Source organism: Furipterus horrens, unplaced genomic scaffold (assembly GCF_987537825.1).
Source record: "Furipterus horrens unplaced genomic scaffold, mFurHor1.1.pri manual_scaffold_10, whole genome shotgun sequence".
Lineage (NCBI taxonomy): Eukaryota > Metazoa > Chordata > Mammalia > Chiroptera > Furipteridae > Furipterus > Furipterus horrens.
Genome location: NW_028327180.1, coordinates 20,610,031 through 20,754,209, shown reverse-complemented (window position 1 = coordinate 20,754,209; position 144,179 = coordinate 20,610,031). Strand labels below are relative to the sequence as shown.

Genomic DNA, 144,179 nt, shown 5'->3' with positions numbered 1-144,179 from the left:
TTTTTTGGTTATTAACGTCAAGTTAATTTTCAATGCCTTCTATAGCCCCTCCTGGCAAAGGTTTTGCTAAATTTCCTGAGTGACATGTTTTATAAGCAGGAACCAATTAGAGAGCAGAACAAAGTAGAGAAAATGAATTGATGTTCAGGAAAATGACAGAAGAACCTTTAGAATACAAACAGTGTCATGCCCTGCAAAGACATGAGGAATCATGATGTGAAAAATGCACTAGACTGAGAATCAGGAAATTTGGATAAGAGTCCTGGCTGGTGAACTTGCTGAAAACCTTGAAACCGATTTCTCAGAGTTCAGTGTGCCGCTGAGATTATGACTTTCACACAGGAAAAGATTTGTAAGCACATGAACAAGGTCTGGGAGGACTCATAGGTTACAGAATTACTTCTGGGGAGCAGATTGGGCTTGGAGGGGCAACAGAGGAGAGTTCTACTTTCCTCTTTAGTGTTGCTTGGTTTGTTTCTAATGAACAGATATTTCTTTAGTTACATCCAAAAAAAAAAGTGGGAAAAAACTAAGACAAAATTTAGTTCAGCAATTTCTAGACTTCAATGCATTTGATCTCTTTGTCTTAAATTCACCAATAAAATGAGAGAGTTTGGTCAGAGTCTCTAAACCCAATTTCATATCTAGCGTCCTGTGATCCTGTGGAGAGCCACAAATATGGGCACTTCCCTCATTACTATATAAGAAGGAATCTTTGAATTAATGTGTTCGAGAAAATCAGGTAACTGAAATGCCCTGGTGTATTGTAATGCTGAAATTTTAATTTGGATCAGTACTACGTAACTGAGTGAAATAATACATTATTTCACATAATCATACCAAACACTTGAAATAGTTACTGTTATTGTCACCCATCATCCAGTTTTATTCAGAAGGACATTGGGGCTTATCCAGATGAGCTAACATGCCCATGTTCCCACTCCTCCTGCTAAGTGATGAAACCCAAGCCCGAGTCCTAGCCTGAAATTGTAATTACTAAGTACATCTCAGTATTTTGGGGGTATAAACCTTCCTTGATGTGTGGAAGTAATGATTTATTTTAGTTTACAAAGTAGGAAAATCAGAGTTTGTTTGATTTTCATCAAGTGCTTCATTTCTGAATACCCCTTTCTTTTCAAGTTAATTTTTCAATATATCTCAGTTAACTGCTCCCCCCTCCTTTCTGTGCCTTGCATGATTCACCCTTCCTTTCTCTTCTTCCATCATAAAATGCATTACCCACATTTAAATCTTTCTGAAATTCAAATGTCTTTCGATTTATGGGTCTGTTTAATGTGACAGTATTTTTTCTACAGAAAAATTAAAAATGATGTTGACTCTGAATCCAGAAAATAAGACAATAGACTTTCTTTTGGCTGCACTGTTGGCCATCATGAACAGTCTGAGGGCCGATAGGTTCCCATTTCCTAACTGTCTTCCCAGTACTGACACCCAGGCTTATTCAGATATTCAGCTTGAGCCAATTTCCATTTCTCTCTGATTTGTCAGCCATGGAGCCCACCTAGATCCGACTCATTCCTTTGATGCCTCCTAATTCTCATTCCAAAACTTGGTTTGGTCTGTCTTCTGGTTTTGTAATCAGTTTCTGGGACTGATGTGAGTAGCTCTCAAACCTGTCGGAGTATCAGAATCACCTAGAGAAAAATGTTAAATTTGGGATTCTAACAGTACAGCTCAGAAGTACAAAACCAGTTGCTTGCATTGGGACCTGGAAATGTATATTGAGTGCTTTCATGCATTACCAGACTGGGAACCCTGTCCATGCGATATCCTTACCTGAAGCAGGTGCCTGTGTAGGTTTTCCCCTGGTTCAGTGGTCTGGGTTTTTTACTAGCTTTCGGGAGTTAGGGAATTAGATATAATTCTGTCTGGCACTTTGATTATAAACTTTGTTATTGAGCATTTTAATAAGAAGGCATTCTAATCTCTAGAAACATGTGTCTGGTTATACTTATAGTTGTGTAAGCACATCATAGTAAATTGAATTTAGAATTATATTCCCAAAAGGGGTGCTCATTTTACCATATAACTAAAAAACCTTTAGGGCTGAGTTCTTTTCCTTTCCCTTCTTTAATCCAATATAAAACACTTCATGCATTGGAGTTTCAAGCAAATATTTTTAAAAAATGATCATCGTCATACCACATGACTGTGAGGTAATTACATGTTTATTTCCAAACAGTTTTTGAAATAAGAGATTTCAACCAATTTCCCAATAGATACATTTTGTATTTGGATAATTAGTCCAAATCATTGATTTTTTTCAATCCCCTTTGGTACTTGAGAATTTGTTACATTTAAAATAGTCAATGAGAGTACATTTACTCACGTTAATTAACACAGTGAATATTTAAACCATGTCTACTAAATGCTAGGAATCTTATTAGACGCTAGAGAGAAACATGATTTATGTCTCTATGTTGCTGACTAGTGTCCATTTTTATTGTGTGAAAAAGAACCCTCTCAGAGCCAAGGGTTCTTGTTCAGCACCTCATGTTATTTTTCTCTCTGATGCAGCACACACAGATTACTTTTTGAACTATGGCTTAATTAAAAAGAACTTTTTAAAGCAAATAAAATGATACATCATTTATTCGGGGCAAAGCAGATCCTGCTTAGGTATGAAGGTTAAGTTGAAAATATGTACTACTGTGTTCCAAAATCTTGTATTACTGAGCCTTCCCTTCTGTGTCTTACCCTTAATTTGCAGTTGTGCAAAGTAACAGCTGCCTCATAGTAGCCTTTTAAACTGAGGTACCATGTAAAACACCTGCACTGCAGTTTATAATTATTTACAGCCTACACTAGGGAAGTTCCAAAACTCTTAAGAAGTCAATGCAGTAAATTTCTATAATCCTCTCATTCTTTACCTTCTTTAGTTGCTTACAGCGCCAAGAAGAAATGTTTCAACTCTTTTCAGGAATGTTTATATTTTTATATTACCCTCATTAGATAATGTTTTCTGCTTAGCTGTCCTCCTTTACCATGTGTAAAATGTTCACAGGGTTTGGTTTTCCTTTGCTACGCCAGAGAACAATAGGGTGCTTAAAAAGTTATAGTGATGGGGATTTGGAGAAGTCTTGAACCTACTCACGTTATTTTTCTTAGATTTCTTTTTTCCTAAATGAATATTTACAATTTTTGGAGTCTGTGGTATGCAATTTTTACTGCTCTCCAAACCCATGGAGTACTCTGACTTCAGGAAAGGTATCTGAAGGTTGGGTGTTTGAGCCACGTCAGTGTCCCCTGAGGGAGACGGGGCCATCCTCCCTGGAAACAGAGGGATGCATTGTGATAGCAAGCATGGACAATGGCAATCGTCGTGCAGAAGGCCAACAGGCTGACTCTTGTCCATCGTTCTTGCAGGCTCTTGCAGGCTGTTGTGTTTGCCTGTCTCCCTTTCACAGATGCAGGCAGAAACTTTTGTTCTAGAGACAGTAACCTTCCTTACGCTCAGCACAGCAGACAGTGTGAAGCTGAGGTTTGTATGAGTTCTCCCTACACACCAGGTCCTTCAGAGGCACTGTGAAGTGAGAGAGGTGGATGGTGCTGATGCAAAGGAGTCATGTTACAGCTGGAGATCCTCAGCTAGGGAACTCTTATTACGGACTGCAAGCAAAGTTGCCCAGACTTTGCCCTGGAGAGCTGGTATGCTGCTCAGCAAACAAATCTGCCCAGCTGTCCTATCTGCCTAAGCTGTTCTTGGTACAAAAACCCTTGAACTGATAGTCCAGAACAAAGGACGCCAGTACTTCCGCTCACAACATGTGCTCCCAGGAGACCCTTGGAGAATTGTCTCCTAATAGTTCTGAGCAAGGAATGTGCTCCTGTTTTAAATTGTTCCTACCAGAACATTTTACCCCGTTTACCAATTCTGGTTTACTTGGAGTTCACCTTGGAGTGTATCTTTTTATATCGTCTTTATTATAGGCAATGCTGGTGATTCATAGTCCAGCTCAAACATAAATAACTAGCCATACAGAGGAGGGGAAGAGGGGGTCATCATACATAGATCAAGCCCCATTTTATATTATATGGCAAGTGACAGCGGCTTTTTAAGCTGCTGGGAAACATGTTAAATAATAGCCTAAACTGGAATTTCCGCCTAAAGGAGATGATCTGAGAAAAAAAATGGAAAAAGAAAAATCTCCGAAGAAGTAAGGTCTAGATATTCAGGCAGGGCTGTGTAACTACTGAGAACAGAATTATGGTAAGGCTCTCTCTACACTTTGAGTGAAATCTTGTGGTTAGGATTGAATGAGTGAGACGATGGAGTGATCTGATGAATTACAGGTTTATATCTTTCTTTGCCGGGTACTTAATTGCCTGCAAGGGTGATGGTACTTTTGAAGTGAACTTTGTGTTATTGTTCATATGATTGAGGTTATTAGTACTGAGGATTACTTATTTACTCAGTATTATCAATGAGAAAACTGAGGCCCAGGAAGTCTGGGAGACTTACTTAAAGTCATACAAGACAGAGGACTAGAGTTAATCTCTTACATCTCCCTGTGTGGCATGAGTTTACTCCAAAGATGAGCGTTAACTTAAGGTCAAAATGAGAGAATGAGAGAATGAGGGAGAGAGTGAGAGAGAGGGAGAGAGAGAGGAAGGGAATGTGGGAGGGAGAGAGAGAGAAACACAGAGAGGGAGAAGCACTGATCTCAGCAGGAATTGAAATCCTCTATGTATAGGAAACTTGACTTGTCCCTATAATTCCCTACCCAAATTAGTATTGTTTGGGAATTTGCCAGAATGAATAAAGGTGCATTTCAGTTTATGACTAGAGTTTGGCTCTAGTGTGGAAATATATTAATTGCCATTCAAAATCACTTTAAAAAGATGAATATCTGAGATGCAACTACAGGATTGCCTTAAGCACAATAAACAAACAATTAAACTAATTATAATTTATTGGTGAAACTTTCAAGTATTGAGAAATTGGCCCATTTCACGTTTGGTGAAAGACAGAGAAGGTCGGAGTAGTTTAACTACTTTCATCTGTAGTCAGAGCCCTTGGCCATGTTCAGCTGGAAGGAATCTTAAGAGAGCATCTGTTGAGATGATTTTTCATCCCTTCAAGGAGCCCCAAGTTCTTGGAACTCTGAGACAGGACAGAGTGACCCACTGATGATGAAGATCATCTAATCAGAGCCACTATTTTTACCACATCGTGGCTTCTGTTACTTAGAACACAAACTCAAACTCTCACCAATTTTTTATAATATTTTATATCTTGATAAGAGTTTGGGTACATGCATCTATTAAAACTAAGTGAATGTACTGTTATGGTTTGTATTTTATTATATTTGCCTTTTATGTAAAAAAGTAAACAATTACTAAACTCAGTTGTAACATGCTGAAGTCCTTGGAGGTGTGCTGATATCTGTGATTTACTTGGAAATGCATAAAAAATAAGGTGAGTTGCTGGATAGATACTCAATGAAGCAAAGATAGTCATATATTAATGGTAGAATATAGATGGAGGGTTTACAGGTGTTTACTGTATGCTTCTTTCAACTTGGCTATATATTTAAGACTTTTCTTAATAAATTATTTGGAGGAAAACTCACCAATATAGTTCACCCCTCCCATTTTTATAAATGTGGAAAGTAATCTTCAGAGAGAATAAGATAAAGTCATTGGTAGAGCAAGAATAAGAACCAAAACCCTCCTAAGTACCGGTTCTGCTTATCTTTACATTCAAGTTCTTGCATTTGCTCCAAGATTTCTTGCTATAAGTGTCAGAAAAATCATGAGTATTGTCAAAGATGGGGAAAAAGGCATTCTACCAGAATTATCAAAACTCCTGCTTTCAGGAGGACGTCTTTTCCCCTCCTTTATGGTTTGTTTTTCATGCTGGTAGCATTGAGGCACTTTTTGTGCTTCTCACAGTTTAATGCGTTAGAACTGACTGTGAACTTACATATTTTATGGTATTTCTGAGCCAACTTTCCATTCTGGTTTCCACTCACATAAAAATAAGTGCATATGGTATTTCTTCATCAGTATATTCATCTGAAAGTCTATAAGTGAACGTAAAACTTTTAAAGAGTAGGTCCATGAACTTTACATAGATTTTCCTGATTTCAGAGGGGAAAAAAACTGGCTTTGCTTCTGGTGTTTGGTATAAGTCATAATGGAGGAGTATCTAAAAATGACTTCTTTACTCTTAAAACCTTCTAGAACATTTAGAGGGTAAAAATTTCTGGAGGCAAGACTGCTTAGGTTTAAATGCTGTAAACCCTGGTTGTGATATTTCTAAGTGTGAAAACTTGGGGAAGTTAAGTTACTCAAATACTGTAAGCCTTTTTCTTTGGGTATAAAATGAGAATAATAGTATTCTACATATAAAGTATTTAATAAAATCAGTTGTTACAACTTTTATTGGTGGTAACCTTAGAGTTTGCTAGTGGAGGACTTATATATAACATTTCATATGTATAGTTTGTTTCATTTATTTTGCTTTTTATTTATAGTGACATTCACTTTCACAAGGGACTGTGCTTCTGGATATTTATAGGATTTAGATCTTCACTTGTCCTGTCAATAAAGCATGCACACTCTAATTCTTACAGTCGTTTGCACAGAAGCATGAATCATCTATCAAGCACATTTAATTAAGATTGGGTTTATTTTTCCCCTAACTTTGTGTCCTTTAAAAGAATCTTGCTTTCTTAGGTTTTAGTGTTGATTATTGCTTTTTAGTTTCCTCCCCAGAATTCTAAAATATAAGAATTGTAGATTTGTACAACTCAAGAATAAGAAATATAGAATTCTAAAAGAGTGAAAAATTCAAATTTTGTCAGCGTAACTTTTAAAAATTGCAATGTAAAGATGCTACTTTTTCATATTAAGTAGATGAAGATATTGTTGTTAATTGTAGACACAATTTCATACTAATGAAAGTTATTGGATAAGTATTTTTATCCACCTCAGCATACATATACATATAATAGTATATCATTGAAGGAAAAAAAAAAAAGCCAAGTTTATATTTACTATAGTTCAATAGTTGTGTAATGCTTTCTTTGTCATTTGTAATCTTAAAAAAAATAATGTGATAGTTTCCAAGAATGATGAAATGATTTTATGGTACAGGATCATCAAATTTGGAGGGCTGGGAGGAAGCTTTGAGATCATCTGGAATTTTAGATTTCTGGTTTTTAATCCTATTTCAGGAAATTAAAAAGCACACTAATGTTTAGCTCTATTCCAGATGTATTAAATTAGAAATTCTGTGAATGGGGCTTGAACAGTCTTAGTTTTCAAAACCTTCCATGATATCAGTGTCAGAAGCATCCACATGTTTTTTTGTTTGTTTGTTTTTTGGCTAACATTTAGAAAGGAAACAGAGAACTGCTCTAGATCTTGGTGAAGTCATAGAGCTATTTACCTTCAAAATTGAAATAGAATCTTGGTTTCCTCTTAAACCAGTGGTTTTTCTACTTTCCCATGATGCTTTTCTTTGGTTAGTCCAGATTGTGTGCATGTGTGTGTGTGTGTGTGTGTGTGTGTGTTTTATTGAGTTTATGTGGCTACAAAATTCCTTGGAGTAGATTGCTCATGTGCAGCTAGGCCTTGTTTTGGTGGATGAGCTTTAGGACTATCATACATTTGTACTTCCTGAAACACTGGGGAGTGCATAGAGATGTTGGCATAGCTCTTATATCCTTGACTGGACTGGTTGAGCTGCTCCATAAATAGGGTTTTCTGTGGCCAGGAGGAAGTGCAGTGACACTTGTAGTTGGTTACTGTAAGTTTTAAGCATTATGTATTAATTAAGTTTTATTCTATGTTATTCAGTAATAATAGAATATATGTACAAGGTATATCCAAAAAAAGTCCAGCCATTGTTAATATAACAAGAATGATTTGTGTGACATCGTTGTGACCTGGCAGCCAAGGAGAGTGGACTGGAATGCACATGCATGAACAATGGCAACTTCACTGTACTAGTCACGGGGGCAGTAGATGCCATTGAGTGAGCGTGTGTACTATTTAGCTGTTGCATTCAAAATGACTGAGTGAGTAGAGCAACAGATCTCCATCAAATTTTATGTTAAACTTGAACATTCCTCCATGGAAACTATTCTGATGATTCAGAAGGCGTTCGGGGATGATGTAATGAGGCAGCACAAATAAAATCATGGCACAAATGCTTCAAAGATAGTTGAGGATCTGTTGAAAGTGATCCACATTCTGGAAGGCCTGCAGCAAGCAGAGCATCTGAGAATGTTGAATGTGTGTACAGGCTGCAATCAACAAAGATCAGCAACTGACAAAGTGCGAACTAGAGGCTGATCTGAGGCTTCCAAAGACTACTGTGTCTGAGATTGTGATGCAGGATCTTGGCATGAAACCTTTGTTGGCAATTCCAAGAAAGGATTTTGTGGAGCATTTGGAACAGTGAAATAGATGCTGGGAGAAGTGTGTGAGGTCCCAAGGTGCCTACTTTGAAGGGGACTGAGGCATCATTGTCCTATGTACAATGTTTCTTGTATCTTCTTCAAGAAATGCCTATATTTTTCATATTACATGGCTGCATACTTTCTGGACAGACCTTGTATATTAGAATAGTTTTAGTTATGGAATGTCTATTAAGTTTATTCTAAAGATGGTAGAATAAACAAATACTCTGTACTTAATATTTATTTAAATATATTTTACCTGTTTTATGATATTAATTCTTATGAATTTGTTCTTTCTTATGGACAACAATATAATTTATACACTATAGACTATTCATTAGCTTTCTGTGTGTTCCATAACTTTTAAAAATATGGAGTTATAATATTATCATGCCAGTAAAGCTAATTTCCAAATGAATAGCAGTATGAAATAATGTGTTTATAACCCTTTTGTGATATATCCTTTGGATAAATAGGATTTATTCTAGGTTTTCATCACCATGTCATGCTGTGGTGGGATAATATTATAGACTCCAATGACATGTGGCCAAACGCGGATGCAGTGTGGGTGCCTCTTGCCAGCCTGGTTTAAAGCACTCACACTAGCATCCTGCTGTGCTTCTTTACTTCCAGACTGACCACTGCTCTAAGCAGTGTGGGGGCAATGCCTGGGCTGCCGAGCCCTTCAAGTTCAAGAAGCAGCACCTGGACTTCTCATGATGGGAGGTCAGAGTCAATGTAAGTGACTTCCTAATTTTGGGGCTAAATCCCATCAGTGATGCAGAACCTGTATGGAGTCAGCCACATAAATGATGATTTCAAGGTGTGTTTTATGTCATCATCATAACCCAAATGTAATGCCATTGGCCAAAAATAAAACTTCAGAAGTGTTACTCAGATGATAAATTCTTATGTGTCTGTGGTTAAAAAAAAAAATGGTACAAAAATATGATGCATTCAGTTTTTTTGTTTGTTTGTTTGTTTTTAGGATTACCCATAGGTATATTTAATTCTGTGGAAATATCACTTTGAGGAAATTGGAGTTTTAAACTTTGTGTGAAGTATAGTTCAGAGAAAACTTAGAAAGTTTAAAAACTTCTTGTACTTTAAAGATGAGCATAAATGGACTCATAAATGCATAAGTGGGCAAAGCTGCGAAATTTGTAGCTTTGAGAATAGTTTTAATTTTGATGTATTTGAGCATTGTTGTTGAAGATTGTTGCTCAGTACAGATTTCTTTCTTTTCGATGTTACTTCTCAATTAGGTTGCCCAAGGTAACAACTCAGTGATTTGTTACAGAAAATACTTGGTATATATACAAATGGATATTAGAAATGGTAGAAATAATGTTTGTTTGTGATGAACTGCAGGAGACCAGGGTTGGATTTTTTCTTTAGGGCAGAATAAAGAAGTTAAAATACACTACTTGTATTAAGATGGAATTTTCATTATAAACAGAGATAAGAGAAAATAAAGTACAGAGACTATTAGAATAATGTCATTTTATTCTCATCACGTCTTGAGGCTTTATATCTATTTTTGAATCACTTCACACAATTTATAAGGTAATGGCATTTAAAGATCATGAGAAGATAATTTCTTTTGTATAGTTGAATTCTAGAACTCATGTAAAATTATAATACTTCATTATACAGAAAGGTCAACAAAGTTCTACAGTAAGTAAAGATTCAAATTAGTTTCTATTTTTCTATCTAAGGGCTTGGATAACTGATAAACATATTTGAACTGATATTATACAAATTAATGTTTTATTGCTAATTTCACTAATTGGATTCATCCTGTGAAGTATTAAAATCATGAGTCCAGGAAAGAGCATGGTACATCGAGCAAAAAGCCCCAGTTGTATTTTAAGTTCCCATTCCCAGTTCACTCAAGTGTGTTACGTTCTCTGAGCACCAGATCTGACTACCTGTCCTGCCTACCTTCCTAGGTTGTTGTGAAGACCAAATGAGATTATATATGTGAAAGTACTTTGTTAACTATAACAAGCTGTAGAAAATTTGTTAAACCTTTGGGTGCAACACTTGCAGCAAAACCTTTAAAATAATTTGGGTATTTTATCCAGCAACTTTAGAGAAGGTTGTCTTCTTTATATAAATTTTATTTTAAAAAGAAACAAGAAACAATGTACCGGTAATTAATATATAGGGGGCTGAAATACATGGAACAATATCATCAAAATATTTACAAAAGCAGCTTTAGTTACCATGCCAGACCCTGTGATCTTCATTAGGCCTCCTTCCTCTCTCTCCTCTGCCCTCTCTCTGACTTGCCCCACTTTTGTTTCCGTTTCTCCAGTCTGTCCCCCACACACTTACTTTCCCAGACTGGTAGGACTTTCTTGCCTGTTTCCTGACCTTAAGTTTTATACCCTGTGGACCCTCTTCTTTACTGGTGTTATATCACTTAGATGTTTTGGCAGATTTTGTATGAAGTTTTTTGACATCTTTCCCTTGATGTTTTGTAGTAAGACAAGGCGAAGCTCCAAGCTACTGGACCAGAAAAAGGAGAGTAGCCTTTGGTCCCCAGTGAGTAATGAAACCACAGGTAGTGTTGACAAGTGTGTGTAGCCACACTTCAGCGGAGACAGTTTGAAACTCTTTAGCTAGATCTGTCATTACCACTTTCAGTTAAAAATATTTTTTTAAAGCCACAAGACATGTTTAGAATGAAAAATCAGAGAAGAGCAGAAACAGAAAAGTAAGGCATCAAACAAAAATTAAGCAGTTTTGAGAAGAAATATATAGAAACCTGAATTGCATGAAGATGACAGCAAAGGTGAATTTTGGGGTTAGAGATGAGAGGAAGGCTGTGGGATGAGGAAGAAAGACAAATCAAACTCATTTTACCAGGTTGCTCTTGCCTGTGGAGGCTGGTTTCAGTGAAGCTGACTGTGTGTGTTTGGTGCGGGTGCTCTTGAACCCAGAGGGACAGTGCACACCAATTGACCTATGCCAACCAAGAACATTGGAAAAGGAGAACAAAGGCCAAAAATGAATGGAATATCTGTTTTGAAACTTTAAACTTATTAGCATCGGATACTTGCTGTGATTCTTTGTTATTGATTGTTTTCATAACATGTCATTGAAAGAGTGGTTAAGAAAACTCTATATTTGTGTGAGCACTATTTACCATTCTGTAGTTATCGTAGGGCAGACAACTGAGTTGTTTTTTTCTCCAGTGTTCCATTTCCTTCATTTCTTTATTATAATCATCCTTCCCTTTCCCTGCCTTTCGTTCCATGTCTCTTTCTTACTTTCCTTCCTTGTTTTCGATTCTCCTGCCCCAGGTTTTAGCATGACTTCTTTAGACTTATAAGCCCTAACTTGACAATTGGACATCTCAGCAGGATTCTCCGCCAACACATCAATCATAAGTAATACCAATTCAAAAGAGATTCACATGCCACCTTGAATTCTCAAATTCTCCCTGTTGCTTAAAGAGGCTGATATCGGTAAGGACATAAAGTTAAAAAACAGCGTTACTTCAATCATGTAGGCTGTTTGATAGCAGTGTCTTATGATTTTCGAACTTTATATGTGTGTTTTACATATAAACTAGAAATTTGGGGACCTGATCTTTAGACGGAGGCTACCCTTCTCTGAGGGTTTGGGTCTGGTGGCCAGCACAGGATTGATTGGATGGGGGTTGGCCTTTGCTCGCTAGAGGTCTCTTCCTTTGCCTGGTGTCCGCATGCGAGTGATTCCTGAGCTGCAGTAGCTTTCCTCTGGCTCTCAGGCAGGTATCATTAAATAGCTTGGACATGTCTTTGGAAAAATTGCAAAAAAGCCCCCCTCTGAGAAGAACTGCAACAAGGCACTTTTCCTTTCAGGTGTGGCTCGGCTCTCATTGGCCACCAAGAACTGTTGGGACACAGATACACGGCCCAATTATGGGTCACAGTCCTGCCTCTAAGCCACAGGGCAATGGGAAAATGGGCAATTTCCCTAACAGTGATGGGACTTTATACATTATGAAGTTCTCCAAATACAGCAAAAATCCGTTTTTCACTCTGTCAATAATCAGAAATCGCTGACTTTGGAATTAGTAGGTTATAACATTTTATCTGTCAGTTGTCAATGTTTGAAGTAAGTTATTTTTAAAGTATTATATAAATAAAGTAGTTATTTTCAAGAAAATAGTCATATGATACTTGAAAAGTAAATATGAAATATAAGATTTTTTTCTGAGCTATTTAATGAGGCTTTGGGATAGGGAAATAAGGCAATTTCAATGAATGATTAAATTTTGAATGCTCTCATGGGTCAAAGAGTTGGTGGCAGGCATTATGATTTGCCAGTCTTGGTAGCACTCCAGATTCTCAGTTAACTTGGGAACTTCTATGGATTGCAATAGAAGTAAAATAGCGAGTGTGTATGTGTGTGTGTGTGTGTGTAGATCTATCTATCTATCATCTATGTTTCTTTTTTAAAAAATATTAATTCAGGTGTTAGGACCTTACTGAGGAGACAATAAGCAGGATGGGAAATGTTTCTGGTTAAAAAGTTCATACTCAAAGCTGTGATATTCTTCTTAACTGTATTTAAAAATATGAGTGATTATATTAAAACGCCCAAGAAATGAAATTTTAAAATAATGTGATTGGAAATTTGCTTTTATTCTCTGACTATGGGGATAGGAAGACCATAGGGGAAGGTGACGTGGGCTGGGAACAAGGAAGTTGCTCTGTTTCAGAAACAGAAGGCAGAGAGGTGAGTCTTGAGCATCTTTTGGTCCAGTTTGCACAATCCAGTGATGAAATCACCTGAGTTTCAGGGATCCCTGCTGTTATTCTGGACTGGGCAGCTGGCATTAGAACCATGTATTGTCTTCATTGATATTTAAGCTAGAGTGGGCAGCTGCCACCCAGGTGCCATGCCAAAGCCAGGAGCTGGGAGCCAGACCCCAAGAACTCCCAGCCAGCTACCTATACTGGCCGTCTCTGTTGTTTTATTATCTTTGCAACAATGGGACCTCATTGTTTATACACTTGAACAACTATAGTTTTGGACTCTACCTATTGAGTCGTGATAAGGATTTGTTGCATTAGATGAATAGCCTATGCCAGGTTTATGTTATACATTTTTTAAAGCAATCCCAGCTTCTTTTTTTTTTTTTTTTTATTTTTATTTTTTTTTTTTTTTATTTTGGTTTTTCAATTACAGTTGTCCCCTTTTCCCCCAATTTCTCTCCCCCACCCAGCCCACCCCCTCTCCCGCAATCATATCCCTCCCCGCTGTCCATGTCCATGAGTCCTTCATACAGGCTCTTTAATTAAACCCTTCCCTTACTTATCCCCCTTCTCTCCCTCTCCCCTCCCCCCTATTGACTGCTACTCTGCTTTTTGTTCTATTTAGTTCCTTTGTCTGTGTTGTTCTTTAGTTTCCTGTATTAGGTGATATCATATGGTATTTTTCTTTCTTTGCCTGGCTTATTTCACTAAGCATAATTCTCTCTAGTTCCATCCATGTTGTTGCAAATGGTAGGAGTTCCTTCTTTCTTTCTGCTACATAGTATTCCATTGTGTAAATGTACCACAGTTTTTTGATCCACTCATCTACAGATGGGCACTTAGGTTGTTTCCAGCACTTAGCTATTGTAAACAGTGCTGCTATGAACATAGGGGTGCATAAGTTCTTTTGAATTGGTGTTTCAAGATTCTTCGGGTATAATCCTAGTAGTGGAGTCGCTGGTTCAAAAGGCAGTTCCATTTTTAATCTTTTGAGGTAATTCCATACTGTTCTCCATAGTGGTTGCACCAGTCTGCATTCCCACCAACAGTGCAGTAGGGTTCCCGTTTCTCCACATCCTCGCCAGCACTTGTTGCTTGTTGATTTGTTGATGATGGCCATTCTGACTGGTGTAAGGTGGTATCTCATTGTGGTTTTTATTTGCATCTCCCTGATGGCTAATGATGTTGAGCATTTTTTCATGTGTCTATGGACCTTCTGTATGTCCTCTTCGGAGAAGTGTTTGTTCAGGTCCCTTGCCCATTTTTTAATTGGGTTGTTTGTTTTCTTGATGTTGAGTCGTATCAGCTCTTTATATATTTTGGATATCAGTCCCCTGTCTGTGATGTCATTGGCAAATATGTTTTCCCATATGGTTGGTTTCCTTTTCAATTTGCTGTTGTTTTCTTTTGCTGAGCAGAAACTCTTCAGTTTGATGTAATCCCATTTATTTATTTTTTCCTTTATTTCTCTTGCTTTAGGAGATGTGTCCATGAAGAGATTGTTACGTGGGATATCTGATATTTTCTTGCCTATGTTTTCCTCTAGGACTTTTATGGTGTCACGGCTTACATTTAAGTCTTTGATCCATCTTGAGTTTATTCTCGTGTGTGGTGTAAGTTGGTGGTCTAGTTTCATTTTTTTGCAGGTCCCTATCCAGTTCTCCCAGCACCATTTGTTAAAGAGGCTCTTCTCACTCCATTTTATGTTCCTTCCTCCTTTATCAAAGATTAGTTGACCATAGAGGCCTGGGTTTATTTCTGGACTCTCTATTCTGTTCCACTGATCTATATGTCTGTTCTTATGCCAGTACCATACTGTTTTGATTACAGTGGCTTTGTAGTATTGTTTGATATCTGGTGTTGTGATTCCTCCTGCTGTATTCTTCTGTCTCAAGATTGCTTTTGCTATTCGGGGTCTTTTTTGGTTCCATATGAATTTATGGAGTATTTGTTCTAGGTCTGTGAAATATGTCATTGGTATTTTAATAGGGATTGCATTGAATGTGTAAATTGCTTTGGGTAGTATGGCCATTTTGATGATGTTGATTCTTCCCATCCAAGAACATGGTATTTGCTTCCATTTATTTGTTTCTTCATTAATTTCTTTCTTCAATGTTACGTAATTTTCAGAGTACAGGTCTTTTATCTCTTTGGTTAAGTTTACTCCTAGGTACTTTATTTTTCTTGTTGCTATAGTAAATGGTATTTTCTTTTTTGTCTCTGTCTCTGCTATTTTATTGTTGGTGTACAGAAATGCCTTGGATTTCTGTATATTTATTTTGTACCCTGCGATTTTGCCAAATTCACTTATTATATTGAGTAGTCTTTTAGTGGAGTTTATAGGATTTTCTAGGTATACTATCATATCATCTGCATATAATGAAAGTTTCACTTCCTCTTTCCCAATTTGGATTCCTTTTATTTCTTTTTCTTGTCTGATTGCTGTGGCTAGGACTTCCAACACTATGTTGAAAAGGAGTGGAGAGAGTGGACAACCTTGTCTCGTTCCTGAGTTCAGGGGGAATGCTTTCAGTTTTTGTCCATTGAGTATGATGTTGGCCTCAGGCTTCTCATATATAGCCTTAATTATGTTAAGATATGCTCCCTTTATTCCCATTTTGCTGAGTGTTTTCATCATAAATGGGTGTTGAACTTTATCAAATGCTTTTTCTGCATCTATTGATATGATCATGTGATTTTTGTCTTTCATTCTGTTTAGGTGATGTATTATATTTATTGATTTGCGAATATTAAACCATCCTTGCATCCCTGGAATGAAGCCCACTTGATCATGATGTATGATCTTTTTGATGTGTTGCTGGATCCTGTTTGCCAATATTTTATTGAGGATTTTAGCATCGATGTTCATCAGTGATATTGGCCTGTAGTTTTCTTTCTTTGTTGTGTCTTGACCTGGTTTGGGGATTAGGATAATACTGGCTTCATAGAAAGAGTTTGGGATTTTCCCTTCTTCTTGGATTTTTTGGAATAGTTTGAGGAGGATAGGAGTTAGTTCTTCCCTGAATGTTTTGTAGAATTCGCCTGTGAAGCCATCCGGTCCAGGGCTTTTGTGTGCAGGGAGATTTTGGATTACTGTTTCAATTTCCTTCTTTGTTATTGGTCTGTTGAGACTTTCCACTTCTTCTTGATTCAGTTTTGGAAGGTTGTATGTTTCTAGAAATTTGTCCATTTCTTCTAGATTGTCAAATTTCTTGTCATACAGTTGTCTGAAGTAATTTCTAACTATCATTTGTATTTCTGAGGTATCAGTCGTGATTTCTCCTCTTTCATTTCTGATTTTGTTTATTTGTGTCTTCTCTCTTTTTTTCTTGATTAGACTGGCTAGAGGCTTGTCGATTTTGTTGATTTTTTCGAAGAACCAGCTCCTAGTTTCGTTGATCTTTTGGATTGTTTGTTTAGTCTCTATGTCATTTAGTTCTGCTCTGATCTTGATGATTTCATTCCTTCTTCTTGCCCTAGGCTTTGTTTGTTGTTGTTGTTCTAGTTCTTGTAGCATTGTGGTTAGGTTTTTTATTTGAGATTCTTCTAGCCTTTTCAGATATGCCTGTATTGCTATAAACTTCCCTCTCAGGACTGCTTTTGCTGTGTCCCACAGGTTTTGGGTTGTTGTGTGCTCATTATCATTAGTTTCTAGAAATTTCTTGATTGCTTCTTTGATGTCATTGTTAACCCATTCATTATTTAATAGCATGTTATTCAATCTCCATGAGTTTGGGTGTCTTTGATTTTTTCCTCTGAGGTTGATTTCTAGTTTCAAGGCATTGTGATCTGAAAAGATGCTTGATATGATTTCAATTTTCTTGAATTTGTTGAGGCTTGTTTTGTGACCTATCATGTGGTCTATCTTTGAAAATGTCCCATGTGCACTTGAAAAGAATGTATATTTTGCTTCTTTGGGGTGAAAAGTTCTATATATATCAGTTAGATCCATGTGGTTTAGTGTGTTGTTCAATGCCTGTATATCCTTGGTGTTTCTTTGCTTTGATGATCTGTCTATTGTTGATAATGGAGTGTTGAAGTCCCCTACTATGAGTGTGTTGTTGTTGATATCCTTTTTGTGGTCTTCTAATATTTGCTTTATGTATTTGGGTGCTCCTATGTTGGGTGCATATATGTTTATCAAAGTCATATCTTCTTGATGGATTGTTCCTTTAAGTATTATGAAATGTCCTTCTTTGTCTCTTTTTATTGTCCTTGCTTTGAAATCCATTTTGTCTGATATGAGAACTGCTACCCCGGCTTTTTTTTCTGGTCCGTTTGCTTGGAATATTTTTTTATATCCCTTTACTTTCAGTCTGTGTAAATCTTTTGTTTTGAGGTGTGTTTCTTGTAGACAGCAAATATGTGGGTCCTGTTTTCTTATCCATTCCGTTACCCTATGTCTTTTAATTGGAGCATTTAATCCATTTACATTTAAGGTTATTATTGACGTGTATTTATTCATTTCCCTTTGTACCTCTGTTCCTCTCCTCTCTTGTTTTTTCCTAGAACAGTCCCTTTAGCATCTCTTGCAATGCTGGTTTGGTGGAGATGTATTCTTTCAGTCTTCCTTTGTCTGAGAAACTCCTTATTTCACCTTCTATTTTGAATGAGAGCCTTGCTGGGTAGAGTATTCTTGGTTGTAGGCCTTTGTTTTTCATTGCTTGAAATATTTTTGACCATTCCCTTCTGGCTTGTAATGTTTCTGTTGAGAAATCAGTTGATAGCCTTATCGGAGCTCCCTTGTATGTTATTTGCTGCTTTTCTCTTGCTGCTTTTAGGATTCTCTCTTTGTCTTGGAATGTTGCCATTTTAACTATGATGTGCCTTGGAGTGGGTTTTTGGGGGTTCCTCTTGATTGGAACTCTCAGTGCTTCTTGGACTTGCATAGCTTTTCCTCTCATCAGGTTCGGAAAATTTTCTGTCACTATTTCTCCTATCAGATTTTCAATTCCATGTTCCTTTTCTTCTTCCTCTCGTATTCCGATGATCCTTATATTATTTTTCCTAATGCTATCCTGTAATTCCCTTACATCTTGTTCATATTTTTTCAATCGTTTTTCATTTTGCTGTATTGTCTGGGAGTTTTTCTCTACATTATCTTCTAACTCACTAATCCGATCTTCTGCTTCGTTTAGTCTGCTTTTGACTGATTCTACTGTGTTTTTCAGTTCAGAGATTGTATTCTTAAGTTCTTCCTGGTTCTTGTTAACGATTTCTATGTCTTTTTTTATGCTGGTGTAGTTCTCTGCCAGTTCCCTGTAATTTTCTTGGAGCTGCTGGTAACTTCCTTGAAGGTTGTCATAGTTGATTTTAAGGATGTCGAGTATATTGAGCTTCTTTACCACCATTGTTTTGAATTCCATGTCTGACATTTGGGCTATGTCTATTTCGTCTATCTCTCTTTCTGAGGATTCCTCTTTTCTTTTCATTGAGGGGTTATTTTTGCGTCTTACCATGTTGGATTCTTTTTGTTTTTATTTATTTATTTATCTATTTATTTATTGGGGGGGTAGTCTGCTTTGACTTCCCTCCTTTGTGGTGTAATATTCTTTATCGAAGGTCTGGGAGTTTCAGTGGTGCAGTCTCTTTGATATCCTGAGCCTGATGGTCTTAAGTTACCCTTTATGTCGTTTGTTTATGCTGTTCGGTTATATTTCAGATGTTCTTTGATAGGATCTTCCTTCTGGCTACTTGGTTGAGAGTCACTCTATCTGCTTTGTCTTGAGTTCTTTTGTGGATATGCTGTTAAAGACATAAACACACAGCCCAGGCAGGAGACCCACACCCTCAGAAAGTATCCCCCACTCTATCCTGCTATCGTTAGCCAACTAGCCCGTATTAATATAAATGTAAAGAGATTTGAGCTTTTATACTATAAGAAGAATAGATACGAGTTGTTTTTGGGGAGGAAAAATATAATTTTTGATAGAGGGGTTGATAGATTAATAATAGTTGAGACTGTGCAAGCCAGTTAGTAATATTTACATTGTATGTTAAGAAAAATAGAAGAAAAGGATAGAAAAATACTTAGTATAGTAAGAAAGTGGGATTGTATTGTATTTGGGTTTATATAGTAATTATATTGTATTATTTAAAGTAATAGGGGGGCTAAGCTAGACACACAAACGAATAAACCACTATTAAAGAGAAAGGCTGAGAAGGAGAGGTTATATGCAACACGTTAGAGATAAAGTTTGTTATTATTGGAAGAGGTGGAGGAAAAACACTCCCCCAAAAAATCCCCAAGAAAATAGGAGAAAGAAAAGAAGAAAGAGAGAAAGAGAAGAAAATAAAAAATTTACCACAACCCCCCCCAAAAAACCCCAAAAGGTTAGCAAGAAAGGAACAAAGAAAGATAGAAAAGAAAGAATACAGAAGAAAGAAAAAAGAGAGAGAAAAAAAAATTGAACCAAAAAAAAAAATATATATATATATATATATATATATATATATATATATATACCCCAAAAACCCCCCCAAAAAAACCCCAGGAAAAGAATAAAGAAAGAAGGAAAGAAAAGAAATTATTAAGAAGAAAGAAAGAACAAGGGAGAAAAAATTTGGGAGAAAAAATTTGGAGGAAAAAAAAACGATGTTTTTACTCCGTTTTAGCCTTGGTGTGTTGCCTTCTTTTTCTGGGTCCGCAGCTGGTCTAGTGTGGCAGGTCAGAGGTTCTTGTTCTTTTGCCGGACTGGTGTGTGCACCCGGTTGCCGCTATGGTGCGCGCCCGCGATTGCCGGCGCGGCGCGCTACCTTGCTGCCCGCTGTAGCCAGTTGAGGTGCCCTTGCGCGTAAGCCCCTGCGCGCTCTGACGGCCCGAGAGTTTGCCCCGCGGTTGGAGCCCACTGCTGCCGGGCCGCGGTGGTTCCCCGTTCGTGCCAAGGTTTCTCTGTCCGCGCGGGCGGCCCGAGCGCTTTCCCCGGGATTGGCTCCTTCTTTCGCTGGGGCGCGGCAGTTCCCCGTTCGCGCCGAGGTGACCCTGCCCGCTCGGACGGCCCGAGCGCTTTCCCCGGGATTGGCTCCTTCTTTCGCTGGGGCGCGGCAGTTCCCCGTTCGCGCCGAGGTGACCCTGCCCGCGCGGACGGCCCGAGCGCTTTCCCCGGGATTGGCTCCTTCTTTCGCTGGGGCGCGGCAGTTCCCCGTTCGCGCCGAGGTGACCCTGCCCGCGCGGACGGCCCGAGCGCTTTCCCCGGGATTGGCTCCTTCTTTCGCTGGGGCGCGGCAGTTCCCCGTTCGCGCCGAGGTGACCCTGCCCGCGCGGACGGCCCGAGCGCTTTCCCCGGGATTGGCTCCTTCTTTCGCTGGGCCGCGGCGGTTCCCCGTTTGCGCCAAGGTGACCCTGCCCGCACAGGCGGCCAGAGAGCTCCCACTGACCCCGGGCTGAGGTGCTTTCACGCTCGCACGCTGCCCCGTGCCCTCAGTCCCGCTGAGCCGAGCTCCGGGAGTTGGTCTCTCACCTCTTAGGGCAGGGCCAGGGACACTTGCGCTCAGTGGAATCGAGCGTCCGTGGGTCGCCGCCTCTCGCCTCTCGCTGTTCCCGTGCTGCAGCCGCCCGCCTTCCCTCACCCGTCTGGGCGGGCACAAACAGAGCCTGCGCTAGTGGTCTGCTTTCCGGCCTGGGGCCCTGCGCCCACGGGAGCTGTCTAGGGGTGTCTGTGCACAGTCCTCTGCGTGTTCAGTGGGCCCTCCCTGTGCCCGTTGGGGCACTGATCTTATGTCCGTTGGGGAATGTCCGAGGGACGCCTGGACTCACGGCCCCGCGCACCTGGGCCAGTGAATGAGAGCACTTCCCTATGTGCGCCCCCGCGACCCAATGGTAGGGTTGAGGAGTGGATTAGCGCGCCCCTGCGCCTGGGCTCCTCCAGAACGGCCTACCACACCCAAACTTTCCTCCCGTCTCCACCATCCACTAGAGAAAAATATAAAGGAGAATTATGTTCTCACTTGCCCGGTAGCACGCTGTCTCCTGTCCTTCAGCGCCAATGCCACTTGGTCGAGTCCCGTCTCTGCCAGCGGGCAGAGATCCGCTCTCCGCCTGACTCCTCTCTGGGGTAGCCTGTGGTCGCCAAAAATCCTTTGTGTGCTTCCCGCCACAGCTCGGGCAGCCGCCCCAGTCAGGAATCCCGTTTCGTCCCCTTTTTCTCCGCTATCCTCACTAAACAGGTTGTTCCCAGGTGGATTTTCTCTAATCCAGCAGTGCCTTGGCTCAACTCCCGCCAATGTCCAGCTGCTCACTGAGATGTTCTGTCTGCAATTAGACCAAACTGTAGACGGGTCTCCGGAGCCTAAAACCGCAACCTCTCCTCACTCCTCCGCCATCTTACCTCCTCAATCCCAGCTTCTTTATTAAAAATAAATTAATAGCTCTAGCCATTGACTATTCATGTTTGATATTACAGTTTTTGAATGTAAATTGATATTATTCTACTTATTGAGAAATTAGAGCAGAACTCTAAATTCTGGAGCTAATTTTTAAGAATATTAAAAAATGAAAGTATATAAAAATCTCATGAAAAAAGGCATGCTTTTTGGAAGATACTGTATATACTAAAATCAAGTGAAGGATATTTGCTTACTCTTACTAATTTTTATTTCCTTAGTCTGTATTTTGTAGGAATATTGAATTACTTTTGATACAGAGGAGAGATCTTTAAGCAACTTTAAAGTAAAACTAAAATAAAACTATTAAGATTATCTCTACAACATGTTAATTGTGTTTACCTTTAGAACTGGAAGTTTTACTTTTTTTTTTTTTCTGCTGTAGCTGCAGCTGTAGCCCAAGTGACATCACTGTTTTTAATAAAAAGGATTAACAAAAATGTAAGAGGATTAAGGATTTCAGGTTCTTGCTTCTATGCTTAATATGAGAGTATTGGCTTGAAGCCAATATACTATACATGCTAATTTATTGGTATTTTACTTGAAGTAATGTAGATTACCTCCTCTGAGATTGTTTACCTAGAGTAGTCATTCTTATAACTAGGAGCATTTTTACCTACAGGGAGCATTTGGCAACGTTCAGAAACGTTTTTGGTTGTCACGTTTAGGGTAGTGGGGTGCTACAGGCATTTAGTGAGTAGAGGCCAGAGGTGCTGCTAAAACATCTTACAACGCATAGGAAAGTTTCCCACAACAAAGAATGATCCATTCTGAAATGTCAGTAGTGTCACAGTTACCCAAATCTAGGAGTATTTATAGTTTGGCTTCTTCCTTATCTCTTCTTTTTCCATTTCTTTCTTTCTTCTTTTTATTCCTCTTACTTAAATAGGTACGTGTATCTTGGTATGGAGAAGAGTAAATGAGTCTGTTTTGTGCTAAGTGTAATCTTTTCAAAGTCATTTCCCAATATATGGTAATGTAGAGAGTGACAAGGAAGTCAGGAGCCCTGTACTGTAGCTATATGACCTTGGACATATCACTTCAACTCTCTCATTTCTTTATCTTTACAAATCAGAACTGAATAGAATCTAAGGATTCTTCTAGCCCAGCGAAGTCAAAATAATTTGGCTAAGCCATGTATTCAACCTGACATGAACCACCTCCTCTTGTGTTAAATGACATGCGAGGTGCTAAGAGTGAAATAGTAACAGAAGACTGGATGATGTAGTTCCTGATTGCTAAATGCTATGATTCATTGGGGAGACAGACATGTAAGCAGAAGTGTGATCAAAGTTCTACAGAACAGGAGAGGACAGCCCTGCTGTGATAGGAAGAGTTGGGTAAGCCATTAAAGAGAAGGTAGAATCTGACATGGCCTTTGGAGGAGAAGAGGGACTTGCCAGAAGGCAAGGAAGGGCTTTCCAGGCAAAAGGAACTGCATAGGCAAAAGCTTAGAACTACGAAAGCCCTGGTTTGTTTGGTAATGTTGAAAAATTTCAGTATGGTTGGAACATCATCACTGAATAAAAATGCTCTTCTTGTGCCACCTTAAAATCACAAACTTTCAAAATAATCTTAAAGCTAGAAAAATCAGTATGACCATTTCATCCATGCCCCCTGCCATGTTAGCCACCCAGCTTGGGCGTCACAAGCACAGGCAGCCTCAGGGACAGTCTGAGGATTCATTCCTTCAGGTTCCTGTCTCTCCTACTTGACTTGTTTTTACTGGCTTCTGGTCCACTGCTTCATTGTTAGTGCTGGGCTTGTGGTCCAGAAAAATCAGGAACAACAAATCCATTTCAAAAAGTGCCTGATTTTTTTCCCCATCAAGTTCCCTTGAAATAATTTTGAATTTTAATCGCCCCCTTGGGCGGTGGACTTGGGTAATTAAAACGTTTGATTGAATTCTTAAATGCAGGTGAACCAAGTGTAGTGCCAAACCATGTGGCCCTTCTGAGACAAGTAGAGAACCTGATGGCAGAAATAGTGCCGAAGCTTCTGGCGCCGTCGGGAGATAGGCAGCGCAGGTGTTCGACTCTGAGGGATCGAGTGCTGCTCAGCACAGCCAACCAGTTGGCCTAAGTCACCATCACCCGCAGTTTTCTTTTGCAGCTGTGAAAACCAGTATCTTTCCTTAGAGAATGTCACCAAAAGAAACTGGAGTATTCAGAGGGATATTAATCTTTCTATCATCTGTAAAGAAGTCCATGCATTTTGCATGAGTTTTCCCAGGGAGCCTGACTTCTCAGGAGAAGGGAGTTGAAGAGGAATAGCTCCTTCTGTTGCTCTGCATGGGAAATATCCAGACATAAAGCGAAGCTATGTAGTAGGTATCACAGTGACTTGAAGAGAGTTCAGAAAATCTGTCTTCTGTTTCCAGCCAAGCAGCTGACTTTCTGCAACACTTATTTCTTGATCTCTCAACTTCTTTTCGAAATAAATCTAAGAATACCTGCTGTTCATTGCTCAGGACTTAGAAAGTAATGTATTGAAAGTATTTGGGAAGAAAAAGGTTCTGTAACACAAATAAGTATTTTTCCACCCTTGGTATCAGTTAGTTCCCTGTTTATATGATTACATTTTAAGTAGTCTGACACTTGGCAACCTTTTTTTCCCCCACCAGAATATAAAATTCATGGTTAACTGCTCATTATGAATTTGTCCCAGCCTCACTTAACCTAATAAATATCCCAGAAAAGAGCCAACTTGGCTGGAGTTGAATCAGTATAGCTTTGCTCACTCGGTCGCTATTAAGCCAATACTTTTTAATCTGGAATGAGCTAAGGGAGAATGTTCAGAAATCAAGGCCCGAGTGCATTCTCCCATAAATCACTGGAGTTCAGCTGTCTTTATCGGCTTGGTGAGAGGAGGGGGACATACATATAACTGCTCCAGGCCAAGCATCTCCTGTGGCATGTAGAGACACCCTCAGTCGTAATTGTGGAGGGACTGTAATACAGAATGAATGCATAAAAATCATAGTGTGATACATGAGAATTTAAAATGGTTTGAGTTCTTGAAGACTGTTCATTATGCCATAGGTGCGTATTCTTTTATTGTTTATTTAATTTTGTCGTCTCTGTAAATATTTATTACGTCTGAGAGCAGGAGTCAAGTTTTACTGAAATGGCCATACTCATTCATTTACATGAGGTCTGTGGTTGCTTTTGCATTACAGTAGCAGAATTAAGTGATTACAACAGAATTTATGGCCCACAAAGACTGAAATGGAAATATGAACTATTTGGCTTTTTACAGAAAAGGTTTGCTGACCATTGCTTTAAAGAAATACCTTCAGTCACCTAGACAAATGAAATTCTTTTCTTTTGAAGAAGTGGTAACTCCCAATACTTTCTTTTCATCTTATTTGCTTTATACTACCTGGAAATTCTTTAAAAATGCAAATATTGAAATAATATATAAAAGAAAATATATTTCTTATGATCTGTAAGCCCTCCAGAAAGAAACGTGCATATGGCAGTATAGTGACTATAAAGTGATACTGAATAGTATGTCACCAGTTGTATTAGGGAAATGAATAAATAATAACAATAGCAAATGTTTATAAAATGCTTATTCTGTGTTAGACACCATTCTAAATACTTTTTAATTTCTTTCATCAGCAACCCTTTGAAGTAGGATAATTATTGCCCTTATTTTATAGGGGACATTTTTTAGTTGTGAATACAATTGGGGAATTTAATTTGTAACAAAAATATACTAATAAAATATCATTTATAATTTATTTCATAGGTTTAGTGATACAAATGAATAGTTAAATTTCTGGAGATTGTAAAGCCAAGGCACTGACTGTATTCCATGACTACAGTATTGAGAATGATAGGGTATGGTTTTTGTTTTTGTTTTTTTTAAGATTTTATTTATTTATTTTTAGAGGAGAAGGGAGGGAGAAAGAGAGGGGAGAAACATTGATGTGGGAGAGAAACAATCAGTTGCCTCTCGCACGCTGCCAACTGGGGACCTGGCCCGCAACCCAGGCATGTGCCCTGTACAGGAATCAAGCCCGGGACCTTTCAGCTTGCAAGCTGGCACTCAATCCACTGAGTCATACCAGGCAGGGCTAAGGTATGGTTTTAATAACATAGGAGAGTTATCTTGAATTGTAATTTGGTCGTTTTTAATTATGAGCTTAATATAATTTTCTTAAGCTTTTTCTAGGCTTGATTAAGGTTTTTTTTTTTTTTTAATATATATAGTTGGGTTTCTCCTATTTTTCTCTTTCTTTAGAGTTAGCGCGTTCAGATGTGCCCGTATTAGAGGTTGCAATGGCTAGCTTCCTATTCTGCACAGGTAGTTCTCCATTCAGGAGTTCATTCTGCCATACTACACTCACACGAAGAGGAAGTGGCCTGAGGCAAAGATAGATTTTTAGAAGGTGGCTGGATAATTGATAAGCAGAGGATGTAGTCCTCTGTATAACTTTTAGTAGCAAAGCAGAAGGTATGCTAAGTTGATTTGTAAGAATGTCAGAGGAGTCATAGATCAAGACTGAATGCAAGTAGAAGCACCAGTTGAGACCTAGCTTTGCATGAAAGTCAGACAATGGTTGGACGTAGGGAAATAGGCAGTGAGGTGTTTGCAGTTCAGTACTGAACACCGTCTAGCTCTGCCTACCCTGGGACTTGCCTCGGGGAAGCACAAAGGACACAATGGAAAGAAGTGAGAAGCAAAGGCAGAGAATGCCCTCAGAGACATCTGAGATCAGGAACTCCCATAGTTAGTTCACACTAATGAGAATCCCCCTCCCTACCACTTCTTGAACTCATGGTGTTATTGCTCTTTCATCTATTCAGCATGTTATTATATGCTTTTAACTCTGAAATATTATTTAACCTTTTCCTTGAACCACTGTCTCTTCCAGATTGTTTCTTTATACCAGGGAATTCTCATGTGAAATATTTTTTTTGTAGGTAGAAAGTGAGTGTTCCTAACAAAAGAGATTCCCCATTCCTGATTCTCATAATTTTTGTACAATTCTAACTATATAGCTATTTGCATCAAGACAAAAGGCAGAATAATAAATAAGGATAACTTACAAGCCTTTCAGCATCTGCAGTAATAACCATACAAAACTCAGAAGATAGAACTTAGTCACGAGTCAAGAAATGAAGACTGAGAATGGGAAGTTAGTACTGTGTTTAATTGAATGTTCTGACATTCATATTTCAGATTCCCCCCTTTGGAATGTGTTTGTTATCTGTTGTTATTAAAGAGATTTAGAATTATTTGTCAGAAAAAGTATTTTGAAACAATAATTAATAATTTAATAATAATAAGTTAATATAATTATGTACATTTATCAGTACATGAATAATTCATTTTAATACATTAAAATCAGTTACAAGTTCCCTTGACCCTGTAAAATAAGTCTTCCATTTTGCATGTATTCATTTGATAATTTAAACTTTCTCCAAAGATGTGGTACATATATACAACGAAATGCTACTAAGTCATAAGAAAAGGTGAAATACTGCCATTTATATCAACATGGATAGATCTTGAAAGTATTATGCTAAGTAAAATAAGTCTGTCAGAAAAAGCCGATTTCATCCATATGTGGGATGTAAAACTGAACCTCACAGACACAGACAACAGTACGGTGGCTACTAGAGAGAAGGGGTAAGAGGATAGTAACGGGTAAGAGGGGCCAAATATATGGTGACGGAAGATTTGACTTCAGGTAGTGGGCATACAATGCAATATACAGATCATGTATCATAGAAATGTATACTTGAAACCTAGATAATCTTTTTAACTAATGTCACCCTAATAAATTTAATAAATAAATAAATAAATAAATAAATAAATAAATAAATAAATAAAGGTAAACTTCCTCTGAGACAATACGCTTTGCCGAATTGTGGAATAAGTTGTGACATTGAATTGTTTGATGTATGAAAAAAAGCTGTGAAAGCTACAGTGTAAATGTTGGTCAGATAATAATACTGCTCTTCTCAACTGTACAGTAAGACACTTCACTTACCTGGCCACTTCTGATTAGGTTAAAGCAGCTTTAAGTATAGGACATTTCTCAAAAAGTGCTTGTATAAGACTTCTCAAGTTTATACTGTACTTTATGTGCCCCCCCAACTCAAAAACAAGAACAAAAACCAAACCTAAAACAAAACCCTAGCTCTTTTCTATCCTGTTTTTGAAGCTTTCACTCCATGCTTATGGTGGTGGATACTTGAAGCACCAAATGAAGTCACTCAGTCTTATTTTGCATAACTGTTGAGTAAGTGCTCCTCCCTCTCCCATCGGTTTTTCCTCCTCCACTCCCTGGGATGTTATCTGGTGCCTGAGGGTGGGGAGGGAAGGTTGTTTTGTGACATCATGGCCTTAGGGGACAGGAAGCTTCAGATCTGATCATTGTCCCTGGGTTCTCACTGGCCTCTTCTGGGAGGTGACAGTTCTGGTCTTGTGCCCAGGGCTGTTTCCTTGGCTGGTGTTCATTGTGGAAATCAGGGATGGTGAACTTGTGTCCCTGCTGACGCAAACCCCATGGACTGTCACTATTGTTGAAAATCCTGAGGTCGACAGTCCATTCCATCCCTGCAGTCTGTCCGTCAGCTTTTGATTTTAGGACCACTTCGACTGTTGTGGTAGCTCCCTTGGATATTTTTTCCAGCACCATCAGCTTACCTTTGCATCCTGCACAGGGAACAGAGAAATATCCTGAAGGCCTTCCTTGCCTAGTGGGGGTTGAGGGGGGCTTGGGAGTACTAGCTTGCACTGACATTGCATTCAGCAGCCCCACGCTGGAGGAGGTCCACTGGACGGCACTTCCTCGCAGATCCCCAGGTGCTCTGCCTTCAGGTTTCTCTCAGCCTGCCTGAGCTACTCCCCTCCTGTAGCCTTTGCTCTTTCAACACATGGTGTGGGAGCTGGAACACCCTTGAGGTCTGATTTCCCTGCTGGTTCTCCTACCTTCAGATTTCTATGAACTTGTTTCTCCTTTCTGATCTGCTGGATATTCTACATCGTAGCCACCTCCTTCTCATGCAGGTGTTCATTCTTTCTTTTTAAGTGCAGGATGCCTGCTGGGAAACACTTCTTGTCATAGAGGAAAAATTTTTTAAAATACAATAATATTTTCAGAATATCTTTTCTACTAGTTTCCCTAGTCAGGCAACTAGTCAGAGGATTAAGCCTCCATGCATGTCAGGTAATGATTCAAATGTCTTTAAAAGGTACAGAGAATGGTGCTCATAAATCAGACACAAAGACCTCACATCCAGCTGTAGGAGAATGTCCCAGGGAGCTGAAGGCAGCAAGGAAGAGCTTCCCTTGAAAGCAAAGGCAAAAGATAAAGGAACAGGTTCTCGCTGGTCATCCTGTCTTTATACAATTTTAAAGGCAATAATTTTATTTTCTGTCAGTCTCTGGAAGTGACCAGTTAGTATTTTTCAATATTATTATGAACTGACTAATTTAAACATAATTGATGTGTTTTAATCCACTGCAATTAATACGAGGAAATATTGCTGTATTTATAGTGACTTTGACTGTGTTTTATTGTTGATCTCACTTCAATAAACTCCAGGATCACCTCTAACCAGTCTGCTGGTGGCCTCATCTCCTCGTTAGTGACCTTCAGGAACCTGGTACATTTTAATGTGTTTGTCACAATGGCCACAGGATCCCATAATAAAAAGATAACTGCAGTATTTTTTTATTGGTTCAAAATATCTGGAAACCAGCCATGGGGAGTGAACTAAAAATGTTAAGATAAATGAATCTGAACCAAAATTTTGTGTTTCCTTTGTTATGGAACAGTCAGTACTTGGGGATTTGCTCTTTTGTTAAAGTGACTATTAGAATTAAAAGTGGAAGTTCTGTCATCAGAATAGCAGATGTATGTCTTCAGTGCCTACACTGTTTCGGGAACTTTATATATTAAAAAAATTTCACCTTTAAAAATCAGTTGTTATTTCCATTTTGCAGATAAACTAAAAATCAGAAAAGATACATTACAATACTCAAAAGTATACTTTTGAGTATTGTAATGATTGGGATTAAGTATTAGGTGTGTCTGAAATCAACACTCATGCCTTTTCAAGTTATTAAGCTTCAGTAAATAGATCATGTTACAATTATCTGTGAAAGAAAAAACATCTTGTGACAAATAATGTTTAATCCTTAGTTATCTTAGAAATACACTGAGAAAGTTATGCTGAAAGAGCCAGTCTGACATCGGTCTCTTTTGCTCTCCAAATATATAAATTGAATGTAGTACTAACTTAATGCAGTTGATCTAAGTTTTAGGTGATCATATTATAAAATAAAATTCAGGTGTAAGAACCCAGACCAAACAAACATAGAGCTTAGTGAATTATAAGGTGGATGCTCTTGTAACCACTACCCAAGTCAAGAAATAGAGCATTTCCAGTGGCCCAGAAGCTCTCCCCGTGCCCTGCCCCTGTCAGAGGCCTCTCCTGGTGCCCATAATAACCACTTTTCCCTGTGGTTTTATCAGCCAAGAATGCAATCCTAGACACTATAGTTTACTCTGACCTATCTTAAAATGCGATAGGTCTATTAAGTCTCTTTTGATCTACAGGTTTCCCTTTCAGTCTTTCTTTTCCTTATAATCTGCCGGAGGAAGAAAGTGTGCCCTTTGCTGGGTATAGTTGATCATAGTCTAGGTTTTGTTGATTCAGAAACTTGTGCATTCAGCCTGCTTTTCTGCCTCCTGTAGCTCCTGCACTTGGCAGTTGGATCCAGACGTGTCATCAGACTTGAGTTATATCCCTCTGGTGGTGGTGTGTTCTCTTATCAGGATATATATCATTGTCTGGTTTTAACTTTTTAAAAAAGTATTAGTGGCTGTTGATATTTTAATGCTTCTAATCATTACTGATTCCTTGAGAATTACAAAATGATGATATTTTATTACTTTTCCATTTGCATAAATGATTTTATGAAGAAATACTTCCCCTCTTCTATTTTTTTGGTTACTTATAGGTATAGTCCATACAGGAGAGGCAGGATAAGTGTTTGATTCTCTTTGTTGACACAATTTTAAGGCAATAATTTTATTTTCTGTCGTCCTCCAAAAGTGCTAGTTAGTATTTTTAAATATCATTATGAGCTGACCAATTTAAACATATCTTATATGTTTCAGTGCACTACAGTTAAAATGAGGAAATCTTGCTTTATATATAGTGATTTTGGTTGTGTTTTTTGTGGTTTTCATAGTGGTTGCTCTGGCACAATATACATATGTGACTTATCACAATGTCCTGGTGTCAACATTTTACTACTTTGAATGAAATATGGAAACCTTCCTTCAATTTACGTCCCTTTACCTTTCCCACATTTAAATATCATTGTCTTAAATAGTGTCTGATATCACTTGTATGAGGAATCTAGAAAAGCCAAAATCAAAGGAAGAGACTCGAATGGTGGTTACTAGGGGCTGTGGTGGGGTGTGCTGAGGAATGGAAAGGTGTTGGTCAAATAGTACAAGCTTCCAGCTTTAAAAATGAGTAAATTCTGTTGCAAAAGGTAAGATTTTCTTCTTTTTATGGCTGAGTAATATTCCATTGTGTAAATTTACCACATTTTTTTTTATCCACTCATCGACTGATGGGCACTCGGGCTGCTTCCAGATCTTGGCTATTATAAATAATGCTGCAGTGAACATAGGGGTGCATATATTCTTTCCAATTAGTGTTTTGGGTTTCTGGGTATATTCCCAGAAGTGGAATTACTGGGTCATAAGGCAGATCCATTTTTAATTGTTTGAGGAAACTCTGTAGTGTTTTCTGCAGTCCCACGAACAGTGAATTAGGGCTCCCTTTCCTCTGCATCCTACCAGCACTTGTTTGTTGATTTGTTCATAATGGCCATTCTGACTGGTGTGAGGTGACATCTCATTGTTGATAATGGCCATTCTGACAGGTGTGAGGTGACATCTCATTATTGAAAATGGCCATTCTGAAAGGTATGAGGTGATCTCATTGTGGTACAATATAAGCTAATAAATAAAATAGAAACAGACTCATAGATACAGGATGACAGCTGTTAGAAGGGAAGGGAGTTGGGAAGCTGCTTCTGATAAAGGTGAAGGGATTCAGCAACAACAACAACAACAGAAAGTTCAGACACAGACAACAGAGTGGTGATGACCAGGGGGAAAGGGGGTGGGGGAGGTGAGGGAGGGTACAGGACGGATAAATGGTGATGGAAGGAGACGTGACTTGGGGTGGTGAACATACAATACAATATACAGATGATGTATTTATTAATGAGTTGCACACCTGAAACCTATATAATTTTATTAACCATTGTCACACCAATAAATTCAATAAAAATTTAAAAAAATGAGTAAGTTCTGGGGCTCTAATGTACAGCATGGTGATTATGGTTAATATTGTAGTATATACTTTAAAGTTGCTCAGAGAGCAGGTCTTACATGTTCTTAGAAATGGTAGTTATATGACTTGAAGGAGGTGCTGGCCAATGCAATGCGTAAGTGTGTCAATCAACATGTAGACCATAAAGTTATACAATGTTATATATCAACTATATGTTAATAAAGCTGGGAGGAATAAGTATCATTATCTTTAGCATCAGGTGATATTATAATTTTTGTTTCATTCCTCGGATATGAATCATTAAACTCATGAGGAGGATAGTCTATTATACATGCCCCAATTTCTGCTCCTTCTGCTGTTCTGTTTTCTTCATGCTCCAAGATGCCTTTATCCATCATTTATCATTGTTTCTTGGCCTACTCACTGGAAAACCTAAGAAACATTATATATTTTTAAAGCTACAATACCTGATGAGTTTATTCAAATACTGCCAATTCAAATTTTGGATATTTGGGTTTTTACTCAATCCCTTCATTTCACTTTGGTTCCCAAAGACACAGAGGATATTAGACTATTCCATAATTATTGCACTGTGACATCCAACATTCTCTGAATAACAATAATAGGACTGTTAATCACCAGTTTTGATTACTGAAAACAATAAAACAACATGTATTTGCACAGGATACATCTATTAACCTCCTTTTTTCTTTTTCTTTTTTCTTTTGTCACATTGTAGTCATAGCATACAGTAGCATACAGTATTTGATTCCTTCTAACTTTCATTTCTCTTTATTCTGCAAGTAAACTACTTATTTAATGTTTCACACTAGTTTTTCTGATGATGTCCCTCTAGTCACTTTGCTTGTCTGCAGTTTGCTCTCTAGTAGATTCCTCCGGAAGGGTTAATAGTAACTACATTCTTTGAGTTCTTAACTGTTGATAACAGTTCGTATCCTTTCTATTGGGAGTCAGTTTTGTTGGGTAAAAATCTTTGACTTGTATTTTCATTTTTTTTGAGTATTTTATGCCTGTGGATATTAATTATACAATAGTTTCCTGGAAGATTTTTCTGTATTTCCTCAAAGTTAGCTTTTCTTCTTTGTTTTGCTTTTTTTTTTTTTTTTTTCCAAATTGGATACATTTCTCAGATAGCTGGTACTTCTTAACTGTCCAATCGCATTAAAAGTAATGCTGAAAAGTTTATTGGAAGTTATCTGTGCCTGCTGTGTCTTGCTGGTTTTGGGGACTTTGCTATAGAGTGATTGTATGACGGGTTAGTCTGGTAAGTCCAAAATTATCTGCATGTGTTTCTTGGTGTGATTTGCTACATCCAAAGAAAGAACCAACAGTGTTCTTCTCGATTACAGAAACTCCCAATCTTATAAATTTGGGGCAGAAAAAATGGGCTCTGGGTCTCATTATGGCTTTGTAGAATATCACTCAACACCTTTGTTTTGAATGTCACTCCTCATCCTGAATTTATTCTTTGATTAGTGTCCTTAAATCTGGCATCTTCTTGGTTCAGTTTTCAGTTTTCTCCACAATCTATAGAACTTCTTTCTTCTGGGTAGCTCGACAGATGTGGATGGAGTAAGGTCTGGGGTGTAACTATACTTTAAACAAATTTTCAAGTAACTCACCTGTTTTCAGCCTCACTATACTTGCAGCTGGCTCTCCACACTTGAATCTTTCTAGGGCCCTACAGAGCAAGTTGACTTGTTTTCTCTTTGTTATTTCTGTAACGTTTATCTTTCTTCCATTCTGGTATAGACTTACACTCTGGTGGTGGCCACTTTCTTCCATCTTGCCAAGACATTTAGTATTTTGTTATCTATTTCCTATTTGGATTACAGATGTTTCCTAGTTTCCTTCATGATGATGTCTAAATGCTGCTTTCTTTTTTATTTATTGTTTAGGAGAGATTTTTGAGAGTACAAAAGTATAGGAATATTTTCACACATCCATCTTGAAATAAGAAGTCTACAGCTATATCCTTAAATATCTCAATGGACTTCTTGTACATAAACTGTAGTCTTTTGCAGCATTGGACACAATTAATATACTATTATCTCTAGGATTTATTTTTCTTTAAATTTCTTTACTCTTATTCTCTTAGAGCTTGCTTTCTCTTTTATCTGTTCTTATGGTAACTGTTTTATCAATAGCACCTCTTAAACATGGATCTAATTCAAGGATTTATAATTATCACTCTTCTGTCTTTCCATCAGTTTTCACTCAGACTATCATTGCTAGCTTTAACCAAACTGTAGTTATATATATCCACTTCATTATTGGCATTTTCATTTACATGTTCTGTCCATTTTAATAAAAGTCAAATAATAAATTAAAAAATATCTTTCTTACCAAAGCAGCTTCTCATTTTCGCCTTTCTATTGACAGATACTATAATTTTCCTGTGCAATAGGGCATGACATTTTAGAATTACCTTTAACTGCAGCTTATGTATTTAGTTGAAAATTAAATCAGTCCATTTGGTTCTTACTTTAAAATTGTATGTGATGGCATTCAATGCTTTCTTTCCATTGCTGCTTTTTGAATCCAATTTGTGCTATTTTTCTTTTATTTTAGTAAGAGATAAATATCACACATTTGTATAGCTAAGGAAATCTGATTGCAGATTCCATCACACTGATATAAGTTGAAATTCTTAAGAACTGTACAAAATAGCTGTCTCTGTACACACAACATATCTATATCTCTCTCTATATGTGTGTGTGTACATATATACACACACTATGTATATGTATTTGTATATGTGCACATACACATACATACATATACCAGGCATAAAAATAATCAAAGAGATTGGTAGTTTGGTGGTGGATAAATTAGTTGTATGGAGAAAAGTTTATTTCTTAATTTGTTTAAGAGAATAAGATTTCTCATTAATATGCAAATGTGCAAAGTAGAAATTGTTCCAAGCAAAATACCATGAGATTTTTTGCTCTCTTATGTATTTCTTTCTGTGTTATTAGGAAAGACATGATATGAATATGTGAACTATTACTTATTTTATATCACCTATTTTAGTAAAAAGCAGAATGCACATGGCCAACACTTGTTACCTAATTTCCCAACTGAGTACAGTATTGTATAGGACCAGACTGGCTTACATTTTGTAAGCATTCACCATTTATTGGATTATTTCTTCCTGGTATTTTATACCCTGCCAGTTAACTGGAAATGTTATACATTAACGTAATTCTTTCTCTTAGAATTGCTTATTTTACTTATTCTGCACACAGAATAACTCAGAATTCAACATGATTTTGTTATACCAGAGATTTCATGATTACATCATATAGATCGGAGAATAAGATACATATTTTTTGTTTCTCAGAGCTTTATAATTGGGTCAGGGATAACCTAATTACAAAAACGGCTGTCTTCGTACTTCAATTTGAAAAATATGGTGTATTTATTTGTTATTTTGTTGTACTGTCTACTTCTGACTGTAAACATTTGCTGAATTAGACTCTGCTATTATGATAATTCAATGAAGGATTCTACTCTTTATTTACTAGTTTATAAAAGAGAGTCTGGAGAAGGGTCATTCCTTTGAGGTCTTACCGAATATCTTGAACCTGTTCTAATGATGAGGCAAGAATTAAATTTTAGGAAGAAAGCAGAGGTAAATTGATGACAAGGAATTGTTTGAAAGCATAAAGAGAACCTCTTCCATGAACGAATGAAACAAAAGTGCAAATCATTACAGCATAGCTTACAATTTATGAGGATGGAAATGAGAGCAAGGTGTTTGATGAATGATGAGGCTAAGACATGTTTTAATTATTTATTGTTGCTGAAATTTAGCAATTGATCTAAGTTAGCATTGCAGCTTAACAGATTCCTGGGATTTTTATAGCCCAGTGCCAACATGAAAATGTATTTAAGTTTGAAGTACATCCATTTGAAAGGAGAACTTAAAATTAAGTTAAAAATAGGAAATAATTGTCCAAACTATTTCCACATATACAGAATAAATACTGTAACCAATAGCTGATGATTATTAGCTTTCATTTCCTTTCCTTTCCTTTTTCTCCTCCCCTTTCTTTCTTCTTTCCGTCCTTTTTCCATTTCTTCCTATATTTTCCTTTTTTTTTTTACTTTTTATTTTCTAGGTCATGAAACATAATTATTGTATTCAGGCTCTTTTCCTGTTTCTTAGTTTGCCCTCTTTCCTTGTCACTTTTGAATTTTTTTTATTTTTTATTTTGGGAGTTCTTAAGTAAAAATGCGGAAAACCAATATTTGTTATTTGAATTGTGTTGTTGCATATATGTAGAATCAATAGCTTTCAGGTTCCTCTGAACTGAGTTTAGGTCTTGGCTAAGACACTTACTAGCTTTATAATCTGGACCCAGCTAGTTGTCTTCTCAGAGAATAATAGCAAATATTTGAATATTATTGTGTTCCAATCATTCTTTTAAGTTTTGGTTATTAACCCATCTATTCCTTACAGAAACTATAAGTATTATTAACCCATTTTACAGATGATAAGGAAATGGGAACACAGAGGGAAAACTAAGTCACTTTCCTGAATTTCTTCATCAGGAATATCTGATAATATCTTTCCCAGGTTAATTTTTGGCCATTTCTTTCCACAAGACTTACGTTCCCAACAACTCCATTATTTGGAGTTGCTGAAATATATATCTGTGTGCCTTTGTAATGTACTTTCCTGCAAGGTTTTTTCCACCTCCCTTCCAGTTTCTTTTTTCTGGCTAACTCTTCATCTTCCTCCAAGACTCACTTCAAATCCTAGCATCACTTCTAGCAGAAAGCCTTCCTTTTCTGTCCACATGTGGTTGAGTTAAATAAATGTGCTGAGCTCCCGTGGCATTCTTTATGCTTTATCTTTTCTCTTTGCATTATAGTTATTGCTTTATTTGTCTATCTTTGTGATCAGACTGAGGCAAAAACTATGTCCCCTCTTTCTATTACTAGAATCTAGCTGAGTACATTTCAGTGTAGAGTAGAAACTGTGGGAAGTAAATATATAATTTTTAAATTATAAGTTGTATAATTTGGACAGGTTACTTCTCTTAGGTTTGTTTCTTTAGTTGTACAAAGAGTTCAAAACTATTTCCATCCTCATAGGATAATTGTGAGAACTGAGATAATATATATGGTAAGTGCATACATGTCATGAGAAATTTACTCAAGGAATGAGAACTCTTGTGATCATTGTAAGTGTCCTAGATTATTCACACACGTAAGCTTTCTTAGAACACCAAACCATGTAATATATTACTAGTCCTGGATCTTCTTGAGCACCATATCTTTCCATGTCAGAAAGATATTTTCTCTGATGGGGCACACTATTGCATTTAACGGTTGGAAATAGCAGAGAAAATATCTTCAATCATTAAAATGAATAGGACTTTAAAGTTCCCTTTATTCTTCTTTAAATTTTCAATATTTATCTGGGTACTTTAAACCAAAATTAATTGCCCTGCAGTATTAACTCTATTATTCATTTGCTATACTCGGCATATAAGAAAGGATTGCTTGCTCATGTAAATAGAATAACTGCTTAAATGGGCTTTTCTTCTTTCCGATCTAATTATTTAATATTTTAAAAGCTTATCTTCAAAACCATACATTTTAAGCTTTCAAGAAGAAAAATGTTAATTTTCTTTAAAACCTCCTTGATTAAAAAAAGAACTTTATTAGTTGTATACACTATAATGTCAGCTTTACTTATACTTTTAGAAATCTTAGCTTTGGAAGCTCCAAATTTTAAAAGATCATAAGACCCTCTCTCTGTAGTATTTTAATTTTCTGTTTCTTTTGGATATTCCTAACATGATTTTTAAAAGAATAGATTACATGCATGTAACAGAGAAAACTTTCTTTAAAAGAAAACTGCTCCTCTCCTTAAAGTTGAACCTTTAAAATACTCATGCCAGGAAGTATTAAGTAAACCATGAATCTGAGCTCTTACTGTGGTTATTTGGAAATTGTTTCCTATAGCCTTCCTAAGCCACGGAAAATGTGAAGCAAAATATTTATTACTTGCCTCATCATTTAAAGCCATAGTAAGGCAAAGCCATGGAAAAGAAAATGCATGCACTGTATAAATAAAGCTTCTAAAGTAGATTGGAGTTATTTCTTAATTTTTGACTTTTTGCTGTGTATTTTATTGGAAATGGGCATTCATAGCTCTTTCTTTTATTGCTGCTGCATATGCACAATATATATTGGCTTCTGCCCATCATAATATTATTGAGTTTAGCTATTCCACCTTCCTTATAGGGATTGACTTCTTTATGCTCACGTGTATATATTTTTAGTAGTTTAAAATAAAGTCTTGTTTCAAGTTTTATGGACTCAGCTATTTGAGAATAAGCTGTCTTCAGATACAACTTCATAATAAAAGGATAAAATGCCCCTTGGAAGACATTCAGTGTCTGGAGGTGCTCTTATTATTGGCGATCTCAATGATTGATTGTAAGCTATATTTTATGGAGATATGTTTTAAAATGCACTACATTAAAATTATTTTTGTACATCAAATTGTGTCATTTATTGCTTAAACAACTCAAAAAGCTATCCAAAGTACTTAATAAAAAGCCAAATTTCTCATCTGGTCTCTCAAGACCCTGTCTGACTGGACTTTTATCTGCTCTCCAAGGTTATTGCAGGCCCTTCTCTTCTTATTAAAAATGCCCCAGCCTCCATGGCCGTATTTCAGCTCTTCTAACACAGGACACTTTCTGGACTCAGGGCCATTGCACATGCTTTTCCCTTTGCTTTGACTACTCTTGGCTTACTTACTTAGTGGACTCATTCCCATCATTCAGACTTCAATTTAAATATTAACTTCTCAGAGAAGCCTTCTTCATCAGCCCCCAACCACCCCCCCCATGTTATCTGTCATAACATTATTTATTTACTTGCTTGTATATATGTTACATTTTGTTTCCCTTTCTATTGTTTGTCTTCTCTGTCATAAATGGTAGACCTCGAGGACCTGGGATTTATCTTTATTGTTTAACAGGAGTCCCTGTATCCAACACCATGATTAGCACAGTATCAGCACTCAGCAGTGTAAAACAAATCACGAGGGAATGATTAAGAATATATTCAGTTACACAAAGAGAACAGATTATGCAAAGTTCCTGAGGCCAGAAGGAGCTTGATATGTTGCTGAAATTAAAGGAAGACCAGTGTGGCAAGAGCGTAACGGGTGGCAAGATGAAAAAGTCTGAATTTAAATGAGTTTAGGTTCACTGCTTTTGGACACTGGGTGGGATGTGGGAAAGAGTCACCGGGAAAATGCATTAGGAGGCTTGTGCAGCATATAGAGGAGAGGCAGTGATTTGGACTCCAGCAGTGGTAGTAGAGTGGCTAAAAAAAAGATGGTAGGAATTGAGAGAAGATAATGTTGATGCATTAGAAAACAACTGAAAAAACATATGAAGTCTACATAAAAAACTATGTAAGAGATAGTCAAAAAGCCAAGATGAAATTCAAATAGAATTCTAAAAAAGAAAAAAGATTCAAAAGAAGGGCAGGGAAGGAAAATCAGAGGAAGACAGGTGTGGTGAACAGATTCTAAAGCTAGCCCCACAGGATTCCTGTCCACAGATTACTCACTCAGACACTAATCCAAGTATTGCTGTGAGGGGGATTTGTAGATGGGATTTGGGTTACTAGAAAGTTGATCTCAAAATGAGATTATCCCAGATCATTCAGGTGAGCCCACCTTAATCACATCAGCTCTTGAAAGCAGAAGGCAGAAGAGTCAGTCAGATGGAGCAGAAGAAGTCAGAGTGATTGCAAGTGTGAGAAGAATGTGTGAGCAACAATTCACTTGCTATTGCTGGAGGTTCATGGTGAAGAGGAATAGATGTGGCTTTGAGGAGTGCAAAGAGGTTCCCAAGGACAAGGGGCCCTCAGGGGCCTCTGCTGCATGGCCCCAAGGAAATGAATTCTGCCAGCACCTTGGATGAGCTTGGAAGCTGATCCTTCATGTCCCCCCTAGGAAGAAGTACCACCCTGCTGGCAGCTCAGTTTCAGCCCTGTGACACTCTAGGCCCAGCAACTGGCTGGCCACACTGCACCTGGGCTTCTGACTCTTAGCAACCATGAGTTAAACTGCATTGTGTTAAGCCACAGGATTGTTCATAATTTGTCATGGCAGCTGTAAAAGTCAGGACAGACTTTTGTACCTGGAAGTAGGGAGCTTCTGGAATAAATACATAAATCGGTAGAAATGACTTTGGAATCAGGCTGTGGGCAGAGGCTGGAAGGATTTTGAGGACCATGATAGACAAAGCCTAGAACATGACGTTAGTAGCATATGGACATTAAGGCTGCTTCTGGTGAGCACTTAGAAGGGCCTGAGGGACATGCTATGGGAAACTGGAGGAACAGTGGTCATTGCTAAATAGTGGAGAGCACTTGGCAAAATTGTGTCCTGTGGTCATGTTAGAAGCAGATATTGTAAGTGATGGGCTGGGATATTTACTTGAGATTTCCAAGCAAAATGCATAATATTATCAGATGACTGGAAGGATCCGAACTGTATATAATTTATTATAACCTGTGAGGAGTAAGGGTGAACTCTCTTTCAAACAGATTCAACAAGTCTAAAGATGTAACACGAAGGTCAAAGTAAAACGTTAAAAGCCGCTGTTGTCTTGTCAAGGCATAGTGCTGTAAGTATTAGGTTTGGCATCCCGATTACCAGAGTGTCGTGCCGAAAGGTTGAGTGACTTCTACATTTTGACACTTAACCATGACTTTGGGTAATATAAGGCCAAGCGCGGGAGGCAGGTCCAGATGAGTGTGTATAGTATTCGTCCTTTGCTATTTATTGTCATTGCTCAGGTTCTCGCCCAACCTGCAGTATTTAGGGACGGCGAGGTATGCCAGATGGACAGCCTGTGCTCCTCACATACTTTGCCCCCCCCAAGCTTCCCTTCTCTATCTGGAGTCTGGTTAACGGTGCCAATGCTGCAGCGCCAGGAGCGAAGTTCTACCTGCCTCTCTACGGCTGTGCTCTCTCCCTGGAGCATCTATTTATATATCGCATCACGCTGCAGCACCCAGCTGGTTCTGTTGTTGTTCCACTTCCAACTGCACTGGTATTTATTCGTCATTAAAAAAACGCCTTTGAGATAGGTCATCCATTTGTTCTTTGTCTTTTTTTTTTTTTTTTTTTTTGATACAAAATTTCACTCAGTTTAGTCAAGGACACAATGCCACTTACACACTTATGTTTATTTAACAGTAGACCATAATTTCCCTTAAATATCTTTTTGGAACTGTATTAGGGAGAACTGTTTCTGAATTGAGATGTGAATGCTATCCTTTTTCCATGGAAATAAACTCCCTTGCAGAATCCTTAGGAGGTTCTAGACCTAAGAAGGGATTCCCTGGCAGAATGTCTTGTAATAATTAGAGTATTTCCTCATAGTATTATTATTATTTTTTTTTTTTGCAGTGATCTTTGTTATCAAACATGGGTGCTCAGCTAATGTATTTATTTCCAACTTTACTCTGGTGGCGAGAAATTTTAAATTGGTTACTACATTATGGTTTTTACTTTTAAACTCAAATTTATCTTACATCTTATTTGGATCTTTATGGCGTTAATTCTTCAGATAATTTCTGGATTCTTTCGAGTATTAACTGATTGGATTTGTATTATAAGGCTGTTGCAAAGGACCACATAACATTACCCAATGACAATAGAGGACACCAAAGGCTGTGGAGAGGGGAGGGTCTCAATACGTCTTTGAGTGAGATTGACCATAACTAGATGAGTGCAATCATCAGAATACATATATACTTGAGAGGAATAGTAAATCCACTTAGAAGGATCAAGTGGGTTGGAAGATTTTTAAGGGTCTGGAAAATATTGGGAGACTCATAAAAAGGTAAATGGAACAAATTAGGACTATACGCCTTGTCAGAGTGCTGAGGATGGAACAGGACACAGTCAAGCACAGTATGATGTGATAAAAAAGGAAGAAGTCTGAGACTAGGTTTTTAAGATGCACTATTACAAGGACTGTTAAATGAGCATATATTTGGATTACTTTCTTCTCATGATTGTCTTATTACTATTTTATGTTGGTCATATGTCACATTTTCTTTTTTTTTTTTTTGTCAGGGTAAGTGGGGAAATTACATTCTCCTTAGAGCTTAGGGAAATTGCATTTTGATTCATTTTAAAAATTTTATAGTGAAGATTGAAGAATAATAAATAAGATAATCCAGGTGAAAGAAAAATGCATAATATTATTGGATGACTGGACAGATCACGATTGTCTGTAATTCAGCATAGACTATGAAGAGTTAGGGTGAAATCTCAACGCATGAGAGTCTCTATTTACACCCGGTAGGAGAGGATGAGTGTCCACGGGGATTGCTCTGAGGTTTACAGGTCATTGTGGCTGTGCATTCAGCATGAAAACAGATGAAGTGAAAACGTGTGGTTGGGAGAAATGGAAGGAACAGCAGTCCAGCAGAATGTTATTAAGTATCACTGATTACTGAAATAACATGTGTTAAACAATATCTTTGTCAAATTGTATTGTCATTAACACCTAATAAGAAACATCCATGCACTAGACAGTGTGCCAGAATCACAAGATTTTAAGCTGAATATGGCAGAGTCCCATTAAGATTTTACAACCCAGTGGGGAAACATCTTACCATATACATCAAAATTAATTAAGTGCTATAAAAGAAAGGTACTATAAAAGTAATTATAGTTAAATATTGCAGTCTATTCAATGGTCCAGGTTTGAATCTGTTCGGCAGTTTGTTGGCTGAATTTCTCTAAGACTCAATTTCATCATCAGTTTAAAAAAAATCTGTGGTTAATTACTGGACTCCCATGGAAGTTATTGCATATTAATACCTGTGCCATAATAACTAGTGTTTGTGACACACAGTTATGAGAATAATTATGAATAAAATGTTATGAGGGCAACATGACAATATACAGGGTATAGGCCATCAAAACTCTCTCTTTGTGTCTGAGTGTGTCTGTGTGTTCCTTGGGCACAAGGCATGATGTACCCGGGAGCCCTGACTTGAAAGTTGTCACACAGAGTTAGGCCTCAGTCCTGGCCTTGATGCTGGTTAGTTTTGACTGATGATTCTCTAAGCCTCTTATTTTTAGCCTCCTTATCTGTTGTAATTTCTACCTCAAAGGGTTGTGCTGTGGTTATTAAGAGACTCTCTAAATCAAATATAAATAAATCCACTTATCTCAATTACCGTTGCATAATTTGGGGCATATATATTTTTCATTTTGAATATGTGAAAACTGTGTTGATCAATGTTCCCTAGTTGTTTCTGTTCAGATCACTGAGATTTCTAAAATTGCATTTTTACTTTGTCTATGACTTAGATTCAATGTTAAAATAACCAAAGTAGTATAAATATAGCTGTATCTTATTGGGATTGTATATTGACTCAGAAGAGACTTAATATCTTTCCTGATAGAAATGTTTGGGTTATTTTGATGAGGTTATGTTCGCCTTTAAGAAACTCTACATATTAAAACCTTTTACAAAAAAATTATCAACACCCATTTACTCTGAAGTCCTATTTAGAGCTTTTTAACCATGGAGAGCGAGATTTGAATCTTGAAGTAAATGAAGTACTCCAACATGCAGTATACCTCTGCATCCCCAAAACTTGTGTTAATTGGGCCCCTTATTCCTTGGAATTTCAACCAGAGTCTTATTGATTCTTATCATAGGATTTTTAATAAGCTTACTTATCAGTTTTACTGATCCACTTCATATTGAATCTGAGACCTAGATTCAATAGGACCGAGCAAAGCTTTTGGAAGTTAAGTATACTGATAGCTAGAAAAGTGACCCCATATACAACCACGGCAGGACGTAGTAACCTTAATGCCAACACAGATGTCTGTTCTTGCAGATTCCAATCATCTGTGTTCATAGTGCCTACTATGAGTCAGTCACTGAGAAAGAATGTCAGCTATTCACTCTCCATGAAGGGAGACATGTGTATTATATTTTTATTATGTTGCCATCTAAGAGTTTGATGTGAATGTTCACTTGCCCGGGATACTAAGAAGCATTACAGTATTTAGAGTGACAGCACGAAAGAGTGAATCTTAAAAGGTACAAGAATGAGAGGAGAGGGAGCAACAGCAAAGAGTTTGAATGGAGATAAAGAAGGAGAACAACATCTGTGGTCATGGGACAATGACAAGACGAGCAAAGGAGGAAGCCACACTTTGAGGGCTGAAGGGTTCTCAAGTCTAAGGCTTATAAACATCACCCCGGCGCCTAGTTAAAATGCAGATTTACGGGCTCTATCTTCAGAGAACATATTCCAATTCAAATGGGTGTCATCCATGGCTTACACTTTGAGAAACAGTACCAGGGAAGCTGGGGCCATTGGCTGAAGGTTTTGTGCAGAAGAGTAATGTTAACAGTGTTCCAGAAAGATTAACCTAGGGGAGTGGCATGTCAGCGGCCAGTATGAAAGCTACTAATTCGTTCATCTAGAAGGGGATGAGAGCCTGGCCTGGCATGCTGACGGAAACGTTAGGGAAGGCCGCAGAGTTACTGGTGGTGTGTGGGGGGCGGAGTCAACAGAACGTGATGATTCACACTCAATATGGGACAGCCGAGGGAGAGGGCAATGACAAGGTTAACATACAGAGATGTCACTGGGAAGGAAAGCACTTTTAAAGGCGATGAATAGACCGTTTGTTGGGTTTCTCCTTTATTTGACTGTAATTAGTCTGGTTTCTATTTAAGGTTTATTCATGAATTAATATAACTTCATGATAGTACGCTTGGATTTGAATTTCACCCCTTACCAAAACTTAAACAAGTTTGTTTACCTCACTGAATTTTAGATTTTTTACTCTATGAAGAGTGCTAGATCTACCCCACAGAGTTATTATGAAAAATAAGTGTAGGCATAGCACTTTTTGTATCCCTTTTCTAAGTTGTATACATCAGAGAAAAGCTATCCATGAATGCTTTACTTGTTTTTGGTTGCAGAATTCTGTTTGCAGAACAAGAATTTTAATTTGTACATATTGACTTTTCTTTCACAACATGGGACTTGTAAACAAGAAGTATATATCTAAATCTCTGAGGTTATTGTGACTGTGTTTGAAGAACTATTACATTTCTCACCATTGTATACTGTATATAAGACCTCATGCACTTCTAACCGCTTCTAGGCGAGAGGATTTCAAAGTACACTTTTTCCGTGCCCAGTTCCAATTCTCAATGCTTACCTCAAGTGCCAGTTCATCAGTTCTCGGCTTCATAACATAGAAGAAGCAAGTAATGGTGAAAAACACTACTTTTCACTGCTCTTTAGGGAAGCGGTTACCAATTTCAAGCGCAGAGCATACTCTTTTGGGCTGTTATGAGAGGACCATGTTTGCCACGATAATTAAATACGTGATGAAATGAATGTAGAGGGATTGGCTCTCTCCTGGAGAGAAATCTAAGCCAATTTAGTTAGCCACATTGATGGCTTAAAAGGGGAAGATAATGAGGGTTTTTTTTTTTTTTTTTTTTGACAATAGTTTTTTAAGAAAAAGATTCCAACTGTAAAGTTTTCAGCCAAAATGTCTTTTTTTTTTTTCCTAACATGAGCTGGGAAATGTTACAGTTCATCTCTTAAAAGTCAACTTTTTTTCTCCATATGATTGTAGCCATAGGATGATGAGCTACACAGGGCTTGGAGATACCTTGGGTCGGAGAAATGTGCATTGTGGTTTGGGAAAGCTACTTTCATTGCTGCCCGGGTGGTGAAAGGAAGGATCTAAATGTGTATGAGAACCTGGAAGTGTTTTGAGCTTGGCAAAATTAAATTTCACATTGAGATGTTTTATGTTTAACAAAACTCAAAACATATTTTGAGAATTGCTTTGTCCCTTAAGTTTATACCTCTGAGTATTTAAAGCAATATTTTGATTTCTGGTTCATATCTAATATTTTATGAGAGATCTCTGATAACCATGGGACCTTCTTCTTTGAACATGGAAATTCTGTTTTGCCAACATTAAATTTCCTCCCAGTCCTGAAAGCCTGAGTTCTGTTTGAAATTTTAATTTGTGTCTCGATGATTGCCTAGATATTCTCAGTCACTCCCAGTATGTTTATGTTTAATTATATTGAAATGCTTAATTAGTCTGTCTTATAATTGGATATGTAGTTTTACCTGTATTATATCATGTTTCAGTGGACATTCATTTAGAAGGAGATCAGGACCCTAAGCCATTTTGGTCAAGATTGTCTATAACTTTTATTTGGTAGACTTAGAGTGCATAACATTGTAAGTATTTATATATACACACATTTTTATAATGCTGCATATATGTTGAATATATTCAAGCAGGTTCCAAATTCAGCCATTCTGTCTGTAAGCCAAGTTCTGAGAAAAATATATTGAAAATCTCCTTGAATGGATACAAGTATGATAGCAGAGAGTGTCATAAATTAGCTGTTTTTCTTTTTATTTTAGAAATAAACTAACAAGTGACTCACGGTCTGCTTTTCTCTTCCTATCATAGACGTGTGGCATTCTTGAGGTTATGAAAATAAACTATAGAGCACAAGCTCAGAGTTATTCATCACTGTACTTAGAAGGGCTTTTTCATATTAAAATGTTGAAAACATTAACTGATCTTTGAAGATTCTTGTTTTGTATATTTTATTATCACTAGGGCACATTCTCATCATATAAAGTTTATGAGAAGTTGTTATTCCAAGCTAGGGTTTTACTCTGTGTAATATATGTATAATTTTACAGGAATCTACAGTTCCCACACAGATTTTCATTCTGCGTAACTCTAAGGGAATTCATTAACATGAAATACACCAGCTAAGAAAGGTTCTGAATGTCTTGCTACTTTATAAGATGTAAACATTGACCTTTTAATGAGTATTCTAAGGTCACAGAAGATGACTTCTTTGAATAAAAGTTAAATTCAGAAATTGTTGGTCTCTGCTTTTGCTTATGAATATTTATAATTAATCAGATAATTTATATATTTATTCACTACTTTCGTGCTTAGAGATGCTCTATTCTAGAAGTGCCATACTGTAAACATTGTTGTTTCTTTAAGAAACCTTCTTTTCTTTAATTTCTAAATGTCCAAAAGAAGGAACACAAACACACATTCACAGTGGCTTTGGAAATAATTCAATGGGAATGCCTGACAATGAACTATACAGAACAGAAATATGATTAAATACAATATTCTTAAGCAGGAGAATTCTCTGAGACCTTTAAAGTATATTAGAGGTTATCAAGTCTCCCTGCCATCCAGCTGTATGAGACAGGAGCATTTTTTTATGCTCCCAAGAAAGCTTTCTGGCTTTCGCCTGCAGTTTGTAATTACTGATGAATTGTTTTCTTTTGTTAGCACTTAACAGGCACCATTGAGTTTAGCATTAAGCCACTTTATTTGCTGTCTTGAGAGTTACTGTTTTCCCTATATTGCACAAAACCTGATACATCACACCAAGATGCCTCCTTATAATCTATTGTCACCAGTGAACAATGATATTGTTAGTTTATGCCAGAGGCTATTTGTGTTCCACCTACAACCAATGATGAGGTCCTCATTGGCAGCCCCAAGCCCCATATCTAAAACCTCATTTTAGTGCCTAGTTATGTGTACCAATATTGGCACCAACCATCACAGGTTGGTTTACTCAAGAAACAGACTCTGTGATGGAGGTTTGCATGTGGGGCTTATTAAGGGTAATTATTGGGATCACCATTTATGAAAGGGAAGGAAGCAGAATTGGACAGAGGAAGATATTGGGCTATAATGTAGTCTCAGTAAAGATCTCATACAGGTCTTGAACTCTGATACCAGGATAACCCATCAGAGATGTCACAAGTTGGGTTGAGGGGGCTATATCCTTATGCACCCTTCTCTACCAGGCATTGGGTACTTAAGGCTGCCTCATCCAAGTGGGTTTGACTATGGATGAGGCAGCTTTTCAGCAAGAGGGCTGATAGCTGAAGTCTTTCAGTCAACAACCGTTCCGGCAACTGGGAATAAATTCTTCAAGAGGTGGAATCTGGTCAGCATTTAGAGAATCCTCTAAAAACACTGTAGAAAAGGCTGTAGTAGTGGTACCCCACCCCTGTCCCTCTTCATATTTATATGGGTAGTGGAAACAGAAAACTTCTACACTACTGTATAGAAAAAAAGTCTACCCTTAAATACAATACCATGCACAGACACATTTACAAATAATTTCTGTCAGTTATTTAAGGAATAAATAGTCCTATTCACAGACACAAGTGACTAGAAAAGAAATAATGTTTGCCAACTCATTTTGTGAGATTACTGTAACTTTGATAATCATTCTAAAGCTAGACAGTGGAAATAACAGAAAAATAATATGGTCCAACCTCTTTTTATAAATTAAAATGCTAAAATCCAAAATAGGAACATGGAAGGATTCTTTGAGCTGATAAAGCCAAAATCCTTTAAAAGAATAGTTAGTGGTAAAATATGAGAAGGCTTCCTTTTAATAGTTGTAAGTCAGATATTCCTGTTATCAGTGTTTATTTTCAATATTACATAAGTATGAAACTAAATATCTTTAAAACAATGATGTTTTTATATAAATTTTTAGTCATGAAATTATAATTAAGATCTCAAAAGGATTTTCCTTGTAGCTTGACAGTGTGCTATAAGATTCATATTGAAAATCATATTGCTAAGAACAACTGAGAAAATTCTGAAAACTTAGATAGGGGGTTAATTCTATTATATATAAAGATTCTTCATAAAGAGCAGGGTATTGAACACTCATATACCAATAAAATACAACGGAGGGCCTAAGGACATGACATGGATGACAGAGTTGGTTGGTGTTTGGAAAAAGTATGGCCATTCTTCATGTGGGACTGGTAGAGTTACTTTTTTATGTATAAGAGATATTCAATTTTTACCTATCACAAAAAAAAGTAGTTCAATATAGACTAAAGATATACATGTGAAAAGTAGATTTTTGAATTTAAGGATATAGAAGAAACTATTTTTATGCCCTCAGAGAAAGAGCTTCTGCTTAAATATGTCTCAAAATCACAAAATATAAAGGAAAAGGGTTATAAAATTTATTGTGCTAAAATTAAATGCATTTATATAAATTGAGTACATTTAATAAATTACACTCACTATAAATGAGGAACTACTCTAATGAAAAGAAAGTAGTATCCAGATTATATAAGACACACCTATAATCAATAAACATAGGAAAAACCTTCTAAAGAAAATCCCTTCTAAAATGGGAACAGACCATTCACAAAAGTGGATGACTTCCAGTCTCACTAGTTATTAGGCAAGGTGTTCTGTAAAATCTATTTCCTTTCATGGTGCTTGCAAAGCAGATGAGTTGATTTCCTAGCATCCTCCAGTGGTGCTCTTTCTTCTTCTTCTTTTTTTTTTTTTTAGTGTTATTAGGGAACTAATAGATTTACATGTATTTGATGATGTGTTTCAACCCAATTATTCATTATCCTTATCTATGCTCAGATTGTCTTCGTTTTGGCCAGTGGAAGCTTATTCAATTGCTCCTGAATCCTTTAACACAACGCTTTAATCTTTTGTCACTTCATTGCTTTCTGGCATTATATCCCAGGCTCATCTTATTCATTTCCTACCTCAGACTTGGATCAGTCATTTTTTTCAAAGAACTCTGATTTCTTTACTGGGAAATTTTCTTGGATGCTAGTGGTCTTTATTGCCACGGTGTTGGCCATTCATTTTTTCTCAAGGCTTTCTTATTGGTCTGAGCTAGGAGATATATGTTTATATTATTTTTATTATATTAAATTTATCAATTTATGTTATTATTTATCATTATTTACTGAATTTCTATTCTGAGCCTGATATTATGCTAGGAACTAAGAATTCAGTTTATTTTGTTCTTTAGATTTCACATGTATGTGAAACCATATGATATTTGCCTTTCTCTGACTTATTTCACATAGCACAATACCTCTAGTTCCATCTGCATTGTTGACAATGGTAAAATTTCATTCTTTTTTATGGCTGAGTAATATTTTATTGTGTATATATATATATATATATACCACAAGTTGTTTATCTACTCGTCTATTGATGGGCATGTGGGTTGCTTCCATATCTTGGCTATTGTAAATAATGCTATAGGGAACTTGGAGGTGCATACAAGCTCTATATCTTCCAGATTAGTGTTTTGGGTTTCTTCAATTATATAACCAGAAGTGGAATTGTGGGGTCATAAGATAGTTTTTTTATTTGTCTGTTTCTTTTTCGAGGAAACTCCATAGTGTTTTCCATAGGTGCCACACCAATTTGCATTCCCACCAAGAGTGCATAAGGGTTCTCTTTTCTCCACATCCTTGCCAGCACTTGTTGCTTGTTGATTTATTGATGATAGCCATTCTGACAGCTGTGAGATGATATCTGATTGTGATTTTAATTGGCAATTCTCAGATGATTAGTGACATTGAGCATGTTTTTATATGTCTATTGACCATCTGCATGCCCTCTTTGGAGAAGTGCCTATTCAGGTATTCTGCATAGTTTTTAATTGGACAGTTCCATTTTTCAGTAAAGTATATTATGTCTATTTGCCATTTTTCAATAAAGTATATTATGTCTATTTGCCAGTGTAGGTAACATCCTTGTTTCTGTGAATCTAAAAAGAAGATTCCCATAAGAGACCTTTTTGTAGTTGAGTCACCAGCATGACCTCAAATAGAAGTTTTTAGTCAGGCAGTGCTTCCAACTTAGTATCTAACTTTAACAAATGACCTATAATCAGTGATAATAAACTGCTATATCAAGTAAAGGGTAGATATTAAATACAATAGGCAGTAAGGAATAGTTAGCTTTTAAAAGGTAAATTCTATCAGCAGGTTAGTGGTATGAATAAATATCCTAGAATTTTCTAAGGCTTAAAGGGGATAATGGTGTTGAGGGTGCTTTGTTAATATTAAGCACCACATATTTGATATTAGTATAGCTTACTGACATTTTATGGAACTTTAAAAGTAAAAGTTTAAAATGCTGAAAATAATATTGACTAGGGATATGTCACAGATGTTTCAATTTTTTGCTTGTTTTGGTATGAATAAAGTTTCTTTTAATTATCTTCCCAATTGTTTATGGTTTCTGAGGCTATGAGGAGAAGAAATAGAAATCAGTATGTGAAGTCAAGTTTTTAGAATGTCAGTTCATTTTTAAATTTTATAAAGTTTATTTCACTGAGGACATGCTGTTTTGTGGGTTGTACAGTGGGAGATACTAACCAAAGTAAAAGGTCTCCAGTCTTTGATGGGGGCCCAAGAGGAAATCTTTTACAATGATGAATAATAACCAGAAAGGTTGGAAGGCAACATTTTCTTTCTTAACCTGTCATAACTATAGACCAAGGGAAACTGGACAAAAGTATTAAAAAAGATTCTTCTGTTTGTGTGAAGCAGAGACAAGCCAAGGGGGAAAAATATAGCTGGAATACAGAAAATAGTAAATATGCATGAACAGTTTTACTTCCAGGAAGACATCAAGATTTACTCCAAGAGCTAGTGTCAATATTTAGAAAAAAACAAACTTAATGTAAAAAGAAATATCAGAGTTGACTTCTACACTGGCCACAGATGTAAACAATAGGGGAAGGAAAAAAATAAGTGTTGGCTCTGTCGTTACAAGATGTATGACGTGGGAAATGTACATAAAACAAATTTGCTAGTGGTTGTGAATCTAGTATATTCATTATCTGTGCAGTATAAGAAAGGCGGTTTGAAAAAACTTATGAACTACAATATTTCATTTAATTAAAGTTAGTGACAGAAATTACTAGGCTGAACAAAAGTTTTAAAATATTTATACATTTTTTGATCAAAGTTTTTTTTTCTGTCAATGTTTTCTCTTTTGAAACAAAGAGTTCGGAATGAATATTTGTGGTATGGGTGATATTCTAAAAATGTTCTAAGAAATCCTGTCCACAGGCATTGTGGGCTATAAATGCAGATTGATATGGTATTTCAATGGATCTTTTGTTATGGGAAAATTTTTGTTTTCTGACTTAAAAAGAAAGATATGTTTATTTGAAAATTTAACATTTAATCATATTCATAATGTAAAATTGCTTTTGAAGCAAAAAAATATTTCAGAAGACAACTTGCTGCTTGTGTTCTGTATTCAGAATCTATTGATCAATCTAGGTTAATCTTGAAACTTGTTAAAAGCATGAAAAGTGACTTTCTTATCAAATGCCTCCCTGTTCTGGAGGACTATGGAGTATATGTATATTTATTTGTTTTGTATTTCAGATTCAACATTTGCTTTTGTATTGAGATTGTATTTTATTTCTTGTTTAGGAAATATTTGAAGAAAACTACATTTAACTCTAGCGGCAGTTTTGTGTTCTTTGAAGAGACCTCTAAATTTGGAGTACGTTTGAACAGTTTATTTGTTTCTTTATTTTAATAACCAGTGATCCAAACAGGATCTACCTTTTTATGTTGCACCATACCTTCTCGCTCCAAAAAAGTCTCTTTTGGTAGATAAATGCATCTGTTTAAAAGTAGCTAAATAAGAGTAATGTTACTCAGTGCCTTTCAACTTGGTTTATGAAGGAAAGATGAGTAACACATTTTATTTCACATCATTTGTGGTTAACTACATACATACTTTTTAATGTAGTTTGGTTGATTTTGTTCATTTTATGTGATAGAATATGGCAGAAGTGAATATGCAGATCTTAAAAACATTCCTATTTAATATTTAAATAAAACATCACATGGGATGCTTTCTTAATGAACAACCACTAAAATAATTAGACTGCAAATACTTTTTTATTATTAGAAATTTAAGAAAGAAATATTCCAGATGAAAAACATTCTTATCCTTATTTTTTGGAAGAGTATTTCTGAGAGTCTGTATAACAGTATATCTTATTTATTTTTGTATTGTTTCAAGAGCTTTTAAAATTTTAGATCATTGTTTCCCACAGTTGAAACTTAAATTAAATTTCACATGTGTCATCTTGGGGGAAAAATTGTTCTGCACATATGAAATGCTACCAGAAGATTGTTTTCTCTTTTAAAAAAGTAGTGTAACATTGTCTCCAAAGTGTATATATTAGAAATTTGCCAAAGCTTACTTTTCCTTGGGAATTTGCTTAGAGGTTGTCAATCATGTAAAAATAGTTGACTTTTGAGCCTTCCTGTTGCCCTTGTCTGAGGGAATTTTCACTTGGCCCTTACTGGAGGCTAGAGCAGGCCTTCACATGACATCCTTCTTCCTCCCTAAGTCCAATACCAATAAAAGAAGAAAGATTAAGCTCTATATGGATAAAGTGTAACAGGAAAGCGCTCTTGGCTATTGTTGAATCTTTGAGCTATCTCTCCAAATCCCATAAAAGAACTGATCTGTTAGTTTAGCCATGTATTTTCTGAGCATATCACTGTGGGGTTTAGAGAAAGGGGACACATTTTCTATAACTATACTTAATACATACTACTGAAATATAAAAGAAAGGCAGCTGCCTTTTAACTGTTTTTAGTAAAAAGTATACAACAGTAATCTACTCTAGATTCAAAGAATTTGAAGTACTCCCTTTTGGAATGGTTGAATATCTAGTATTTTGGGTATTAAGGTAAATTTGTGAAGTATGTAGCAAGCCTAACCTTTTTTTTTTGCTATACACAACTTATACTCCATTCCATGGTATTTTCTCCTGTACATTTTTTGTGTGTGCCTCAGAACAAATATTGAGGACTTAACTGTATGTCAAGCCATATGGTAGTGAGGGTTTAATAACAGCAACACATGCCCCTTGTGGTCAGTGTTTTGAAACTTAGATTGAGGAGTCATATGATTGAGAACACAATCAGAAATCTTGTGTGTTGCCTTATTATAGAGAGAAGTGTAAGCAGGACATGGAAGCAGATGAGATGCCTAATGGTTAGTTGGGAACACAGGGTTGCTGGGAGGGATTCCTCTAGGTAATGCCTGAGGAGACTCTCATCCACTTATCTATCAGAGTGTGCTCTCAAGTATTGCAGGAACCAGCATCAGATCTCTTAGCATTAATTCAAGTAAATGGAGTCATCATCTTGAGGGTATTCAGTTTGCAAGTATTTTCTCCTGAGTGGACTGAAAGACTTTGCTTGTGGCAAGAGTAGTGGTTCTTTACTTTGTGTGATCTTCCAGTAACCTCTCCTCTGCAAAAGATGTGGTGACTGTGTTTATAAACTCATACATATAAACTCATACAAACTTTGAGGAAATCACAGACTTGAAGCCCTCATGAAGCAGGTCCCTAGACCACAACTTCAAAACTGGAAGTGAGTGGGATAGACATGATTTAAAGTTTGACAAACCCACTGCCAGCATTGTACTCAACGGGCAAAAAACTACAAGCACCCCCCTTATAAAGAGCAGGAGCAAGACAGGGATGTCTGCTTTCATCTCTCTTATTCAACATTGTACTAGGATCCTAGGCACAGCAGTCAGACAAGAGGAAGAAATTAAAGGCATCCAAATTGGAAAGGAAGAAGTAAAACTTTCATTATTTGCAGATGACATGATACTGTACATAGAAAAGACTGAAGATTCCACCAAGAAACTACTAGAACTGACAAATGAATTCAGCAAAGTAGCAAGATACAAAAGTAATATCCAGAAATCAGTTGCATTTTTATATGCCAATAACAGACTAACAGAAAGGGAAATTAAGAAAACAATGCCATTCATACTTGCTACAAAAAGAATAAAATACCTTGGAATAAATCTAACCAAGGATGTAAAAGACCTGTACTCAGAAAATTAGAAGACACTGAAGAAGTAGAAGAGACAAATAAATGGAAGCACATACCATACTCATGGATAAGTAACATCATTAAAATATCCATGCTACCCAAAGCAACCTATAGATTCAATGCAGTTTCTATCAAGATTTCAATGATGTATTTCACAGAACTAGAACAAATATTTCAAAATTCATATGGAACCAAAAAGGCCCCACATAGCAACAGCTATCCTGAGAAAGAAGAACAAAATTGAAGGAATCACACTACCTAATAGGAAATTATACTGTTAGGCCATAGTAATCAAAACAGCATGATACTGACATAAAAACAGACACATAGGTCAATGGAACGGAATAGGCAGCCCAGGAATAAATCCACACCTTTATAATTAATTAATATTTGACAGAGGAAGCAAGTACATACAATGGGCTAAAGATAGTTTATTCAATAAGTGGTGTTTGGGAAAATTGGACAGATACATGCAGAAAAATGAAACTAGACTACCTTCTTACATCACACAAAAGAACAAACTCAAAATGGATCAAAGACTTAAGTATTAGACCTAAAATCATAAAAATCTTAGAAGAAAACATAGGCAGCAAAATCTCAGACATTGCTCATAGCAATATTGTATTGGATATATCTCCCCAGGCAAGGAAACAAAAGAAAAAGTGAACAAATGGGACTACATCAAACTAAAAAGTTTTTGCACAGCAAAGAAAATCATCAACAAAATAAAAAGACAACCCACAAAATGGGAGAATGTATCCATCTATATATCTGATAAGGGGTTAGTATCCAAAATTTATAAAGAACTTACAAAACTCAACACCAATAAACAACCCAATTAAATAAAGGATAAAGAATCTGAATAGACACTTTTCCAGAGAGGACATACAGATGGCTGATAGACATGAAAAGATGCTCAACATCACTAATCATCAGAGAATTACAAATTAAAACCACAGTGAGATACCACCTCACACCTGTCAGAATGACTATAATCAGTAATTCACTTCTGCAAATATATCCAAAGGAACCCAAAACACTAATTAAAAAGAACATAAGAACCTCTATGTTCACTGCAGCATTATTTACAATCCCCAAGATAGGGAAGCAGCCCAAGTGTCCATCAGTAGATGAGTGGATAAAACAACTATGGGACATTTACACAATGGAATACTACTCGGCCATAAAAAGAAAAAAATTTTACCCTTTGTGATAGTATGGATGGACATGGAGAACATTATGCTAAGTGAATTCAGCCAGTCAGAGAAAGACAAATACCATACAGAATCTAATGAACAATTTGAACTAACAAGGAAAATGGATATAGACTCATAGATGGAGAGCAGAATGGCAGCTAGTCTTTGTGGGGAGGTGAGGGGATGGAGGGATTGTGAAAAAATGAAAAAGGGCTCACGGACATTGACAACAGTGTGGTGAGTGCTGGGGGGGGAGGGGCATATAAGGGGATTAAATGGTAATGAAAAAATACAATAAAGATTAAATAAAACAATAAAGTTAGGGTGTAGGGGATCACAACCTTGGATTGTTTATTTTCACCATACACTTATATAAAATATGTTTACTGTGTCTCCTATAATAAAAGAATTCTGTCCTTCTTGGTCTCCAATGAAATATTTTTGAGTAGTATGATGAATGCAAAATAGCCTTCAGGAGGAAAATGGAACCTGTGGTTTTCCATGTAGTTTAACAATCGTTCCTGACATTTTATTTTGACCTATTGGTTAGCCCCCAGCCCATTTTTGACCATAGGAATCCAAGCGGAATTCCAGATAGGAAATATTCTGAATGCACTTGAGCATTTCCCTAGTGTTGTCATATGGCCATTGCTTACATCGCTTTCAGTTCTGCTATCACTAACCTCAGATCACCATGTTAAATGGGACTGATGCGTGATAATTCATAGTTTTAAACTGTTTCTCTCTAGTTTTGTTTTTTTGATGAAAAATAAAAAATAGAATGAAAAACAAAAAACTCCAAAGTGCACTTGAGAGTTACAGATATTTCAGAGCAGAAGTAACAAATGTATGTTAGATTATAATGCAAATTCTAAATCCATATTAATGTAAATTGTCATGATCCAATGTGTTATACCAATGCACAAGTAAAATATTTTAACACGCAGAAATAACGCACTTTGATTTAACTAGAAGGATGAATTAAGGATACCTTCAAATGTGTGAAATATAAAGGAAGAAACTGTGCATTTTAAACTATGTGATAGGTTGAAAATTCTAAGATGTCTATTTTCTTCTATTGATAATGTTAAGATTTAAAGATATATAAGACTTTTTATCAAGTCTACAGTTTACACATAAGTGAATTGGCTTAGTCACTCACTCCTACTTGTTCTCAAAGAAATACTTGGTTTTCTCCTGAAGCAGTTCATGGCATATTCAGAACCAATGAGCTATTCTGAAGCTATTAGATAAGAAAAAAAAAAGTAATAAATTAAAAAATGGGCTTAGGTACTCCAGAATAGTTTTGTCTCTTCTTAAGAATCATCTGGCCTCGTGCCTTTTCTTCTCCCCAAAAGTAATGTTTTTGCTTCTGTGAAGTGTTGTATCCTTGGATTGCTGTTCTGTGTTTGATATAATCCATCAAGACATGAATCCTATTGCATATGAAAAGTCATTACAAGAAAATAAAAATCTAAAACATATTTGAGTTTTATTTTACCGTATTTTATTTTATTAAATGTAGTACTGACAAATTGTGTTTTGTTTGGTTGAGTGCCTCAGCTTCCAAGTCAACCAGCTGATTAAGGGAGTAAAAGTTTTTTCTTGCAGGAAAAAAACACTACTAAGTTGATTACAATGATAATTACTTGTAATGATGGGGGCTTGTTAAAAATGTACAATTTGAGGCCTCTTTCCAGACCTACTAAATCAGAACCTGCATTTTAACTAGGTCCACTGTGATTCCTTTGTCAGTTAATGCTAGAGAAGTATAGCCTGGGTGTCTCTAGCCTCCTCCAGGCACTAAGAAAGGAAGGGCCAGGCTGAGTCACTGCCGGTTAGTACCCACAACTGTTTGCATAATAAGTACATATCATGGAAGATTTAAATAATTAGCAAGCTTGGATTTACCTGCAAGTATGGTAAAATCTTGAAAGACAAAAAGGCAATGTAAAATTTACTTTTATGGAAACTAACAAGCTTTTTATATAATTGCTAAATATTTTATTTAGGCAGTCCATCTATTTCTTGGGATGTCTGGCTTTAGGGGCAGTGGAGCTCTGAATGTTTCTGTTGCATGTATGTGAAGCTGGTGAGAATCTGGATTCAATTTTAGTTATCAAGACCAACCTCTTAACCAGTGCTATAAACTGTTTTACAGACTTTTCATTACTTGTTTCTATGATAGTAAAAGGTAGGAAGCATCTCTTTTCTTGTACAGATGGCCATTCTGTTGACATTAGGGCGGAAGAGAGGGGTTATTGAGAGAAATCTAACTCCAATAAAATTTTTCGGTATATTGAACTGATAACCTACAGTGAGCTAATGTTTATTTTCTTCCTTTCTGGATTTATACATAAATCTAACCTCTTCTTATCTCGTGACAGTTTTTTATGAGGGAACTAAACTGAATAAATAATTTGATGTGATAAACTTTTGATCAAAGCCCAAAGCATTGTTGAGCTTTCAGGATTTGAGTTGAAATTTCATTAAATTATCTAATTTTAGTAATTTTTGTAGCTAAAATTCATAAATATTAAGGTTTGAATCCAGTAAAGGACAAAGATTTGAAAAGCATGGATTTTGTCACTTCCTAAATTTTTCATGTATTTTCCTACTCTTGGTTTTGCAGAACAAAAATCTAAAGCAAGTTTTTAAAAAGGACATTTGTAAACCTGTATCAGGAAGCAAATATCCTAGCACTTTCAAGGCATTTGCCAATGTTTTACTGTCTTGTGATTAATTTATTCCTTTTCTTAAGTTGTCTGTTTCCTAAAGTTATTATATTTTCATGTCTGGTAGTATAAGGGATTGATTAGTTTTGGACTCAAAGAGGCCATTTTTTTTGTTATGCTAGTTTTCTAATGAGCCTTATTTGCATTTATTTGCTTTTAAATATTTCACATTTTAATTGAACTTTTCTTTTTTAGCTGTGTTTTGGGGTGATATTGCCTTAGATGATGAAGACTTAAATATCTTTCAAATTGATAGGACAATTGACCTTACACAGAACCTCTTTGGAAAAATTGGGCATACCACAGGTATGGTTGACTATTCCATTTAATTTGCATTCATTTCAAAGAAAATATACTCTTGAAATACTAACTACTTTCTGGATCATTTTTAATATCTCTCTGATCAACTTTGATTTCCTAGACACAAATGAGCCTATTTAGAAATTTAAGGTTCGTTCATAGTTTTTATTTTATTAAGTTATTTAACCAACAGGTTGTGATGTTTACTATGTACCAGGCCTGGTTTAAATGTGGAAATATTAACTCTTTGAATGATCATAGCAACCCCAAGAGGGCTGATACTAAGATAATTGTGACTTCCAAATGAGAAGATCAAGACTTAGAAGGTTATAGAGTTTGATTATCGTCACATAACCAGGAAGTATCTGAGTCAGGACCAAAAGTCAATTCTGAGGAAGGCCAAATTTCATATTCTGGAGCATTATACTCTGTTACCTCCCATTTGCAGTTGCAAATATTGAGTTGCAAAATGTAAATTATTCATAGAGTAATTATATACAAACTTATTAGGAAAAAATCATCTATTTATATAACTTTTATGAAAACCCAAAAGACAATTTCATTTATAGTTGTTCGACATGTTTGAATTGTGTCTGTTTAAGACTTGTAATATTTAAAAGGCTGTTTGGGTTCTCATTTTAAAATATTTTTATTAAAATTGCAAAATTCTTTATATTAACTTGATATGATTTTTATTCTGTATTATATTTTGGAGAAAATTACAACATTAAAAATTCTTTTGGTATCTATAACTAAGAAATTTATTCAGTGTTGTGCTTTTTGATCTCACTGAAACTCCCCTTATACTCAATACTGTCTTTATTTCTTCTATTCTATGGAAAATATAATATATAATTTGCTTGTGGCATCTAGCAGACAAAAATTAGACTTAAGACTTTTTACTGTGAAGTGGTATCTTTGTCCAATTTACATTTTTGCAGCTTTTTATTATGACAAATTACAAACAGATGGAAAAGCTGATAGGTAGTATAAGAGATACCAACACAGTGGTGTTCCCACTTACAGATTCAATAATTGTTAAATTTACCATATTTGCTCTATGTGTGTGCATACACGCATAAGTATATATAAAACATTTTGTAATTAATTGCAAAGAACATAACATTTTTATATTAAGTAGATTTGCATGCACTTCTTAAGAGCAAGGACATTTACCTATACAATCAAAATACCACTATCACATGTAAGATATTTATACTGGATAATAAAACATCAGGATTTATTTAAAATAACACACACTACTATAAAAATAGTATGCTGCAGCCTTTGTTATATGTAGTGATAGCCTTTTCTGAAACATACACCAGATATAGGAGGAACACTGCATTGCAAGTTAATCACATGTAGTACATTCCTACAGTACATGTTTATTGACAGCTCTCCAGTTGCTGTCTCACACTTACCATGGCCACAGAGACAATGGATTCTGTGCAAGAGAACAATGATGCACCTCCGCAAATCCTAGATTGATCATGTTACATATCATTTTTTATTTATGTTCTCATTCACTTTCAGCCTTATTCGTGTCATTTTTTTTTTAACCCACTGTCTCCTCTATATTGGGAGCATTCGTTTTCTGTGATTTAAAAAGTTTTAATGTTATTTAATTTTGCCATTTCATTTATAGTTAAGCTCTGATATAGTAATAGTTGGAAGAAAAATACCATTGTTTTAAAAAAATAGCATAAAACAGATTATACTTTCAATCATAAAAAACATACTCTAAATTTCTACATAAAAGGTACATGTTTGAAAGTGATACATGTTTGAAAGTGGTACACCATTTGCATTATTCAGTTGAATTTCAATGTAAAAATTTCCTGTTTTAGTTTGTTACTCTATCTTTGCCCTTTCTTCTTAGTTTGTGCTGAATTGGTTGTATTTCTTAATTTCAAAATATATAGTCTTTTCCATAAATATTTATTTAGTTTTAATGTTTTTATTTTGTTTTTAGAATATGTGAGAAATAGACACCTATTGTATTTTTTTCTATTTCATTAAACTATCTAACAGAATTGTATTTTGACGGTTATAAAAATTATTCAAAATTCCTAAATATAAAAATATATACATTGATAATCTTGAAATATTGTTTTTTCAAGTCTATAATTAATCCTAATTACCTTAATACTAAGACTTTTTTCTCACACTTTGTTTTAGTCCTATGGAATATGAAATATAGTTATTACATAATGGTCACTTTAAACGTATAAGTGCTATCTTTTAAGAATGTTTCTTGTAACTGCTTAGGAATGAATACGTTTAAGTATTACCTCATCTCTAAAATGTTTGATGAAAAAAATTTCAAAAATTTTTCTCAAGGGGCACAGCAAAAATGTGACTGTGTAATGCAGATAATTAAACAGAATCTTAGTCAGTGAACAAGCACTCTTAACTTATTTACTATATAAGGACTTAATTGATTTTTCGTAAGGGACTTATATGGTAATAATATTTTATTATTTTTTATTAGCTTCAATCTAGGTCATTAAGTTTCAGTATTAATTCAAAGAGGGAAAAACAGATATTGGGAGGCAGGAGTTCAAATTCCAAGAACAGTGTGCTGTTTTCATGAATTTCTGGTCCTCTTTCTTTGTTTTTAGCCCAAAGAGACTCATGAACCACACTCTTAGTGGTAGGAATTCATTTACATTTTTTCTGATATAATTAGTGGTCATATAGGTTGTTTGCTCAGTGATTCCTTTTTGTTATTTGTGTATGAAAAATTCAAGAAGGGAAACTAAAAGATAACATTGAGAGAGCACTTTATCAAAGCCCAAGAATAAGAGGACTTGATTTTCGTCAAATGATCTGTTTTCTGACTTACAACAGGAATCTGCACTTTCTGGTCTTTGTTGTCAAAATTGCAAGAAGACGTATTTTCTTATTTTGACCCTCTCTTCTACCTTTTAAGCTATACAATTATTTACATCTAATTTTGTAAATTTTGCAAAATTACATAGCATAACACAATGTATTTTGCAACTGAACATCCTTTTGAAGTCTTACCTTGGGGCTTTTTCCTAAATATATGTTATAACTAATTTTCAAAACTTTGAATGTATGATATGACATGCTTCTAGAAATATTTCAAATTGATCATAGCTTTAGAGAAAACTCACACTATATATTTGCTCTTTTGTTTTTATTTCCATTTGCTGGTTTAGAATCTGAAAATATTTAGTTTGCATCGGGGAAAGAGCTAGAGTGCAATCAGCAGGGCAGAACGACTTGCTGTCATCCTATGTGATGTCATGGTCACAGCAAAGAAAAATGTTCCAAATTATCAGTAGATGACTCAATTTCCATGATGTCCAAATAAAGTCATTTAGAGTGCTCTCTGGATCTCCCCCAGTGCCTTAGTCTTAGTTACCCAAATTTGTCCATGTGTAATTTTTATCCTCTTCTAAGATTTATGGATGTGCATGACTCTAACTCTCTAAGACCACATAAAAAGAGATTTCCAAAGAGAAATTAATAGAGCCTATTACTTTGTTTATTCAGAAGAACTTTAAAATGCAGTGTTTAATTTAATTATTTTCTTTTATTCCTCAAGGTGGATATGGAGACCATGGTATGTCAAAGAAACGAGGGGCCCTCTACCAACTTATAGACAGGATAAGAAGAATTGGCTCTGGTATATCAATGTTTAAAGTTGCAGACGCTTGACTTGATGTACAGTAAATATTATACTCATAGCAGTTCAGTTTGCCATTAAGATGCAGAGTGTGTGAAGGATATATGCTAAGAAAGAGTCCCTTATTTCTATTTTGTTAGTTGATACTTGATGTAAGTTTTTTTGAACTTAATTGTAGACAATTGAAATGTTTTGCTAACTTATTTTCAGCTTCTCTTTATTTTAAAATGTATTAGGTATTTATTTTATTGTTGATATTTATTTCTAGTAAATTGGGTATCATACTAAGGTGTATTTATCAAGCAGTGAACTACATCAATTTTAATTGAATGAAAAATATGCCTGTTTTGAAATAAAATTCACTTAGAGTAAATTGATACACTGAGTTGTTAGGTTAAAAAGTAGCTGAAATTTTTTGACTCTTCCAAAAATATATATAGAAAAACATTCAGAAAAACTGTCCTCTGGTTTTGTAGTTAGTTAATATTTATAATATTGAATTTATTAACCCTATTTGTAGATTTGAGTTTGTTTTTAAGAATATGTTCAAATTCATATCTTAACATCTCTTAAATTGATGGTATGTTATTAAATATCTGAAATTATGTTCAAGTATTAATTTTCCTCAGTAAATATGCTTTGCTCCAGGATAAAAAATATGCTGTACACCATAACTAAAACAAAATAATATTGAATGTAAACTTTAATTGAAAAATAAAATTTAAAAAGATGTTAGGGACATGGGCATAGGGAACAGATATTCAATATTTGTTGTGTATAAAATATATACTAGTGGTAGGGTATTTGTGTTGGCAATGATAAATGAATAAGAAAAATAATTATGCAAATTTAGTAACAAAAATTTGTGAAAGGCTGCCAAGAAAAGTTAGTGACTACAGATTTGAAAGATGCTCCAGAATAGACAGCATTTTATGTTGACTTGTTCACCTTACGTACTGATTATGATGTGTACCTGGGTATGAATTCAGGAGAAGGTGTAATGGAGACAGCTCGTTGTCCCAGAAGGCTGAGCCTTTATCTGTCTTAACATTATTTCATTCACTGTCTCTGTAATGTAATATTCATAATTTTAATCTGTACTACAGAATATCAATCCTGAAAAAAGGATTAAGAATTTGGCAGAAGTAAGAAGAGTTTTGACTATCACATGAGTTTTTAAACAATGTGTTTTATTCTGGTGGTGAATTTCTTAGTGATTTAGTAAAGTAGGATACTTACATTAGAGAATTTTTCTGTGACCTACAAAGTTTGCCCAACTTCTACCTGCTGTAGGCTGTTGTAGGAGAATTCATTAGAATTTGCTCAGAGAGCATTAAGAAGTTCCTTGTGACATGATATACTTAAATATTTTAATACTTTTTTTCAAGTATGTAATGTACAAGAAGCTTTTCTTTAGTGCATTTTGACTTCAGGCATACTTATACAAATATGTAAATAAGACATTTTAACTTTTGTCCTTTAAGAGGTAAATGATCCCTTGACCAAGGACTTCTGTTTCACAGAATCTTTTAAATGTCACTGCAGGCTTGGAACCAAACAACACAGTTAAGGAAAAAGTACCTCTCAAATTCTCAGGGCAAAATGAGAAAAATCGAGTTCCTAGAGCTGCTACATCAAGAACTGACAGAATATGGCCTGGAGGCGTTATTCCTTATGTTATAGGAGGCAACTTCACTGGTAAGATATTCCCAGAGTGTCTACTGTGATAAGGAAAAAAATAATTATTATACCAGTAAAGTGTACATTTTTATAGAAGATTAATCTAGTAAACATAGTATTAATCAAATTTGAGAAATACTTTCCTCACTTCAGTTATTAGTTTAGAATATCTTGAAATGGAAAAATGTCTTGAGGCCTGAGTTCGAAGAGTCTCAAGTACAATTCTGGTTTTTAAAGTGTTTCAAATGTGTCCCTTAAATCTGGAAGGTGATCTCTTCAACTGACAGGAAGAATGTATGTCCCATTTACAGGGCCCTGTACACACATATTTGTAGAGATAGTAAGCTTGAACCTTCTGATTATAAAGTGAGTGTCCATTCTTAACTATGACTCACTGGTGGAGCTGCAGGCTGGTATTCTTTGGTTGATGACAATGCTGGCATCTGAGCCGCCCAGCCATCCGGATAGAGGAGTCTGTCCGCATTCAGCACCCCTCTCTGGGGCAGACACTGTTTTATTAACGTCATGCCATTTCTCCAGGCAGCCAGCGAGCCATGTTCAAGCAGGCCATGAGGCACTGGGAAAAGCACACATGTGTGACCTTCATTGAAAGAAGTGACGAAGAGAGTTACATTGTATTCACGTACAGGCCTTGTGGGTGAGTAGCACCAGGAAATACCTTAAGTAAATTTAGAATGGGGAAAAAAAATCCACAGGTAGGATTCATTTCCTAATATATGCTTAGTATTTTTCCCATGAGAGAGTATGAATTTTACATAAGGAAATATTCTGTTTTAAGTCAATATAGTGTTTGATCACTGACCTTTGTGCATCTATTTCAAGTGCATTCCTCCACTGCCCCGGGTACTTTCCCTTGTGTTCTAACACTAAAACGGCATTGCCTATGGCCACTCAGCTGAGTTAGAATCTTCAGTAGCTTTGTCTAGTCATTGTTGTGCTTCCTCTAAAATCCATTACTGAATGGATTTTACATTTCTATGGATATGCACTGTGTCCTTTGGTTTCCACTCTGTCCCATGTTAGTGCCCTGGTCAATTCATGTCTATATCACTTCACACCTGGGCTTCCAGTTACCCTTCTGCGTTGGCTTACCAAGTCACTGCTCCTGGAATTATCTCCACAAAAGTACCATCACAGCAGGGTACCACACTTCCTGAGATTCTTCAGTGTTTCTTCCTATTGTGTTTTCTAGGTTTGTTTCTTTTTTTTTTTTAATAAATAAATAAATTTTTCATTTCTTAGTTTAAAAAAATTATTTGTTTGTTTATTTTATTTTTAGAGAGAGGGGAAAGGAGAAAGAGAGGGAGAGAAACATCACTGTGTGGTTGCCTCTCACTCGTGCCCCCAACTGGGGACCTGACGTGCAACCTAGTCATGTGCCCTGACTGGGAATCGAACCAGAGACACTTGGCTCGAAGGCCGATGCTCAATCCACTGAGCCATAGCAGCCAGGGCTTAGGTTTGTTTCTTACCAGATAATAACAAAAACCCTCTCTAAAACAACTATTCTGTACTTTATGAAAGTGCTATATGAAATTTTGATAGATATTTCTATAGCAGTGTGCTGATGATTATTACTGTTTAGCCACTCGTAAGGAATAGAGAATAACAGGGTTCTCTAAGCTTATTTTTAAAAAAGAGACACCCATCTTACCCTTTTAAAACTGAAAAACACACATCAGTATCCCGGGACACAAGTTGGGGAATGCTGGCCTGAGAGTAAAACCCAAATTCCTTGATAGAACATTTAAGGAATGCCATGAACTTACCACAACTTCCGTCTGTAGCTTCTTCTGCCACCACATCTTTCCACAAATCCCATCATGTAGCCACATGACAGTAATAGTTCTTCAAGCAATGCTGTCTACGGTAAAGGATGTTTTATTGTGAACGTTTTCAAACTCCTCTTCCCTGCATTTCCAGTTCATTGACACTGATATTTAAATATTTGTTTAAATTCAGCTTGAATGTTTGTTTGCTGCTGTGCTAAGAGTACTTGACGGGGTGTGCTGTCCGCATTGCGTCACCTCGGGAGGCACAAAAGCCCGGACCTGCCACTTCAGTGATTATGATGGATCAGCGGATTCAAGTGGTGACAGCGGGGTACTGCCATTGTAAAAGTCCCCGTCATTGCCAAATAGTGATTTCCTAATGGTGTCCTTTTCTTTTATTCCTCCTACACTGATTAGTTGAAATTCTTCTATAAGGAGGAAATGTCTCTAATCACTTGTAGCTATTTGAATACCCTCTAGTATAGTTTATACAGGGAAATAAAAAAATGTTTAATTTCTTTGGAGGAACTAGTTCTTACCGTAGTGATGTATTGGAAGGGATTATTTCACTAGGTATGGTAGGGGAGGGTTATTGTTTGGCTTTGTGCTATCATATTTTCCTAGATCATCTAACTTACCTTAAAATTGTTGGATTTTGTTTTGACCCTGAGTGACACTAAGAAAAATTGTACATTATTTCTTTTCTATATAGTTTTGGGTAGTGCCATTATTTTTTAGCTATGACTTATTCAAGTAATGTTTTCTTCTTACTCTAATTTTAGCTTGATAAGATTTGGTTACTTTTGAAATGCCTCCTAGTTCTTGATATCTATTTAATATTTAAAAAGTCCAAATCTAGGCTCTGTTTCCTTCTGGTTATTTAATAGAAAAGGATTTAGCTCAACTTACATATTTCTAAATACATAATGTATTTAGATCAATACATCTTTTTTTCCCTCAGTCTTCAATTTTGTGAAACAAATGCCAAAAAAAAAGCACTGATCACTTGTTATTTTATTGCTTAATTTCTGTTTGTAACAAATTTATACTTATACTCACTTTCTTCTATTAATATGGCTCTTTTCAAAATTCTTATGTCACTTGTTGGATCCTGCTAAACTATTTTTCTCTAGTCAGTATAATTCCTTCATGCTCTTTACTTTCATTTTTTATCAGTGGATATCTTTCACATATTTCATTTTCAGCCATTTCTGAGCTGCCCACAGTGAAACTTTACCCACTGCTGTAATGGTTACATTTCCTCTGCTGGCTCACTTGCCATCATTAGTGATGAGGGCAGGCAGCTTATCTCCGTGTTCCTGAACACCCCACACACTGCTTTACAAGTAGGGACCACGACAATACTGACAATTTACATATTAGCTCAAGCACATTGTGAGTAACTCAAAATAAAAGAATGTAAGAATTTAAAGAGCGGATGGAAGAAAATTTACAGACTCACAATTTATAACTGGAAAGTTTTACCCTTTGACCCCCTTTGCTCATTTCTTCCACCCCCAGTCCCTGCCTCTGGTAACCACCGATCTGTTCTCTATATCTGTGAGCTCTATGTACTAGGCTATATTCTAGGGACTACAGATTCAGCAGTGAACAAAGCAGTTAGATTGTGTGCCCACAAAGAGCTTACAAGGGGAGACTCAAAAAATGGAATTATCTTATGCAGAGTGGACCCCTTGTAGTACAGGCTTCCCTCGCTAGGTGAGAGTTCTAGGAACCCCCCTGTATCACTGCACCAGCTGGTAGTGTTGTGAGAGGCTGCGTTTGGCTTCAGTGAATTTTTCTGAAGTCTCTTTCAACGCCTTTGCCCATTTCATGATGGCACTGGGTGTTCAGCAGTTTTTGAACCAAAACGACATGATCCCCATACTCTACCCTCCCTATTCCCCCAATAACACCCCAAGCAACATTTTTGTTTGTTTCCCTGGATGAAAAATGTCCTCAAAGGGAAATGTTTTGCCCATGTGGAAGAGGTGAAACAAAAAACAACAGAAACACTAAAAGGCATCAAAATGGATGCATTCAAAAACTGTTTTGAGCAATGGAAAAAAGTCTCAATAGGTGTATTGTGTCACAGGGAGAGTACTTTGACGGTGACTGAAGTTTAAACATATAATAATAAACACACATTTTTAAATAAATAGGTCCCAATTTTGGGGGTCTCCCTTCGTACATTCTTGGGTGGGAAAGCAGAAAGAAACACAAAAATAAATGAAGTGTAAAATGTGTCAATAAACCCTAAATTCTAGGGCAAAAAGTAAAGCAATGTGCTTTTTTGTTTTTAAATAGAATCATAGATAGATAAACTTTATTTGAATGCCTGCATAAATATGAGTTGAAGTCAAACAACATTTTTCCAAAGGGTTAAAATGTATTAAATGATAGAACTTGGTCCTACCCTTTAGTTTGTCTCTGAGTTCAGTTGACTAGTCTGCCCTCACCAATCATTTTTACCAGGCACAAAATCTAGAAATCTTTGGGTAGCATTTCCCATTTGTCTGGAAATCTCTTAAAAGTGCATCCAGTTACAAGGTTCTCATCTGTAAATGGGATAGAATGGCCTTTGTGCCAAGAGTTGGAAAAAATGAGGAAATGAGACGTCTGGATATCTGGGAGAACAGAGTTCCTGACAGAGGGCATAGGCCATGAAAAGGCGGGGAGCAAGAGCGCATCTGCCGGCTCAAGGCACAGCAGGGGGCCACAGGCTCCGGTGGAGTGAATGATGGGAATGGTGGTAAGAGGTGAGATCTGTATGGGCAGACATTTGTGTGTGCAAATCATGTAGGATCCTAGAGTTTTGGATAAGTACTTTAGACTCTCCTCTAAGTAAAAGAAAGAGCTTATATTAGTCAGCTGAGGCAGTTTATAAACTTTGTGTTATAGTTAATACTGAAATGATGGATTATTGCCAGATAACCATATTGACAAATTAATATAATTTAGATAGATTGTGAGGATAACAAGTTATATTAGATATAAATGCGCATAGATAATTCTGGAGTTTATATGTATATAGCATATTAATCAACATCATATTTTATTTTCTAATTTATCTTCTTCTAAAAATGATTTAAGGCATGTGTCTAATATATGAGTTAGTGCCAAAAAGCACATCAGGTGATTGCTTAGAGACTTTTATTATATATGAATTAACCAAGACACTAGAAATTAGTTGTATTTATTAATGAAAGGCTGTTCTTCCTCTGAATGTGTTGGACCTTGTAGTTCATCACAATTCTTTACAAAAGTTTTGCCATATTGTAATTCACCCTTTCCGCCATCACCTCCTCTGTCTACTTTATTCCAGGTGCTGCTCCTATGTAGGTCGGCGGGGCAATGGACCTCAGGCCATTTCTATTGGCAAGAACTGTGATAAATTTGGAATTGTTGTTCATGAATTGGGCCATGTGATAGGCTTTTGGCATGAACACACGAGACCAGATCGAGATAACCATGTAACCATCATAAGAGAGAACATCCAGCCAGGTGAGAATTGGGTTTAAGGTTGACTGAAAACCTGAGTCGTGCCTGTGCTATTTATCTTTTAACTTCTTACAAAATGGGAACTGATTTTTTTGATATGATAGAAGTCAACATTTTTCTCGATTAAAAAATACCCATGATAGTGTTGTATTTTTAGTTGTTTTTTCTTAAGAATGAGTGATCTTGTTTTGTTTTTTAGGCTTGCTTTGTAAAATTAAGATTTAGCTCTTTTATTTCTAAACTTATATGTGTTTTAAGAATGGGAATAGACTGTTGAACCATAAATCAATATTATTAAATATTTTAAAGCATTTTCTATATTCAGCTTTATAATTATATTGTAAGGATTTAGAAAGAGTTCAGGGTTTACATCAAACATGCTGCTACCATAGGAGTCTAAATTATACCAACGACTAATTATGGAGAAAATTACAGAAAAATGAGTCATTCCAAGGAGAGTCTAAATAGTTTCCTTGAGATTTCTCTTTAACCTGAGTACTCTAAAGTCAAATTTTTAAGAATGTTTTCAACAGTTGATATAATATGTAGTTAAAATATAATTTTTTTTGATAGTCTGTGATAATAGTCTTATTTTAAAGCTATTTGTTTTAACTTGCATGAATTCATACATCAGTATATTTCAGTTGTCAAAAGAAAAATCTTATTGGTTGGAATTTTCTTATAAGGTAGTATGTATTTCAAGTATAAACAAAGTAAAATTGTGTCTTTATGTGCTTATTCATGGCCAGTTTCAAGTTATAACTATTGAATTCCTTAGAATTTCCAGTTATTAACAGCGTTCATCTATTTATTTGTGCATCACATTTTTGGTGACAATTATTTCTTGAGGCACTATTAGATATTGGAGATGCTGTGATGAAAAATAGAAAGCTTATTGTAAATGAACAGATATACAAATGATTGCAACTGAGTGAGCAGAGTAGCAATGGTCATATGTTGAGACATATGTGACGAAATGTACCTTGGAGAGTCAAGGGAGATGTCACAAAGGAACCGAAATTTAGATGTAAATAAGTGTTCTAAGTGCACAAAAGAATGATGGGATTTCTAAGCTTAAAAACACATCATGGTTAAAAGGATACAAATGCAGAAAATGGAATTATTATTATTTGCCCATTCTGGCTGCATGGTAAGTTACAAGTGGGAGGTTAGTTGGTAACTACCTAAGGAAGCTAGATCATAGGGAATCTTCCGTATGAAGCTAGGGAACTTAGATTTTACATTTTAGCTCTTGCAGAATAATTAAAGTATTGAGAGCAGATTGAGTTCAGATCAAAAAACATAATCCTTTTATTTTTGGGATTATTAACTGAGAATGGGAAAATTGGGGGTGGAGAAGATGAACCTGAAGTCAGGGAAACTCATTAAATACATAGTTTATGAGATGACTAAATCCTCATTTAAGGGCACACAGGTCAAGAGAAGTAAGGGGGAATAATCTTTCAAAACTATTTTAAGAGGCAATATTTTTGAGAGGGAAGTAGAAAAACAGTGACTTAATTTAGCATATTCTTGAGTTTGAGAAGCTGTTGGATGATCCAAGTTGAGATGTTTAGTAGACAAAGGGAAGGGGAGTCTAAACTTTAGGCTGCATCTAGGATAGAAATTTGATAGTCAATTCGACTGTGTAGGGAAATGCTCAAGGGAGAAGGAAATGATTGAGGATAGAAAATGGGGAACACCAATACTTAAAATAACATTTGGTAGAAAATCCCCCAGAAGACTAAGCAGGTTTGGTCTACAATGCCGAAAATTAATGACTGTGAAGAGATCAGAGAAGAGATCATTTCAAGAATGATTAAATAATCTGTAGTGTTGAATATCAAAGAGAAGTAAAGAAAATGTATACTCCCAAAATAGAAGACTAATGTTTGGGCCAGCTGTTCACTTTATACTTTACATCATTAGGAGATAAATAAAGAAGAAATAATATTTCTGAAAATTATTTCAATTTTTAATTAAATGAGAAGTTTTCTGTTAACCATAGTTATTAAGTTTCTTCTGTTATGTAGACAAAATTTATAAAATATGACTCTGGTTCAACCAAAAACAAGTAAGAAATGCATTAAAAGTGTATGAATATAAATGTATAATACTCAACACAGTGCTAAGCAAATTATGGCTATTTATGTTTTGTTGACTCTGCATTCAGGCAATAGAAAAAATAATTTATTGAGTGGTATTTCCTGAGTATTCAGAACTGTTATAGCAGTGCAATTCTAGTATGTAAGAACAACAAATTTATGACTTGCTTGGGTTCAGAAACTTAAGATCAAGTGTTGTTCAAGGGTGATGTCTAATAAGTGCAAACTTTAGCTTCTCATTTATATGTAAAATTAGTGACTATGAGAGGAGCCAAATTGATTGAAGAATTGGATTACTTTAATCCATTTTAGGCTATGCCTTCAAGAAGGAGACTAATTATTTTTAAGCATATTCTTCTTAATCAAAAATGCTCTCCAATTAGAGATTGGAGTGGATTCATCAAACAGAATGTTGTTTCAGTTTTGAATGAAATTTGTGGTTGTTGTTTTATTTTTAATGAGAAAATCACATAGCTAAAGTCTGCTGTGTTGTTTGTACTTACAAATATTGTTTTTATATTTTTCTCATCGTTTTATAGAAAGAATATAAAGCAGATAGGAAGATCATTTTTGTTGGTCTTGGCAAATATAAGAGAAAGGTGGGAAACTCATTAAATAAAATGTAACTTTTATAATAATTTCTATGGTGCTGCAAAAAAAAAAATATGAGAACATAAAAGAGTATACATAATAAAAAAAACAGACCCAAAGTATGATTTTGGTAATCCACTCTTTCGCCAAAATTAACTTATTAATGAAATTCAGTATTACACTTACAACGTGATGTAAAGTAACACAGTGGTACTGGATGGATACTTTTACATGACATGGGTGTTAGTATGTAATTACAGCGTGCGTGAAAATTTGCCATTTAGTAAAGAGAAGGTGTAGGCGTAGGAAGAGCTCTTCTTTTTTCTTCTATGACTGTTAGAAGGCTTCTGAAGTGTTGTTTGTGCCTGATTCTTAGGTCAAGAGTATAATTTTCTGAAGATGGAGCCTGGAGAAGTGAACTCCCTGGGAGAAAGCTATGATTTTGACAGTATCATGCACTATGCCAGGAACACCTTCTCAAGGTTGGAGTCTCAGGTTATACCTTTTGACTTTTAATTCCTTTCCTCTGTGGGGCTTCTCACAAAACTATGTCTATCTTTAGAACCAGAGCATTCTCAAATATTGCTGCCATGAAGTACAAAAATACTTGATTGGTATACATAGCCAACACCAGGCATTTGAGACTTTAAAAACATATTTTTACATTTCTTATCAAATACATAAATTTGAAGTAAAAATTAAAATGATATGAAGTATTCAAACTATTTTATATTGCTAAATCATAAACATATTTAATTAGAATCATGATTAACCCAATCAGCATGTTAAATTGGCAAATCATTATTTAATGAAAATTAGGCATTCTCAAGCCAAACGGGGTCCTCATTGTTGAGTTGGAATGTTATACCCTTTATATGACTTGTATTTTGTATTGCTCAAGGACTAGAACATGTTAGAAAGATATTTTACTTTATATAATTAATTTAGAACTTCATCATTTATCAACTTTAAAATTATTTTATTAATTATTGAATACTATTTTTAAAGTTAATAAATTTGGGTTTTGATTACTTTAGTCTAAAGATGATGTCATCAAGCAAATAGTTCTCAGGTAAGGAATTTAGAACCACTGAAAGTCAACCCTTTTTCCTATTTTATGCCCATTTTACACTCATGTGTAACTTATTCTTTTGGCCCACTTGTGTTATTTCACAATTTGTCAACATCTGTTTCTAAAGGCAGGGTCAGAAAAAAAATTCAAAATTCAAATTAATTCCTATTTTGTTAAAAAAATTCTTGGTGAAAAATAAAGTAGGATATATAAATAGATTAAATAAATTAAATATTATGTTCTTTTGAAAAGACCAAATTTTATTATTAAATAATTGAATATTAATAATATTAAAAATTATTTTCTTCTAAAGTACATATAGATATATATGCATATATATGTTCAAATATAATAAGTATCCAAATATTTATTGTTCCTGGAATTGAATTTAGGTTTTGGTAGAAATACACCCATAAATTTGGCCTGAAATTATTCTTAAAGAGTTATAAACTTTATTTCTAGGTCAGTGTTTGACACTGAATTTTTTTATGGAAACATGTAACAAATGGGGATTTGGCCCCAGTTCAGCAAGGGGCACATCTCATATGCTGCTGAAGTATATTATTTAGAATTAAACTTAATTTTGATTCTTTGGAACACATGTGGTACTAGAAAGTGGAGAAAAAAATTTTATATTTTCTATTCTTGATAGATGAAGTATCTATACCAAAGTTTAAAACATATATTTCTCCTTATTCTGTATTCCTTTTACATGCTTAATTTTTTTTTTCCATAAACCATTATGCTCTTGCTGCCTGCCGTCCATTGCATGAGCGCAGTCCCCCCCCCCCCACCTTGGTTATTGCATGCCAGTCAGCCTTGACCTCTTATGTGGTCTAATTGTTTTAAAATGATCCTATTCAGTTTTCCTAATGGACTTGTATTTCCATAGTGAAAGTAACCATATCTACCTGTCAGAAGAATTGATCCAGTCAACATTATTTTATTTTAATTTTTAAAGGTGATGTTTATTAATTCATACATACAGTTAAATCACTGAATTTCAGGAGATAAAATATTTAGCAAAGTTCTCAGCCCCCACCTCCAAAGTATTTGAAGTTTCTCTGTCTCTGTCTCTCTCTGTCTCTGTCTGGTAAAAAACGCACAACATAATATTTACCATCTTAACCATTTTTTAAAAGATTTAATTTATTTATTTCCAGAGAGAGGGAGAGGGAGGGCGATAGAAAGGGAGAGAATATCGATTGGTTGCCTCTCACTCGCCCCCAACTGGGGATCTTGTCCTCAACCCAAGCATGTGCCTTGACTAGGAATCAAATTGGTGACATTTCAGTTAGTTCATGGGACAATGCCCAACCCACTGAGCTACACCAGGCAGGGCTCTTTTCTGATGTTATTTTAAAGGTTTTTTTTTTTTTTTCCTTAATTTTCTTTTCGGATTGGTCATTGTTACTATATAGAACTGCAACTGATTTTTGTGTGTCGATTTTGAATCCTGAAACTTTGTTTAATTTGCTTATTAGATTTGACAGCTTTTTTTGTGGACTCTGTAGGGTTTTTTACATATAAAAACATGTGACCAGGAAACAAAAATGATTTTACTTCTTTCTTTCCAGCTTTTCTTGCCTAATTGCTCTGGCTAGGATTTCCAATACTGTGTTGAATAGAAGTGATGAGAGCAAACAGTCTTGTCTTATTCCTGATCCTAAATGAAAAGCTTTTAACTTTTCACCGTTAAATATGATGTTAACCACATGCTGTCATATATGGTCTTTATGATGTTGAGGTAGTTTGCTTCTGTTCCAGGTGTGTTGAGTGATTTTTTATCATGAAAGTGTGTTGAAGTTTGTCCTGCTTTTTCTCCATTGTACCTGTCACTATCTCAGTTATTATTTTTTTGTTTAATGTCTCCCGCCCCCATCTGAATGTGAGTATCATAAGGACAGGAATTTTTGTGTTTCTTATTTACTGCTATATATCCAGACCATTTTTAGGGCATTACTTAGCTATTTGATTATTAATTTTACCATTTGAATATTAAATCTGTGTATGTATATGTATGTGTATATATCACAAAACTATTCTGCTTTAAACTCTCCTATCTAAAATTTGACACTGTATTTTCTTGTTCCTTGACATATACTATAATATTTGAAAGAAGTATTCTTAGAAGAATACTAAAGTTAAATTAGGAGTTTAACTTAAAAAATTAACCTATATACACATGTATATGTGTATTTAATTTCACTTTTACAATTCTAGTAACTTTAAAAATATTTATTGTAGGTTGCCTTTAAGAAAATATGAGGAAGACTTGTTTTAAAACTTAGCAATCTAAGGGGTTCTTAGATCTGTTCGAGGGACCAAAACAAAAACCATGTGTACTTTGTGGGGACTATATACACTCTAGATTTCAAAACTCACATACATTTCTAAGGAGAAAGTGAATGTAATCACTGACTTCATGCTAGGCATACATATTTAGTGCACAATTTTTTTCTACTTTGATGGAAGTGTTTTGAAAGTCTGACACACTGTTTAAAGCTCGACACTGATTTATTTCCCCTTTGATTGACTTAAGTTTGAAAAACACCCTAATACTTGTTAGGAATATTTGTGTCTTAATTGGGTGACTTATGTGTGGCTTGCTTCTCATTCTTTTCAGGGGGATGTTTCTGGACACTATTCTCCCTTCTCGTGACGATAATGGCATACGGCCCGCAATCGGTCAGCGAACTCGTTTAAGCAAAGGAGATATTGCACAGGCAAGAAAGCTGTATAGATGTCCAGGTATTGCACCATACAAACACAGGAGCGTAATTGTGCCAGAGTGTGCTCTTCCAGAGGAATGAGCCCTGACTTACTCAGCTGTTTACTTGTTTCTTTGCATGCTGGCAAGTGACGTGTTCAGTTCAAAGTCAGTAATCATAAAATGAAATAGGAGAGAACCGTGGAACACCCACTGATATAATTAAAAACAAATTGCCAGAAATCAAATTTTAAGCACAAACGTAGTATGTTTTATTTCTTTTAATTCAAGGAGTAGAAACAAAAAGCATGTTTGTCTGATACTTGTTATTAAATAGTTGCATGATTTCATAGTCAAATGCTGAGTTTCCTTGCCAACATAAAAAGAATATCCTTTATTTCAACTTCAGGATGAGTCCTGAATGATCTTTTTTTGCAAGTACCATCATTAATAGTATATAAATTAAAATTTTATTATTGGAATTGATAACTTAGTTGCAAAAAATAAGTTTTAATCATGCTCCTAGTGAGCTACTATAAGGTCTTAATAAGAAGGTTCCAAGGGAACCCTAGTGCCTTAGGGATCCAAGGAAAAAAAAGTCTGCTTCCAGTTTGGAAGTGCTGCATATTCTATACACCTACTGTACACTCAGAATCCTTTTAAGTACCTTATATCAAAGAAGCACATTTAACTTTACTTAACACAGCTTTTCCAAGTTTTTGCCCATGTATGAATATAAAATACACATACATATGTGGTATTTATTTTTTGTAAATCTAAATTTCTACAGGAAATATGAATTTATAAGCCAGTGGCACCACTGTGACAAAAGACATGTGTGATCTGTGGCTAATTTTTGCAGTATGAGATAAATTATGCTTTTTAAATTTCAAAAGAAAATTTTAGGAAACATTAGGTGATCGATAACAACTAAATAAATGGATAGTTCCCATATAAAACAATTTTTATTGTCTCTATATGTATGTACATTGCACTTTAAGAACACACTAGAGATGCATTTATACACTGAACTGCAGGAAAACCAGTCAGTAGGAATCAAAAAATAATCACACATATGACACATTTAATTTTCAACCTATGGCTTTTGAATATTTTAGTTATTAACAGGAAAATAATTAGTAAGCATAGTTTTCGCTTGAGACTTTAATTGTGAAAATGGATAAGTGGGCTATTTTCTTACTTGAAATATAATAATAATGTGTACATTGCTTTGTTTAATACAGCAAAACGACATTCATGCAGGCACCACCATTAATGAGAGAGAGATCTTGTGTTTTTAAAGCAGTATAAAGCAAGAGAAGAGCTTATACGTACAACCCATGGACATGGACTGAGAGGGGTGGGACTGGTGGAGGGAGGGGAGGTTGGGTGGAGGGAAGCAAGGGGAAAAAAAGTTGGGACAACTGTAACAGCATAATCAATAAAACATAAACACACACACACAAACACACGCGCGTGCCGCTGTATTGCAACTTATATAATTGTATGGAGTAAGGGAGAGTTAAAAGATATAGGTATATATTTTTTAAAAAGATGTGTTAACTTTTAGTTCTCAAGTCTTTGAGAATGACTTGTACTTAATTTTTTGTTTTTAATTAATTTATTTATTTCATTTAAGTATAGTTGGTATTCAATCTTACATTAGTTCTAGGTGCACAAATAGTGAGTCAACATTTTTGTACCTTACAATGTGATCATCCCACTAATTCTAGTAATCATCTGTCCTCCGTGCTCACCAATATACTTCCTCTCTTTCTTTTTCTGACTCTCCCTCTGTCTGTTCTTTGTTCCCATAAGCCACTGTACCCCCTCTTGCATCCCGCGCCCCCCACTCTCACTGTTAGTTCTGAGCCCTTTTTATGGTTATGTACCTAAGGTTCTTCATTCCCTCACAATGGGCACTAGTGATATTGGTAAAAATATACTTGCTTTTGGCAAAATAGAGGTCAGCTACACTGATGCAGTAGGTTTGACAGTCATTCCAAGTGCATCAAAGGAATAGTGCTAAAGATCCATAATTACACATTGAAGTCTAAATAGGAGGTCTTATCTGAGAATCACCTAAGAAGAAAGTAAGAATTTATAAGGTGACATCTGGTTGTGTTTTGTTTTTAATACAGAGAAGAGGGGTTATAAAACTGCATATTTCTTTGGAGTTTGTCTTACTGTTTTGTTAGAAATTGCAGGTGAATAGGATCAGTAGGAGGTATTTGGCTACTTTTTACTCCAACATTTTTACTCTGCATTAAGTTATGTTCAAAGCTCTATTATTTCTGCTTTTTATAAAGATGTCCTTAGAGTTTAATCTTGAAAGGAGTACCGACCTAGTTCACATGTAGATATCCAAGGTTGTGGCTTTCTGGGGTACTGAGTCCAAGGAGGCAAATGTTTAGTAAGCAGGTCACAATAGGCAGGCTGCAAAGCTGTTGCTCTTCCTTTGATGATATAGAAAATGTGTTTTTATCTATCAGAAGATGAATGGTTTTAAAATGTCGTCGGCAGCCGTCCGTCTCGAGAGACGATGGTGTAGCTTCTTAAGAGTCTATCTGCACCGCCGAGAATGGCTATGCAGTCCGACTCGGGAGTGACACGGTATCTGTCTCCTCCCGTGTTGAATCGACATCTTGCGATGACGCTGGAGTGTCCTCTCCAGTGAAGCTGAAGCTACAGAGCCTGGGCAGGGTGATATGGAGGGTCTGCTGTTGCCTATGCAGCAGACCCCCCTCTCTTCGCAGCTGAAGGGTCCAAGGGAAAGACGGAGTCAATACAGCTTGGCTTCAGGTGCGCCGCAGGAGTTGCCGGTGTTGACTACAACGTCAAACCGCCTTAGGGACTCCGGCTCCGGATTTTCTGTCGGGGTTTACTCCCTTAGCCTTTCCCCTGAAGAGGTATGCCGCAAGGCAGCGGAGGTTTTTTGGAGTCAGAGTTTTCCTTCTCTGATGTGCCCTGACTGGAAGATCGAACCAGCGACACTTAGCTCGCAGGCCGACGCTCAATCCATTTTATATATATAAAATGTATATATATTTTAATTCCCTTAAAAATAGGAACTGTAATTTTTGTGGGACTTTCTAATTGATAAATAATTTGTAATTCATTATTTTATATATTTATGCCAAAAAATTTAAGTTAGATTGGTATCTATAGTCAGTGCATACTTGTCATGAAAAAGCTCCATACAGGAACATAGTGGAGTTTTTGAGGTGATGCAATGAAGATAAGTTTCTTTTAGTTTAGAATTGTTTTCACTGCCATTGCTTGCTCTTACTTTTAGAAGTAGGCGAGAAAAGTCTCCTGCATATTGCTATGTGAAGAAAGATTATGGTCCTTTATAGCTTTGGCACTCTCCTGATAGAAGACACAGACCACATAGGTCTATGAAAGGAAAAAGAAGGGAAAGAAAGAGCTTCTCAACACTGGTAGTGAATAGGTTCTGGGGACTGATGCCCAAAGGCCAGTCCCATGTCCTTCTGACAGATCAAGCCTGTCTAGAATTAAGGCATCTTAATGGACACGAGCTAATGCTACTAGCCTGTCATAATCTTTGGCATCCTACATAATTCAGGACAAAGAGTGTCCAGATAGAATAGAGAATGAGTCTTCTTTACAATTTTTTCTCTTCCTTTTATCCCAATAATTTGCATTTTGCTTGTTAAGCAGAACCTCTCTAGGGTGTATGAGTTGTAGTGTATCTTCTTCTCTTCACAAATGATTAATTTGTTCTCGTTTTCATTCCTTTGGGAGGGGGCTTCTTCTTCTTGGGACCACTGTATCTTTTTATTTCTAAGATGCCTAGTTTAATTCCTCTCCTGATGTAATCACTTGTCTTTATTTGCATTTTCTCTTTATTTTGTTTTTCTGTAGCCCAATGATCTTATTGTGTGTAACTACTTAGTGTTCCTATCAACTGCCAACCCTGATACTCCCAGTAATTCTTTCTTAATTAAATATGTTAAGTAACAGTGAAATTAGTAGGAATGTAATATAAGTTAATACCTTAAAGGGGATTCTGAATATATCTTTTATATAAGTGTTATGTGTTGATTTTGTGAATGGTGAAAGATAAAGGTCTAAGTTCATTTTTTTGTATGTGCATACCTAATTAACCCAACACCATATATTGAAGAGACTTTCTTTTCCCCATTTTGTAGTCTTGGCATGCTTGTTGAATATCATTTTGTTGAATATCATTTTACTGTGTATGTGTGGATTTATTTCAACTTTTTATTCTGATCCATTGGTCAACATGGCTGTTTTATGCCAATACCATACTGTTTTGATTATTGTAGATTTGTAATATGTTTTGAGGTCAAGAATTATGAAGCTACCAGATTTGTTCTTCTTGCTCAAGATTGTTTTGGCTATTCAGAGTTTGTGGTTTGATATGAATTTTAGAACACTATTTCTGTCATTTTTGCAAAAAAAAAAAGTCATTGGGACTTTGATATTGTATGGAATCTTTAGATCACATTGGGTAGTACAGAAATTTCAGCAATTTTAAGTCTTCCAGTCCATGAAGCCAGCACTTATTTCCATTGCTTGGTTTTCTTTCATTTCTTTTAGTGATGTTTTGTGTTTTTCTTCTGTTTCTTTTAGCAATGATTTTTAGTTTTCAGTGTACAATCTTTTGCCTCATTGGTTAAGTGATTCCTAAATATTTTTTTAGTGCTGTTATAAATGGGATCATTTTCTTTATTTCCTTTTCAGATTATTTGTTGTTAGTGTAAAGAAATGCAATTGATTTTTTGTATGCTGATTTTCTATCCTGCAAATTTGCTAAATTGTTTATTCTAGCAGTTTTTTTTGTGCATGTGTGGACTCTATGGTTTTATACATTTAAGATCATGTCCTTTGCTTAGAGAGCTAAAACTTTAACTTCTGAATTATGTTTTGTTCTATAGTAATTTCAGTTAAAACAGTGATAATAGTTTCCTTTGTATATTTCTTAAATCTTTTTTTCCTGAATATGAATGTACTTTGTAATTCAAAGACACATTCTGACAATTAAGACCACACTCTTTCTATCTGTGGAAAAGGTGTGCAGAAAGAAGACTTAGGCCATCATAATATTTGACCCCTGCAAAGCAACTTTAGGAAGTACCTATCAACAAGATAGTCACTTTGCAGAAGAGAAAACTGAGGTTGAAGCTTATGAGTCGTACTTGTATGACAGAGTAAGGAGTTATGCCATAAAAGTTTTCTCATCCACATACCTTGCAGAGTAAATGGACAGACTATGCATTTTAACTAGTATTGTCACATTTTCCCTTGCTAATTTTTTTAATTCTTTAATAGTAAAGTTTGCTTTTTATATATGATCATTAATCAGTAAATGGCTGGGAAAATTGATGACAATCTTCTGTAGTATGAATTGGGCGGCCTAAGACAACCACACTTACTGAGGCTACTGTACAAATAATTGCCACAATTTGACTCTTACTGGTTTTCACTTCTTACAGTATAAGCAGGTGCTATATATTTATTAAATTTTTGAATTATATGCTATGTTGTTTTTTCATTTATACTCTTTATCTTTTTATTATATCATTATTGTTACATTTGTGGATTAAATATACTTATTTGTTTTAATTCCACTTTAGGAAATACAGTACCAATATTCTATGTGGCTTAGTAGAGTTTTGGTCATTACAGAAGTTATTTTTTAACTGCTGTGAATTGTTCTTTTCATTGAAACACACTCAACTTCAAAATGACTAGCATCTAAACTCATTTTAGTAAGAAGCACATTGTTTGCATTAATAAATTTTGACAAATGTTAATTTTTCTAAGGGTTCCTGTAATGTTATATTTGTCAAGTGCCCTTAGATGATTAATAAAAAATGCTGAATTGTGCATTTTTGACCATGACATTTTCATTTTGTTCTAAAGTTGCTTTTATCTACCTATTCATCAGAAGAAGCATCTCTTACTCTTACTTTAAATTTATTTTGTTGTGCAAACATAGTATCTGTGTTTCTAAATAAATATTTATATGGTATCAGACTGTTTTTACAGCTCAGTTTTGTGTTTTCAAAGTCATCATCTTTCTTAATTTAAGTTAAGATATGGAGAACCATTTATAACTTACTGAGGATTTAATGAGACAAGAGTTCACTTGCTGATAGCTGTGGCTCTGTAATCTGATAATATCTCAGTTTTGATTTCAATTGCCTTCAGAGGGATAGAACTGTTCTTTCAAATTGTTGAGTAAAAGTTTAAAGATGACTGGCTGTTTTTGATTTAAGGATACTTATGCATCCAAGATTCATGTAGCTCATACCATTATAGTATGATTCTGACTACTAACTTTGGCTGAACCAGTGAACTGATTACACTCTGCTTTTGCCTTTGTTGAAATGGCCCTAGAGATATCAATCACACAGATCTGAAGGCTGTGGAGCTGATAATTTGCTATTTCAGATGACTGGTAATTACTTCCAAGAAATTAAACAGGCTTAGTAAGAGAAAAATGTAATTGCTTTTCCAGCAATTTGTACTTACGATCAACAGAAAAGAGAGAATAAATAAACATTTATATCCTGTTGGAAAATTTGAGTCTTACATAATGTTTTTATCTTTCAATTTTCATTGGGCGGGGCTTATTTTGAGAAAAAAATTCATTGGGATGACATTTTGGTACCACTCTTAATTGATTATTGGTTATTATTTAGATTTATATTTTCAACTTTGATGTGAAATTACTATTGAACTTAACCTTAATTTACATAGAATATGTTGATAGAATGTTTCATGTGATCCCAGAACCACATCCGCTAGGTATCCACTGGCCTAAACTGAAATATGGGCCAGTTGGCTACTGGCTCCTTGGGAATGAATGGCAAAGTTTTCCATGAGGAAGAACTTTATGCAGGCAAGATTACTTATATCCTAATCTTGCTATATAGGTAGCCCTGGTGACCCCATTAAGTATAGTGAAATTCTGGTAAGGGAGACATAAAAAGCAATTACTTGGAAAGGATAAGTCTCTTATAAAATACTAATACATACTCTTGTCTAACACCAAAAGACTGAAGGTTTTAATGATGCCCACACCTTTCATAAAATTAAAAAATGATCTTATCTTTTAAGAACACATGGATGTCAGCTTTTAAAAAAATCAAATAAATGTTTGTTTGTTTTTTATTATTTTTATTTCAGCGTGTGGAGAAACCCTACAAGAATCCAATGGCAACCTTTCCTCTCCAGGATTTCCAAATGGCTATCCGTCTTACACACACTGCATCTGGAGAGTTTCTGTGACCCCAGGGGAGAAGGTAGTTTATAACGTCAGAAGTTCTCTTTTACACTCATAAAAATACAAAGGTTCATTCTTCAAATATAATTTGCTTAATTTTTTATATTTTTGTTGGACTCATTAAATAAGAGGCTAAATAGCGCAGAAAATTTATAATGAATTTTAAAAGATTCTGTTTTACAAAAAAATACAGAATGGCTAATGTAAAAGTGAAAGGCTTATTTGATAATTTCTTTATTAAATTATGCTCATTAAGAAGGAATAAAACATGATATAAAATGCCACTAAATTTTATGTCTCTGAAGATAATCACATGACTTATTATCTAAAAACATCATGGTACCCTTGTTCCAAACATTTGAAGACTATGTTTTCAGTATATTTGGAAATTTAGTAAGTAGGTTAAAAGTCATAAGCATGAAAAATCTAATTTTTAAAATACATATGTTAGAGACAAAATTATGGACGACTATACCAAAACAATGTTTGTTTCTCCCTGTTGGATTTTTATATAGGTTTCATTTCTTTTTCCTTTTATTATCTATGATAAGCGTATATTATTTTATGCAGGAAAAATATTTTAAAAATAAGATTATTGTCGCACAATGATGTGAATGTACTTAATGCAGAACTGTACACTTGAAATGGTTAAAATGGTAAATTTTATGTTATGTATATATTTTACCACAATAAAAAAAAAGAGAGATTGTCAATGCACGTTTATGTCTTTGTAGGATTGAGCCTGCCAAGGTACAGACAGATTCCTGTCCAAGCTAAGGCTGTTCTTGATGTTGCACAGTACATGTTGGTAACAGTCCAGGATGTGCACCTGAGAATGTAGCTGTGTTCAGCTGATAAAAGCATAGAATACTGAGTTTTCCATCCCTCAGAACTGATTGATCTTTTAATGAGGACAGACTTCTTATGAATTGAATATAGTTAATTTTTTTTCCTATGTAACTTACGTAAAAGCTATCATTTGACTACTTTCATTTTGCAAAAAATTTCTTGTTAACCATTCATGAATGGTTTACACATATGGAGTCAGTTTATAATATAATGTTTGTATTGCCAAAGGCACTGCTTAAATTTAGCAATTACTGTATAGATAAATTGTTGATTCCATTAAAATGTGCCTTCTGGTGTAGGAAAGAAATCGTTGCTATCCGGAATCTTATGCACCTATATCAAGGGCAAGGCCTAGTAATACAATAGACAAGCTTTGAAAAATAAGTGAACAAAGCAAGATACAACTTGCCATGGGTTGGCAGAGAGATGAGAGAACTCAGATCTTGGCGCTGGTGCAGTTAATGCAGACGTGCTCGGAGAGCGCTGACGGAAAAAGGAAGGAGGAGGGCATTGTTAGCAGCATTGCAGAGTGTCATCTATAGAATGTGCACCCGGTAGGCGGAAGTTTGGAGTGGGGATTGAGGAAAGGGAGGGTTATAAAAATGTCCCTGTGAGTAGTTGTTGATGAGAAATCAAAATGTCATATACATTTAAGCAGAAAAGTTATTTTTATAACATAATCCTACTCCTGTTTTTCACCTATCATATAATTAATCCCTGATGGAATTGTGGCTCTAACGGGGTCACATAACTTGTCTGTTGTAAGGCAGGGGCTTGAACCAAGCCCGTTCTTCTTTAGATTTTGAAATAAGAATCCTTTTCTTTGGCATGTTGATTTTTCCTGAGAAACCTTAGTAATTAAACCTATATTTTTATGTTTCCCAGTATAAGTTGGGTTGATATTTTTATTTCATACCTTTTCTTAGCATTTAGATTGTGAGAGATGCCTGAATAAGTAGCTTGAAAATAATAATATATGAGAATCTTAACAATGCTTCAGGTTATTAGTGTTTTCTATACACATTATCCAATTAGAACCTTCTGATTTAGTTCTACTAAAATCAGCTTGGTATGATGACCTCCATTTTACAGTAAGAAAATTCATTCAAACTCAGAAATTTGAAGTAAACTGATAACTGAGAAGCTAGAACTTTAACCCAGGCTTTCTGACTCCCAATCACAAATGGCCTCTGGTTGTAGGAAGATATGCAACAATTTTCTCTTCAGCATGATGCAGTCAGAGCCGAACAAAACTTTAATGATCAATTATTCCAGGAGTTGGCACATTTTTCTGGAAAGCATATACAATAAATATTTTGTAGCTTTGCAGGCTATACAGTCTGTTTCAGATACTCAGTTCTGCTGTTGTTTCTCAAAACCAGACCTAGACAACACATAACGGGATGGTTCGAAGAAAACTTTTTTTTTTTTTTTTTTTTTACAAAAACTGGCTGCAGGCTGGTTTGGCCCATGGGATATAGTTTACTGATCCCTGTTCTTCTGCTCCCAGTCTTGTTTCTGAGAAGAAAACTGTAGTTTCCCTAAAGAGTTTATTAGATTTGTCCAAGCTTCTTCTGGCTGGGGCCCAGAAATCGATTTAATTTATTGCTTTTGATTCTAATATCTCTTTTGAAAGAACCATTTAATAATATCAGTCTAATTGACAAGATTTGTAATATCTTCCCCATCCTCAACACTATAACGTATAACTGTTGTTCTAGTTGGTCTTTCTATGGTGCTCATGGGATTAGTTGAGGTGGTCAATAATGTCTTCATTGTGCTTATAAAAGTTCATTGATTATAACTTTCTCTGGAGACTTGCAGACATTTGTTCCCTAAACAATTGATCTTTCTTCAATGTCCTTCACTCTGCATCATTGTAAATTCAAAGTGTTTCTCGTAAGCTAACTCCACTGCAGTTGTATCTATTTAACTTCACAGAATAATGACTAAGAAAAAATCTTAGAATCATTCCTTGTGTCTCCCTCAGACACATGTTCCAAGGGAATTATGGCTAATTTTAAAATGATAAAGGGTGATACTTATCATAAATAAAACATTTATACAGTTGTGCTCGGTAGTTTTTATTTTGCCATCCTTTGAAAAAAGATGCAACATAGTTACATAAAATAGCATCATCTAAGACAACCAAGTATTTTCCAGTGCTTATCATTTGTAATTCAAATATGGCTTCTGCTAGCAACTCTAGTCAAAGGCCAGCAGTTTACTTCTACGTCAGAGCCCTAAGATTTGATTTTTAGAAAACTTAATCTTTATTACATTTTCTGTTTCGAAAGGACTCTGTGTTTTATGTTAAAGTAGGCCAGTTTTGTTTCTCCATGGTAATTGGCATTTAAAATAGAAGATTAAAAACAAGATAGGAAACTTTTCTGTTTAGAGTTATTCCTTTTCAAATGTGTGTGTTTGTGGGGTGGGGTGGGGGTGGGGGGGCATGTGTGTGTTCCAGACTTCAAATATTAACTATTTGTTAACAATCCAAACACATTGTTTCAATTCCGAATAAAATTTGATGATATACATAGTTTCAGTTTAGCTGATGTTTTTCCTCATTGAGGAGGAAGTTGAAATTATTTGCACACTATTATAAAAGTTCCATTTAAATCTAAGAGGCTAAGCCACAAAAGAAGGCTTGGGGTCTACTCTCTGTGTCTGTATTCTGCTATAATAAATGAATTTGGGTGTGATCACACCTACTTGAAACCCTGGTGATAACTGTAAGGAGAAAACAAATTCAAGAAAAACTTAAGTGTCAGGCACTGGTAGTATTCCCCATTTATAGCTCAAAGTTAAGGAGAAAAACCAGAAGTTATTTCCCAATTATTTCCTAAGAATAACTTAATATTACATTGATATTCAGAGATGGAGGAGAAAACATATTGGGGTCTTCAGAAAAATAGTTCAGAAATTACACATTTTGATAACCAACTGTTGAGGATTATTGAAAAAGAAAGAAAGAAAACAACAAGTCCTTTGTCCTTGGTTACTTTGGAAATTTTCATAAACATTTTGAGAATATATGAAATGAAAGGATAAAAAAAAGGAAAAAGAAACACTATAAATAAAGTAGATAAAAATAAATGAACCATTCTATTAAAACCAAATTATGCAGTACCTACTGTATTACATTTTTAAAAGTATGTCTCTAGTTTCATATTCTTGGTAGATTTCATCTTTCTGTAATCTAGAAAGCACATTTAAATAAATTGAGATACTTTAAATTTAATGGTGAAATGTTAATGCCACGACAAGGTATGACTGACTTTCATTATAGTTAGATAAATTCTTAGTTTATGTCTCAGTAAAATGATTATTTACATATGCAATTATAACCAACTTTGGTGTACAATTTCATGGATGATCATTGTGATGTTGAGATATAAGGTGCCGTGAGAAATATTTATTGTTCTGGGAAGAAGTAAGCTAGTGAAAGATTGATTTGCCATAATTAGTACTTAACTTTCTTCAAGAAAGGGGAGATATATGTTTTCTAATGCAAAAATAGTAGTAATTTCTGAAATATGGATTCAAGATTGACATATCTTTTCTTTTTCTTTCTTTCTTTTTAGTCATTCCTTGGGAGTTCTCTTATATCTAGATTTTTATATCATCACAAAAGGATTATTTAAGTACTATTACAAACTATAGTTTAATATTAGAAGCATTCCAAATACTTATAATTTGTTTCTTTAAGCCAAAGTCTATTTCAGTTTTTGGAATAAAGAACAGGTTCACTATGTGCCTTAATCATCTTAGCTATTTCAAGTAGAATAGAATTAGAAAGGTTTTTTGAATATAAAAAATATTTTCCAAATGCATTTTTTTTTTCAGCAGGAAGGTGAATCTCATAGTTTGGCTCTCCTTTTGTTGTAATAAAGTAAAAAAAAAAGTTAATTATTTGAAAAGTAAAGTCTTTTCATAAAGCAGTGAGAAAATTGTCTTTCCAAGAGCTGTTCTTAAATTATCTTCACAAAAAAGCACCATTATTTCAAAACAAAGTACAGAATAAAGAGTCATGTGCAAGATCTAACTTGAAAAGCCTTTGAATATATATTCATGGATCTAGAGAAGCATAATGACATCTGCCTTTGATTATAGTTACATGGACAAATTCAAATTCTAGAGCTGTTCTTAAAACATTTCAACATACACAATAATATTATGTTATAGGAATATGGCACATGGTGGTTATTTTTAACACGATTATATATGTCTGACTGGTTGTCTTTGAAATACATTTTTAAAAAGAAGACATTTATGGTGAAATCAGAATTTTTCATGGTTTAAGTCATGTTTGTCTTAGAGAATTCAAAATAAACTATATGAATAAAGGTTTCTGTTTGTTTCACAACTGGTCAACTTTAGAGAAACGTTGGTTTTGTTGCTAACATGTTTGTGCTTTTATATTGTTGAACATTAACAAGAATGAGAAAGTCAGGCTCTTTGTGTGGTATTTGTGAAGAAAAAAAATATTAAGAGAATACTAATGTAGAGAAAAAAATAGCATCTGTTTGTTTTCACAGTAGCCCTGGCTTCCTCACCTCCAGGAATCAAATCACCATGTGCAATTACAATCATTTTTACTCTGTGTTGTTTGACTCCATTTTGCAGATTGTTTTAAATTTTACCACGATGGACTTATACAAAAGTAGTTTGTGCTGGTATGACTACATTGAAGTAAGGGACGGGTACTGGAGAAAGTCCACTCTCCTTGGTAAGAGATGATTTACCTTCTTCGTGGCTATGCATATAGTCTGCTCTGCCGCCTGTCATCTTCGAGTTAAAATTGTATGTGAGCAACATTTTCATTTTATTATACTTTTTTAAACCACATAAAAATACTCACAGACAGATCGATCAATACGTAGACTGGTTTAAACTACCTTGAATTATGAGGTAGTTCTTGGATCTGATTTAGCATAATGATTTAGAAAAGCTTTTATGTATATTATGCTTGTAGGAGCTACTCATCCCAGTGTCTCTCTATTTTTAAATTTTAAAAGCATAGTTTTAATGAGAAAACCAGAGAAATTGCATGCGTCTGTGTTTTGTTTGCACAGGCAGCAGAATGGGAACTGTTTGGTAGAGCTGTCGGTAGCTGGCTTCCTACGCCAAGCAATTTAGCTCGTGCTCTAGACGACGCAGGTTTGCTTCTCCGAGTGTTGTTCTTGTGGCTGAGAAGAGACATTTGTAGTTTGTGTCATAAATTGTAGCTCAGATTTGATGCTCAGAGAAGTCTGCTGCCAGCATTGAACCACAGACCACACCATTAACTTGCAGGAGGCACTTCCCTGTTGCCTCTGTCTTACTTAACAGCAGGAGCATTGTGAGCATGGTGGCCTCTACTCTATATTGATTTTTTTTTTTTTTTTTTTTGAGATTGTGACTTTTCCTTTATTCTTAGAAGTAGCTTTGCTCAGTCATGTTTATGTATGCACAGGTCTTCTTTTTTCTTACCGCTTAAAACCTGTTGATTGTACATTGTTGTAATTAAAAGTGACAGCAGCCTTAGTGAGTCCAGGAGACCTGTGGAAGTGTTTCAAAGGAAGGAAAAATAAAGACCTGAACTAATTTGGTAAGTCAGGTCGAGAAAAATATTGTCTCGAGCATTTGGTTTCTTAGCCCAGATGAAGCAATTTGTGATACACGTATGTGCGTTCCAAAGAAAACATCCCATTAGCCTCACAGGGAAGAATCAAGCGTAGAGTTAACATGTCGGAGAGCACGTCCTTTCAGACCACCGTGCATCACACGCTGCAGAAGCTGAGGGCCCTCCCCACTGCCTCAGTCGGATCGGCGGTTTCGTGTGGAAAGCTCTCCCCACTTTGCCCTCCAAAATCAGGTGTAGTCATCAGACTGGCAGCCGCAGAATCACATGGAGGGTTGTTAAAAATGTGGAAATTCATGTCCACTCCATCCCTTCTGAATTAGAGACTGTATTTTAAAAGACTCCTTGGCATTCATATGCACGTTAGTGTCTAAGAAACATTGCTCTCTTTCACATGCCCGTAATGTACTTTGCCAGTAGGGAGACAGTTCCTCACCTGTTTGCTGCTACTGTGAATTTATTTTACACTGACTGCCATTTATAATATTGTAGAACTGTGCATGACATCATTGCCAGGGGCATGCAAAAAATGGATGGCAATGCATTATTGTTTGTAGAATTATTTCATGTGCATTGTCATATTTAATCATTTTGTCATCTTATGGAAGCCTAGAGCACAGGGACAGACATACAGTAAGTATTAAATATTTGTGAAGGGTTGAGGGAAGAAAGATATGACAGGAATTATTATATTCATTTGGTATTATCCTTGCCTGTGGATACATGTTTAGAAAAAAGTCAGAACTTCCATTGCATTTTCTGGTAGTACTTGCCATTCTGCCTACCACGCTACAGATTAGAGCTTTATAGGTGAGGCAAAATGTACGCAGTAACAAGATCTTCGGAGCAATACATGGGCTTCCCTGAGGAGTCATCATTGGACCTGGCCAGACAAAGAGCCCCAATTTGAGTTGAGACATACCTTAATGAAATTAACCAAGTTACTTCCCTACATATGATCAGACTGACAATTTAAACCAATTTCTTGTACTTTTTTCTGTTGTTCATAGAATAATATTCCCCATCTCGATGTATCACATGACCTTATCACATGACTTAGCTGTTTCCTCATTCTACAGATAAGATACCAACATCAGTTGGTTAATCTGAGCATATGTTCTAATATTTTATAAATGGATACAAAAAGATTGTTTTTTTTATCCACGTTTATTAAGTAAATATTAAGGTACAGTTATGATTCTAGTTACTAAGGATGGAGACAGGAATCAAATCAGGTTTTATATATAATTTATAGCTAACGTGGAAAACAATTAGAATATAGAGTCATATTTAGGAGACTCTTTTTATTTTTGTATTTTTTTAGGTAGGTTCTGTGGGGACAAATTGCCTGAAGTTCTCACCTCTACAGACAGCAGAATGTGGATTGAGTTTCGTAGCAGCAGTAACTGGGTAGGGAAAGGCTTTGCAGCACTCTATGAAGGCAAGTCGCATTGAATTTTACAATTACGTCCTCCGAGAGCTCTTAACAGAACTACCCTTTCTTTCAAAAACATAAGAGAATAAAAACAAAAAATAAAAATTAGAGTGATTTTGTAACTGTATTTTAATTATGGACTTTCTGAAACTTGTGTTATAATATTCACAAGGATGATTTTTAATAAATATACTCAGTAAATGTAAATTGCAGGAACAACCTGTTTTCTAGTACCAGTGATGTACTAACACATAAAAGTACGTGTGTGTGGGAAGGGAGGGAGAGCACAAGAGTTCTTAAATTGCAAATGTTTCTTTCATGCTGGTATTAGACTATTGCAAAGAAATCATCATTTTCTTTCATACTGAATCTGTGTCTTTCTGGTGCCTGTACTGCTGAAATGCTCTGTTTTGGGAAACTGCACAGAAAGTAATGGTGCACATTCTGGAGCATGCATTGTCCAAAGGAGAGGGCCAGCATTCAAGGAAGAGTTTACTAGGCGCTTTGTTCCCTCCTCCTCTAAGACAATACGTTGGCATTGTACGAAGGCTCGCTCCCTTCTTGCCAGGTGGTGGGTGGAGGGGACCCTACTTGCTCCTGCCTCTGCTAGGACAGGAGTTTAGGAAATTTAGAAGATGGGATGTTTCTTCTTCCCTTAAACTCTGAAGTAAGTGGAGGCATTTGGTTTCCAAGATGAACCGCATGGCAGTGGAAAGGTGATTGGGATGGAGCTGCAGGTGCGGAGCACATGGCGCTCGGCGCCTGCCAGGGCTCTGCGGAGCTCCTCTGCTGACCAGCTGTTCCACCTGAGGTCGAACCACCGAAAGGAGCCTCTCAGGAAATCACAGAGCAAACTCACACTAAATGTACAAAGTCTCTAAAGGTTTTTCAGTGTTAAAATATGCTTTTGGGGGAGTAAAGATGTGAATTAACATGATAAAAATCGTATATTCCTGTGCTGACTATTATCTAGTACCTATAGTCAGTGGCTAGGTTTTTTTTTCTTTTCTTTAGCAGCATCTAAATATTTACAACAGTACAACCAGCCAACTTTGACTGTTAGAACCTGGTCTTTAGCGGCTCAGCACCAGGCACTACACTAAAATGTTGTCTCAGATGAAAATGAAAATGAAATGGTGTGTCTGGGTTTATTTATTTACGTTTGCTTTGCTCAGCAATCTGTGGAGGTGAGATACGTAAAAACGAAGGACAGATTCAGTCTCCTAATTATCCGGATGACTACAGGCCGATGAAAGAATGCGTGTGGAAAATAACAGTGACCGAGGACTACTATGTCGGATTGACCTTCCAGGCCTTTGAGGTAAAGTCTTTCAGGCAATGTTCTCGGGGCGTGTGCTCCATAAATGACAGTGGCATTTCAGGGGATCCTCATTAAATAAGCAAAGGACCAGAGAATCAGCTCTTTAATCAGCCAAGAAGCCAAGTATTTGCCTATAAAATGTAACATCAAGAGTCAAAGCAGTCCCCCCCCCACCATCTTTTCTCTTCTTGCAGACATATTCTAGAAGATTAAAGTGAGTTTACATTATCTGTGCTATTTGAATTCGAATGTTTGAAGTACTGACAATAGTTTCTTTTGACAAATGCACTGGCTTGTTTCACAAGACTGTTTGAAGGGTCCATTAAATAATAGAACTTTTATTTCTCTTCTAAACTAAGAGGTTAAAAGGTAGACCGTCTTTTTTGTTGTTGTTGGGGGAAAATCCATTTTTGCCATTATACAGAAAATTGTTTATATCAGAGATAGGGGTTTAAGTGTTCTTAGGAGCTTTTTTGACTTGATGAAAAATAATTTATTGAGGAGGAGGTCAGCACCAACATCACGTTATTCTATGAGAACAGAATAAACCAAAGGCCCGCCAGAATTCCAGAGCACAGTCTGGGCCCCAAATTGCCAAGCTGGCTAATGAGTCACTTTTGTGGGGTCAGAAGAACTGAGTTAGGGATTAGAAGCCAAGAGATGGGGGAAGTGATCAGGAACTCCAGAGTGTGTTTAAATTTAAAAAAAAAAAATCTGTCTAGAAATTGGGAGCCCAAGTTCAGCGGTAAGTAATAATGAGGTGTTGGTGGCAGGTCCTGGCAGGGGTTGTGAGATGTCACAACTGGAGATGATTCCTTTCCTGCATTGGGGGTTGTTTATCATCTAAGCAAACGAAGGCAGAAGAGGACCCCATGCACCTCCAGGGTGTGCTGAGTGCAGTGACTGTGGTGGTGTCGCTGTCCCCTCAGCAGGTGCCCCAGGGGGATCAGGCATCCCTTAATCATAAACCCAGAGAATGTTGCACCCCCCCACCTGCAAGCTGTGTCATACATTTTTGAGACTCGTCTGTACCTCTTTGCTTTGCATGTGCTATTTAATTTCCAAGACATACTTTTTAATCATGGAAAAATGATCTTTTCTGCTGTGATCATGTTTGTGCTCCCAGTAATTTTGCATTTTTGAAAAACTTGGTTCTGAGATTATTTGATTCACATTTGCATTTTGTTATTTTAATGGATCAATAAGATTGCAAACATTATTCAAATTAGACCACTTTACTGTTAACAGTAAACTAAAATTGGGTAGGCTTCACCTGCTATATAGAAAACAAGAGAACTGGTTCATTGAAAAATTATGTACCTAATAACCTCATTATTTGCATGTTGTAATATTGCAAAAATTAAGCAATGAACTGTCTTTCAGTATATAACTCAATGTTTTATGGAATTACATTACAGAAATGATGTCAAAAAATGCATTTATTCCATGCATCTAAAAACTAGCATAGTATAAACAACAAATAAGGAAGATTTACATCTCAGGCACTTAAAACCATGCCAGACACAGAGTAGTTACAATAAATACTTGTTGATTGAGTGAATGAATAAATTATTACTAAGCTTTGGGGTTGGGGAAAAGTTATGTCATAGTTTGGCTCACAGTACATTTTATTTATTATCTCTAGTTTTCCTGTTCTTTCTTAATTTTGATTTATTTCCTGATGCTTTTTTCCTCTTTCATTTATATATTGGACATATTTGAATGTCTACGAGGACTCTCATCTTTAAATGACTAGAACCAGACCTTTGATAGTCTTACTCACTAACCCATACTTCTTTAGTTTTCCTTATTTCAGTACTTACTATTTCAGCATGTCACAATTTACTCAAAGAATATCCTTAAATATACTTTTTCTCTTCAACCCTAAGCCCAACCCATCGGCATTTTCCATTTATTTTTTCTTCAAACTGTGTTCCACGTATGACCACTTTTTACCTACTTTCTGGCCACCTCTGTTGCCACCATTGCCCCTTCTCTTGAAACTTGGCAATGACCTCACATCTCTATCCTGATCTCCACACAGCCAGAACGATAGTTTTATAATGTAAGTTAGATTATGACATGGCTCTGCTTAACTTTTGGGGGGATTTTCTAGTATACCTAAAATGAAGCATATGTTTAATTATCATGGAGCAAGGCAAGCCACAGTTTGGCCCCAAGCTCCTTCTCTGTCCCCTTGGGCCAGCGTCTCTGCGCCTGCCTTCCTCAGAAACACCAAGTTTACTCCCACGTCACAGCATTCTACCTCCAGGGCTTTGCTTCTTTTTCTCTCCCCTCTTACTGAATTCGGATTTCTGCTTAATCATCACCTCCTTCAAGAGTCCTTGCCTGGTAACTCTAAAACATTTTCTTGCCTACAATTGTCTATAAACCATTATTCTATTTTACTTCAGCTCATTGTACTTACACATTTTGGAATTTGTTATGGATTTGTTTACCTGGTCTTTGTCTCTCACTATATATGATCATCAGAGGATAGGAATCTTACCTGTCTTCTTGATCACTGTATCTCTAGCACTACGAGATGCATGATTCATATTCGATGATGGGAGGGATGGAGGATTGATGAATTGTATATGAGTGTGTGAGCACATGATGATCAATGGCTGGAAATTAATATATCATTTCTTTATGAGAGGTACATAAGCTTCTATACAAATGGAAGCAGACCTGGTTAAGTAAGAAAGGTTTATATTAGGGAGGACCTAGTATGTGGTGTGCCTGAATTTAACTAGAGGTCCTGGGTTCTAAGGTATTCAGGAGTGACAAGGAATTTAGAAATATCCTAATATACCATATAAATCTTTTTAGATTAGGGAACTAAACCTATGCCATTAACCTACTATCACACAATGAGTGCTGAACCAGCATTGAAACCCAGGTACGGTCGATCTTCATTACTCACAGAGTCTGTATTTACAAATCCTCCTCCTCACTAACTTGTATTTGTAACCCTCAAATCAATACTCATGGTGCTTTCTGGGCTATTCATGGAACTGCACAGAGCAGCAAAATATTTCAGCCATCTGACGTCCACATTTCCAGCTTTGATGTGCCTTATAGATAAGCATCGTTTGGGCATGAGTTATAGTGCTTTTGGCCATGAGTTCGGTGTTAATGAATTGATGATATATATTAAGATACCTTTAAATGGAAACACATATAAAACAAGGTTGTATATTGATTGCTTGACAATAACTTTGTGATCAGGAGTTTGTAGGGACCTAGTGAGCAATGTATCCATTAATTCAGTGTTTTCAGTGAGTTTATAGAACTTAACTACTACAAAAACTTAGAATTGATTCTATATATATTTTAACTTGTTCTAGTGGTTATTAGGTGGTTTGTTTCATTTAGTTATTTGTTTATAACTATTTTTGTTTACAGAATATATTTGCAATATACAGCTTATACATTTTTATGTTGAAAATGTATAATTTTTAGAAAATCCTCACCAGTCTTCAATGTTTTGTGGTTTTGTCGATTATTATTTACCGATTATCAATCTGCCATTTTTCAAAAAGTCTTTCTGTTTTTGTAACTTTGTAATTGTCTATGTTACCCTCTCCCCTTTCAGATAAAAAGAGCCCTTAAGTAAACTTGTCCACCATTTTGTTGACATCTACTATAAAGAATTTACTAGCTGTCCATTATTTATACTTTTTTTGTGAATTTTGGTCATGACTTTACCTCTCCTAATGATATTTAGATTTTAATGTAAGTACAGAAAAAAAAAAATCTGAACAAGTGCTTTTGTTAATGAATCTCAGGCATCTCTGAGCAGGAAAGGACAGTTTTGGGGGATTAGAGAATCCTGATACCACTGTAGTCATACCCTTTGGGAAGCATTGCATCTTAAAGCCAGTTCTGAAGTGAGTTGGTGCATGCCCATAGTAATGTCTAAAATCACTTTGGAGAGCTTGTCTTCCATTTGGCAACAGTGATTTGTAAAGAAGCCTCTATACCACTATTTTACTTAAGTGCTTTCAGTATGCAGAAATACAGAAGAGAAAATGTTTGTAATACTAGAAATGTTTATAGTAACAACTTTCAAGAAATGTTAATAAAGGAGAAAAGAAGTGAAATAAACTCAGAGCTTACTTATGTTTACATTGAAATCTCTACATACATTACTTTAAGTGGGATTAAGTTTGAGGTACTTGTCCATATTTTACACACTGATTTGGTTATACTTCCCCTTTGAAAACTATAGATGTTTAATAGTCTTACCCATCACTACTGCAAGCTACAATGTCCTCAACTATTTACAAAAGTTCTTATCTTGGTACTTTGTGGATTGCCTAACTAAAAGTAATCCCTTAATTCTTTTAAGTATTTTATATTAGTTTAAATGAAGTAGACTAGTCTTTTTTAATGAACTAGGAAGCCTAGACAGGGAGATCTTAATTAGTGAATACTTTTATGCTTGTGATATGATATTTTGGGGTGTTTGGCTAAGAATATATATTGTGTAATGACTATAAAAGAGAATTAAGTGGTTCTACAGAATTATGATTTAGGATATGATTCTACTCTGAAAGATTACCACTTGTATTTTAATTTTATTTTAAGAGGCAGTTGACCGTTGTTGCTCCAGGTGGGTGTAGATGTACTGTTTTGTAGGTTTGTTTTCTATCCGTCCGTGTCTGCCAGAATATGTGCTTTGTTCATAGGCAGGTCAATATTACTGTGCACACTTGCAAGAAATGTTCTCATTTGATGTAAGTAATAGTTTATAGTACCGTATCAGTATACATAATCATCTTCCTGTAGAAATTGTTTTATCTATTAATGAGATGTATGTTCACATATTTTCACTCTTTAAGATTGAAAGACATGACAACTGTGCCTATGACTACCTGGAAGTTCGAGATGGGACGAATGAAAATAGTCCTTTAATAGGGCGTTTCTGTGGTTATGATAAACCTGAAGATATCAGATCTACCTCCAATACCTTGTGGATGAAGTTTGTTTCTGATGGAACTGTGAACAAGGCAGGGTTTGCTGCCAATTTTTTTAAAGGTAATTTGACATAATTTGAAATGTGATGTTTCCCTTGTCTGGGATAAATTTGATATTTAGCTTTGAGGTAGCAGAAAATTGGAGTCAAGTTTTACTGAAAGTTGAAGTCGGCCCTGTTCTTAAGGGGATTTTGATGGGTTTAGTTGGGAAAGGTTATTGGTAAAATACTGGAATTTTGGACGTTGTAGCACAAGGTTGCTGTTCCATCAGGATAGTCTACCATTTTTTAAATGAAATAGGCAAAGAAAAAAACAGAAAAGGATATATAGACTGGGAGAAAAAATTTGCGATACAGTCAACAAAGGGTTCATACCCAGAAAGGGGTTGACTGACTTGCAGTTCATCTATTTATTTCCAGGTGGCAGCATCTGAAATCACCCATTACAGAGTCGCTTTCACTGCATTGGGAATAATTTACCGCCTCCTTAGTGGAATACCAGAAATGTATCTCTTTTTTTGACAAAGAATTATTACTGATATAATACTTAAAATTTAATTTTGACAGAGTTATTACTTATACCCCTTAATTTTGTTATATGAAAAAATTTTAATTTTCATGTTCCATATTTAGTTTGTATATTAGTAAAGTAAGAAGAAAACTTTTAGTACAAATAGTAACATCAAATATGCATATAGAAAATTCAAAGATGCTTATGTTAGGCTTGTCATTGTAGAATAAATTCTTTTATGGGAGGAGAAAACATTTTTCTCCACAGATTCTTATAGGATAAGTGATGGATTCAGTTGAGTATGCCAAAATTTAGTGTGATAAATATCTAGCATTTTCATTATTTAAACAACGATAGTATAATGTGTTTTTCCTAAGCACTACTTAAGTATTTATCATATGAAATGAAAGGCAGAGGACCTTGGCACTTTTACTGCACATATTCAAAGTATTTATTAAAATGTATACTTACATGTTTTAAATATTCTCTATATATTATATTCTATGGTAGTATAAACATTCTGTCAGGATTCTCTCATGTGATAGTTATGTATTTGGTTATCAAAAATGCTTAGTGTTTTGCCGATGCATAATTTTTTCAAAACACATCGTTTGCCAATATCCTAACTCACACTAGGTAGGTTATACCTAAAGAGTGAAATTATAGAGTAGCTTGTCATATATATTTTTAAATAGTATATATTTTTCACATATGTATTTTATATACATTTTTTATATTTTCACATATAATTACAATAGTATATTCATTTACAAAATATGGGATTATTATATTTTCTGGATTAATATGTCTATAAAAAACACTGAATGCTTTAAATTCAAGGTGTTCCTGTAAGTTTGAGTTTTTTCATTTTTATTTTGTACTCATTATACTCTATTTCTTTAAAATCATTTTTAAGGATATCTAGCAAACTATACTATGAAATCAGTAGGTGAAACTGTGGTTTTTTCAGTAAGTTTTTCTGTTTCATTCTGAAAAATGTCTAGGTTTTAATAATCCCCTTTGAGCTTAACTTTAGAAACCACATGTCCTGTGTGTGAGACCAGGTGACCTTCAGTTGGCCCTGACCTAGGTATCTAGTACTTGCTGTGGTTCTCACACGTTCTTAGGTTGCAGGAACAAGAATTCTTGTTTTTCATGTATGAAGGGCTTTCAAATTGTTCCTGCTTCTTTCTTGAAGCAATTAATTGTCTCAGTTTCCTTCAGAGCTATTAAGCATATATTTTTTAAATACAAAAACCAAATACTCCAGTCATTCTCGCACTCTCGCCATCTATAGAGGAAGATGAGTGTGCCAAAGCGGACCGTGGAGGCTGTGAGCAACGATGTCTGAACACGCTGGGCAGTTACCAGTGTGCCTGTGAGCCGGGCTACGAGCTGGGGCCCGACAGAAGGAGCTGTGAAGGTATGACTGCATCTGCCCTGGGCGCTCCATGCCGAACCCTGCGCCTGATTCCTTTCTTTCCTTACAGTCTCATTCTCTGTGCCTCCCTCCTCCTCTCCTCTGCTCTCCTCTCCTCTCCTCCCCTCCCCTCCTTTCCCCTCCCCCTCCCCACCCCTCCTCCACCCCTCCCCCTTCCCTCCCTATTTCTCCCCTCCTCCTCCCCTCCCCTCCCACCTCTCCCCCTCCCTTCCCCACCTCTCCCCTCCCCTCCCCTCCTCTCCTCACCCCTCCCCTCTCCTATCCTCCCCTTTGTAGTCACAGCTAATGTGAAACTTCCTAGGTTCTCACTATAAAATCAATCATTTCCTCATTTGGTTACTGACCAGGCCAATTGTTTATCTATCTAATTTAATCTATATATATTTCTATTTTTGTCTCTCTCTCTGGGCCTAGGTTTTTATCCATCTACCTATGCATCCATCGTTTACTTTTATCTTTTCTTAACATAATTTATGGGTGCATCTTCTTATTAAACTGCAGAATCCTGACTCTGAATCATCTTTGTATTTCTAGCATCTAGCACAGATATAAAGCAGGAACTAAATGCATTTTATTAATGAAAGATTCATAAACAAAGACATTTTGTTATGTTTTCTACATTTCCTCTGTTAGTCAAAGGTGAGATTTCTTGTGCAGTATTTTGTTGCTCTGTTCTGTGATCTCTTCCTTCAGAATGTTTTTTAAAAGATCTTATTTATTTATTTTTAGAGAGTGGAGGAGAGAGGGAGAAAGAGAGGGAGAGAAATATTGATGTGTGAGAGAAACATCAATTGGCTGCCTCTCTCAGGGTCCCAGCTGGAGACCTGGCCTGCATCCCAGGCATGTGCCTTGCCCAGGAATCGAACCAGTGACCTTTCAGTTCATAGGCCAGCGCTCAATCCATTGAGCCACACCTGTCAGGGCTCATTCTTCAGAATTTAATGCTGACTCTTCCATTTCCCCTGCTCTACACTACAGGCTCTATACTCAAGTTAACAGACAACCTACATAACCTGATCCGCCTTCCCCCATTCTAGTCCTCGTTTATTTCCCTCTGCAAATTTCTGCCGAAATCATTCCCAGTGAACTTGTAGCACTTTATTTGTATGTGTGCATTTATTGAAGTTACTTTTCGTGTTCCCCACAAAAGTGTAAGCTCCCCACACAAGAGCACCTTGTTCTCTCATGTATCTGTAATAGAGGACATCGTAAGCGGCAAAGGTGGCAGGATTGTTTGCTTAATGAATAAATGCCACATCCCAGTTGACCAATTAATAAAAATCAAGGGCTCTCCATTTCTTCCTAAAAGGTTAAACTTAAGAGATATGAATATATACACACATGGTGGGGAAAAGTAGGTTTACAGTTGTTTGTATGGAAAATAATACAATAATTAATAAGCAATACAAAAATAAACTTTCACATACTCATAACTGCAAATCTACTTTTGCCTACTGTGTGTGTCTGTGTGTGTGTGTGTGTGTGTAACTCTTGATTCCCTAGGAATTAATGGTAAACCATGTACAATATACTTTTCACTCAACTTGCTCTTGGATACCTTGATTTTGCTGAACTCCCTTTCAATAAGAAAGAGAAGAACCATAAATAATAATTCTTTTAAATAGATCATCCAGAAAGGAAAGAAAACCAGTTGTTAAATGGAGTTTTTGGAATAACAACTATGTTACATTTACTATAGTTTCTCTTGCCTGCTAGTCAAGCAACTCTTTCCAAGATTGCCTGTGTTGGGAACAAAAAAGTTTAAAGAAATAAACAGTTGATTTTGATCTTATTGCATCAGATTGTATTGTGCTTTGAGTGTATATTTTCATTGATTCTCATAATAACCACATGGTGTAGATATTATTATACCCATTTAGGAGATAAGGATGCTGACACCCAGTTTTCTTTATGTGGGTCACCCAACTTTAAAATGATCTAAAATGTTGTGCCACCATACTTTGCTTGGCTCTAAAGCTACAAAATATCAGTTTATAAGTGGGAATAGATGATTAAAATAGTTGTACTGAAGTCTAAGGAACAGAGTCTGCAACTCTTCAGATTTTGAAAACTCTGGAAGGTGGTTGAAATTTAATGTTGAAATGTTTGGTTATCGGGGGAAGGCACTAAGACAGGGATGACTTTGTTAAGGGAAAATCTTTTCCTTCTCTTTTCTTCTAGCTGCTTGTGGTGGACTTCTTACCAAACTCAATGGCACCATCACCACCCCAGGCTGGCCCAAGGAGTACCCTCCTAATAAAAACTGCATGTGGCAAGTGGTCGCACCAACCCAGTACAGAATTTCTGTGAAGTTTGAGTTTTTTGAATTGGAGGGCAACGAAGTGAGTGAACAATTTTTTTCTATCATGTTTTTGGAATTCCTGAAGGCGAACTGGTGAACTAAAAATGTAAAGAGAGACTGTATTTCAGTGGTGTAATAGTATAGATGTAGTAGTCTTTCTTTGCTCTACTGCTCATTTCTGCAAATGTTTATCATTCCTATTGGCCTTGGATAATATTTTAGACTATTTCTGGGAGACTGAAAATTACTTTGAGGGAGTTTTTATTTAGTGTATTAATATACAGCATTTTTTGATTTATTAAAGAACTTTAAAAAAAATTAGGGTTGGCTTTATGTCACAAAGGCTTTGCTTGAAAAAATAAACCAAAATCTACTGGTTGAGTCATAACAAAAATATTCTTCTGGAAGAACCTGGTATAGTTGACTTGTGGAAATGGTTACATTTTTATTACATAAGTAGATTTTTATTATTAATGTGCTTATGGTTTACAATTAAGGACAGATTAATACTTTACTCTTAATAAAAGATGCATTTAGTTGATACTATCTTTGATTTACAAAATTAATATTTTTAACCTCAATAAAAGATGCATTTACTTGATACTGTCTTTCCTTTACAAAAGTTTACTACAGTAAAGGTACAGTTTAGTTTTCTGTCAGGTGACCGTATTTAAACAAGTGAAATAATTTGTTTGAAAGGCCCTTCTGGGCGTTTTTAAATCTCTTACTAATGGCTTTGAGGTAAAACAAAGTTGCTGACTTTTGTGTTTCCTTAAAGGAAATTAAAGTCTGAAATGTGATGAACTTATATATTTCAGGGAATTGTAGAATTTTAGGGCTCAGTGGACATTTAAGATCTTCGTTACATCATGTATACATTGTGTATAAGTTTTACGATGGGAAAGACCACAATTTATATTTATAACATACTTTATCCAGATGGAATATTATTTTTCTTTAGTGTTATCTGAAATATTGAGAAACTTGGAAATGAAGAACTTAATTTTTACTTTTAGAAAAGCTCTCATATTAGTGACACTTTTTTTAAAATGGGAATCTCCCTACCAGTTCTGCGGTTTGATATGAACTTTGTGTTGAATGACTTCTATTCTCTCAGTTTTCCCTAAAGCTATTAGTTGTGGCAAATATGAAATTTTGATTCATTAATTGATAGAGGTTCCTAAGAAGGCTAGAAGTTTATATTTAAGAGAACGGAGGGCAGATGGCTTTAAATAAATGGAGCATTGTGTTCCAAAAGCATTTCTCTCATGGTAGGGGTCTTTATCCATGGAACTCTTTATAAACTCTGTAACATATCCCAGAATTCTTAAACTTATAATGATATTACTTGTGTGGAAGACTGTTACAAAATTCTGTGTATTTTCATAGTTTGGTGTCTTAGCTATTTAAAATGAAGGTATGAGCAAAAACTTGACCTACAGAATACTGAGTTAAACTCGCTTATTTTATTCATTACACTGATATTCAAAAGCAGAGTCAGTGTCAAACAGTTTTAATCTTGGTGACATTCTTCTATGTCAGAGCCCTCTAAATAAAAGTTGCAGCTGTAACAAAGTAGATAGAAAACTTATTTCCTTTTTCCTAGCCACATTTTGCTAATTTATCACCTAATGAATATCCAAGAACCAGTAATTTGAGTTGACATATTGCGAAGTACAGATCATGCCCCAGGGTTCAATCATATGCATTGTTAAACTTGCTAATTCCTCATTTATGTAATAAGGTCATTCATGGAGGATGTTCTTTAGAATGTGCCCTGTTGCAACTTTAAAATGGTTGTATGAAAACATCTGTTAGTGGCCATAAAGTTGCTTAAGAATACCTGATGCTCACTTAGCTTCTTCCATTTTGGTGGTGTTTATATATTACATACAAATTTGATTTCATTTTAGCAAAAATTTCTGGCTCCATTCCATTGTGTAGAATTCCTCTTTGTTGCAATTCAGCAGCTGTGCTGCAGAGTAACTTCACAGTACCTAGCAACTCAAAGAAATTAAGAAATAGCAGTTTGTTTGATAAGTTTGAAAGGCAAAGGATTCTTTTTATTATATACCTACTGTCTATCTCATTTTGAAAATTTCTAATTTTCTGATTAGAATAAAGTTTCTGGGAGGCAGCTCTGGACCAAGCCAAACTCCATATTATTAATCACCACACTGCTATGTATGATATGTGTAATTTGGGGCAAATTATATAAAATTTCTGAGCCTCCGCTTTCTCATCTTCACAATATGAGGATCATTTCTATTGCTAGTGGTTGTTTCATGGACTAAATGTGCCAAGTTCATGCAAATGTTGTTAGTATGAAATAAGATAGTACATGACAAGTTCTTTCAGCTTCTGGTGAAAATTTAAACATTTAAAAATTTAAAAAGATGTAACATACATGCTATAAATGTGTATCAACAAGCACATATTTGTGTATATCTCACTTGGAGGGAGATATTTAGAGAAAAATTCTCAAATCTTTCAAGGCTTTCTGTCTCATATTTGGGCCCTTTTCTTGACTTTTTTTTACCTATTAATTCCAGTTTGACGGGGATGTGAAGTACAGCACAGGGAATATAATCAATAATAGTATAATAACTATGTATGGTGCCCAGTGAGTACTTGAAATATCAGGGGGATCTCTTTGTAAAGTATATGATTGTCTAACCATGGTGCTGTGCACCTGAAGCTAATACAAAATAATACTGAATGTCAACTGTAATTGAAAAGTAAAATTTTAAAAATAGATGTCAATTATATTTTCAAATCTGGTGACTACAGTGGCCATTGTTTTTTTCTAGGTTTGCAAATATGATTATGTGGAGATCTGGAGTGGCCTTTCCTCTGAATCTAAACTGCATGGCAGATTTTGTGGCGCTGAAGTGCCTGAGGTGATCACATCCCAGTTCAACAGTATGAAAATTGAGTTCAAATCTGACAATACTGTATCCAAGAAGGGCTTCAAGGCACATTTTTTTTCAGGTAACAGTATTCACATGCTGCATGTGTATATGATGAATTTTTCAGGGTGGATTGGCTTAAATCATATGTTACCTATTCTTCATAGTTTTCTATAAATGTACCCTGGAGGTACATAGAATGCATGAGCATTTATCCTAGGCTGAACAATTTTTGACTTAAAATAAGATGCTAATAATAGGGGCCCTGTTAAATGTAGCTGTCGCTTAGATCTTATATAAGCTGATCAAATATTATAAAGGTTGGTATTAGCAACATAAAACTATTATAATAATATTTTCATACAGTGACTTTTTACAAATGGATGGAGATAATGACATCAAACTTCTGGTAACTGGAAGATTTTTTTCAAAATAATTTCTTTGTTTTTGGAATATGTGGTCTCATTGTTTAATTCTTACTATTAAGCAAGGTATTTCTCTTATTATTATATGTTTATTTTTATCATTAGCTAATATTAAAATCACACTTTGCCTTATCACCATAGAAATGATTGCAGAAAGAGACCTAAAGCTATAGAAATTATTATTTTACTAAAAACAGTGCATTAGCAGATATATTCAGCATTTGACACTTTGTGTTTGGAATTTAATGTTTAGATTAATGAACTCACAGTAAAATCTCTCTCTTAAAGAGCTGGAATTTGATAAGCAGTCCCCAAATTGTAAGAAAATATATAGAAACACCAGTAAAATTCTTTTATTTTCCCAATTTTATACCTTATAAAAATATTGTTGTGAAATGTTAAAAATAGATACAATTGTAATAAACCTTGGTATAGCAATCTATTCTGCCTTTCAGACTGGCAAGCAATTTAAAGCGACTGAATTCCAATTATGTTTTAATATTAGGTAATTTGGGTTGAGTTAATTCAAAGTCCATTTATTCAGTCCCCGTATGTTTAAAATTAATGAGATTTACAATAGCCAGGGTTTGTTTGGGGTTTTCAGTGTAATTGAAGTTAATGGTTCACAAGCTCCATTGAGTTCCAAGTCATATAGAAAAGCACGATCAAAATACAATGGATCTTGGCTTCCTTGTTCTCGTTCCCTTCCTCCCCCCAGATTTAATTGCCTTTTAAAAATTCTTCTCAGGCATTCATCTAAGTTTTATGTTATTCAAAGTAGACTTTTAATATACTATTTCAATGAAAAAAAAGACTTCCTTAGTCTTTACTACTTTAAAAATATCATGTATGCTTCAAATTTTAGGTTTCCAATCATTAAACATAGGACTTCTTATCTTAGAGCCATCTAAATATTTATTTAAAAAATTGAAATTGTAAATACATTTTATCATAATATTAATAATATTCAGAATCCTTGTCACTTTAAATTAGTTATACATTTTATTTAATGATACTTGTTAAAAGGTGCATGCTATGTATACTGGTGTCAAAGTATAACTAAATTTAAAGCTACTAGAATATTTAAAATTCATTCTCTGATATTTTTGGTCAGGCAAAACTTTCCAAATCATAAAGACAGGCTGTTTGTTTGTATCTTTAGAACAATACGACTGAAATATAAAGCAGGCTACTTTAATTCTTAAAATATAGCTATGAAGACACATATAGAAGATACTGTTGTCAGCAGGTGACAGGGCATAATCTTTATTCCTGTCTTTGTGTAGCCGTATAATTGTAAAGTTATCCGAGTACCTTGGTAGTGCTAAAGCTCATAAGAGTTAATTTGCTGTAAATCACATTTACTGATGCAGATCATTTTAGAAAAATCTCTGTTCGTAGTATTTCTCAGTGCTGTATTTAAAAATTATAAATCAACTAGGTCACAATGCTTCATTATTGTTGATAGCCTCTAACCTAAGTTGTTTCGTGGCATGTATGTAGTTAAAAGTGCTGAGTGATGAAGTTCAAAGGGCAATTAAACCCCAAACCTTCACATAGCTGCTAGTTTGAGAACTTACTATGCAGACACATGTTATCTCTTTAATAATCACAATAAGGCTGTACCATTTTCATTGTTATATTCACTTGACAGATGGAGCAGCTGAGGAGTTAAGTAAACTGCTTAGTGTCACAAAGCATTTAAACCCCACTTCGTCTTGGTTTGGCTTAACTCTAAGAGCTGATCATGCCCTTTTGCAAATGGTGTTAGTTACATGTTACCCTGAACATATTTGTGACCTGAAAAACAACAGATATACTTTTCACTTCTTTATTAGATTATTATTTTGTAAAATCAGAGATAATTATCGTTAAGTATAAACTTGCAGTGTTTTTTTAATGCATGGAAAAAGCCTTGGCAGTTTGACAGATTAATGTTTAAAATACAGTGGTTCTGGATTAATAATTAGATCTATTTCACATTTAAGTGCCTGGAGGATATGGTTGCTCAGGAAAAAGGTAGATAAAAACATTATATTTGCAATATAGAGTTGGTGTGGTACTATCAAGAAGTGGCAACAAATAAGGACTTAACATTACTTACTGTACTAATTATGATCATCTCACAAAGTCATAATTTACAAAAGATCACCTATTTTAGTAGATAGGTGCTACTCACATTGAAAATATTATTTGAGTTCTAATAATGCTTGAAGCATAATAATAGCCATGTGTTGATTTAATGATAAAGATAATTTAATGATTTCATAGTGTAAATAGTTATCTATGATCAAATATTAATGGAAATCTAGGTAGAAAACTATCTGTGCTCTATGCATGCAGCTAAGTATATGGGTGGGAGCAAACCTGCAAGCTGCTATATAAAAATACCAAGAATGTTTGTATTAAGGTAGAAAGTTGGTGCATTATAGTTCTTCCCCAAATTTCTCTCAGTTTTCTTCTGAGTTAAATATAAAAAAAACTTTAGGAGAAAAACACAGAGCATATTTCTACCTATCTGTTACCCCAAATATTTCTAGTCTTGCAAACATTACCTCATACATTTTGATCATTGAAAGTTAACATTATGCTAAGTGAAATAAGCCAGACAGAGAAAGATAAATACCATATGATTTCACTCATATGTGGAATCTAATGAACAAACTGAATTAACAAGGAAAATGGGGACAGACTCCTAGATGGAGAGCAGGATGGCAGCTATAGTGGTGGGGAGCGTGGGAGGGATTGAGCAAAAAAGACAAAGGACTCATGGACCTGGACGACACTGTGGAGATTGCTGGGCAGAGGGAGTATGAGGGAACTAAATGGTAATGGAAAAAATGCAATAAAGATTAAATTTCTAAGAAGTTAAATGTTTTAATTAATTAATTAATTAGTTAATAATTAATACAAGTTAATCTGTATTTTTTGTTGAGTTAAATTTTATAATTTTAATTTTTATAGTTAATTTGTAATATTATCTTATTATAGACAATTGAATAAATGTTACTTTCTTGTATCTCCCAATCAAAATATTTTTATGAAAACTTAGTCTTAAATGGTTGTGTTTGTAGCCAGTGTTCTAATATTTTCAGAAGTGGCTATGCATTTATGAAAACATAATGAGTAATATAACATGTTCAACTATTTTTCCACATTCTTTTTCTAAGAACAGTTTTTAAATAATTCAATAAAAAGAAACAATATTTAACAACAGATGATTCCATATTATTTGGAGAAGAAAGCTATTTAGAAGTAAATTCTAGCTTTCTTTTCGCTAAGTGATGCATCAAGGAAAAAGACAAGGAAATATATTCAAGGTTTTAATGTACAGTATACAATGAAAATGTTTATAATCATGTAGAGGTTTTAGTTATTTTTTCATATAGCCTTTGAACTTAAATAAGCACTTAAGAGACCTAAGAAATGGAATTAGAAGAACAACTCTAAGGGATTTATTAGAAGAATAATTAATATCAATTTCCTGTCCCCTCCATGTTCATAAAAATCAGAAACCATCACATATGAATTCTGACTTAATATCTTAAGTTAGTCATGAAAAATTCTATAGCTCGAACATTTGGAATTTATTGTAGCACATGACAGAAAATCTACGAACTTCTACAAAATCAAAGTGCAATATACTATATTGATTTTAGGGTATGATTAAAAAGCAATATAATGAATTAGTGCCAAAGCAAGTAAGGATATTAGAACTATCAAAGTAAGGTTATTTAGTAGACATGATATAGAATTATGTGTCTATTCAATTTTTAGCTAATTCAGAATATAGTGGCAGGCATTTTATAGAATAGCAATACATTTTCTTGAGAGGAATGAGTTTTTCTAGATAAGCAATAACTACTTATTTTATATGATAGTAAAACCAAACTTAATTTTATGTGTTGTATTTGAACTTAGTACACAGACATGCACAGTTGTACACAATATAGGCTACTTATTTTAAGTGGTTAAGTGAAGTTAACTGTATTTTACTCAGAACAGTTATTTTTCTTTATGTGGGTTAAACTTAAAGGAACGATTAGGATTTTATGCATGTTTTTACATTTTTAATTGTAACATTCATTATTTGGGAATAATATAAGAAATGATTTTAGGCAATGAGAGTTGAACATAAGCATTGTACCTTCTTAGGCAACCCTGTATTAGTACAAAGATTCAGTTATGACTTTTGCGATAGTGAGAACCCAGAATATGAAGAATAAATCTCATTTAAAAGCAGTCTTCCTCACAGATAAACTGTAATGGAAATGTGATGTATTACTGATGGACTTGCTTCTTGGAAGAAATGAAATAAAACCCAGATTTCCTGACTCCCAGTTTTCGTATTCACCTTTCACCATATACAGATATTTCTTTACAGTATTCCTCCCATACACCACTTCTCTCATGGACTGGTTATAGATAATTTAGAAGATATTCAACCTGATTTTATTCTAACAAAACTTTAAATATTAGGTGATTTATTTCAAATGGAAACACAATAAAACATTCCTATGATTTTGAATCATGTTCCAAGTTCTCATTATTAATGATATTCAAATATTTGCATGTTTTAGAAAGAGTAAGTTGTTTCTGTCATAAGTCAGAATTTATTAGTGCTTTTTTGAAGGCGATTATTTTTTCAGTCATTTAGTGCTGAAACCTGTGTATGCCTTATAGGTGTATGGGAGTGTATGTGTGTGTGCACAGGTATCCATGGGTATGTTTATTTTATATTTGGGCATTTGTTGGGAGTGTATCTGCTCATATATGTTTCTTTTCTGGTACATGGACCCTTCTTTTTCCTACAGACAAGGAAGCTTTCTGCAAAGAGAAAATTTTTATTTTTGAATCTTGCAAGACCTTGATACAGGTTGCCACTTCCGTGCTGTCCAGTATGTGTTATTCATAGACTCGTGGCCTCTGATAGTCGCAGAGATACTCTTCAGGCCTCTAATGGGAATATGCCGTCTCCTTTGTCCCTTATAATGGACTGTCCTTCATCTAACATGAAGGAATGGAAAGTAAGCATGTCCATTCCCATGAAGGAAGTTAATTTCCATCGTCAGAAAATAAATGTTTTTATTTCTACTCAACAAAACATTTATTTCTTTCCCTGATAAAAAAATATTTAAAAATTTTTGTGCCTACAGTATGAAAATGCTAGAAAATTTCAAATGAATTATTGATCGAATATTCAGTTACTAAGTTTACTATATGGACATTCTGAGAAATATTTAAAACTCTGTATCCTTCTTTATTCTTTCCTTTGGATTTTCATTGTTCAAATATTTGTAATTTGTGTCCTAAGAGAAGAAAGGAGAAAAAAGTGAAGACATAACTGTGTTCACTAATCGCTTTTTTCTCTGGTTTGGTGACCTCGCATACATAAGAAGTCCAGAATGTATTTGTGGAATGAGGTCTTTTATGATGTTGCTGTTTCTTATTAAGATAGATATTCTGAAATTACATTCACCTTAATTAGAATATTTATTTACTTCTATTTAAACAGGTGTTTTTTAAAATAACCTTAACATGTTCATTACCTCCTACACCACTTAAAATATTAAGTTAAATATCTTTCTTTATCTGAAAGATGTAAAACATCTGGATAATTTAAGTATCCCAATGTTTACTGAAATTTTCTCCTTTCATATGACTCTGACTCATGGAGGCTCAGTTTATATGTTACTTTGCTGGGCATGATGACTTTCCTCGGCTGCTTTTATTCTTTTGATTTGTTCAGTTTTGAATTTTAGCTAAACTTCAGATTAATCCATACACATATTCTAACATATATTTTTATTTTTTTGTAATGTTAATTATATTAATCAACATTAAATGTAGGGACAAAAGGAGGAAACACCAATCAACTGGGAAACTGAAAAATAATAAATTCTTAGACAATTATTATATATGTGTATATATATAATATTTTTCTTTATCCTTTTTATCCTCTTTCTGCTCCTCCTTCTTCCTTCAAAAATATTTTAAAATTATTATTTTTAGCAGAACAGAAATATAAATAATTGCTTATAAAAACTATTATTCAAATATGATTGATTTTACTTTCAACATTTCTCTTTAGTTATCATTACCACAGTTGAGATTATGTTCTATCAAATTTAAAGAAAAAAATTCTCCTTAGAAATATAACCTGGTGATTTGAGCATTCCACTAGAATGAAGCTTCAATATTAGAAATGTTTTTTCTATTGGATTTTTTTCCTTATGAAATGACTATGGATTTAAAAACTCAGCAGTAGTAACTTGTGTTTACTCATGTGTTTATTTTGACAGTTTCATATCTCTCGTGTATGACAATCCAAACAGATCCAGATAAAGGGAGGATTCAGGCAATCCCTGTTACCATAGGGTTTGTTACTTAGCAACTACTTTGCTTACAGTTATTAGATTTTTAACTAGCTCCCGAAGATCTTGTTGACCTATAGTACAACTAAAGTTTAGCTTTATTTTAAGTACAACAGTCAGCTTTATTTTAAATACAACGAGTAATCATTATATAACATTTTCATAGGAAATATGTGTCTATTTCAGAGTAAGAAATTCTGGCACCAGAAATTTTTATATTGGCTCTTCCCATTTAATAAAGATAAAGCATACAAGGTCTGCCCAGAAAAAGTCCAGCCATTGTTAATATAATGCAAATGGTTTGTGCGACATTGATGTGACCTGGCAGCCAAGGAGCGTGGACTGGAATGTGCATGCGTAAACGATGATGACTTCACTGTACTCATCAGTGGGGGTGGTAGATGCGGTTGAGTGCGTATATGTACTGTGTGCCCATCACATTCAAAATGACTGAGCGAGTAGGGCAATGAATCTCCATCAAGTTTTGTGTTAAACTTGAACATTCCTCCGCAGAAACTATTCAGATGATTCAGAAGGCTGCAGCTATGGGCAACTGGTGATTGGCAGCTTCATCACCACAATGTGCCTGCTCATGCATCACATCTCATGCAGAGTTTTTTTGCGAAACTTTAAATCACCCAGGTGACTCAGCCCCCCACAACCCAGATTTGGCAGAGCCCTATGACTTCTGGTTTTTCCCAAAACTAAAATCACCTTTGAAAGGGAAGAGGTTGCAGACTGTTGATGAGATTCAGGAAAATACAATGGGGCAGCGGAGGGTGACTGAGAGAACTGTGAGGTCCCAAGGAGCCTACTTTGAAGGGGACTGAGACCTTATTGTCCTGTGTACAATGTTTCTTGTATCATTTCAATAAATGACTCTGTTTTTCATATTATATGGCTGGGTACCTTTTGGATAGACCTGGTATTTGTATATTCAATCATGAGAGAGTGTTTTATGAAGCATCTTAAGTAAAGAGCCTCTGGAAAGGTGCATTAAAATACCTGTAGGTCATTTACTGCTTGATTATCTGAATTAGAAAATGTATGTAGCTGCCACCATGGTGGCAGGAAGTATGGTTTACCACCCACCTGTTCTTCCTAAATCATTAATGACTCAAACTATAATTTTCACTGTTGAAGAAATAAGGAAACGGGGATTCCAAATTATTATCAATTCTCCAAAATTAATTTTACAAGACTAATTTTCTATCAACTTCTAATTTCTATACGTATTTGTGTTTGATGCTAGATTTTCTTTATTCTACATTTTTTGTGGGTTTTTATAGTCTCCACAGTAAGTATTAGAAATGTAATGGAACTGTTAAGGATAGATAGAGAATACATGAATCACAGATGTATTGATTCTCATGTATTCTTTAAAACTTTGGAATATTTGGTATGTATTTGGAATATTTTGGTATTGTCAATGCATGAATATATCCCAGGAGCATGTGTGTATTCTGTCATGATATCAGTCTCCAAAAGGGGAAAACTAGATGTAACCTTAAAAATTACTCTTAGATACTTTGATAAAAAATACCTTTCTTAAACCCATCTTCTTAAAGTGAACACTGAGTTGATAAAAAGGTAAACATTGCTATTTGTGAGCCACCACGAGCTCACAAATTCCCTTTAGAAAAATCTGTTGACAGTGTAAATTATGAAGTCAGCCTAACATCCGATATGACTGTCATGTGTCCCTTTTGTTCTCTATGCTGTGGGAGTGATGATGGTCTGAGTGATATGTCATCATATGTGTGTGTCATGAGAAATCTGCCAATTTTGACTTTAATGGACAAGCCAGCCATAGCATGAGAGCCGAGCGAGATAACGTGATAGCTGATAACTCTCAGTGAATTGATTGCCTGCTAATCTAGTTTGGCTGTTGCTCCTGTTTGGGAATTTATTGGCTGTTTCTTAAAGCTCATATTTCCTATTCTAACCTTTGCCTCTTGTACAATAACAGCCCTCTTAGGGAATTAGTTATTAATAAACTGCTCTGCGGGAGTAGATTTTTTAAAAATATATAAATTAGCTTTCTTCTGTAGGATAGCCTAATGATACCTTTTTCTGTCTTAGAATATCATGAAATGTGCACATTCATCAATGCTTAGCTGAACTGCAAAGTTAATGAAAAAAATCAACTACTAACTGATTTTTTAAGTGATAATATACAAATCTTTGAGCCTTGTTTAGCCTCTGTCTAAACACCACGGTTAATATATTGAAGGGTTTCCCTCTACTTTAATGCCATTTCTTCCATTTACTCAAAGTACTCACAATTTAAAATTTATTTTTAACAATTGGCAATAAATGTTTAGGATTAGTTGCAAGAAGATCTGTTCTCTTCCCGTCTTGTACTCCAGATATCTGCTCCAGGGGTGACAGGGGACTCCGTGTTCTCATCCTGGCACAGCCAGTCTTAGGAACTCAATCCGTGGCACAAGGAGCCCAGCTAAACAAGGCCTGGGTAGAACTAACACACTCACAACTCTTTTGTCTTTCTGTTTTATGTTGGGAACAGGAAAAGCTGTGGCTTAGTTTACGCTTTGCCAGTGTTAACCACAACTGAATGATTCTCCATTGATAGTCTTTGTTTTTAAAGCCACTTACTAAACTATGGGTTCTCTTTTTGCCAGACAAAGACGAATGTTCTAAGGATAACGGTGGGTGTCAACATGAATGTGTCAACACCATGGGAAGCTACATGTGTCAGTGCCGTAATGGATTTGTGCTGCATGAGAATAAACATGACTGCAAGGAAGGTATGAGAGCAGCGTTCTTTCCTTGACAGCATCTAGAATTTCGTGCCATTTCACTGCTTCCATGGAGAGTTAATCATATCAATGTGTGATATCATTTTTGAGTGTTCAAATGTCAAACAAAAAAAAAATGAGTATATGTGCAGTGCTCAAAGATTCAAGGCAAACTATTGGAAACTTCCTGTTACCTAAAGAGTCAGCACTTCATACATAGGTGGGTGGCGAGAGAGTAACTTTGTATGACAGACATAGACGCGGCTGTGATGCCATCTGGCAGCCAGAAGAGCACCACTTTACCCCGGGTCTTTATGGAACAGACCTTTCTATTCATATTTAAACTCAACTTCTGCTAAAGGCGATGCATTTGGTTTAGTTTTCCTCCCCAAAATATCTCATATATGTGCTACATGAGTGATGCCATTTTAAATACCAGGAGAGTCAAACGCAAATGCCTAGCAGAGGACAGACCTTTGAAAATGATGGAGACTGTACCATTTAAAGTTTTAAGGCTTGCTTTTAGCAAAAAAATGGAAAAAAAGAAGAAGAAAGAAAAAGTCATACTAGTGGCATAACAGTAGTCTACCAGAGCCTGCCGGTTTTTGGCCCCCAGGCCTTACAATATTCCAAGATTTTGTAAAAACAATGATCTGAATCTCCTTAGCCAGTATGCGCTAGATGGGCGCGAGAAAGTTATTTTGTTTTTATTTCTTCCTTTGAGGGTCTGCTCCTGAATTTTCTACTTAAATTGGATTTATGCCTATTTTGGAAAAATTACTGAGGCAGATTTTATAACTTGTGTCATTAGCACAGATAGATTGACAGGTACCTGACTAGAACCACAGTTAGACAGCAACTATTTGTATGCACATTTGACTAGTATCCTGAATTGGCCCTTGTTCCATTTCGTTCAATTCAAATATGATAATGGGCCAAGGATTTTTTTTTTTTTTTCTGTTTTCATTGAGCTATTAACATTGGTCAAAATCATAGGCAAGCAGATTTTCTGTCTCTTTTCACTTTCATATGAATATAGAATCATGGGGATTCTGATATTTATAACTTGGAAAAGTATTCTATGAAATTAACATGCTGGAGAATAGGCCCAGTTATTTTGCAGAGGTGAAAGGTAATTCAGAGCAAAAAAGAGACAGCTTTGCTAAGTATGCATGTAGCCCGTGGCTCACAGGTAGCAAATAAATGTTGATATCCTAAATCCCTACTCATTACAGTAAATATTTTCAAGAAAGGATTTTATAGGAAACTTTTTTTTGGATAGAACTCTGTCTGGGTTCCCCAATAAAGTTCATTTTTACTGACAGTAAAGGGGTCATATTTTCTTTTACCTCTGCTATAGTGTGGGTCCTGTTCAGCGTTCATCAGTGAGCCTCCTTGCTTGGTCTCGTTGGCTCTTTGTCAACTTCTGGCAATCCACATTTCATATGACAAGGCAAAGACAGGGATCCTGGAGTTTAGTAAATTTTTGTCAAGACAGGATCTAGACTTGAAGGCTGTTTTCTTGCTATGTGATCCTATATGTTGGAAAGGAGCTGAATTTCACCTACTTTTTGTATTCCTCACAAATCCAAATCTCTCTATAAACACTGAGCACAGTTAAAATAAAGGTCTAGCAGTAAAGGCTGACAACAGCACCTAATTCTGGCATCCTACCCTCACTGTGCAGCTCTGCAGTGTAACAGGTGTTCTGTCCATTTAGTAACGAATTTCCCCGAAGAGATTTCTTGGAAAGTTTCAGAGGATTTATTGTATTTTAGAATAAGATACACAACATATAACAAATAATTCTCAGTGTTAATCAGGATACGTAGGGTGCTGCTTCATAAATTATGCAGAATGAACAGAGCCTGAGGATATTAAGTGTTTTTGAAGTTTAATATTAACAAATGGTCTCCTTTAAGATGAAGTTATTTTAATTGTGAAAAACCTAAAAGAAATTTCATGTTAATTAAATATTCTCAGAAATTAGTTTAGAAGCTATATCTCCATAGCTAGTAGCTGTTCACTAATTTTTCCCCTTATTGTTTCATTATACTTTAATGAAATTAAAGTTAATTTACTTTAGCAGCTAAAATTTTAGTTTCAGTTTTCAAGTATATACTAAAGAAGAGGGAAATGTAAATACATAATTCATAAAGTGGATTAATAGTGTTAATTAACTATAAATTATGTTTTTGTTAATAGAAAAAATGGACTGAAGTGGCTTAATCCATTGATTTTTGTTTGTCACATTGCATTAAATATTCTGCACACACCAAAAGCTGATATCTTTGATTGTCAATATATGTTGCTCTGTTAAAGTCTGAGCTTACAGATCCATCAGTTTAAAGTAGTTTATTTTCTTCTAGGCATTTCTAAAATTCATTGCAAACACTTAATTTCATGAAAGCAAGAAAGCAGACATTGCCTGATTATGCTCAGCAACATGTATGCCAAAGCAGATGAGTATGATTGCAGAGACGAGTGATGATTAGTTGGTATTCAAGAAAACCTTTCAGTGGGATAGTGGGCAAATAGGCTGCTTTCTTGTTGGTCTAATCCTGGGCTAGATCTTTGCACTGATCAATATTATCATTATTGGCACAGCTGAGTGTGAACAGAAGATCCACAGTCCAAATGGCTTCATCACCAGTCCCAACTGGCCAGACAAGTACCCAAGCAGGAAGGAATGCACGTGGGAAATCAGTGCCACTCCAGGCCATCGAGTCAAATTAGTAAGTGAGCATGTCATTCTTTTTTTTTATTAGGCTGTCTTCCCATGTCTTCCATGGTGAGCACATGGAAGGAAAATGAATGTGTATTTAATTGAATTGAATTAGTAGGCCGTTGGAAAAAGTTTTCTTTCTTATGCTTTCCTACGAACACTAAACAAATCCCTGATTTCCTAGATCAAGATGGTAGTAATGGCAGCCATGAACTTCTCATATAGTGATCTTACTCTGGATGCTTAAAAGGCATTAACAATCATGTTTCCAAATGAAGAAAATAAATAAAGGAACCAAAAAATCAGAAATTCATTAACACAGCAATAAAACAAGTATTCAGTTAAACACACCACAGTAAATTCTACTGGCCGTCTCAATTCTATATTCTTCATACACAGGGCATGTATTTGTTTATAATAAAGCCAATTTTGTGCTTTGTGAAATATTGTTTTTGCGTAATATAGTTGCCCTCTTTAGATGGATACCGATGTCCTTAGACTTCTCCCAAATTCAAATATGAATATAATGTTTGTTCCCTCTCCTGTACTTGTTACCTGGTAGTATAGATACTTGGAAAGCATAATTTTTAAAAATAAAATCATAAGAATATAGAAATTTTAATAACTTCCTGCAATATGCTGTTGTCAAAAGCATGAGGGAATGTCAGCTAACAAGGTTCAGAGGACAGTTTAACAGTCACCTTAATAAAGGACAAGAAATTGTGTTGAGAAGGAGGCTACCAGTCCATGGTAGCTTACTGGACTAGTCCAGCCATAAAGTTAATTTGAAAGTTGTTTGAATCTTTTCCTTCAGTGAATTTTTTTTGACCAGTACAGAAGCTGCATTTATATACATTATAATGATAAAATTAGAGACAATCACCAATATATTCATATTCTTATTACGGAACTCCTTGTAGTCATCATATTTGTAAAATGTTAGTAAGTGACTTTCCAGACAGAGACATCAGTTCATTTCAGTCACTCTTTGGAGGTATGCCTGATGCTAAAATGACAGCATTGCAGGAATCTGAGCACTTTTCAGTCCTGTCCAAGGTCCTGATTGATAACACTGTATTCTTTCCAGCAGTGCAGTTAGCTAAGGCAGTTGGGAACATGAATTTTTTCTGTGTGTAGATCCAGATTTTGTCTGGTATCAAAGTCTTCTCTGAAGAATCTTATGTATGTATGTGCATATGTACATATATTTTGTGTAGAGTATGCCTGTGTAGTGCCACTATTTAAAGACATTTTCATCGGGTATTGAATACTAGGATGACAATTGTATTTTTCATTCTGCACACTAAACCCTTGACTCCATTATTTTCTGACTTTCATTGACTCTAGTAAGTCTGTTGTAAACCTGAATTATACTCCTGTGAAGGTAATGATTCCTTTTTTTATGGCTCATTCAACATTTTCTTTTTATCAGCAGTTTGAACTTAATGTATCTAGGGGTGTGTGTGTGTGTGAGAGAGAGAAGAGAGAGACAGAGAGAGACAGAGAGACAGAGAGACAGAGAGAGAGAGACAGAGAGAGAGAACAGAGAGAGAAATTCTAATTGCCAAAAGAGATCTCAGAAGAAAGAGACCTAAATTTGTAAGTCTGTCATTTATTGGAATTTTATCTTTCTCAGAATTCTATGAATTTCTTGCATCTGTATTGTTGTGTCTGTCATGAATTTTTGAAAAATTTTAACCTTATTTTTTCACAAAATTCTTCTGTACTATTGTCTTTCTGTACCTCCTTGGACTTAAATTACACATATAGTAGGTGGTTTCATATTATCCCATAACTCCTGGATGCTCTGTTAGTCTTCTCTCATTCTTTTTTCAGGCTTTCAGTAATTTCTATGAATCTATCTTCAAGTTCCACGATTGTTTCTTCTGCTGCCTTGAGTCTACTGATTAAAGGCATTTTTATCTTTTTATATTTTCTATTTCTAGCATTTCCACGTGACTCGTTATTTTAGTTCTCATGTGTATTATTCTGCTCAGGCTGCCATAACGGAGTATCTAAAACAACCAAAGCTTATTTCCTCCCAGTTCTGGAGGTTAGCAGTTCAAGACCAGGTGCTGTCGGTGTTGGCATCTGGTGAGGCCTATTTTCCTGCCTTGTAGACAGTGCTTTGTTGCTCTGTCCTTACCTGGCCCTTCCTTGTGTGTGTGTGGAGAGGGAGAGCTCTTGTGTCTCTTTATCTTATCATAAGGACATTAGCCCTCTAGGATTAGGGCCTCACCCTTATGACTTCATTTAACCTTAAATACTTTCCTAAAGGACCTCTCTCCAAGTGCAGTCACATTGGGGTTTAGGGCTTTAACATATGAATTAAGGGGGTGGGCAATTCACTTCAGAACCAAATCACTCTGCTGAAATCCCCATTTTTGCATGTTGTCTGCATTTGTTTTAGAATATTTAGCAAATTAATCATAGTTACTTTAAATTCTGTTTGATAGTTTAAACAGGGGTCGTGTTCGAGTCTGTTCTGTTATTTTATCTCTTAGAACTGTATCATTTTTTTCTTGTCTTTCTGCATGTCGTGTAATTTTTTATTAAACGCCAGACTTTATGTGTATAATAGGAGAGACTTTATGTCTGGAAGTAGACACATCTCTTCTTCTGTTAGGCTATTAGTGTATATGTGTGTCTAGTAGGAGGTGTTGTTGAGTGAATCTAGTCAGTTATTAAGCTGACTTCGGGTTTTCTTGTTCCTATGGTTACCTTCAGTGTACCATTGGCTTCAAATTTCTTTTCCTTAGATGGGAGGCCGAGACTTGAGAGGCAGTTTCTCAATGTTTGTCCTTCATCTTTCACGTCCCCATTTATATCCTCCACGGACTGTGTCCCTCTGCACGCTTTTCTTCCTCTTGCAGGGGTAGACTGCCATTGTTCATTGCTCGGTGCCTGCGAACCTGGTGGTGAGGGAAGGGGCTCTTGTCTCAGCAAAGCCTTCTCTTGAGACCGGCTCTGTGTTTTTAGGTCTTAGGGATGTCCTTTCTCAGAGGCAGCCAAATGGCGCCTTAGAGCTCTGGGTGGGCTTCCATGGGAGCGTTTCTTTGCCCTCTCACAGTTGTAGTAGATCTCTGATGTCATTGGCATAGGATCCTGTGCCCAGGACTGCCCCAAGGGCAGAAGGGTTTTCAGTTTTATTTTGTTTTGTTTTAAACATTTCCCTTGGCGACGATGCGAGGTCTGTACCTTTGCCCTGGTGCTGACAAGGTTTTCTGCTGCCTCCCCCGGAGGCTTACGGCTTTGCTTCCCAGAGAACAGTTGCAACAGGGCTTCCTGCTTTTGCTGGGACCAGTTATCTTTTCCAAACCTGTAACAGCAAAGAAGGAAGGCACTTGGCCATCTCCCGCTGTGTGCATGAACAGGAGATTGAGGTCACTGAGGTCGTGGAGAAGAGCTTGGGAGTGGTGGCAGCTCCCAGGGGGGTTTTATACTCACCCTCATTCACACCTGATCTTTACAATCCATTAAAAATTGTAGCTGAGTGCTTCTTACCTAGTTTTTCTTATTGATATAGAAAGATTTACTGCTGCATTCAAAGCAGTTTCTAAAAATGCTATATTAATATACACATATTAGCACAAAAATAGGATTGTGATTCTTACCTTCTTCCTTTACATGGATTTTCAATTTTTTTCCACAACAAACTTTATTTTTTTTAATTTTGAAGTATATTTTTTTGATTATGCTATTACAGTTGTCCCAATTTTTCCCCTTTGCCCCCCTCCTCCAGGTACCCCCTTCCATCAAGCAATCCCTTCCCTCCACTTAGTTCATGTCCATGGGTCATGCATGTAAGTTCTTTGGCTTCTCCATTTCCTATATTATTCTTAACTTCCCCCTGTCTATTTTGTACCAACCAATTATGCTTCTTAATCCCTGCACCATTTCCCCATTTCTCCCCCTTCCCCTCCCAGCTGATAACCCTCCAAATGATCCCCATACCTATGATTCTGTTCCTGTTCTGGTTGTTTGCTTGTTTTTGTTTTAGATTCAGTTGTTGATAGTTGTGAATTTGTTCCCTTTTTAATGCTCATGGTTTTGATCTTTTCTTAAATAAGTTACTTTAACGTTTCCTATGATAATGGCTTGGTGGTTACATGGCACGCAGCATCTCTCCCTTCTGAACTCTGTCATTGTGAGCAGGTGCTTATATCTCACCTCTGCTTGGAGGGGCCTGAGATTCAGTGGATTCGATACTATTTGATACTACTTGGTTGACTAGTGACTTTAGTTCTTGGATGTGTTCAGCAAAGTTGTGTGTTTTTTTTTAATTCACATGGCTTTTTCCTATCAGAGTAAAAGCAATACTATTTCCAGCTTTCTATATCCAAGGGCAAATAGAACTCCTGATATCCCTCAGTTTGGCAATACTTTATTCCTTCTCAATTATATACTTTCCAGCTTATTGACCATCTCTTCACCTCTAAGTCTGTTTCTTCGTAAATTACAGCTTTATTTTTTATGCAGATATTTTTTGAGGATCAGGACATAAAGCATGTATGTCTGTTCAACAATGGTCATATTTGCCGTTATCCTATGAAGGTAATTTTCAGAAGGAAAATGAGAGCTTTGAGGCAAATACAGGTTTTTGTTTTAAGTATTTGACTTCGTGATCTTAGCACAGGTACTTACAGTCTAAGCCAGGTTTTCTCAAATATTGGCTTGTATCAGAATTACCTGGAAGACCTTTTCTTAAAAGACTCACTTTTGCCATTCCAAGTTTCTGAACAAGAGCATAATGTTGATTCCACTTTTTCCCCCATTAATCATGTTCGTATAAAAAATGACTCTAAATATCACTGTAAGAATCAGGATTCGTAAATAAGAAAGCAGTCTCAGGCAGTTCAGGTCACTGGGAAAGTTTATAAAACTAGTAGGTGTATAATAAATACCTTCAAGCCCATCCGTCTCTACATTTAATCTTATTTTTTAATTATAGCATCCTGTATCAGAGAAGAAAGTAATCTAAAATTGCTGTGTATGTGCACATATCTAATAATTTAATGGAAAACAGTCATGTTAGTAAGACAAACTTATAATGATTGAATAAAGCAAATATACTAGAGAGATATGGAGGAATTAGGAACATATATTTGGACTTGAAGAGTCTTAGGTCTAGATTATACCGCTTCTACTTACTAGACATGTTACCTTGGGAAGATACCCTTTAACATTTTAATTTCTTTATCTGCAAATTGGGCTCATACTCATGAATTCCATGTGTAAAAATGTTCACCATAGTGCTTTATTGAATGACAATGAACACCTATGGGTGATATCCAAATTGTAATAATAATTATGATAATGATTAATAATAAATCTTATATCATTTACTTCTGTAATTCAACCATGATCAAGTTTTTGTGTAGCCTCATGAATTTGAAATTAAGTTCTAACAATTAAAAATGTAGCTAATGATTACTTTTCAGCAAACTTTTTCTTTAAAGAGCCAGATAGTAAATATTAGAGACTTTGTAGACTGTGTCATCTGTGTTGCGACAATTTAATTCTTCTGTTTTATTGTGAAAGCAGCCATAGTCAACCCACAAATGAATGGATATGGTTGTGTTCTAATAAAGTTTAATTACCAAAACAGGCCACAGACCATATTTGCCCTGTGAGATTTAATTCATTGACCCAAGCTAAGAAGGTCAGGGGAAAACAGTTTGAAATCATTAAGTCATAAGTGTTTATGCTCATTTTCCTGAGAAGCACAAACATTTGGACTTACTTTCTGTGGTAGGTAGAATACTTACTTCTCCCCATTTCTCCAAAGATGTTCCAGTCCTAACCCCTGGAACCTGTACATACATTACCTTACATGGCAAAAGGAATTGGTTAGATTAAGGATCTTGAAATGGAGAGACTGTGGTGGAATATCTGGGTGGGCCCATGGAATTAGAAGGTTCCTCCCGAGAGGGAGACAGGAGGTCAGAGAGGACAGATGTTATACTATTGGTTTTGAAGACTGAGAAAGGGGACATGAGCCAAGGAGTGAGGGCAGCCTTTCGAAGCTGGAAAAATGCGAGGAAGCAGATTCTCACCTAGGATCTCTAGAAGTAATGCCGTGCTACCAACCCATTTTCATAGGCTACTGACCTCTACTGCCCTAGGACAATAAATTTACATTGTTTTAAGCCACTAAGCATGTGGTCCTTTGCTCTAGCAACAATAAGATACTACTAGATTTGCCTTGTTTTTAGCGTGTATGTCGGTGCGTGTTTAATTGTGAGGTACTTACTGCATGCGCCCTGGCTGGTTTAGCTCAGTGGATTGAGCGTCGGCCTGCGAGCTAAGTGTCGCTGGTTCGATCTTCCAGTCAGGGTACATCAGAGAAGGAAAACTCTGACTCCAAAAAACCTCCGCTGCCTTGCGGCATACCTCTTCAGGGGAAAGGCTAAGGGAGTAAACCCCGACAGAAAATCCGGAGCCGGAGTCCCTAAGGCGGTTTGACGTTGTAGTCAACACCGGCAACTCCTGCGGCGCACCTGAAGCCAAGCTGTATTGACTCCGTCTTTCCCTTGGACCCTTCAGCTGCGAAGAGAGGGGGGGTCTGCTGCATGGGCAACAGCAGACCCTCCATATTACCCTGCCCAGGCTCTGTAGCTTCAGCATCATCACAAGATGTCCATTCAACACGGGAGGAGACAGATACCATGTCACTCCCGAGTCGGACTGCACAGCCATTCTCGGCGGTGCAGATAGACTCTTAAGAAGCTACACCATCGTCTCTCGAGACGGACGGCTGCCGACGACGACTTACTGCATGGTAATGGCAACAAAGTAAAAGAAACCTTGGTTAAAAGATACATGGAAAACTCTTCTTACTAAACACAGGATCAAGTTCTGAATGAATAAGGACAAGGATCTATTATTTCTGGCTTCACCCGGTTTTGGTTTCGAGAGGCTAAATTGATCATCAAATTTTGGGTACCTTTTTCATTATTTTGAATTACTCTTCATTAAAAACAAAACAAACAATACTTAAAGTTCCAAGCCAAGGGACATACAGCAACAGGGTAATATATTTATGTCATTTTTATTTGTTGTATCATAGCATAGAGTTTTGCTGAGTTATATAGTTGCAATTTATAGCTTCATATATGGGATATTTAGAAAACCAGAACACCCTCAAGTGTTATATAACTCTACCATAAATCCATAAAGAGTATATTGATTGCAGTTATAGAGGATTCATGGGGAAAAGGGACCTTTTGAATTAGAAGACTGGGGTTTGTATTCCCCTGTGCCATTTTTTTTTCCCAGTGGCCTCTAATTCTTTGAATATCTTGTGGGAAACCAAATAACAGCTCTTACTGAAGACAGGATAAGGCAAAAGATGGCTGGGACTAGGGAGCTCTGAATCTTATTTCACAGCTCCTCAAATTGCATTAGTCTCTTAAATTCTCTTAAATGGTCACCTTGGCTAAATGGTATTTCTGCATTAAGCACTATCATTATATTGTCTTCTCCTCTGTGAGTATATATAGTGACTGAATGGCCTTATCCCTTAGCCAGTGTGCATATTTTCAGTAAAAGCACTTCCACAGATGTTCATATGAGGGACCTGCATATGCAAGCCTGGCTGGAGGCCTTAATCTCTTAGTTGGTCTTGTGGAAAAGACATTAAGATTCCTGAGTAGGTTCACAGTTATTCCTCTTTCTTTGTTCTTTCTAAACCTAGATTAGTAAACTTACAATCATAGAACTATAATCATGGGATGAGTAAGATTTAAGTTTGAATACTAAAGTATCTGTATAGTATTAGCTTAACTGCTTAATAAAAATATTTGGAAGTCCTAAAAAAGAGGGTAGTGTTTCAGCAGAAATCAGAGTTCCTTACAGCTCCGTATATCAGCATTGCTGGCTGTCCTGTCCTCACTGTAAAGTTGTAGGATTTGGGGGGTATCTAAGTGTCTCTGTGGGTCATTGCTATAGCATTGGTCCCTGGTGGCTGAAAATGTTCACATTACTTAGATATAGAGATTCAAGACTCAGGGTTTGTCATAGAATAAAGTAATAAATTGTGTATCTCGCTTTATCTTTGGAAACTCTAAAAAGTATTTTTAAAGATTTCTAATTTCCCATGGGCTCCCAGAATACTCTTCTGTGGCCTAGAAATAGTTTGTGTTGAGGCAAAGTCACCCCACATGGAGGTTCCACTACGTGGTGACTTGATGATGTTAAGGACCAGATTTATGAGACCTCAGCATGTGAGCTAGTCACGCTTCTGCTTGTGTGTGGCAGAGCGTTTGAGTTAGGCTCACTGCTGGAAGGACCACCCGGTCTTTGCCGTTGACCTAATACGCTGCTACCAATTTCAAGAGGAAAATTCATTAATATCTTAATGAATGAGAATTTTTTGCATTGCTTGAGAATATGTTGCCACAAAACCTTTGCCTAATTTGATTCCTATAGAGTCAGTCTGATTCCATTAGTAATTTGATTTAAAAAAAACTGAAGCCAGTTGGGTCCAGACCAGGTGCCAGTATGCTCCCCAGCCCACCGGCTCAGTGCCACTGTGTGTAGTGTTGCTCTGTTCTGTGAAACAGATGTTATGATTTACTCTAGACATCCTGCATCTCATTAGGGAGTGAGTATTCACTTAGTTATCTCATTCACTCATTTTCAACGGACCAGTCAATGGACTGAATATGTGTGGTCTGGAGATTCTGATCCCATGTTTAACTTTTATTTAGAATATATGCTTTAGAATGCCATTACCCCCATCATTCTTAACAGTTTTCTACACAGTTGGTTTCTCTGTCCTTTATATTGATAGATGAATTATTCTAAATCACATTCAAAAGAGACCATTAGTTGATATGGCTTTCAGATATTGTTATTTTCCTCTTGAAATAATATTGCTCTTATACTTCAGAAGCTCGATTTCATAGTTCATAAAGTTCTCTGGGTGCAGTTAGGCCAATGTTCTCTTATTCATTTTTTAACAGTTACAAACTGATATTAAAACTGTAGATGTGTACACAAGGATCCAAGAAGCTGACTGAGGACTCTCATGACATGCAGAAAATGAGCAGTTTTGGTCTGCCACTTCAAAAGCATTTCCACTCATGGATTTAGCCATACACATGGGATAGGTGGGCAGGCAAATGAATGGACAGCCTTATCTAGACTTTCAGCTGACCATCCATTTAGGTTCTTCCATATCCTATGTCTATTCTATTCCAGTCTTTGCCACTGAATTATGGAGATTAATAAGTGACTAACTCCTTCAATGACCACCTACTTTGAATATTGTGTTTCAGGATAATTACACTGTGTTCACTATACTTTCCTGCACTGTATTTATGTGTGTGTGTGTGTGTTTCCAGCGCAATTGTTTGTGCAATAGTCTTTTTTGCACTAATCCAGTGTCTTTGGTCAAATGCAGTGAATATTCCTTTTTACCCATAGTGATTCTCTAGTGCTTATTTGTTATAACATCTTAATGTACACATTTTATAAATTAGAGTATAGCGGAATGAGACATGAAAAGTCAGTCCTGTTTCTTTTATTTCTTTCTTAAGCACTTTTCATCCCTTTCTCCTACACTATAATTAATATAAATTGCTTCTTTCATTTATTCCCTTATTCCCCCAAAGTCAGAAGTGAAAGTAGACGGCAGTAGACGGTATCGAATAGATGACAGTTCACCAAGAGAGAACTGTTCTTAATCACTTTTTCTTTGAAAATTACAAAAAGTATGTCTTAGTTAAACTGAGCATTATGATTACTTCACAAAATTGCTTTAAAGAAAACATGTATATAAAAAGTTTATGTGCACATAGTTTATCCTTCGGGGATTGTAGCAAAATTAATGAATTTTCAAGTATATTTCATATTTCCTCAGGTTTCTTTTTCTTTTTATATTTTAGCTTTGCTCTAGAGACTTAAGTAATAGTGATGGCTTATTTTTTTAATGTATAATTTTTTTTTCTGGAGAAAGGAAAAAAGCCTAAATTGGCAATTACAAATAACCTAGGATTCCTGGAATTGTTAATAGTTTTGACAATGTTATTTTTAGTACATCACAATTAAACCTTTGTTTGTGATATTTAATGTTATATTTTTAATGAATTTTTATTTTAAGAATTTGAGAAGACCTGCACATAAAAATTACTACAGAGATAAATTACAATGAGTTTTAAGTGACAAGGCACCTAAACCTTGTAAGTCTCCAAATATTAAAATAAGTGTACCATCTGTCAGAAAGATAAATTTAAAAATCTAGTCTAAAGACATATTAGTGTTTTCTAATAATATGGGTTGTAAAATCTAAAGAAAGAAATATATAGTGAAAATTTCCTTCATTTTAGTTATTCTATTAAGACTTACTACATTTAATTTTTGTCAAAATATGATAATTACTTTATGGATTTTTCTTCTTAGTTTATGTGCCTAAACATAGGATCACGATGTTTAATAGTTTATGATCATCAAAACTGGAAGGAATCAATTTTTTAATATAATAGTCTAAAATTTTCTGATGCTGTCATAAAAATTCAGAATTAAATTCAGAACAAAATAATATTTTGTTATTCTAAATTGTCGTAATACTGGTGTAGATTTAATTGCAATAGTAGAATTAGTTAGAATAGTTGAATGGTAGACACTTACATGGAGTTGTTACATTTTTTCCTTATGTGTTTTTCCTAGAGCTTTTACAGTCTATTTATTTTATAACCTTTTCATTTACATGGCTGGAACATATTTCATTGATCTGTATTTGAGTTTCAAAAACAAGAACCTATTTTTAATGATATGTGATTTTTGTTTGTTTGTTTGTTTTCGTCCTTTCTTTTTTCTTTATAACTAGGCCTTTAGTGAGTTTGAGATAGAGCAGCATCAAGAATGTGCCTATGATCACGTGGAAGTATTTGATGGAGAAACGGAAAAATCACCAATTCTTGGACGACTGTGTGGCAACAAGATCCCAGAACCCCTAGTGGCTACTGGAAATAAAATGTTTGTTCGGTTTGTTTCTGATGCATCTGTTCAGAGAAAAGGCTTTCAAGCTACACATTCCACAGGTCAGCAAATCAGGGCTCTGCTTCTCTTTTCTGACTAAAATCCATGTTTTTCTTCCTGTGAATGCAGTGGATCTCATAACAGGATCATAAATGGATCCCCAGACACAGCAGAAGAAATCTCACTGAAGTACAGTGTGAAATATTTGAGAACCATGTAGCATCCGACCTAATAGCTTTGTAGCCGATGAACGTTTAGAAAGAAACCGAAAAGTTTCCTTCAAATGCATTATGATCAAGTAGAACTATTTCTAAGTATTTCTATAATGTATTTTATATTAACTGTAACAGTTCAGTTTATGTCATATTAACAGATAGAAATCTATAGCTTAGTATTAAAAAATTAAGTGTTCTCTAAACCCTACCTGGTTATCTAGTTTTTGTAAATAAAATTAGGAGTTTATCTCGATTTTACAGAGCCTTAGTTTTCCCCTTTTATTTGGTATGCAACAGTAGTTCGTAAATCTAATCCCTACAGATTATAGCTGTTTAGAAGTCTTTAAGAAATGAAGGGTAATTTAGAAAAAATATGGAAAATTTACACAAAAATGTAGAATGATATTGTTATAACTTGGAGCCAATTTAATAATATATTTCATAAAAGTCTAGGAAATGTCCTTTTTTCAGTGTATTAAAAAAAACAGTTCATTGCATGTTCACTAGAGTCATTTAGCTCATAGTGACATCTAGTGGCATTAACCTATGTATAAACAATTGAGAAATCTATCTTGATGTAGAACATTATAAAAATAGTCTACATAACCGATTTTTAACCTTTTTCATTTCATGGCATACATAAATTAATTACTAAAATTATGCAGCACACCAAAAATATATTTTTTGACAATATGACCAAAAAAATAGATATAATTTTGATTAATTTATACCAGATGGCCATGGTTATGTTGGCTATTGTTCTTTCAAATTTGACAGTCTAAGGGACAATCTAAGTGCCCCTCACTAAATAGTCATGTACTGCATGTTTTAAAAATTCTTATGGCACACCGGTTAAAAATCACTAGTCCACATATTCACCCATAAAACAATTTTAGTGAAGTAGTTTTTGTCACAGTTTCATGCTGATTGCTATTCTTTTGTTTCATTTTGTTTTAGAAATCAGATTTTTAATTATTTTATTGTCCAATATTATTTTTCACTTCAGTATGTTTTATTATGAGCATAGATTTACATAGAATTCTGTGAGAATGTGGATATTAATTATCAGGATATTTGTCTGATTTATACTAGCAGTGATTGGACTCATAAATTATACAGATTAATAATTTTTATGGTTAATATACATATTTTTGTTTGAGAAAAATCTTTTATGGACCACAAATTTTATACTAATGAAGGATTTTCCATTCATTTGACATTTACTCTTTAAATACTTTTCTGAAAACTTGTCCTGTGTTGAAAGGGTAGAAAAATTGGAATCCTATTACTCTGCCAATATTTTTCTGACAATGCAGAGTTCATGGCATATGTTTAATATTCTATTACAGCTTCCAAGAATGCATTGTGAAAAATGCTGTCAGAACTTTCAAAATAGCTGATGATATAGTATTTTGAAATTATCTATGCATAAATTTCCCTTTTTTAGCTTGATAAAAATTTTCTTTATCATGGAAACCTTCTTTTTACTCTCTGCGAATGGATGATTAAGATTATATTATGTTCCATAGTGTCGGTACATCTGGATTTTCGGTCCAACTATGCCATTACATATCTGGGAACTTGGGAAATATAATTTCTTTGGATCTTAGTCTCTTCATCTGTAAAATAATAGTTTCAAGATTTCTTACAGCCAGAGAGCTCCATGGCTCCTTAAATTGCCTGGCTTCTGCTCATGGAGCCTATTTGCAGTGTTTATATTACCAGTAAGAATCCATTGGTAGGATCTAATTCTGTATACATTTTTATTTTTTAATTAAAGTTAATATTTAATATTATATTAAATTCAGGTATATAGCATAATGATTAGACATTTATATAACTTAATACATGACATCCCCAATAAATCTAGTACTCACCATCTTAGGCACATATTTGTACATATACTCTACAAACATTGAATGTCGAAAAGAGCTATATGATATAGGTATTATTTTTATTTATTTTATTGATTTTAGAGAGAGAGGAAAGGAAACAGGGAGAGAGAAACATTGATGTGAGAGATAAACATCAATTGGTTTCTTCCCATATGTGCCCTGACAGGGAGCTCAAACCCACAACCTACGTATGTGCCCTGACCGGGGATCAAACCAGCAACTTTTTGGTGTATGGGATGATGCTCCAACCAACTGAGCCACCTGAGCAGGGCTATTTTTAGTTTTCAGATAAAGAAATAGAATATCTGGAGGAGTTATCAATTTGCAAAGATTTCTAAGATTATGTCAAAGTCTAGTTTTTATCCTAATTCTGTCTCTAAAGTTTATGTCCTTTTCACTACAATTTATTTTATCTTAATGTACAAATTTTGGATTAGAAAGGGAGCCTATACAAAAATAGCCCACTGTTATTTGAAGCAATAGCTTGAGATTGAATGCTTCCTTATGTAAGTTTTAAACAAATCCTCTGTCCAAAGAATCTGACTAGTCTCATGTTATTTCCCTGTGCCGTTCACATCCATTCATATTGCCTAGGAGAACAACCTCAACCTCATTTTGCTAAGCAACATGTGCGTTGGATGTTGTCTGATCCTGTACTGTCCCCTCAGAAATGAGGATTCTGAGACTTACTCTTAAATGACGTTGCTGTAACACAAAAAATAACAGTTGAAATTAGAATACTGGCTTCCCAGTTTTTTTCTCACTTGCCCTTTTCAAAATTTTGTATGCATGTGGGTTTTTTCCTTCTTCATGTAAACTTAACCAGCTTTCTTGGAATTTTCTGGGTGGATTTATTTTATACCATTACTTTCCAGTAGCTGTATCTTGTGAAATACTCTTAGGTGCTGCCTACTATGTATTTCTCCCCAAAACTTTCTATTCAACAAGTATTCATTCCATAATTTTCCATCAAATATTTATTTAGTACAAGCTTTGGATAGACACTGTAAGGTACTAGTAATTTATGAAGGAAAGTTAGGAATTTGAGGGGATTTATAGGAAAATAGAAGGAATTCTTGCCTGTGGACAGCGTATAGTCTGCTAAGTTAAACTGATTTTTAGTCAGTTTCCACTAACAAGACAGCCAAGTCCAGTACCATGTCTGTCCACTTGTTTTGCTACATTTATAAAGTACTTATGCATTGTTTACTGCCTTCTAGAATACATGGGGCTTTTACCAATGGGCCATGAAGTATACATTTTGAAATGTGTCACAAAATTTATATTTCTACATAGAATTTTAATTTTATCCACAAAAAAAGCTTCTAAAATTATGAATTTTGAAACCAGGTGATTGAAAATATGCTTTAATACTGCTTTATGGCTACTTTTCCTCAAGCAATACTGTCCAAATCCATGGGAAATGGACTTGATTGGAGAATCTTATAGGCCCAAATTTATTTTAATCAGAGAGTGAATGGTACTATTACAGTTCTAAACAAGCTAAGTGAAAGAAACAAATCTTTACATTAAAAAATCCTGTGGAGATAAAGTAGTAGTTTAAAACATGGCATTGTCTGGTAGGACTTTTCTGGACCATAGATCATCACACTGTCAATGCCACTTAAAAATCAAACGCTACATTGTTAAGCTTTTTAGAAAGGAAATTATTTTGACCTAACTCAATTAAATGAGAATGCCCACTGCAAGCATTTATAGGCCAGATCAAAGGACCTCATCCAGAATTCAATACTTCACCAAGAAATAAACAAACTTGTCTTTCCAAATTAAAATGAAGGCCACCCCCTGGGCTTCTCTCCCCTCATTTCACCTTCCTTTTCGAGCTTCACTTTTTGTTTCCCAGAGTTCTGTAGATGACGCACCAGCAGCTTGCAAAGTGTTCTCACACGGTCCATTTAAAAATGGCATTGCTGACATGCTGACTTACCCTGCTTCTGTTTTTCTGACTAGGTAAATGAACTGGGATATTTTCAGGAAATGTGTGTACTCTGTTTAAAAATCTTCTTTTAAAGGGACCGTGTTAAGTGATATTGAACATATTTCAGAAGCACTCAGGCATTTGCCCTTATGTTGCCTATTATTTTCTGCTCATGCACTTCTCTCAGGGCATATAAAAATCGTACGTCTTGCATATAACATTCAAATGCTTGTCCTTAAAAACTTACCCTGCAGACTAAATTCTCTCTCTTTTCTTTTCATGGTTGGAAAATTAATTCCAGATTTATTATTTTGAGCCATCCATAGGAGCCCATAGGACTCATGGGATCTGTATAGGATGGTTTGAGTGATTCGGATGAATGCAGTTGTGCTCCGAAACAGATAAACAAAAGCAGGACCTTTTTAAAATATCTTAAGTCATTTGTTTTCGAAATGATGCCATTTTCTTGACGTTTTCAATAAAATTGAGTAATAATGCCTTTTGTCATTTTGCAGATAGAAATAAATTTAGAAGTTAGAGAGTGGTTAAACTCCATTGAAATTCTGTAATAGTGTCAACAATAAAAATAAAGTTAAAAAAATAAAATCGTACTTTAAATTAAAAAAAGAAAGAAAGAAATTGGACCTCATTGAGCTTACTTGTTTCCTTTTTCCTCCCTGGGCAGAGTGCGGCGGCCGACTGAAAGCAGAGTCCAAACCCAGAGATCTGTACTCACACGCTCAGTTTGGTGATAACAACTACCCCGCACAGGTGGACTGTGAATGGCTGTTAGTGTCAGAACGGGGTTCACGACTGGAGTTATCCTTCCCGATTTTTGAAGTGGAAGAAGAAGCTGACTGTGGCTATGACTATGTTGAGCTCTTTGGTGGTCTCGATTCAACAGCGGTGGGGCTTGGTCGATTCTGTGGATCAGGGGTAAATACAGTACCAGCAGGATACCATAGACATGACTAAAAAAACACCTGTTGATTCATGATTGATGTGCGTAACATATACTAAACAGCAGTGTTTTTACAAAAAAAACGTTAATGGCTTGACACATTGTAACATGCCTCACCACTTCTTACTGCTTCCCATCTCTTGTGAATTTGCTCAATAATATCAAATGAGACAGATGAATTCAGTAGTTAAAATTTCTTGTTACTGTCCACACTCTAAATTTTATATTCTTGGTTTGATAGTGCAATAAATACTTAAATTTTTAATAGTATAAATGGAATATACTTATACACACATTTGACAATGTTGTCACTTCCTAAATTAAAGCATTAGAAAAAGAATGTGCACATCATTCAGATTGACATTCTCTTTTCAACAAATGTACATGGCGTGGTCCACTGCTGGTGGGCATGCTCAGCTGGATATGGTTCAACCGCAGGGTGTCACTTGCATATAGGACAGAATGCAAGATATGGGTCAGAGTGTGTCACCATGAGAAATGAGAAAAAGAGCTCTGACTGCTGTGTCCCAGTTGGCTGGGAGTCATGCCACAAAGTGAAAAATCTCTGGTTCGAGTCCCAATCAGGACACGTGCCTGGGTCGTTGGTTCAGTTCCCAGTTAGGGTGCATACGAGAGGCAGCCAATAGATGTTTCTCACATCGACGTTTCTCTCCCTCTCTTTTTTCCCTTCCATCCCCTCTCTCTAAAAATAAATAAATAAATAATATATATTTTTTAAAAGCAGACTCTCAGGATACACCCCAGATCTACCAGACTAGAATCTAAAAGAGAGAGGGGGTGGGCAGAAAAGAAAAATAAGAAAAAGAAAAGCTTAAGGTTTTCTCAATGCTTTTTCCCCCCAGAATTTACTTCACTAACATCAAATGGTCTTCTGAATATATATTTTCTTTTGAAGACATTAGTCCCAATTTTTGAATGTTTATCAGTAACTATTGCTTAAATAAGACTATTAAACTCTTGTCTAAATAGCAACTGAAATGAAACCGAAAACCTTCTTGGAACTTAGATTATGAAAACAAGAAGGAATGGGTGGTTTGGATTCTGGAAGCGACTCTGCCTCAGAGCAGCCCCTGAAACAAGTCGAATGTCTCTTTTATCTTCTCTGAACTTCACTTTATTTATTTGTAAATCAAAGGAACTTGCCTTACAAAATTGGAGGGAAAAACAGCAAATTCCAGAACTTGGAAACAGATTTACGTAGGTTCAAAGCCCACTGCATCGCTGACTAGCCATGTGATCTTGAGCATGTCATTTGCTTCTCTGAAACTTAAGTTTTCTCATCTGTAAAATGAAGGAGTCACTCATACCCACTTTTTAAGGCTTTGAAAGGATTAAATTATATACCCCCAGAAATTCCCAAACATGAACTACATTAAAGAGAAAGTGACTCATTCTGTTGGTTGTTTATTTGTCTGTTTGTTTGTTTTTTCTTCAGCCACCAGAAGAGATCTATTCAATTGGGGATGCAGTTTTAATTCATTTTCACACTGACGACACTATCAACAAGAAAGGATTTCATATAAGATACAAAAGCATTAGATATCCAGATATCATGCATACCCAATAATAACTATTACCAAAACCTCCTCCAGAAAATAAAGGAATGTGCGTAATGGAGAGAAGACGTATTTTTTATTAAATGAAGATATTAGCACAAATGTTTTATATAATGAATGATAACAGATGAAAACTGTATGACCAGAATTCTCTCTGTACTGAAAGAGAAGTTCACAGCTAACCCTGACTGGCATTACCAGGATATTTGAACTCCATGCTTGATGGTATAAATACAGCTGGTAAAAGGGCATCGCGTGTTTCAAGGAAGACTCCACAAGCTTTTGTTCACAGCTTGACAGAGATGCCTCACAATTCAGACAATTAGGTTCAGGGTCTGTGACCCTGCAATGTGTTCTTTTTGACAATTTTACAAGATTTGGGGGAAATAAAATGATCTTGCAGGTCATAAACTAGAAAACCCTCTCCTTGTCTCTTAGGATAATTGCTTTGGCTTTGTATCTTGGACACAGTGTAAACCAGATCCATATACGATGTTGTGAAATGGGAGTCTTTAGAGTGTGATTTGTACTTTAAATGTAGGTGGATCCAATGTTTGGAAACTGGAATATTTCAGCTTCATTATTTTCATTTGCAGGCCAGATTAACCTCTTTGAAACACAAATCATCTTGAGGCCACTTTATTTTACTGATATTTTGACAAGTTTGGAAATGTTGAAAGTTTCTATTATTACAATTGAACTGCAGACATCATTTATTTAAGTGCTGGAAAGTGCCCAGTTGATCAGTAAACTCAGTTCTTTCAGTGAAAATGCTGCCTTTCACACCAAATCCAAGAAGCCTTGTGATGTCTCATGAACTTTATGAGAAAACTCCCAATAGGTGTGAACAGGATTCTTCCAAGTGACTGCCTAGATGGTTCATACTCAAGTTACCACTGCTGCTCTCATCCTTCTGTTGTTGATTTGTTGTGGTTGTTATTGTTGATGTTGTCATGATTACTGTTGTACTTTTTAAAAATGATTTGAAATGAAGCAGAAGTAGGCCTTTTAAGAATTGAAAGATCTCTCTTTGTTTTCTTCTTGAGATTCACTTTTTAAAAATGCAATGATGGAAAAAAGAATTTGTTTCTGAAAGACTTTCTCTGGTGCTATTCCATAAACGTTTTTTTAAACAAAGTTTTTGACCTTTGAGCCAACCACCTGTAGACTATGAATGTCTCCCTATGTCTGGCTGGTGGCTTTTGAAGACTAGAGACTTGTTAAATGTATCAAGAGTGTGTCATTGCAAGGACAGCACTTGTCCTGTGGAACAACTACTTATAATGCCTTAGAATTCTTGCACATGATCAAACAGATCCTTCTAGAAACACATCTTCTGAAATATTGAACATAATAGTGTATGTTAATTAGCAGCTCTATGAAGACAGTCCATTTCTGGGACAGAATATTGAGTATAAATATGTTGACATGCTTTTGTTGTAGAAAATGACTTTCTGCTTTGCAGCCATGCGTGTTTTAATATTAATGTATGTGTATGTGAGCCTGTCTGAGTGAGTGAAGCTAGAAGAAGGTAAAAATTAGTGGGTGGTTTGGAAAGTTAAAATTTATGTGCCAAGTTCTATGAGAATCCTGTTTAAAGTAGCACCTTTCTTAGGAGGTTTCAAGGACAAACAATAGGAACTTTTAATTATTAATCAACTCATTAAGAAAACCCAGCTCTTTCCTTCAGAGAAACTCTATTTTGATATTTTTTTATGTTGATGTGGATTGCTCTGTGAAGTACCTTTGTTTCTGTTAGCTGTCCACGAACATTCAACATTTAATAAAAGTGGGGTATTTTTCTTCATTTTTACAGAATCAAACTATACACACAGATGTAGTTTATTTGTTTGTTTTTTTGTTATTGTTGCCCTAAAGAATCTTTTCTTGCCTACTAATTATAATATGTAAATACATTTTTAAGACCAGTCTTTTGATCTTATTGAATGTTACTTAAGAAATATATAACTGTTGCCTGCAAAATAATGAGTTTTTAGTGGAGCTGACTTATTCCAGTAACTTCTGTATTTTTTCACTAATCTCCAGTTAGCCAAAATTTATCAGGAATAGGAAAGAGAAAAGAAAAAACATGAACCCCTAGAGTACTACACTGTGCCTGTCCTGGTACTGGGCACACGCACTAGCTCTATGCACCCTGTATGCTACCCTTTGAAAACTGTGGTGATGTTTCCATTTTGTAGTTCAGGAACCGAGGCTCAAAGACGGTGTGTGTCATTCCCAGGATCACAGTATGAAGTGAGTTGCTGAAACCCAGCTTGTCTGATATAAAAATCTGTGCTTGTCCTACAAAATGTAGTGGAATCAATCTTGACATATATAAATTGTAGATTTTTTTAAGATGAAACTTTTCCACATCAAGTGAATTTTAGGGGCGAATTACAGTAAAACTTTCAAGATAAACCTATTATTGTTCCTTTCAGAAACAGCATGATTTGAATATCAACTGTAGATAGCTTTAAGGACCACAGTTAAAACTAGAAATTAAAAAAAACAACCACCCTATAGTTCAAAGTTAGTAACCACGGTCCTTGTGTTAAATTAAATACATTAAGTTATTTTATCTGCTGTGGTAGGGGAAATGTAGTGTCCTACTTTAAAAAATACTTTGGACATTAAGCTACAATGTGCTGCTTCCACACGACCAAGAAATTAAAGTGAAAACGTATTTAGAAAGGATATAGAGATGTTGTCATAACTTAGGTTTTCAATGTGGAGATGAATTTTTATTGTATCTTATGTCAGATATCAGTTCATTGCATATTTTATCTCAATTCAACTTTGATTTAAATGTGTTGTTAAATGCAAATACAGACAGCTTGTTTTGTTGATAATTGTTACTGTTCTAAACATTTTATTAAATTAATTTTGTAAATTATTTTCAACCCCTACATCAGTATATTGGTCGTTCTCTATATTTGCCACAGTTTTTATTCCTGTTCATCCTACACACAGAGAAAAGTTGCTCCCACGTCATATGACTTTATTAAGTTATTTTAAAGAATTATTAATCTAGTTATTACCAGACCTTAATGTACCTGAATAAAACAACATTTTTAAAGAAATGAATGAGAAACAGAAAGTATATTTTCAAAGTCCCCAAAATGTTCTCTGCCTATATTGACTAGATTTTTGCTAAGATTAATTTTAATATATCACAGTATCAGATTCAAATTCTGTCCAATTTTGTTTTTAAATATCTTAGTCTCTTTTATTTGGTTTATATTATTACTGTATTTCTTTTGTGGTGAGCATCAGATAGGAAATTATGTTCTCCCATACAGAAAATCTCTAAAAGTATTTAATAATTTATTATTCATAAAAATAAAAGTAATTTTTAAAAGAAAGATTAAATCACATGCTTGCTTAGATTTAGTAAACTATAGTCATATATGACATTGAAAATGACTTTTACTTAGCAATTATCAAATGTTTGGAAATTTTATTTAGTGATAATGAGAATACCTTTAATACCACTTGTTAAACCTAGCATGGGAGGAGAAAACCAGAAAAAAAATTACCTCCTGAAGTTTTATAACTTGAACTGCAGTAATGCCTTCTACTTTGTAGAAAACTGTGTAATGTGGACTTATCAAAAAGAAGAAAGCTGGTCTGTGAATGAATCGAAGCATTTTATGCTTCAGTGCACAGTGAATCATTGCTGATGAATACTTAATGAAATTGAGAAATTTAGTCATTAGCTTAGGAAACAATTGTTGGCAAGGCTGGCCCTGATACATTGTGAGATATTATCATTAGTCTCTAAACTTTCTTCCAACACCTATCTTTTATGTTGTCCGGCCTCTAACTCACCCATCCTTCACTACCCACCATTGGATTCAACCTGAATCCAGGCTCACCATGCGATTCCATTCTGCGCCGTGACACCTAATTTGTGCAGAGACCAAGGTAAAATGATTCCAAAGAGATTATTGGCCTTGAGCCCTATATTTAGGGCTCTTGCTGCACAATCTTAAATAAAATGTAATACAATAAATATCAACTTCTAACTTTAGAAGACCTGACGGTGGAAATCTGCTTGGATTAAAACTTATGAAAAGAGAAAACCTAAGAAACCCATATGCAGCTTAAGATATGTATAGACCAAAGGTCCTGGCATTTAGGTCTTGTTTTGCCTTTGTTGCCCAGGTAATGGTGTTGAGTAAATAATGAAATTACGTGTGTTGTTGTGTGTTATTTCTATATGAATACAAGCTAATGGCTTCACCAATCCCTCTGCCCTTACTCTGCTCTGTCTACCTATATATTTTAAACAGCAGGATTCTATGTACTCCTTTCATGAATGATATAATTTCTCCTCCCATTGTATAACCCCTAAATCTAGGTGTAATATTAGAAACCCTTCTTCAATTTTACATTCCATATCTGATTCAGTACCAAGTCTTGCCAATATTACCTCCTAATTCTCTCTCAATCTGCTTCTGTCTATCTCTGCTGCTTACCTAGTGCTGGTTATTGTCATGTCTTCCCGCCCTTTTGTAATAGCTCACTATATGCCAGTCATGTAAGCTCTCTACATATATTAACCTATTTAACCCTTATCCTGTGAGGCCAATACTATGATTGTTCTGATTTCACCTATGAGGCAATCTGTGTAACATCACACAACCAGTAAGTGAAAGAGCTGAAATATAAACCACGTTGTGTGCCCTTATGTACAACATTACAGAACCTTATATAAAGAAGTAAATATTTGATTTTTCTTAAGTTCCAGGAAAATGGATTCTGAATATTTTAAGTAAAGTTATCTTGAGTCCTTAATACAGCCTTATGAAATGGAACATCCTATTTTTCATATTGGAGTTTCTTAAATTATGACTGAGCAAAATGAAGAATATAACACTGAAATCTTAGCTCACTAAAATTCTACAGGGAATTCACATAATGTGATCCAGATCTTTTTTTTCCTTTAAAACATGACATTAGGCTTAACACAGGAATAGAGCTTAGTGAAACTCAAGAGTAAAGATTTCACATGTTCTTAGATGGTACCTGTCCTGTATCAGTGCTCTCAAGTAAGCCTTGGGCCAGCACTGCATCAAGGTCTATTGACAGTGGAATCCTGTGACCAGTGCCTGGGGGCAGGCGGCTCTTCTCTCCCCATTGATTACAACAAGGTAACAGCAGTATCTGTGTGACTTCAACTCCAGATGCTCAGGAGGCAGATGGTATCCTGTATTGAAAACTAAGGAGACTGACTTGCATTAAGAAGTCTGCCTCAAACTGACACAGGGATAGACTTCATGACAGTCTGAAGATTTACTTAATTAGAATTAGACTCTTTATTTTAAAGTGACTTTATGTTCCTAGGTTATATTTGGACATGGTAGATGAGTTCAAAATCAGAATCTCCATAATTGGATTGACACCATCACCTAGAATTTATAAGCCTTGAAATCCATTAAATTTCCTGCAGATAACATTTTCTCTCCACAGCAAGGGGTATTTTGGAAAAAAAATTTTTGTACTCTCTCCTGATGTCATGTCTTCATCCATTTTAGATAATGCTGAGTCAGGTGGTTCTGATGTCTAACATCTTTGAGAGCCCCTAGCTAGGAGACCATTTGTGGATGTGTGTGCATGTGTATGTGTGACCATCTTTTAACAGCTGTTTCAATTTTGGCTGTTGGCTTTTCCCTCAACTCTGATGTCTCCTGAATCAGGCAACAGCTCTTAGGAGCTTTCCTCACTGTCAGTTATGGCAGCTCCAGCGGCCACTCTCCAATAAGTTGGTCTTCCTGGTGTCTCACCGTCCCTTGCTGTTCCTAAGTTACTAAGGCACGCTCTCATTTACTGTCTCCACATAACTCCAACAACATGGCACAGACTTGGCCAGCTCCCCAGGGGCATTCCTCCAAGGCCTATGTAAAAGCAGAGGGGCATCCTGGTTCTGTCTCTTTGAGCTTAGCTGTTATTGCTGATGTCAGATACACTGACTTTCAGCTCAGAATGAGGTCTCAACCTTAGTGAAGTTACCGTGTACATCTACGAAACCACAACGTAGCAGCCTGAAATAGCTTGTAGGTAAGTCTAAGGTTATTGCCAACTCTTACTTTTAGCTTAGGCTTTCCTGTTGTTATCATTCAGGGTGTCCACCAGGAAAAGGGGGTTAATACATGCATGATCTATGGTATTTAGGGGAAGAGGTCGTTACAGAAAATTTGAATGTTTCCTCACCTCATTTCTACTCTTGCCCAGGCAGTTGTGATGACTTGAGGTAAACTTTTCAATGATGGCTCCAGATTTAAAAAGAGAAGGCTTGAAGTTTACACATATTCCATTCCTTTTCTGTTTATTGGTATAAATGTTAGTTTTGTAGAGACAGGAAAAATATGATTTTGCAAATGTAAGACCAATGTATCATTTTGATCTTGGAAGAAACTCTTCTAAATTTTCTCTTGTTGGATCTGGGGTTTATAAGATCTCTCAGACTTGGGTGGTCATGGGATTTGAGCAAGTTTTTAAATCATAAAAGGAAACTCAATGGGTTTCTAAGTAGAAGAGAGGAATTCCAAAAGTATGAAACCATTATGATCCAAAGCGCTGAGGATAGATACTGGGCTGTAATTCAAGCGAAGCTAGTAAAGAATGACATTAAGGCAAGTAGGGAATTGTATGGCTGGAAGGTTTCCCTGAGACAGCAGATGGCAGGCAGGGACAGACTGGGTATTCCTTTCTTACTCTGTTTGAGAATAGTAAATTGGCACAGAGCTACACATAGTTTTCAAAAAGTATATGTTAAAATTAACATTGTTCAGGGTTCAAATTTTTAAAATCTTATGAGGGTGTTGTTTCACGAAGCATAATACATTTTACACATATGCTTGCTACTGTATTAATGTGTGAAACAACTGAATAAAGTAAAATATTTGAAATATTATTCCCATCTGTTAGCTGGCTCATAAATCTATGTGAAAAGTTATTACAAATCCAATTCAGCATTACATTGCATGTATTCTTTTTTTAACGAGTTTGGTATATATTTCTTCCTTGAGGGTTAGAGATGTGGTTTTAATTCAGGGTGAGGCCCATTCTCTAACATGAAGTTATGCACGCTGGCAGATTTCAGTAGTAAGCAATGTATAGATGCTTCACATTTTCAGGTACTTGAGTAAATTAATGTAGTTTAATTGTTTTTTAGATGCAAATTTATGCTTCATGGCCAAAACAACAGAAAAACAACTATTTATCAACAGAAGAGTTTCATTAAAAATTACTGGTGTAGCAGAGTTTTGCAGCACAGCCACTTTGTTTTATTTCTGGTGCAGCTAGCAGGGTGAGGAATCACTGGGATGTTTTCTATTAGTAATAGTTTGTAAGAATCGAGAAGGAACATGGTGAGTAGCGAACTCTCAGCATAATTTCTCCCAAAGTAAACTGTATGAGAAAGATGCCAGGGACCATTATGGGAGTCTGTCAGGCTGGTTCTACAGATGTTATTTGACCCTTTCCTTGCCCCACTCCCCGAAAGGAAGAAACGTGCACAGTCTGCATCAGAGCTAACTCCCCCCGCCGCAGTCTGATTTAAGTCCTCTGTGCTTGAGCACGTGTTCATTTCTGGCTTCAGAGGAAATAAGCTTAAAATTCCTCCTAATATGCTTGGCTACCTACTACTCTTCTGAAAAGTGCTTTGGAGGAGTTATTCAAACATTTTAAGATCCAGTGTGGACCTGCCATGGGTCAGATCATCTTCGAAGCACAATTTTCAATTTTCAGTGATTATATAACTGGACACTTTGGAAGGAATTCAACATGAGTCACCTTACAACACATATTTCTCAGGGACTTCTTGATTCTCATGCAGACTAAGTTTCTTTTATGTGTGCATATGTCTAAAAGTAAAGATATAAGTACTTGACCATGATGCTCCATGGTTCATTGGATAGTTTAAATGTTTGTTATTGGAGAATACAGGTAATAAAAGCCACAATCCTGGTAGACAGAAAGTATCTTGCTAAGCATTTGTGCTATTTTAGCTAAAGAAGTCTTAGTAATTCATGAGCAGAAATAAGAGGCAGAAGGGGCAGAACCTTGTCCAGCTGAGTTAGGTAAATGGGATGGTAGGGAAGACATGACAATTCAAGGAAACAGCCCATGTTTTGTCTTGGTCTCGTGACTTCTTCCCTTCCTCGCCCTGTCCTCCACCCCTTTCTTTTCTTTCTTCTGTCCTCCCTTTCCTTCTGTCCTCCCTTCCTCCCTTCCTTCCTTCCTCCCTTCCTCCCTTCTTTACTTCCTTCCTTCTATCTTGCTTGCTTTCTCTGCAGTTGAGCCATACAAAACAAAACTAATGGACAAATAAAAAATCAAATCTCTATTTTATTTTGGATTTTTACTGACACCTGGCAATTGTAAGCTCAAAGAGTAAATAGAATACCACCCTCTCTACCTTAGGGATATAGCTCACTGAAATCTTTCTGTTGGAAGTTATGTTTGAGGGCAGAATCCCCTCTAAGACAGAGATTTGCAAGTCTGGCACCAGGGACCCTGGGCACCTCATCAGTGGAATCCCATAGCTACATGCTGGGGAAAGGGCATTAACATCACGTTAGTCTGTAAAAACACTGCACTATTCTCTCATCAAAATAGAGTCAAGTTAAAAAAGTAATTTAAAGTTTAGCTGATAAATTTTTGGAGAAAATATTAAAAGTCACAAAAATTAATTTCTAAGAATCGATAAAATACTACACTTGATATAAACAACCACATTTGAAGTGCACTGTACTTATTTATAAAGGAAATAAGGATGTTTATTTAAACATTATTGGTTGGTATAACTTTGCAGGCTTGAATTAAAATAAATGGAGAAAAAAATCACAAAGTTATCCAAGCATACCTTCAGTTGTATAAAAATGGAACATTTGTTTTTTTTTTTCTGAAATACACAGGAAATGGGCCCAAGGGGCTTCATGATATTAATAACACCCATAAAATCAGAAGCAGATAGAATGAATGAGCTTTCCCTGAAGCAACTCTTAGTATTCGGTGTAATATTCCTTTGGACATTTAATAAAATATATGAACACATAGTAGAAGAGTGTGCAAACCATATGGGAATGAGGAAGCTATTGCATGAAATGCTTTCAACTGTGTTCATCGGTGCCCATCTGTTCCTATTAGGAAGAAGAAACGCGATGTTCTCAAGTTCTTTAAGGTTAAATGAGATCAGGAGAATGTTACATTACGTTAGCGTTATTGGTTACTAGAGGCAATATCCAGATTATTTCCCCCGTCGCCTTCTTGGGTTTGCACCCTCCTCCCATTTCATTCTCATGCCACCATAACTCCTGAGGGCTTGAGGCCGCCATCTCAGCACTGAGAAAAGTGTGGAGACACGAGTTAGATTTACAGCTGCCCAATGGCTTTTCTGAGACGCTAACAATCAGAAGGATTCTTTCAGCCTATAAAAGCCTGAAGTCATAACATCTGTTATACAAAAAACTAGTTATAAGACCTCACATTTATTGAAAAGGAGAACATGGAATTGTATTCGCTTGAGATTTTACTCAAAATCCTCACAATGAAAAAACAAAACAATACAAAAGGAATTGTTTGCT

General features: G+C 35.6%; 1 protein-coding gene across 1 annotated transcript; it reads left to right on the top strand.

Moving 5' to 3' along the window:
- Window positions 1–40,808: 40,808 nt before the first annotated feature.
- Window positions 40,809–137,412, top strand: TLL1 (tolloid like 1). The gene is made up of 22 exons (XM_090290161.1): window positions 40,809–41,027; window positions 45,131–45,236; window positions 58,868–58,978; window positions 62,550–62,630; window positions 64,176–64,328; window positions 64,851–64,968; window positions 69,429–69,607; window positions 72,677–72,782; window positions 75,999–76,123; window positions 83,262–83,377; window positions 88,837–88,939; window positions 91,158–91,274; window positions 92,444–92,589; window positions 97,437–97,632; window positions 99,379–99,504; window positions 101,704–101,864; window positions 104,635–104,815; window positions 114,175–114,300; window positions 116,899–117,026; window positions 127,848–128,061; window positions 132,734–132,984; window positions 134,466–137,412. Exons 1-22 carry the CDS (start codon window positions 40,809–40,811, stop codon window positions 134,595–134,597), a joined length of 3,195 nt encoding a protein of 1,064 aa, XP_090146287.1. The 3' UTR covers window positions 134,598–137,412.
- Window positions 137,413–144,179: the final 6,767 nt, after the last annotated feature.

Coding starts and splice junctions, on each gene's coding strand:
- TLL1 (XM_090290161.1), top strand. CDS start 40,809: ATGCCAGATGGACAGCCTGTGCTCCTCACATACTTTGCCCCCCCCAAG. Junction 45,237..58,867: donor TCATAACATAGAAGAAGCAA/GTAATGGTGAAA, acceptor TTTCTTTTTTAG/CTGTGTTTTGGGGTGATATT. Junction 58,979..62,549: donor AAAAATTGGGCATACCACAG/GTATGGTTGACT, acceptor TTATTCCTCAAG/GTGGATATGGAGACCATGGT.